The sequence below is a fragment of the Nuphar pumila genome, chromosome 2 (assembly GCF_984573655.1).
Source record: "Nuphar pumila chromosome 2, dmNupPumi1.hap1.1, whole genome shotgun sequence".
Taxonomy (NCBI): domain Eukaryota; kingdom Viridiplantae; phylum Streptophyta; class Magnoliopsida; order Nymphaeales; family Nymphaeaceae; genus Nuphar; species Nuphar pumila.
Window position 1 is genome coordinate 35,443,197 of NC_143250.1, and position 114,073 is coordinate 35,557,269.

General features: G+C 36.8%; 4 protein-coding genes across 10 annotated transcripts; 1 reads left to right on the forward strand and 3 right to left on the reverse strand.

Annotated features, from left to right (window-relative positions):
- Positions 1-8,813: 8,813 nt before the first annotated feature.
- Positions 8,814-30,843, reverse strand: LOC149845241 (bZIP transcription factor 1-A-like). 5 transcript variants are annotated; one of them, XM_089997522.1, is made up of 14 exons: positions 30,503-30,784; positions 28,878-28,929; positions 12,730-12,844; positions 12,573-12,626; positions 12,339-12,440; positions 11,880-11,969; positions 11,725-11,784; positions 11,101-11,267; positions 10,918-10,972; positions 10,290-10,332; positions 9,934-10,214; positions 9,534-9,611; positions 9,316-9,441; positions 8,814-9,249 (listed from the first exon to the last, which is right to left on the reverse strand). In XM_089997522.1, the coding sequence occupies exons 3-14, from the start codon at positions 12,784-12,786 to the stop codon at positions 9,157-9,159; spliced, it is 1,206 nt and encodes a 401-aa protein (XP_089853648.1). In that variant the 5' UTR covers positions 12,787-12,844; positions 28,878-28,929; positions 30,503-30,784; the 3' UTR covers positions 8,814-9,156. The 5 variants fall into 5 exon arrangements, with proteins under 5 accessions (XP_089853648.1, XP_089853647.1, XP_089853649.1 ...); XM_089997521.1 differs by lacking the exon at positions 28,878-28,929 and having other exon boundaries at positions 30,503-30,842; XM_089997523.1 differs by lacking the exon at positions 28,878-28,929 and having other exon boundaries at positions 12,730-12,823.
- A 3,329-nt stretch (positions 30,844-34,172) lies between these two features.
- On the forward strand, positions 34,173-65,608 carry SKL2 (shikimate kinase like 2). The gene is made up of 8 exons (XM_089995641.1): positions 34,173-34,498; positions 36,509-36,699; positions 36,840-37,034; positions 61,950-62,011; positions 63,608-63,674; positions 63,764-63,882; positions 64,379-64,552; positions 64,970-65,608. The coding sequence occupies exons 1-8, from the start codon at positions 34,280-34,282 to the stop codon at positions 65,068-65,070; spliced, it is 1,128 nt and encodes a 375-aa protein (XP_089851767.1). The 5' UTR covers positions 34,173-34,279; the 3' UTR covers positions 65,071-65,608.
- LOC149845243 (inactive poly [ADP-ribose] polymerase RCD1-like) lies at positions 36,733-81,361 on the reverse strand. 3 transcript variants are annotated; one of them, XM_089995637.1, is made up of 7 exons: positions 81,166-81,301; positions 74,969-76,290; positions 74,603-74,844; positions 74,365-74,474; positions 73,953-74,141; positions 73,013-73,108; positions 36,733-36,870 (listed from the first exon to the last, which is right to left on the reverse strand). In XM_089995637.1, the coding sequence occupies exons 2-7, from the start codon at positions 76,168-76,170 to the stop codon at positions 36,736-36,738; spliced, it is 1,974 nt and encodes a 657-aa protein (XP_089851763.1). In that variant the 5' UTR covers positions 76,171-76,290; positions 81,166-81,301; the 3' UTR covers positions 36,733-36,735. The 3 variants fall into 3 exon arrangements, with proteins under 3 accessions (XP_089851763.1, XP_089851765.1, XP_089851764.1); XM_089995639.1 differs by lacking the exon at positions 36,733-36,870 and adding an exon at positions 71,469-71,854 and having other exon boundaries at positions 81,166-81,361; XM_089995638.1 differs by lacking the exon at positions 36,733-36,870 and adding an exon at positions 71,469-71,869.
- A 24,285-nt stretch (positions 81,362-105,646) lies between these two features.
- On the reverse strand, positions 105,647-106,381 carry LOC149845244 (uncharacterized). The gene has a single exon (XM_089987294.1). It carries the CDS (start codon positions 106,379-106,381, stop codon positions 105,647-105,649), a length of 735 nt encoding a protein of 244 aa, XP_089843420.1.
- Between the last annotated feature and the right edge of the window lie 7,692 nt (positions 106,382-114,073).

Genomic DNA, 114,073 nt, shown 5'->3' on the forward strand with positions numbered 1-114,073 from the left:
TCTACTATTCTGTGTAAATTTTTTAGATTTTTATATATCTATTTGCTATGTTTCCTTTGATAGAAATCAAAATCAGTTTTACAGAGCCCGTTATGCATTATCTAAACCATAGATCGACTTGTACAAATCGTATCTCCCTAATCAGAGATCTGATCGATGATCCGTAAAAAGAAAAAACTTTATCTGTGTATCTATTGCATCTGCTAAAATTTTATAATTTTTAAACACTGTTTACTATATTTCCCTGCACCCAAAACCGGTTGTATTTATTTCAACTCGTTATTTATTTGTTGGAATCAAGCATATATTGCCGGAGCGATATCTCCCTAACCAAAGATGATTTTTTCGATATGTAAAAAAGAAAAGTTTTGTTTAACTGTCCAATATCTCTCTTTAAATTTTTATGAATTTCTATAGTGATTTGATACCTAATTTAGGTCTAACACTGTGACAGGTATGTGCCCGCGTGCAAAATCATATATTTTAGGGTTTTATTCAATTTTCATATTAAAATAATGTCAAAAACATATTTTTGAATTCAGTTTAATTTGAGGGCTATCATAATTATCCAGGGTATTTTTTATAGATTTTTTAATCCATTTGATATATTATTTGATTAAATCACGAAAACGAGGTGCTCGTGGAGTCTCGGTTCGAATAAAACACTGACAAAAATTACTATTTTTATGATATTTCAATTTTTTTATAAAACATTTTATATTTTTAGTGTTTGATCATGTTTATAATCATGCTAGGGTGCTTCACACCCGATTTGGTGTTTATTTGAATCCATTTGAGCCCTAAATCCAAAGTTTTACAAAAATCTTTTCTGAAAAGCCTCATTTCAAAACCTTAGTCTTGTTTTTAGGGGCATTTTTTCTATTTTTTCCAAAATTTTAAATTTTAAAGTTGTTTATTTTTTATTTATTCAATATTATATTATATTATGTTTATCTTAGAGAAACATGGAAAAATGCTTATATTCGGATAAATCCCGCAATTTTTAGATATTGCTGGATAAATCCAGAAAAGCCAACATATTTTCACTAACAAGTTTTATAGTTTTGCAGATTCATTCAAGAGTATATTTTCTTTTCTTTTATTTTCATTTTTTATGTAAATTATAATTATAAATTTGGAATAAGAATTTAATTTCCTGGTTAGAATAGGGTTGCATTGCATATAGTTTACTATTTTTTTAAATAATATTAATTGTGTGGTGGATGATGATTCATGCATATTCAAATCCACCATGGTCTACACGAATGACACGTGCACTAGCTTCTAAGGAGTTGATAAACTCGGTGGGTTTCGTATTTGTGGTCATAGTCAAAATACGAACGAAACCCAGATTTATCATCTTCTTTTAAGCCACAATCGACCTACAGTCTTAGGCTATCTTAAAAAACTATTGCATATTTCAATATTGTCTAAATACTTTTTTTCTTTTAGAATCAAATGAACTATATTCAATACATATTCGTGTCCATAGTCAGGGATATGTAAATAATCTATTTCATCTAAGTTCTATAAGGTAAAAAAATTCTTTTTCTCAAAGCTTTTCCTCAAATTCTTCAGAAAATATTTTCTCAAATTTGCATTCATTCATTCATCTAAGTTAGATTACATCATAAAAAGATTTCAAAGGGCTACTCGCCCCTCTTTTTGATCAAATAAAGAGTTCGAAACTCAGAAAAACCGATTTTCTCAAAATCTCCAAAGTTTTCTTCAGAATTCGATTTTCTCAAAACATAAAGATTTCCTCAGAAATCGATTTTTCTTTTCTTCAAAATACTTTCTCAATGTGATTCACGATTTTTCAAAGTGTCCTTTTTCTAATTATTTTTCAAATATTCTGACATACATCATGTTTTTAACCTGCATTTTTCTGAATTTCATAGCACATGCCTGATTCTTTGTGTATTTAGGAATAGAACATCGATTTAGACAAGTTGAGCAAAGCAAAACATCGGATTGATCCTTGGTTCGATTGCTCCTGGTTATGGTGCTAGGAACGGTTGAACCTCGTACCGACATGCAAGTCTCATTCCTCAGAATTTTCCCGCATTTTAAAACGGAGGCGAGTTATTTTCAAAATCTTTTTCAAAAGGTCAATTTGACTTGCAAAAGTAAAATTTTGCAATGATAACAACCATCTTTGGTGAACATCTTTTGAATGCTAGGCTTTAAAATTTTGTTATGGCACTATAATGTGCAGTATGATGTTATGATATGCAATATGAGGTTTTATATACAATATGATGCTATGATATGATTATGATGTGTTATAAGGCATGAAAAATATGCATGCACATGTGAATGCTCATTAATGAGTTTGTGGTTTAAAAGAACCAATATAGTATCATAAGTACACAAATATGTTGTGTGACATGCGATGATAATTTGCTATAAGGCATGAAAAACATGCATAGACACGTGACTGCTCATGAATGAGACAGTTATTGAAAAAAACTAATTGGGTGTTAAAAATGCACTAAGTCATAAAAAGAATATACATTCGCACATAACATAATGTTACCTTAGAGCAAATGCGGGGGATATAAATGCTCAATTGGTTTAAAGGTACCAAAGCTTATTAAATGGGTTATCAATATAAATGAGTAAATAATTTTTTTAGTTACCGCATAGCATATGTGGGGTATGATGTTCATGCCATGAAAGGCAATGTGGAAAGCTACCATGGAGAGGTACTTAAGCTATTGAGTCATGGGTGTTGAACGATGAAAGACACATATGATAAAATATATGCAACTCTTACCTTTAATAAAGAGGACTCAATAACCCATTTAGTTTGTGGCTTACCTTAGAGAGGATAAGTAGTAAAAAACTTTATTATATTGTTATATGTTTCGAGCAAGAAAGACTAATTTGGTTCATAGTACTCGAAGTTAGGGGGTTGGACTACCAACGTTTCTTAGGGAGATATGTCTATATCTTCTTCAGAAGTTTAAGATGCATCTGATTTTTATGCTATCACTAGTAAGATTTCTATGGGTCATAATCCGCCTACAGTAAGACTGAATCGATGGATACACTCAAAAAAATAAAATACATAGAATAATAAACACCAAGTGAGCTCTTCCATTTCGACATCTGGCCCTATGAGTACTTACAAAAAAACATACAAAAGAGAAACAAAGCCTTATACTTGAGCAAATTTATTTTATATTAAAACTTGTCTTGAAAACATGCCCTAATAATGCAAATGCTTAATCATGTTTTGAAATATGCTGCATGAATTTATTTGCTATAGTTGTCCAATTGAATGTCTCATGATTATTATGTTATATTATACATGTTCAAAAAAGATGTATTATTTCATGTATGTTTGGTTATATATATACATGCATTATTATTGTTCTACTAAGTCTTACTCCTATATCATATTTATTCAGGTAATAAATAGACGAGCTAGAGCGATAGCGGGATGCTACGGGTAGTGCCAAGAACCAACTATTTTGGATTTAGGATTTGTTTTGAATATAAAGATTTATTAATTTGTTTTGACAAATATTTATAAACAATTCATTTAATTGTTGAATTGTTTAAATTGATTCATAAATTATATTGTCTCTTTTACATCTTGGATTCAAATTCTTGAGTTGAAACTGATTCATGATTTGAACCTGTACTTGAGTCCTATATAGGGAATGAATTCAGTCTCATGTTAAGTTGAAATACCTATAATCCGCCCAAAATTTTGACCGAAATCAAAATTATTGTTTTTACTGTATTTAAAAAAAGGGTTTTTGTTCTTAGTCATCTCGTTCACGAACTTTGTTATAGTGAGCTATATATGCTCGTGCTCAAGCGTCCACTCTAGTGCTTAGTTTGGTTGAAACATTGTCATCGATAAGTCCTTGCATCATTCACTTTAAAAAAATATATTTTTGAGTTACAGTTTTTGGGCGTTACACCAATGACCACCAAAGTAGTGGACCCTTGTGTGTAATTACAGTGGAGGTAGTTATTAGAAAGTGGGTAAGTTATCCACAATTTATGGTATATCCTCAATATTGTCTAAGTTGATGGCAACACTGGAAATGGGAGAATCTTTAAGAGCTTAGGGTCTCTACTAGAGACAACAATTAGAACAAAAAAAAGCATGAAACCCCCTAAAGCAAACCATCAAATCCTCCTCATCTCACAATCTATCTCCCTCTTTTTATTCAATCTGAGCCAATAATGATATCATCAAAGCCATTCGGTGCACCATCTCTTATTGACCCCACTGTCACCACCATTGCCACCCACCAGAAATATACAACTGGCCAAACTTGTACTCTACATCGAAGGCCTTACAAAGGGTCTTGAAATCGAGTCGTTCAACTTTCCACTAGGGAGTCTTATGGACCAAATGGTGGCTACACCTTTGAATTGACACTTTCTTTGGAACCCTCCCAACATGTTGTCGTCTGGTGGGTTGGCCGACTAAGACCACCATTTTCTGGCATAGTCGAAGAAATCTTGTTGCACTATCTGGACCACTACGTCTGCGATAGCTCGGGCAAGCGAGGTTGTGACATCCATAACATAAAAGAGAGAGAAGGTGATGTCATGGCCATCAGATCTTCAAGGGAGGTGCCTAAAGCACCCTAACCACTTACAATTGTTGGATCTCTACTCCATCTGCGTCAAGGAGCTCCTCACCAACCTCTCGAGTTGTAAGCCCTCGTCCTCCTTCTTTGCATCCCTCTCTCCAAACACATCACTCCCCCTCCTCCTCAAGTGAGCCTTCTTCTCCTCTCCCTCATCTCCCATGATGTCTATCCTCATGAGCAAGTAAGGATGGTTCTCGGAAAGGCCCAGGGGCTATAGCTGCTCAGATACCACTCTCGAGTCCTTGCATCATTCACTTTAAAGTGAAGAAGCCAACAATCAAGAAGAAGAATTTTGATGATGGTGGTTCGTGGTCATTGTTGATGTTGAAGGGGAGGAAGGAGGACCCACTGTTCCTGTAGAACCTATCCATCTTCGTGAGCAAGTGATTGATCATATGCTCTCGCTCATCATTCTCACCACTAAGCTTGACCCCTCTCTGCCTCCCCAATGCATCGATCTCATTGATGAACACGATGCAGGGCACCTTCGACTTTGCCTTCTCAAAGAGGTCTGTGACCCTCGAGGCACCCACACCCTCAAAGAGCTTGACGAATTCATACACAACGCAAGAGAAGAAGGGGACGTCTACCTTGCCAACGATCGCCCAAGCAAGGAGGGTCTTCCCGATGTTTGGCAGAGCTCCTACTGGATACCACCCTGAAGACAATAAAGGCCCCAAGATAGATGACAAAGCCAACATCTTGCAAGACGATGGAGGAAATGGAGGCAGAGTTCAACGATGGCATAGCTGGGGTTGTCCGCCACCCCAATGAGGTACCTCTCAAGCAACCCTTTGCCCTTTGTTGCTACGCATTGCATCGCCGGAAGAAGACTGACAGGGTACGACATCGCCATTTGTCGGTGGGCCTCGTCGTCGGCTTGAGATTGGTCGGCAACCTCTAGAAAAGGTCAACTCTCCTCAGTGGCGACACCATCCCTCTCTTCCCTTTCTTTTCAGTTTGAGGATCAGAAGAAACCCTAAATCGATCGGTTCCTCTTATTCTTTAAAAACAAATGGGTTAAAATAAAAGTATTTAGATAAAAATGACTGATTTTTTGAGAAATTAAAAAATGAAGGTTAAAAATGTTGGAAATTGCATCTTAAGGCTTGAGTTTTATATAACTAAAAAACAAGGTCCATTTTTTACTTAATATCATATGGGTGATCATGATTTATATATTTTTCAAAGAGGTTGCCTGAGTTTATGTATATACAAGAAAGCTGTTAATTTTTTGATAATTTCCATAAAAAGGTTTTAATTTTAGATATTTACAACTTAGTACAATGGTTGTTGATATTTACTATGTAAGGTGCATAGAAATATAAAATTGTTAATTAAACTATCTAAGTTCTAATTTTTTAGAAAAGTTGTTTGAGTTCTCATATTTACAGAAAAGCTATTCCTATTTCTGATATTTTCAAAAAATATATTCAAGTTCTGGATTATTACATATTGATGCTTCATCTTATAAATATTTTTTGTTCAGATGTTCAAGCATGTTATATTTATATAATTATCATTTAAACATTTGGGTTTACTATTTAGTGTATTTAACTTTTTTGCTTTTATAGAAAGGGTGTTGGAACTTGAAAATGACTATAAAATCATGCTAAAATTGCATGACAAAAAATAGATGGAATCATGTTTTAGCATGAATATTATTGATTTATCTTATTTGACATATAGATATTGAATGTTGGATCTATCTTTGTTCGTAGAATGAGCAAGAGAATGATACATATATTTTAGATTGATTTAAATTGTATAATGAAACTTGCCTCAAGTAGAAGGATATCAGTATAGTGCCCATAAAGTGCATGGATTTATTTTTTATACATATAAATTATATCCATTAACTTAAATTACATATGCTTTGAGGTTAAATTGCACATTGATCATATGATTTATATCTCAACTTGCTATACTTATTTCAAAATTTGGTGTTTATATAAAACTGACATGCCCTCAAAAGATAAAATTCGATTTGATGATGTATTGAGATTGTGTGAAGGAATCAAGCCAAATGACCTGTGCTGGTCTATTGAGCCCCCCGTGTGCCATACCACCTCATTTGATCACGATTTGAATTTGTTAGAAACCATGGAGTGGATGGTTCTCATTGTTGATATCCCCATGGCTGGTGCAACAAGGCGTGATTGTCAATGCTTTTGTATATCGCCAAGATGCCATGAGGCTGCCGTCAAGAACTTCATCACCTCAGCAAGGACTTGGTCTACACAAAGTTGTATAGCCACCCTTGAGTAGGTCTTACTTGAGAACCATGACGCATTATATGAAGCAACTGTTCATCAAGTAATATGATGGCCCATAATCCGATTAGCTCTCAATATATCTGTTTTTATAAAGGAAAAAGAAAAAAAATGCACATGCTTGCTTAACTACCATGCCTGAAACTGTTTTCATGTTAGCAGCATGAGCTCGGTTGGTGTCACACCTGAAATGCATGATGGAGACGCCCTTATTAAATTTACATCGCTCACAGGCTCTTTGGTTTTGCCAATATTGAGTAGTGTTTTGTGTGTAAAAGCTTTTGGGCATCTCATCAATGGATTCTAGCCTCAGATTGCTGCTGTTCTTGGGTATCTTATTAACTGCATTTGCTGTCAATGAACCAGCACAGCGTGTGGATGTCGTGGTAGCAGTCACGGAGATGGAGGCGGCGAGTTATTACACGTTTGTGACACTGCTCCAGTTGTTGGGTGACAGGATTCCAAGCAATGTGACATTTCTCATGCCAAGCGATCGGATACTGGCCAGTTTCCCAGTGCTTGAAAATGCCATCTCTGAGTTTGTTTGGGGCCACATGATTCCATTGCCTCTTTTTGTTTCTCACCTCGCGCGTTTTCCATCTGGATCTCTGATTCCCACATATTACCCTGGCCACATGCTTAAGATATCCAACCATAATCAAAAGGTTTTCCTCAATAATGTCCAAATTGTCCGTCCAAACATCTGCACTGCAGGATTTTCCATCAGATGCCATGGGATCAATGGAGTGTTGGTGCCCACAACCAAAAACAGTAGATTCCCCATACCCAATCCACCAAGCATGAGACCTACACCACCAATTCAGGCTGAAAGTCCACTGAAAATATCGCCACCTCCACCGTCTCCATCATCTACCATGCAGGACCGAGCGCCGCCTCCTATTAATTTAACTCCTACAAAACCCAAATCTGCAGCCTCGATCTTGATCGTCGGACCCACACATAATTTTGTTGCATTTATATCTTGTGCAGTAATTTTGCATTTTTTGCTTTGTTAATGCAGAGGATCTTGTATGATCTGCAAGTAAAAATTCAGTTGTAAATGAATTTTATGCCAACCTTGAGTTTAGGAAATGGTTGTTTCAAGTTTCAATGGGAATTGCTTGGTGGTGTGTTCCTCAAGTGAACTACTGGTCAAAGAAATGTACTTTGACACTAGCTTGCTGAATTTCCAAGTTCAATTGTTGTGCATGAGCCTCGAAACCACATGCAAACACCTGTGTGTGTATGAGTGTGTGTGTGTGTGTGCGCGTGTTCAATTGAACATAAGCCTCTCTCAAGTTGTGCACATGCGTGCACACAAGTATGTATCTGATGCTATTGCAAAGCTTCTTAATGATCCATGGCCCAACACTGAGAGAGAGAGAGAGAGAGAGAGAGAGAGAGAGAGAGAGACGACGTTAATGGTCTTCTTCTTCCTGATACACTTGCCCTTGGCACGTTTGATTGCGTGGACGGTGGCACCCACCATCCAGATTCCATACAATGCGTGGGACCAACCTACCCAGGGAAACGCAGGAACGATGTCCTGCATGTCTTTCTGGGATGATTTTTTGTGTCTGGGAAAGTTCTCTCCCTCCCCTGGAACAGAGAAGGCCAGGATACCCCACACAGACAGGACATGATCTCCTTGTCCAAGCCTGTCTGCGAAAAAAGCACCCGAGTGTGTTGGAATTGCCATCAGTGGGACACACCACGTGCGCCCACACAAACGCAGGAAGTGCAGATGCAACATTAGTGCATTCCACGAACTGTTATTTGACGTCCGCCGCTGTTCTGTACCCCCCCACGGAACAGTGTAGAACAGACACTTGGACAAAAAATTTCTTTTTTTGAGGGTGCGTAGACATTCCGAGAGTCTGCGATTCAAACGCACCCTAAAAGAACACTTGAACCACACTGCAACTCAATATAACAATCATTTTATTGAGCATTGGCTTAAAGTAGGCAGAGGTCCGACAGTATACATCACAAAATCAAGATCAAAGCTTGATTTAGTTTCTCTTCCAAGACTACAAAAAAAGTGGTCATAGCTTGAGATTGTCATTCACCATCATTTGGCTCTTGAGGATCAGGGACATGAAAAGAGAACTAGAGGCCATGAACCTTAATGAGAAAAGATGTCTGAACAACCATGAAACTTTTTCTTCATGCCCCATCAACTCTGAGTAGCTATAGAGCTGGTAAAATTGACCCTTATTAGAGGCCATTATCCTATGCTTTTCCTGCAGTCAAGTTAGTGGCTATGCATCCTGACGATCATCAAGACCAGCACGTTGGTCCACCTTCTCAGTTCTTGAATCTTCATGTCCATCTGAGGTTTCCCCTAGTCTCTCCTGAAAAAATGCATTTGGACACAACCCCTACTAGAAAGAAATTGAGAGAGAGAGAGAGAGAGTCACCTTAAGAGAAGCATTTTGAGCACAAAGCTGCTCAAGATCAATTCTGACGTGATTCAGTTCTGACCTGAGGGCAATGTTTTCCTCCTCGATAACTTTGACACGCTGAGCCAACTCTTCACACTCAGCCTAATATAATCCCCACATAACTTTGTGAGCGAAGCTTCAGTCCATGCCTAACTGAAAGAAAGTAGACTGATAACAAAAGATTTATCATCTACCTGCTTCCGTATTCGTGACCGACGTGCTGATTCCCTATTAGACTGCTTCCTTCTCTGCCTCTTAAGTTCTCTCTCATCCTGAATTTGGAAACACAGAAATTTCAACTCCAATACTAGTTTTGAAAGACAAGTTTGTATTAGTAATACAGCAGTGGGACTTACCCATGCATGCTATATTCAAGTGAGCAAAACATACTGTATTACTGTGAATTTTAAAACAACCATTGTGTTCCTCCAAGCCAAGTCCTTGATAAAACCACGAATAAGCATTCTGATTTAAAAGAAGGGATTCAACCAGGTTTTGCTTAATAAAAGTGCTACCATCAAACACTCCGTACATCTTAGAGGCAACTTATCAACGACTGAAACTAAATTTGAAGAAATAAAACAGAAAGCCAACCTGTAGCCAAAGTTCTGACTGAACACTGTCATGACTTCCAGCAAGACCAGAGGGAACAACTTGTCCAGCAACCGTAGTAGTGGAGAGTTTCCCACGCAGCGATGGCATAGGTGATGAAGCTGCTCCCGCCCAATAATCCATCCCTATATTTAAATTTGTTGTAGGACCAGGAGGTGCCCCAGGAACACCACCTGTTGTGATCGTCATGACTGACATGTGTGATGGAGTATGGGCTACTCCGTTCTGCATATTGGATGCAGTACCATTCTGAGATGCCTCGGCTGCCAATTCAAGAATTTGTGCATTGTCAACAAGGACAAACGAATTCACTTTGATAAACTACAAATCTATACCACCTTCTGTGGAACCTTGCTGGCAGTAAGCCTTCTGCTGTGAACCCTGTATACAAGATTATTTGGTTAAAACCATACGAAAATCTTCTGCATCTCACTGAGCAGTGCTCTCAGCATGTTCAGCACTTCAAAGTACAAATGCATCATGACAACCCAAACTGAAACCAGAGACAATAAAAGAGAAGTTCCAATCATGACAAAAGCACGAGTGTTGATTAAGATAGGTTGAGCTGCTATGTGGACAATTGAAACAAAAGTAACATGAAAGAGTGACATGGAACAAGCGAAATTAATTAGAACAAACCCATAATCGCTTAGAGGAATGCAAATTAGAGATATGAAACACTGATGTGAATGAAGCTTTTTACCCATAAATAGGACAGAGTAGAGAATAGACGTCGTAAAGCTGATCCATATAGATAAGGCTTAGTATATATTTTTTTTTCTGTGAGGCAAGCAGCAAAAATCTTATTATGATTTAGGAAAATTAAAATAAGGTAGTTAATGAATAAGCCTTTTATGATGGTCACAGGTATGCAGCTAAATTCAGTACTAGATTTCTATTGTGTTTGTCTGCATGTGTTTTACGCTATAACAGAATGCAAGTAATATTAGAAATCAGTATACATACATTCTGGGAATTTGCATCGCTTCCTTCACTAGATCCTTCACTTCCACTCTCACCACTGCAAGTCTCATATTTTGTTTTAAGTATGAGCTGGATTAGTCAATAAGTTTAACTATACAAACCAATACTTCGATGAAAGGGCAAGCTGTAAACATGGGAAAGTCCAGTGCATAAAATCCCTCATACCTTTGAGAGAGAACTCCATTGGAAGCACCTGATTTTTTTTTAATATCATTACCCGTTCCTGTAAGCATATTCAAGCTGCCTAAACTTCCCTTTGATCGCTTTAGAGAACTTCTTTCCTTATCATCTGATGACTTTCCCTCATTTTCTGTACTGCTGGGAGCAGCTCCCTTGCATAATAGAGAAGGTCATGTTTATGTGACACACACACACACACACACACACACACACACACACGTGTGTGTGTGTGTGTGCACGCACGCACCTAAGGTGCTGCTAGCATGCATGCTTATAATGGGTGCTTACAAGTTCACGAATTTGTATCACCCCCAACAGATTCTGTGCCAATCTAGAAAGAGAGAGACATCACCAAAATATTCAAGGAAAAAAAAGGAAAAAATAATGAGACCATGTCAGCATGTGCTGCTTCACCCAATCTGAAAAGTTGTACTAGAGCCACAATTTCCTGATGGCTTAATCAACTCGCCAAATCAATTGAACAGATTATGTTCTTATACCAGTCGTATACACTTGAGTTGATTTCCTCAATGAATGAACAAAAACAAAAGAGAGAGAGAGAGAGAGAGAGAGAGAGAGAGAGAGAGAGAGAGAGAGAGAGAGACTCACAGAAGCTTCAGCATTGGTACTTGGAGAAGGCATGGCATAAGGACTGAATGGATGAGGCCCCTGATCCATAAAAAATGAAGTAAATAGTGTAGCACATTCAAATAATATATTAATAAAATTCATAAAAGCAGCATGGTCAAGTCTAAACATCGTACCAGTGGAATTGATGGATGGGCATACAAACCACCATGAGGATACATGGCAACATATGGAGGTGGTGGGGTCCCATATGGAGGAATTAGGTGCTGCAGTATGCAATTGTAGAGGAATAATTATGCTGATTGGTTGTCAACACCAAAACAAATATGTCAAGAACTCATGGAATCAGAAGTCAAATTGAACTTTTACTGGCTGCTCTGTACCCACATCCGTGCGCTGAGGCACCCCTTCACTCAAAAGCAGATTATTGTATTGAGGCTAGTCAATCTAAAGTTCCCACATTAATTTATTAATTTACAGTTTCTCCTGCATCATATCCAAACAATTCTGGAAGCAGCGGATACATATTGGGACCAAATGGACATCACTTTAGAACAACACATAATGTAACCACAGTACACTTAGCAAAGCCTTAATAATGAACTCTAATGGATTCGAACTTGTAAAGGCATTACCTGAGCTCCCCACATATATGGATGGGTTTGAGGACTTGATGCCACAGACGAATGAAAGAAACCAGGTGGAGGGACAGGGGTGATACCAGAGCCATAATAAGCCTACCAATGAAACTATACCCATCAGGAACTTTCTTTTTTTAATTATCAAATATTTGCATGTGAGCACGTAGACACAGGCACATGGCCAATTTCAGCATAAAAATTGCAGAATAGAAAGAATGTTACTAGCACCTGAAATGCAGTCCAGTCAGGATATACTGCAGCACTGCTAGTAGGAGGCTGATCCTGTGTGCGTGTGAGAGAGAGAAGAGAAACATGATTGTTTGATACCGAGTTTCTAAACTACTTACAACCGAATAAAAATGTAGCTTGTGATTCAAATGAATACCTGTGCGCCAGAGGCCTTTGCAGTCTTGCCTGCTGTATCTGTCTCACTGTTGCCCATGGTCCACGTGCAGCCTTAGGTAAGACCTCAATCCATCCTTAAAAATAGAAGGTATACTCTGGAGTCAAAAAAGGGAAAAAGAGGAAGCAAAAGGAAAAACTGGTGAGAATCATAACTTCATCAGGTACATCTCACAACTACAAGGAGGGGAATATTCACATATAAACTTGAACATAAGCGGTAAGTCTATGGTACACGTAATGATTAAGAAAAGCAACTATAACAACCTAGGCAGAGTGTTGAAGTATTTTTCTTGTGTTAGAGATTAAAGGATCCATTTTTCACTCAGACGAATAAAGTAAGCCAATGGCAGAAAGGGAAAACATGTTGGAACAGTAATTGAGACAAAAAACAAATCAATCTGAAACAGTGCAACTGTGAAAATAAACCATATGGAATACACCTGCATGAATAATCTGCACTAAAATGGAAATGGCATTCAGGAAAGAGAAATTCTCCGGTCATACACAACCAAGACTGCCAACAGATGAAAGACATATCAAAGTAAGTGAGCACATGATAAATTACAGTAACTGCAGGTCAAAGCAACTTCAAAGTGCAACAAATATTTAGAAGACCTCAGGAAAGTCTTGAAGTAATTTCTTATAATGCATGCCCTTACATGTTTGGTACTATGTTTGTGTGCTTTGAGACAAGTTCCTTACTGATACTAGTGAAGTTTGACTAGCATTTTGCCAAAAGTCTATAGGTCAGGAATGACTATGCAAGAGCCGTTATGAGATATTGTAGATGCATGCATGATTTAAACAATCTCTAGGGATCCTGGCCATTGTTTATTTAATTGAACATTTTACCATTTCATTTGAATAAACTTACTGTAATAACTCTTTTAAATCTTTATGTAATGAACCTCTGATTTTTTATCTATTTTAATTGATGTCATGCCTGTGTATTTAGTTATAGACTGCCGGTCCCAAGCTCGGATAAAGGAAGAGGGTTGCGGTAGGCCAGTGACAACCAACATAAAAACTTAGTCACACCCTATGAATATTGTAGATAGGAGCAGCCACCTGTGTAGAGAGAGAGAGGGAGAGAGAGAGAGAGAGACGGCTGCACAGAAAACTCAATGACATAAACTTGATTAGGGCTTCTCTCTATATTAAATAGAGAGAGACAAAAAAGAGAAATTACATCTAAATCCTTATAAGAGTAAAATTTCAAAAAGACACTAATATAAGAGTACTTAACATAAAACCACCTATTACTTAACATAAAACCACCTATTCTCAACACTCCCCCTCAAGCTGGAGCATAGATATCAATCATGCTCAGCTTGTCACAACATTTGGAGAAATTTGGCCTAGCAAGAGGCTTTGTAAACATATCTGCAACTTGGTCTTCCGACTTTAGGTATTTTGTAGTGATATGCCCAGCTTGAATCATATCTCTTACATAGTGACAATCAACCTCAATGTGCTTTGTTCTCTCATGAAAGACAGGATTGTTTGCTATATATGTTGCCGCTTTGTTATCACACATCATGGTCATTGGAGAGGAAACCTTCACCTGAAGATCATGAAGAACAATGTGAACCCATATCAATTCAGCAGCTGTTTGGGTCATAGCCCGATATTCTGATTCTGCACTTGACCTGGAAACCACATTTTGTTTCTTACTTCTCCATGAAATCAAGTTGTCTCCCAAAAACACACAGAATCCTGTGGTAGACTTTCTATCTACTACAGATCCAGCATAGTCAGCATCAGAATAGGCTACTATCTCCAGAGTTCCACCTTTCCTGAACAATAACCCCTTTCCAGGAGAAGATTTTAGATATCTGAGAATCATTATGGCTGCATTCCAGTGTACCTCAGTTGGTTTTTCCATAAACTGGCTAACTTTGCTTACTGCTAAAGCAATATCTGGTCTGGTAACAGTTACATATAATAACTTTCCTACTAGGGAGCGATAGCTTTTGCTATCAACTGGTTTTGACCCTTCTTCAAACAATTGAACTTTATGGTCCATGGGAATATTTGCTGGTTTAGCTCCCAACATGCCCGTTTCCTTTAATAAGTCAAGAACATACTTCCGTTGAGACAAAACCATCCCTTCACGGCTTCTAGCGACTTCTATACCCAGAAAATACCTGAGTGACCCAAGGTCTTTTGTAACAAAGTGTTTTTGAAGATGAGCCTTTGTGGCTTCAATAGCTTTCACATCATCTCCTGTAAGAATGATGTCATCCACATATACCACCATAACAACTATGCCAGAACTAGTTTTCTTTATAAAAAGTGTATGATCTGCTGCTGATCTATTAAAGCCAAATCTGGACATCACGTCAAACAACTTTTGAAACCATGCACGAGGACTTTGTTTCAAGCCATAAATCGCCTTTCTCAATCTGCACACCTTCTGACACTCCCCCTCAACCTCGAAACCTGGAGGTTGTTGCATGTAAACGGTCTCAGATAGATCCCCATATAGAAATGCATTTTTCACATCTAATTGACACAAGTTCCAACCATGCTGAACAGCTACTGAGAGAACAAGACGGATGGTACCCATCCGTGCAACAGGAGAAAAAGTTTCAAAGAAGTCAATTCCATATGTCTGAGTATACCCTTTCGCGACTAATCTGGCCTTGTACCTTTCAATAGAACCATCAGATTTGTACTTTATTGTATATACCCATTTACATCCAACAATGTCAGCATCTGCTGGAGAATCAACTAGATCCCAGGTATGCTGAGATACTAAAGCTGTCATTTCTTCTTGCATAGCCAACTTCCAACGAGTATCAAGTTTTTCCTGTTGATAGTTCAGAGGAATAGTTTCAGCAGATAAGGCTGAGATAAACGACTTCATCTGATGTCCAATTCTGGCATGGGAGACAAAGTGAGATATGGGATATAAGGTACATTGTCTTGTCCCCTTTCGTAGAGCAATAGGCATGTTATCATCATCCTGAAGATCACAATTGTCAGTAGAACTTACCTTAGGAGAAGAAGAAGATGAAGGCTCTTGCGGAAGTGGAGCTCTACGCACATATACCAATGGTGGATTATTAAATCTGGAAGATGATGAAGTTTGGTTTGGTAATGAGGGCACAGATTCCAAAGGAAAAGGAGGTATAGGTAATGGAAAAGACTCAGTTGGACCAACCTGCAGCGGGGAACCGGAAATGGAGTAATATGGAGAGGATTCCAGGAAAGATACATCCGCACTGACATACTCTCGGCGAGAAGAAGTAGGATCATAACATCGATAGCCCTTTTGATTTTTGGGATAACCGATAAATATGCATTTTGTAGCTTGAGCAGCTAATTTATCACGGTCAGGGCCAAGTTTGTGCACAAAACAAACACATCCAAATATTTTTGGTGATAAAGGAAAAAGTGGAGCATTAGGTTTGAGGATATGTAATGGAATTTGATCACCCATAGAAGACGAAGGCATGCGGTTGATCAGATAGCAAGCAGTGGTAATCGCATCACCCCAGTATAACGCAGGAACATTAGATTGAATCATAATGGTCCTGGCAACATCAAGGAGGTGCCGATGTTTTCGCTCAGCCACCCCATTTTGTTGAGATGAATAGGCACAGGAAGTTTGTGGTTGGATGCCATGATCTTGGTAAAATTGTAACAGACCTTTTGATTTAAACTCGAGAGCATTATCAGTGCGAACAATCTTGACAATAGATTCAAACTGACTTTTTATTTCAAGAATTAGGGATTTGATAAGACTTGGAACTTCAGATCGTTCTTTTATTAAAAAAACCCATGATAACTTAGAGAAATCATCAACAATAACAAGATAATAACGACACTGAGTCCTAGTAGGAATCTTACTAGGACCCCATACATCTGCATGAAGAAGTTCAAACAATTTATTACTAGACTGACTCTGACTAGAAGGGAACGAACTTCGATGATGCTTGCCCAACTGACATGCTTCACACTGAAATGATGTGGTGGAAGGAATCTGAGGAAAGACCGACCGAAGTTTTGACAATGAAGGATGACCAAGACGACGATGCCACTGAACAGGACTGAGTGAATGTTCCACTGCAGCATTAACAGAACCCATTGGATGATGTAGGTAGTAAATTCCATTTTCTTCATAGCCTCCACCAATCTTCTTCCCCGTCAGCAAATCCTGAAAATGACAACCCATTTGATCAAAAATCACTCTACAGTTTTTTTCTTTTATAAGGCAACTAACAGAGAGTAAACTTTGAGGAAAGTTTGGGGCATGAAGAACATTATTCAACTGTAATGAGGAGGATATAGAAATATTTCCCTGACCAGCAACCGGGGAGGAGCTCCCATCGGCTAAGGAGACTCCAAGCTGAGCCTTAACATCCTTAAGATCTGAAAAAACATGTGAATTTCCACACAAATGTCTGGAAGCACCAGAGTCAATAACCCACTTACTATCAGTCGGATGAAGATGATTTCCGGTTGAATATGCAACACCAGCTACAGGGGGTCGAAGAGCTATCAGCTCATCATATTCTGCACGACTAAGGGTGATACTACTTTCATTTTCAGCGATATTCTCTTGTACATTTGTTGCCTCGAGAGTAGTCACATTTGCTTTAGGAGTATATGACTTTGATGAAGAAGATGTTGGCCGACCATGCTTATCCCAGCAACGATCTTCTAAATGTCCAGATTTTCCACAGAATGTACATTGAAGCTTTCCTCTGCCTCCCATACCACGTCCACGTCCACGTCCTCGTCCTCTAATATTCTGAATATTTCCACGCCCATAACTAGATGGGACAACAAGAGCAGATGACTGAGTTATAGGCTGAGACTGTGGCAGAGAGATCGCAAGTCTACTCAGACGATTATAAGCATCAGCAAGAGTGGGAACATCTGATCCAGTCAACATTTGAACTTTTGCAACAAAAAAATCTGAAGAAAGCCCTGTAAGAAAACGAGCAACCATGGTTTGTTCTTGATGATCCTTTTGCTTCGAGCAACAAAGAGGCCTGTGAGCATTAAGTCTTTCAAACGCAGCTTTGACAGAAGCATAATACTGGGCCAAGGTCTGATTTCCCTGTTGTAAATTATATATTTCTTGTTCGACTTGCAGGATACGACTCACATTCGTTTCTTGTGAGTATGTATTACGAAGATTGTCCCACATCAGTTTTGCTGAATTATAGTAGATCAATCCATCTGCAATATGGGGTTCAACACTATTCATGATCCATGACATAACTATGTCATTATCTTCATCCCAAGTAACATATTTTCCCAACTTTTCAGTGGGTTCGCCTTCCAACAAAATGTGTTTTCGACGATGTCTAGATACCGACATCATAAAAGTTCTGGACCACCTGGCATAGTTGGTTTCATTCAACCTAACAGAAGAGCCATACGCGAAGGGGTTGGCAAACGCCTTATACTCCCCAATCTGTTCCATTTTCGAATCATATTTCGAACTTTCAGCCATACTGTTCTCTAGAACAACAAGTATTTAAGTAGAGTTTTCCACCACTATAAGGAAGCAGCCCTGCTCTTTCCACAAAACAGTCCACAACCAGCAGGTAATCACTCTTGCTGCTTCCACGACAAATGTATAGCTGAAACTAATACAGCACGAAACACAACTCACCCCAGCAGGGAGTTAAGACCATTGCTGCACCCAAACACACCACGACCAACAATACTATTCAGTTGCAAAGCATACGAATACGACAACTGCTGTTTCCAAAACATATAGAGCATAACTGACAATCAGTCTTCAAACAATTAAATAGATCAATCATATCTCGATGACACGCAGCAAAAAAAAAATCAGAATCACGGTAGTCACGCAATCAGCACAGAAAAATATGACACTCTCGGCTGGCACGCAATATCACAAACACTTGCTGCGTGGCAGGAACAGCCCGGAACAGCCAACAACTCTCGGCTGCGATACAGCAGCACAGAAGCCTGCTGCGTTACCCAAATAGCAGCACGTCAATCACAGCATGCACGCATCAGCAGGAACTCATCATGCTCCAGAAAATCACGCCAGGCGATAAAAAATCCAAAAAAAACAGATAAAATCTGTTTACAGCTCCAGGAGATCACGACAGATCTGGGTAAGATCCATCCTTAGATCTGACGACAGATCTGGGTGACATCCCAGATCTGTTATCAGATCTTCCCACTAGTGCAACAGCAAACCTGATATAAAATTTTTTTTTTTCTCGCAGTCTGAAATTTTTTTTTCGTTGGTGACGATCAGTCCTCTTCGAAATCACGCTCCCGAGATCGCAAGCTCTGATACCATGTAGATAGGAGCAGCCACCTGTGTAGAGAGAGAGAGAGAGAGAGAGACGGCTGCACAGAAAACTCAATGACATAAACTTGATTAGGGCTTCTCTCTATATTAAATAGAGAGAGACAAAAAAGAGAAATTACATCTAAATCCTTATAAGAGTAAAATTTCAAAAAGACTCTAATATAAGAGTACTTAACATAAAACCACCTATTCTCAACAAATATGAACCAATATGAGAATTTCATTGGGGTGTTCCCTATTGAGCGACGCGCTGTACTCTATAGGCAGTGATAAATGGGCAAGGGTTGCTAGGTTGTCACCCAGAAGCAATGCGTCACACCGGCGCCCGGGTGTGGTGTCAAATAGGCAAGGGTTCTCTCACTTTGTTGGATGGATGGGGGTAAAGAAGATAGTTCAAGACCATAAAATTAGGTTAGCCACTTGGAACATAGGGTCTTTAACTGGTAAGTTGATAGAGTTAGTAGATGTTATGTGTAGGAGAAAGATGAATATTTTATGTCTACAAGAGACCAAATGGGTAGGTGAGCCTTGGGGATATAAGATTTGGTATACAGGAATAAATAGGAATATGAATGGAGTAGGGATTGTTATTAGTCGTGAGTTTATAGATAATATAGTTGAGGTCCGTAGGAAGGGTGATAGAATTTTACTTATTAAATTAGTATTAGGTACGGATATTATTAATATTATTAGTGTTTATGCACCTCAAGTAGGTTTAGATGATTCCATTAATCCAAGGGATATCTTATGGAGAAAAGTTTTTCATCGGCGGTAACCTTAATGGACATGTAGGCATTAGTAGGGATGGATTTGAGAGTATCCATAGAGGCTATGGTATAGGAGAAATAAACGAAAGTGGAGAAAGGATTTTAGATTTTGGTTTGTCCTATGATATGATCTTAGCAAACACTTGGTTTAGGAAGAGAGAGTCTCACCTAATAACATTTAAAAATGAGGTTAATACGAGTCAGATAGATTTTTTCCTACTTAGAAAGAGAGATAGGGGTTGTTGCATCGATTATAAGGTTATACTGGGAGAAAGTGTAGTTACACAACATAGAGTCTTAATTTTAGATCTTAGAATTAGAAAATGCCGCAAAAAGGATAGACATAGGATAGATCCCAGAATTAAGTGGTGGGCACTAAAAGGAGCTAAACAAGGAATGTTTGTAGAGCAGGTAGTTAAGGAAGCTGATTGGTGTCTCGAGAAGGATTCAAAATCAATGTGGAATAAGATAGCGGGTGGCATGAGAAAGGTGGCTAAGGAGGTATTGGGTGAGTCTAATGGCGGTGCATCGCTAGGTAAGGATACATCATAGTGGAACGAGGATGTCAAATTAGCTATTAAGGTTAAAAGAGAGTGTTATAGAAATCTAAGTAAGAGTCGTGATAATGAGAATTTGGAGAAGTATATGATAGCAAAAAAGGAAGCTAAAAAAGTAGTTCGAAACACGAGGGATAAGGTATATAAGGAGGTTTATGACAAGTTGGATACCAAAGAGGGCGAGAAGGATATTTACAGGTTTGCAAAGATGAGAGATAGGAAATCGAGGGATCTGGGTATGGTTAGATGTATCAAAGATGAAACACAAAGGGTTTTAGTCAAAGATGAGGAGATTAAGGAGAGATAAAAAGATTATTTTGATAAGTTATTTAATAGAAGTCATGCTCAGGATCTTGGAGACTTCTCCATTCCTTTTCATGAGATGAATCGTGACTTCATGCGCAAGAATCAAAAGAAAAAAATTGCAGAGGCTTTGAAGAAAATGAAATCAAGAAGGGCAGTTGGCCCAGATGGTATACCTATCGAGGCTTGAAAATACTTGGGTGAGAAAGGTTTAGAATGGTTGACAAATCTTTTTAACAAGATTTGAAGGACAAATAAGATGCCTAATGAGTGGAGAAAGAGTACTTAAGTGCCTTTGTATAAGAATAAGGGTGATATACAAGATTGCACAAACTATCGTGGTATAAAACTCATGAGTCATACTATGAAACTTTGGGAGAGGGTGATTGAGTATAGGTTGAGGAAGGTTGTCATGATATCGGAGAATCAATTTGGTTTTATGCCTGGAAGATCAACTATGGAAGCTGTTGAGATTAAGAGGTTTTAAGTTTAAGTTTTCCTAGACTAGAGGTTATTTGATATTTAAGTTTAATGAGGGACTTGTGTGTAATTTATTTCTTTGGCCTCTCTCTATTTAACATAGAGATTAGCCCTAATCAAACTTAACGTGTTATCATATTTCACAGCCATCTCTCTCTCTCTCTCTCTCTCTCTCTCTCTCTCTCTCTCTCTCTCTGCCTAGGTTCCTGCGCATCTCATCTAAACTTCTACATGGTATCAAAGCCATTGATCTCGGAAGCGTGATCGATCGTGACTGATCTACACCAACTAAAAGAAAAGTTGGAACCAGGTGTGCACAGTAAATTTTTTTTTCGTAAGATCTGATAACAGATCTGGTGTCTGACTAAGGTCATGGCCCAGATCTGTCATCAGATCTAAGGGACACGGTGGATGCGTGTCTTCAGGTGATCTTTTGTCGTAACCCTTGAGTTGTGGGATTTTTTTTTTTGTCGTGATTCCTGTGTCTGGCAGCCGTAACCCTTGAGTTGTGGGATTTTTTTTTTGCTGTCGTGATTCCTGTGTCTAGGAGCAGTTGCCGTGATTTTTGTGTTTGGGAGCAGCGGCAATCTCATTTCCTGTGCTATTTTTGTGATCGAGATATGACTGTTTTTTTAATGGTGCCCTGAAGAAACGATTTTTTTTTTAGCTGTCGTGATTTATATGTCTGGGAGCAACAACTGTCGTGATTTTTATTTTCTGCGTGTGCATATTATCGTTGGTCGTGAATCTGGGTGCCGAGTTCTTCTCAGATCTTATTTGGTTGTTCGATTTCAGAATATGAAAATCAGCAGTCGTGATTCCCTGCTGTGTCGTGATTTTTTTTAACATGTGTGCTGTGAAAGCAACATGTTAGTATCAATTGTGTTTCTGTCGTGGAAGCAGCAGACATGATTCCCTGCTGTGTGGAAAAATATTCTGTTTGTGGGAAGCTTTTATCTACTGTCGTGGGATTCTGTGTTGAGTACAACTGCTGGTTGTAGTATTGGCTGATGCGTGAGTGTAAAATACGCTATTTTCTGTCGCTTGTAGCCTGTCAAGATTTTATTTCTGGTGTGGCAAACTGTGTAGTCGTAAACTTGCCTCACGTGTGATTATAAAACTCGCTAGATAACCGCTGGAAGTTGGCTATGCAAGAAGAAATGGATGCTTTAGTGTCTCAGCATACATGGGATCTAGTTGATTCCCCAATCGATGCTGACATTGTTGGATGCAAATGGGTATATACAATAAAGTACAAATCGGATGGTTCTATTGAAAGGTACAAGGCCAGATTAGTAGCAAAAGGATATACTCAGACATATGGTATTGATTTCTTTGAAACCTTTTCTCCTGTTGCACGGATGCGCACCATTCGTCTTGTTCACTCAGTAGTTGTTCATCATGGTTGGAGCTTGTGTCAATTAGATGTGAAAAATGCATTTCTATATGGGGATCTATCTGAGACAGTTTACATGCAACAACCTCCAGGATTCGAGGTTGAGGGAGAGTGTCAGAAGGTGTGTAGAATGAGAAAGGCGATTTAAGGCTTGAAACAAAGTCCGCGTGCATGGTTTCAAAAGTTGTTTGAAGTGATGTCACGCTTTGACTTTAACAGGTCAGCGGCTATTTATCAAGAAAACTAACTCAGGCATAGTTGTTATGGTGGTATATGTGGATGACATCATTCTTTAAGAAGACGATGTGAAAGATATTGAAGCCACAAAGACTCATCTTCAAAAACACTTTGTTACAAAAGACCTTGGTCCACTTAGATATTTTCTGGGTATAGAAGTTGTCAGGAGTCGTGAAAGGATGGTTTTGTCTCAACGGAAGTATGTTCTTGACTTATTAAAGGAAACAGAAATGTTGGGAGCTAAACCAGCAAATATTCCCATGGACCATAAAGTTCAGTTGTTTGAAGGGTCAAAACCGGTTGATAGCAAAAGCTATCGCTCACTAGTAGGGAAGCTAGTGTATGTAACTGTGACCAGGCCGGATATTGCTTTAGCAGTAAGAAAAGTTAGTCAGTTTATGGACAAACCAACTGAAGTACACTGGAATGCAGTTATAATGATTCTCAAGTATTTAAAATCTTCTCCTGGAAAAGGGTTATTGTTCAGGAAAGGTGGAACTCTGGAGATAGTGGCCTATTCTGATGCTGACTATGCAGGATCTGTAGTAGATAGAAAATCTACCACATGATTCTGTGTGTTTCTGGGAGACAACTTGATTTCATGGAGAAGTAAGAAGCAAAATGTGGTTTCTAGATCGAGTGCAGAATCAGAATATAGGGCTATGGCCCAAACAACCGCTGAATTGATGTGGGTTCGTATTGTTCTTCATGATCTTCAGGTGAAGGTTTCCTCTCCTATGACTATGATGTGTGATAACAAGGCTGCCACATATTTAGCGAACAATCCTGTCTTTCATGAGAGAACAAAGTACATTGAGGTTGATTGCCACTATGTAAGAGATATGGTTCAAGCTGGTCATATCACTACCAAATATCTAAAGTCGGAGGACCAAGTTGCAGATATGTTTACAAAGCCTCTTGCTAAACCAAATTTCTCAAAATGTTGTGACAAGCTGAGCATGATTGATATCTATGCTCCAGCTTGAGGAGGAGTGTTAAGATTAAGAGGTTTTAAGTTTAAGTTTTCCTAGACTAGAGGTTATTTGATATTTAAGTTTAATGAGGGACTTGTGTGTAATTTCTTTCTTTGGCCTCTCTCTATTTAACATAGAGATTAGCCCTAATCAAACTTAACGTGTTATCATATTTCACAGATGTCTCTCTCTCTCTCTCTGCCTAGGTTCCTGCGCATCTCATCTAAACTTCTACAGAAGCTATACATCTTCTTAGACAACTTATTGAGAGATATAGAGAGGAACAAAGATTTGCATATGGTTTTTATTGATTTAGAGAAAGCATACGATAGAGTACCTAGGGATGTTCTCTGGTGGACAATGATGAAGAAAGATTTTTCTCTCAAGTACATTAGTATAATTAAATATATGTACGAAGGAGTAGTAACCAATGTCCGCACTTGTGGAGGGGTGACAACCAATTTTCCTATAACGGTTGGGTTACATCAAGGATCTGCATTAAGCCCTTTCCTATTTGCTATAGTGATGGATGAGCTTACAAGATCAATTCAAGAAAATGTGTCGTGGTGTATGTTGTTTGCTGATGATATTGTTTTGATTGATGAGTCTAGAGCTGGGGTTAATGCTAAGTTAGAATTATGGAGACAGACATTGGAAGCAAGAGGTTTTAATTTGAGTAAGAGTAAGACAGAATATATGGAATGTCAATTTAGTAAGCAACGAAGTAGTGATGGGAGTGTAGTGAAGCTTGGTGAGCAAGAAATACCGGCGGATGACTGTTTCAAATATTTGGGATCTATCATTCAAAAGTATGGAGAAATTGATGGAGATGTAAATCATAGGATAAAGGTTGGGTGGATGAAACGAAAAAGTGCAACTGGAGTGTTGTGCGATCGTAGAATGCTATTGCGGTTGAAGGAAAAGTTTTATAGGACGACAATTATGCCTGCTTTACTATATGGTATAGAATGTTGGGCTGCCAAGAGACATCATATTCAAAAAATGAGTGTACCTGAGATGCGTATGCTTAGATGGATGTGTGGAAATACAATAAAAGATAAGATTCGAAACGAGGAGATACGTAAGAAGGTAGGCATTGCATCCATTGAAAATAAGATGAGAGAGAATCGTTTACGGTGGTTTGGACATATTCGGCGAAGGCCTAATGATGCTCCAATTAGAAGGATGGAGAAATGGAAAAATATATTAGTTAAAAGAGGTCGGGGTAGGCCTAAGAAGACTTGGATAGAGATGATAGGAAAGGATATGAATGCTTTGAACCTCACCGAGGACATGGCATTAGATAGAAATGATTGGAGAAGGATTCATGTGGAAGACCCAGAATGATTTTTTTTTTTGGTTCATATCGCCGACCCCAATTGTTTTGGGATGAAGGCGTAGTTGTTGTTGTTTGTTGTTGTATTTTTGGATGCTAAACCTGTAACTCGCCCAAAATGTTCACCATTTCGTTTAAATTATTTTTGTTGTGCTTACTATTTCAAAAAAAAATTACCGAAAATTTTGGGTGAAATTTTGGGGTGTTACAGTTTTGCTCCGATACTTATATGCCTTGCCTTGTCTTTCAAAAAAAAAAAAGAGGAAAAGAAGTTTTCATTAGACTAAAGCAGATCGATCATCAGTTGATCAAACCTCTTTTGTCATAGTCCCCACTTATTTCTAATTTCTTACATCTCGCCCAAAAAAAAGTGCAATAAGGTTTATTGATATCTCCTGTGCAATCAGCAACCCCCCAAAAGGGAGGGGGAATAGCTGACGCCAACACTGTATTGGGTTGCGCACCAAGTCTGCAAATCTGGTCAGATCTGCGAATCCTTGATTGATTTCTCATTTCTATCGTTACTTGTTTCTCTTTCTGATTTTCGTTATTCCTTTGTGTTTCCGTTGATTTTGGTCCTTTCATATTCCCTTTGTATTCCTTATGGTATCTTCAAATCCTTATAGACAACACCATGCAGGTCAACATACAACATACAGCACAACATGAGGCTGCAGCAGATGGACAGCTTAGTGTGAATGGAAATTCAGCTATATCAGCGGTTGTACAACCAAATCTTGTTAGAAGATCGAATCATACTGGGCATCTAGTACAGCGTTGGGTTAGCTATGAAACATTTTCTTTGGAATTTCGAGTATTTTATGCAGCACTACATAGTGAAAAAAAACCCTAAGTTCTATGTTAAGGCATGTCAAAATCAAAGATGGGTTGATGCCATGAACAAAGAAAATTCTGCCTTCCATGAGTGTGACACTTGGGACGTTGTTCCTTGTCCATCAAGAAAAAATATAGTTGGGTGTTGATGGGTTTATAAATAAAATATAAGGCGGATGAAAGCTGGTAGCAAAAGGATATACTCAGGAACATGAACTACACTTCGATGAGACATTTAGTCCAGTTGTTTGAATGGGAACTATTAGGTAGTGCTTCATTGGCATCAACATATGGCTGGGAATTGAGCCAAATGGATTTAAAGAACACAATATTATATGGAGATTTACATGAAGAGGTCTATATGGAGCATCCACCCGGTTACCTTGAGGTAGATGTTTGTTCAACAGTTCTTCGCTTAAAGGTCATCTATGGTCTTAAACAAGCTTATAGATCTTAGTTTGAGACTTTTATTACTGTTGTTCGGTCTTTGGGATTCATTCAAAGCCAATGCGATAATTTCATGTTTATTCATTATGATGGGTTGCACATCACCATTGTCCTTTATGTTGATGATATAGTTATCACCGGAAGTGTTCATGGGAGAATACAAAGATTGAAAGACAAGATGAGCAGCAAGTTCCACATGAAGGATTTAGGCAAGTTGAGATATTTCCTCGGGGTTGAAATTTACCGAAATGAGAGGGCTCTTGTTTTGACTCAGCATAAGTATGTTGTTGATTTTCTCATCCGATTTGGGATGATTGATTGCTATGAATGTGAAGTTGGTCAACGATCAGCTAGAGGACAAATTGCTTAATGAACCAGAAAAATTTAGAAGTTTGGTTAGTGCCTTACAATACTTGACTTTTACTCGGCCATATCTAGTTAATCCAGTAAATCAAGTCTCCCAATTCATGCACTCCCCGATGTAAAGTCACATAGAAGCAGCAAAAAGAATTCTCAGATACGTTAAAGGTACTATTACAAATGGATGGATTGGTCTATAAAGGTCCTTTTAAAGATAAGGGTGCTAAATTGTCTCTAGTTATTGTTGCATATTCAGATGCAGATTGGGCAAGCGATCCTTTCACCAAGAAATCAGTTACATGATAATATTGTGTTTTTTGGTACGCATCTCATCTCATGGTCCAACAGAAAGCAAAACACAGTAGCTCGCTCTAATACAAAAGCAAAATATAGAGTGATAGCTGCTATAACGGCTAAAATATTATGGATTATACACTTGTTGGTAGCTCTTCATCTAAAGATTGATCGATCTCTGTTGTTTTGTGATAATAGGAGTGCAGTTATTATAGGTCCAGCACGGTAAAATGAAGCATGCCGAATTGGATAAACATTTTTTCTGAGAAAAGGTAGAACGTAGAGAGATTCAACCATTGTTTGTCAGAGGTGAAGATCAGGTTGCGGATTTGTTTACTAAGTTGTTGACCTCTATAAGATATTGGTTCCTGGAGAGCAAATTGTCCATAGTTATAGAGAATCCATGTACAGTTTGAGAAGGCATGCTAGAAAACAGTCATTCAAGTTATAACAGAACATCACTGTCTTATGTATTTGTGTATAGGGGTATTTCTGTAAAGTGCCTCAACATAGTGAAATATAAAAGTGGTGATGCCCTTATTCAGTTTCCCACTTTTCTTCTTCTCCTTGTGTATGTAGGGTACGATCACTCAGGGGGCATCTTCACAAATGCCCCATGTAAATTGAGAGTGGAAGGATGGTTAAAAGAAGAATCTCTATGCACTGTGAATATGAAGCATGGACTGATATTTTGGACCTACTTCAAAATCATCAACAAATAATCATTCAGTCTTTTAGATAGGACATTGTTGGGGCTGTGAATTGCTCACTGTAATTGAGAGGGAAAACAGGATCTAATCAATAAGGTATCACCCTTTTCCAGATTTAAAGGTGAATGGGTTCCTGACTCTTGTTACTTGATTGCTTGTAATGTAGCTCATTTGGGTTCCCTGGGGGAGACTAGCATCTGGAAAGATAAAACATCTGAGTGGTTTCCGGATTTAATGGAATTGTAACAGCATTCTTGATGTACTGGTAGGGATATGCCTACTGCATCTTGCCTATCCACAAAAAAAAGAGAAGCAATAAGACAATCTCTAAAAGGAAGGGTAATTGCTTTGTTGATAGTTGATAGTCGATAGTTGATAAAACGGAGGATTTGACAACGGTAAAAAGGATCTGGAAAATCTCTGAAACCATTGGTAGCAGAAAGAGGGACCACAACATCCCCTTTGCCAGTTGCTCAAGAAGCATGCAAAAAAATACAAACAACCCATTAAATGTTATCATAAATGAGTTTGTGGATATGCAAGACCAACTCATGTTCTCACTTAGGACCTTGCTATCGTCATCTCAATCAACTGGATCCCATACGTACTTGTTCCAAACCTGAGTTTCACATTTGAAGCTTTAGGAGGTAGGCATTATGGTCACAAGACCCACAAGGCCACAACAAGGCATCAAAAATAGAGCATCAAGGAAAATCCAACACAGGATCAGAAATCACATAGTGGCTTGGCTGGGTTTTGTTAACTTCTTATATTTATATATAGAAATGAAAAAATATATAAAATAAAATTTGTATACAATGGCATCAGTTCCTATGATTTCAAAGAGTTGACATTTAAGTGAGAACTGAGTAACATCTAGTTATGTAACGAGTATTTAAGTATAAAAGACATGGACCACAGAATACAGATTCATCACACTTATAATTAAACAAGTATATCAAGCATCACTAACTACTATTAATAAGACTATCCAATTCCATAATCAAGCATCATGAAATAAGAACTTACTTGTGAATAGAGTAATCAAGATTTTCAATGTAGAAACGATATCACAAGTCTACAGTATTACGTAATAGCAATCAGAAAAGCTGGACTATTGTACCTTAAAGAAAGTTAGAATGGGTCCATGAACAAATAAAACAAGTAAACTCCATCTGTATCATCAGAAAACCTATGCAAAGTGTTAATTTGTATAATAAAAACATAAAAAACAAAAAGCATGAAGGTACACAATATGCAACTGAGGTCAACCAACTGGGTTGACACAGTAGGGTGCGCAACCAATTGGCTTGGACAAGTCACCAGGTCAACCCACCACGCTTTTAAACAATGCTCTACACTGGCATATAAAAATTACAAATATGCACATAGGAAACAAAAGAATAATGTCTACAAATTTCAGATGTTTTCTGTCAAAGCTAAATAAAATTAGAATAGGATAAAAAAATAATAAATTCACAGTGATGACATATCATGAACCCTTGGCATGCTCTTTGGAAGCCAATGTTTTGTTTGGTGAAACCCTTTGTAAATATGTTACCGTTTCTATAGATTCCTTTCTAGCACTAGCATACCTTACACATCACGGTAAAAGAAGTTGCTATGTAACAACAATTCCAAGAGGAGAAAAAGAAAAGGTTAGGTTCGAACACGGATCTAGGGCTGGGAAATGAGACGACCTGCATGTGGCTCAGCTTGTCCTCGGCTCATAAAGAGCTTGTTCGAACTCATGAAATAGGCTCAACAAGCTGAACATGAACAGGTGTTTAGCTTGGATCAGCTCTTATACGCTCATTAACCAATATTAAATGTATTTTACATATATTTTATATCATAGAGTGTAGATGCTTGAAGTGTTTGGCTTGCAAGCAATAAGTTTCAAGAATTCAAATCCTATTACTTACCGCTTTGAAACAACGGATTTATTTTGTAAATGAGTCAGTTTGAGCTTGTCTTAGTAGGTTTAGAGTCTAAATTCTTCATTTTCACTTTTTTTTGGGAAACGAGCCAAGCTAAAAAATAACGCAATCTAATAAACAATGCTTTCCCGACGCTAAGTCGCTAACGAATCTACCACGAGGTTATCACTGCTCCATGCAAAACCTCCAACAGATTCCGCAGGTTCAGCATCAAAATAATATTCCCTGGTAGAGACTAACTTTCTCTTTTCCCCCTCGACAACTCAAACGAGATTGGACCAACATTAGATACTTACACCAACTCCAAAACAAGAAAAACAAATGCTAATACCATACCTGCCTCTAAGATTGTTCTTTAGGAGCAGCCAATTTCATTATAAAGAACTTTATAATAACTGGGAAAAACAAAAGAAAAAAAAACACGAAACACAAGCAAAAAGAAAACAGGAAGGTGTACAAACTACTACTAAATTAATTCCGCGTGTTCTAACTCGGATGATGGTCCCAATCAATTAGCAATAAGATAAGAAATTGAAAATTTGTCAAGGCATGCAAAGTAAATGAAAATCAGAATAATCCGGATAGGAAAACCATGCGGTAAGCGAAAAGACAGAAACGAATCACACATCAAGATACACAAGCACCCATATAGACCCGTAAGAAAAAGGGAGACCAAAAAAATAAGGAAAAATCAATCAAACAATCTTCGAAAATAGAAATCCATCAGCCAACTATCACAAACAGAAGAATCATGCTACAACCAAGAATAAAAAAAAACAAGGAGAAAGGGAAAAAGAGTGCAACTCACATTCAACCCAATTAACGATCACAGCACGAAACACAAATCCTGGTCGGATTCTTCCACGGGGAATCACGAAATCCACAACGGATCAGAATGGTCACGCTTATTTTCCTCCCTTGTTCGAAAAAACTCCCACCCACAAAAATTATCTCTCTGTCTCTTGTGGGCACTTCTGTTTCACGGATTTTAGTCCCCTCTGAGAGAGAGAGAGAGAGACAGAGGAAACCACCTTCGTTCCTCTCCTCTCCTCCCAACTACCAAGTAAAGAAAATTCCTTCTTTTGAACCCACCTTGTGATCTTCCGTCTCTCTCTCTCTCTCTGTGATTCTTCAAACCCTTCCCTAACTTTTGCAAGCAGCATCATACGGGTACCATATTACATGGGCGTCATAGATCTGGGCCTGCAGAGGAGGTGGCCAGACGGGTCAGGTCAGGCAGGCAGGCTAACCAAGGGCATGGTTTGATTGACACAATCAGGCCGACCATGCTATACGGTCTTGACCACACCCTTGACCAAGGGCTGCTCAAACGTGTGCTTTTGTCACCTGAAGTGGTGGGTCACACGTGTTGTGGTAAGCTTCACCTCTGCCATGCAGGGTGTGCTCAGAAGTGGCTACTTAGGTCCTGTCCAGTACTGTCCGCGAGCAGGACAGGACGCGCTGTCCTTCCCCCTGTCCACGCACCTAAAATAAACTTTTTTTGTTGTCCGTTCTTGTCCCTCCACCGCTGTTCCGTGGGGGGCATAGAACAGCGGCTGACTCTGTTTCCGCATCCGTCAGCGTCCGCACGCACATCCTGCATTTGCATGGGTGCCCAACGTGCATGAGGACCGCGGACAGGGATACAAACGCCCTCTTAGCGGACAAGTATTTTTTCCACCGTTTAACTCACGTTTGGATGTGACAAAAAAACGCGAAAAAAAACTGTCATTTTTCCTATGTTATAACAAACAAAAGAGGAATACATAAGAAGCAAGCTTGTTTTATATGCAAAATTCTCTGCTTCTTGCCTTTCGGGGAAAAAAATCTCCTTTGTCGAAAAAAAAATCTCCACCTCAAGTGGTCGGAAAATTTTTCATGTAAATCAACCCTTATTACTTTCTTCCCCTGCCACTTCCACCTTTACGGTAGCTATGTCAAATGTCGCTTGAACATATCCCATGTAGAGCTGGTAAACAAGCTGAATGGAACGAACATGGTATGTTCAAGCTCGGCTCATTTACCAGTGCATTGAGCTCATGACTCAGCTTCTGCTAGTGCTTAGTCGAGCCAAGCTCAAACTTGGCTTGTCTCAAAATGAGACGAGCCAAACACGAGGCTAGCTCATGTAAAAACATTTCATGTTATATATATATACGACGAGCTCTATTGAAACAAGCCGGGCTGACTCATTTAAGCTAAACGAGTTATTGCTCAGTCAATAATCCCATGTGGGACCCATTTGACAGATAAGAAGAAGAAGGTGTGCGGCCACTCTCTTAGGTTTGTCAGAGGTAACTTTTTCTTGAATTTAAAGAGAGAATATGAATCTGGCATGGGGACACTATACCAAAAGGTGCAAGAGATTTTGTGGAGAAAGCTGTCACGAGCTAACATGCAGCAGCCTCATCTTCCAAGAAAAAATTCTTTTTGGTGAATAAATCATTTTTCTTTCTGTAATATAAGCGTATTCTATATATATACTCATAAGGTTTATTAAAAAAAATGGCAATGGTTCTTTTGAGAGAGAGAGGAAATTGAATGAAATCTTCAAGCCAAGGAAATTACATAAATTGCTTCATTAGAAGCTTAGGGAAATGATGTAAATGGCTTTGATTGGAAGCTTGTTCTGTCTAGCAGTAAAGACACCCACATGGTCCACTATGATAGCTTGTACAAAAGGCACCCCCCACATCCTCCATTAGTGGCTGGGTAAGCAGACTTTGTGAGATGATTGATTTTGGGCATTTACCAAAAGAGAGAAGGGTACTTTACAAAAACTGCTTACTTATCAGTTATTTATAAGAAGGTGACCAATGGTTATCACATTCAACCGTCCACTTTATCTGAATTTATTTCAAATACCCGCTTAAGTGCAAAATAGTGTTATTTTCCTCTTTTAATCAAACAGCTCGTCTTATGCTCTTTTATTAAACAATCAATAATTAGGGCAATTTAAACATCTTGTTTGACATAACTAAGTATGTCTTTTAATACATAAATGAAAGAAGTAGGCAGTTAAAAGCAATAACTGAAAGGCTGGGGGATTTTCCTAAATAGCTGATAATTAGGTGGCGTTTGTAAATTATCCAAAAAACTATGTGTAATCTTCATCCAGTCTTTTTCATTGGGTGGAGCCTTGACCCACAGAACTTTAGTCTATCTTAAACATGCCACAGCAAAAAAAAGAAAAGCATCTACGTTAAATCCCATCTAACAAAAATATTAATAACCAAAGATAAAATGTGATCTGAAGCCACATACGAGACTCCAACCAATTCTAATTAAAAGCTAACCCTTGCATTTAGTAACACTTTTTTTTTTGGGATTTATAACTCGAAGAAGCTGCACCTGGCACAAAGACCTGGTCGCACTGACTCAGTCTGCCATATCGACAACATAAAACTCTGAGGCTAGAACCCCTGCCCCCGGGGCCTATGCTATGTGTTGGCTTGCACAAAGGGAGTGACATCCATGAGAATCTAACCTTGACTGTCTGTCTAGCAACGCCAACCCCTCTAGGGCGCATTTCACGACACTTGGTTGAATATTGTGCAATTAATCAGCATGAGTTGAATCAATTGATCAAAAACACAATTACTCATGCTGCTCACACAATAGGTAGAGGGAGACCGGGACTTTCATCTCATGTCATAATCCGTTTCCAAGTTCCAACCAAAGTTGCCCCAAAGGGATTTGAAATAGTGGGATGTGACCTAGGCCGTTAGGCTGGTGGTTTAGGTTCAAATCTAATGGGTGTCATCCCTTGCGCAAGCCGAAGCGTGGCCACTCCTTGGGGGCAAGGGTTAAGCCCACGGAGTTTTACGCTGCCAAGATAGTGACCGTAAGTACGTCAGGCAAAGCCAGCGTGACCAGGTCTCTGATCTTGGGGTGGTTTCTCCGTGTAAATATAAAAAAAAGTTCCAACCAAAGTTGAATCCAAGAACACCATTTGGAGGCCTTCAAATGAATATGAACTACTTGACAGCATCACCCTCATGTTAACTATTCAATTACCCCAAGTCTAGAAATTTCAAGAAAAATGCCTTCCTCATCTTAAACAAGCTAGAAAAGGTGATAATTCTTTGAGTGTCATGGTAACCAATGTCTAAACACACACAATATCTATGTCATCAACCCCACACAGATTGTGAAAAGATCAGGTGCAATATGATTGCACAAATATTTTGTGCATTAAGCACCTTATCACCCAACATCTTGGGGACAGACAGAGTGAAAAGATTAGGTGCAATATGATTGCACAAATATTTGTGCATTAAGCACCTGAGAGGGCAGTGCTTAATGCACAAATATTTATGCAATCATTTTGCACTCGATCGGGACTCACACAGATTGGCCGAACCTAATCGAATCGGTCCCCATTCAATTTTATGTAAGGGCCGATCCAGAACTCCTATATATGTAATTTTTTTTGAATTTTTGAATTTTTTTTCCAAAAACTTATTTACAGGAGACGGATTCGGGCTCTTTCGGAAAGTCCGATTCGATTTGAAAAAAAGATTCAGACAACATTTGTTCAGTATATATATCATTTCCGACAGTTTATCCTCAAAGGAGGGAAAAGATGGCCCTCCCCTTCATCAGTAACTTCCCAACCAACAACTATCTTCCCCTCCAAATCTCATCTCCAAAAAGATCTTTCTGCAATCTGAATCCCAATCCGGCCTTCAAGAATGCATTCTCTGTGTTCTCATCACCTACCCTTTTATGCAAAAGCCGAGGCTTTGCCTCTATTGTCCCCAGAAGCGCCTCTACCATCTCTCTACAACCAACAAAATATGAGGTATGCATATATGTACATCTTTGCGTATAATTTTGGCTTTTTAATTGATACCCGTCTCATTTAGAAACTCAAAATCTCCCTTATTGATGGTTTCATGACAAATTCCACGTTGTGAATGGAGATGTCTGCTGTTTTGCTTAGATTCCACCTTCACTTTCGTCTTCTAAATGGGTTTGTTAAGCTTTTGGACTACTCTGCATTATGATGGTCACTTGATGATGTGGGTGTGTTGTTTCTGGTGAGACCATCCTTTAATTTTGGGTAAAGTTGGGTCCTAGCCGAGGTAGGTTGGTGCATTATGTGGAGATGGTTCCATATTGATAGTTGAATTCGAGCATGCAGTATACGAGCTCTAGCTATAATTTAACCCCTGCAAACTAGTTTGTGTAAATGGTACTGAAGGCCATTTGCTTGTGTGTGTGTGTGCATCTCTCCCTTTTCCCTGGTTTTGACTTGATATGAATATGAAAATATTGTTGTATTAATAGTAAACACCCGTTTTTCTTTCATATAAATCATAACAGGATGTGATGGTTGTGATATATTGACTGCTTAAGAAATACTCTGGATTGGGTGGTGTAAATGTCATGGCCACCTTTCAAACGATTTCAACATCCCAAAAGTGCCATTGCTTCAAAATAAACCTTAAACAAATGAATCCTTTGATTTTAAGTGTCCTATGTATTTCACATTCTCCTATTGATTCACCCTAATTTTGAACGGAAAGGGTGTCTGCTTGTGTGCATGTGCACCTCACGAACGCAGACCTACACAAAATATTGTTGTCATTTATAGTATCTATGCAGCCATTAGTATAATTGGTTTTGTCTGATGGCATTGAAAAGGTCACCTTTAATTTCATCTTTATAAATGTAGTTGCTGTGAAAGGAAATGAGGGGCACTCAAAAGGATGCCCCAAAAAATGAATGGAGCAGATTTGCTGGGATGAAAAATATTTCACATATGTTCTACCACGAAACTACAAAATTTTAGGTTCTTGTCATAGTTAACAATTTTCAGCCATGCTTCTCACTCATCAGATACTCACATTGGAAGTAGAAGTTGCTATTAACAAGGAAGCTTTTTTATGACGAGCAACCCTCACCGAAGTGAGGAAAACCCCGAGTGGGGCCCCACGACCACCCTGCCTTACATGGCCCACCTCTGAAAGCTACAGACACACCCATGCACCAGTAGGGTTTGATCCAGTGCCTTCATCTCAGCACCCTCACAACCACCCCGCTGGTCACGTGGGCAATCCCGCATTGTTGACCTCTTTAGCTACGTCACAGAGCAGGTTTATGAAGAAATGGTCAACCTTATATTCTTAAATCATATACCATTGCATTATATGAATATAGTGTAACTACTTTTGACCTTTTCAAATATGAGACAGCAAAGTGATTATGGCTTGATTAAATCTTCAGTGGGTGTTAAATTGCAAATTTATACCATAGAGAAGGAAGGGAGAAATACGCTCCTGACAAAAAAATGGGATCCTGATGCCATTTATGCAGTAGTGCATCCTCTCTAATGGAAAATTTGTTAACTATCTTGGAAACATCCAACATATTTCACGGTGCTTCCTGCAAATTCTGGAAGCACTGTAAATTTGTTCAGGAATCATAGTCCAATGCTTCTAAGGGCATTTCCATGAACTACGTCATATTCATATCATTATTCCACATTTTAAATTGCACCCTGGTTTTAAGCTCCATCCGTCATCCAATATGGCCTTTTTATGTACAACAAACCTATTGTCTATTGAAGTATGATAGAATTTTGTCTGCTGTCTGTCTGTGTCAACTGCTTATAATTGTTTTTAGTTCTTGTATTTAGAAAGAATGCTTCTCTACTTGCTATCCCACTTTAACAACCATAAGTTATCAAACTTATATGGAAAAGGATACGTTGTACGTTCTTTTTTTTCCCTCCTATTGGTGGGTTGCGGGGGGGGGGGGGGGGGGGGCAAGGGGAGGGAATCAATCACATTGTGACAATTTGTTACAGTTCTGTGACAGTGTTGCAGAGGTGGAGTTGCGGATCCCACTTGGGAAGGAAACTGCTCAGTTTTCAGAAGGTATTTTAGTGGATACAGATGAGAGTTCTCTGATGATCAAGGTTCGGTCTCCTGCGTCTGTACAAACCTTGATGGAAATTGATCATCTATATGAAAAGATAAAGCCTGCTGAGACTATCTGGTTAGTTAATGACTGGATTTCCTAAATATTTAACCTTTATTTGACAGAAAAAATTGTACAAGCTATTTGGCATTGATAATACTTAACAGAGATACTTGACCTATTAAATGACATTGATAGTTCTGTTGTTATTTCTGCAGGTACATTGACGAGGATCAACTGGTGGTGAACCTGAAAAAGCATGATACAGACTTGAAATGGCCTGATATTACAGAAACCTGGGAGTCCCTCTCCACAGGAGTTATGCAACTTCTGAAAGGCACATCAATATACACTATTGGCAATTCCACTAAGATGAACTGGGAAGTTGCTAAAAAACTTGCATCCGGTCTTGGGTATGAATATTCATAAATATCTGGTTGCTTACTTGAATAAACTAAAACTTATGATTATACACTGGTATTATTTCTCTGCTACCTCCCATAGATACTATTTCAGCTTTCAAGGAGATGTCTATAGAAAATAAAAGTTGTTATGTATTCATCTTAAATCAGGGGATGTTATTGTCAGATCTTACATTGCAATTTGACACATGCAAAATTGTGCCATCAACATGGGTTTGTAACTTTGTAGTCTTCATCAGTTCAACAGCTGAGGTTTTAGTCTTCCCTGTTAAACTGAAATCTTATACTACTGAAGTCAATAATAGTAAGCTGACGTAGCAAGGGGAACAAAAAAGTGGTGTGCATCCAACAAAAAACTATATTGAAAAGAATAAGAAGGTACACAAATTAGGAATCTTATTTATCTATAGAGAAGAAAGTTGGAAAAAGAAAGCAAGCACAAAACAATGAGAAAAGGATTAATAAAAATGATTCAATGTTTCAAGTTTCCTATTGATGAACTGGAATAGTATGCATTTTTTAAGAGAAAAGTTGATATTGTTAATTTTGCGAGACATGTTAGTTGTCATCTCTCTCTAGGTTTTCCTTTTGATCAATAATATTTCTTTTTTCATTTGAGACTATATAAAGAACATGAAGATGGTATTGAGTTTTTCTTTTTTTTTCTCTCTTTTATTTTATGAGGGGCAGGTTAATAGTGTATAACATGCCGTACATGTATGACATGACAATTTTGTGTATAGCACCGCCTTTATTCCAACACGGGTTTTGATTTTAACCTTCATCCCTGCCTCCATCCTCGTTTCATATCCTCCATCTTCGATCCAAACGGGACGAGGCAGGGTGGTGCTCCATTTCTCCTCGATCCACTGCCATCCCTAAAGGTATTTTAGTTATTTTACTAACTGGAATCAGGGCCGGGGCAGGGTCCCGTTTTCCCTCACTCCAATGCCATCCCTAATTCTTTCCGACCCCTTGAATAATGTCAACTGTAAAACGAGGATTGCTAATAAAAAATGCACATTGAGATATGAGATATATGGGTGATGTTAAAATATTGAAATGACTAGCATGTGCTCTCAGTCTTGCTCTTAAATATACCAACGAGTCCTTCCCTCTCTCGCTGTCATGATCACATTACACTCCATGTGTTGTTTGGTTTTTGTTAATCTTTTTTTCCCTGTGCCGTACAATTTAGGGCTCACTTCCACAGGATTTTGTATGTCTTTATGTGTAGCTGATTGCCCTAAGTTTACCCCTACTCTTTGTATGAGTGTACCTAAAGGTAGGGATGCATACTAAAAAGCCTATTGGTGAGTAAAAGATTTGAGTAAATAACAAAAAAGGCACCTACGCTATCACCTATTTATGAAAAGCAGAACATTTTTCGATTAATACATTCAGCAGCTTACTTTTCTGCATGCATTTCAAATACTGGAACAAGATATGAGGCTATATATCCCTTTTTTTCGACAATACAACTCATCTTATATTCTCTTGTTAAAGAAATGAGCAATTTATGTATGGGTGGCTAAATATGTGGTGAATTTATGTTCAGATGCCTCAAGTTGCAAATGTTTAAAGAAAAAGCTTCACTTTTTAAGAAATTGATGACATTGTATTTAAATCCTTATCACATTGCACATTTTAGTGTCCCGCCCCACCTGATCTGCCCATCATTTTCTGTTGGGGTATGTTTGATGACTCGTCCCGTGCATTGCACAAGATCAAAAAGACATTGAAAACATGATTTTTAACAAACATTGGATGTGGCAGACGCGGCAGACACGGCGGACGTCCGTCACATTCATTGACGTGTGTAATTTTTGATCCACCTCTCCTCTATTACAAAAAAACAGAAACAGAGGGAACAATTTAAAAAAAACATTGACTGACGTGTGCATGTCGATGCGTCTCTCTTTCCACCTCAACATCAAGAACGCCGAGCATGAAAAATGGTTTTTGTTTTACACTACTGTTGGACAAAAAAGGCTATTATAGTCTTGAATCAAGTCCAAAAAGTTTCTATCTTGATTTAGTCTGATTGAACTCAGATGACCCTTCTCATTGAAAAATGGAAAACACAAAGGTGATGAAAAGAATCATGCCATCTAGGTCTGACAATTGCATTTAGTATCTAGAACACAATACATAAACCAGAGTTACCGGAAGCTTCTTAGATAGGTGAGAAGCCTGCTTCCCGAAAACTCGCTTCGGAAGCGCGATACTCCTTGCTTCCGAAACTTGATAGTAATCTCGATTCTCCCACGCTTCCCTTATACTTTTTTCCACACGCTTCATCTATTCTTCTTATATGTTTTATCACTCTACTTTTCATGTTTTTTATGTGTTCTCTCTCACACTTCTTACTCATTTCCATGTGATTTCTCTAAATTGACAATCATCCAACAACAACAACAACAACTACGCCTTCATCCCAAAACAATTGGGGTCAGCGATATGAACCAAAAAAGAAATTCATTTTGGGTCTTCCACATGAATCCTTTTCCTCCAATCATTTCTATCCAACGCCATGTCCTCGGTGAGGTTCAAAGCATTCATATCCTTTCCTATCATCTCCATCCAAGTCTTCCTAGGCCTACCCCGACCTCTTTTAACTAATATATTTTCCCATTTCTCCAACCTTCTAACTGGAGCATCATTAGGCCTTCGCCGAATATGTCCAAACCACCGTAAACGATTCTCTCGCATCTTATTTTCAATGGGTGCAACACCTACCTTCTTACGTATCTCTTCGTTCCGAATCTTATCTTTTATTGTATTTCCACACATCCATCTAAGCATCCGCATCTCAGCTACACTCATTTTTTGAATATGATGTCTCTTGGCAGCCCAACATTCCGTACCATATAGTAAAGCGGGTCTAATAGTCGTCCTATAAAACTTTCCCTTCAACCGCAATGGCATTCTACGATCGCACAGCACTCCAGTAGCACTTTTTCATTTCATCCACCCAACCTTTATCCTATGATTTACATCTCCATCAATTTCTCCATACTTTTGAATGATGGATCCCAAATATTTGAAATAATCATTCACCGGTATATCTTGCTCACCAAGCTTCACTACACTCCCATCACTACTTCGTTGCTTACTAAACCGACATTCCATATATTCAGTCTTACTCTTACTCAACTTAAAACCTCTAGCTTCCAATGTCTGTCTCCATAATTCTAACTTAGCATTAACCCCAGCTCTAGACTCATCAATCAAAACAATATCATCAGCAAACAACATACACCACGGTACATTTTCTTGAATTGATCTCGTAAGCTCATCCATCACTATCGCAAATAGGAAAGGGCTTAAAGCAGATCCTTGATGTAACCCAACCGTTATCGGGAAATTGGTTGTCACCCCTCCACAAGTGCGGACATTGGTTACTACTCCTTCATACATATCTTTAATTATACTAATGTACTTGAGAGAAACACCTTTCTTCATCATTGTCCACCAGAGAACGTCCCTAGGTACTCTATCGTATGCCTTCTCTAAATCAATAAAAACCATATGCAAATCTTTGTTCCTCTCTCTATATCTTTCAATAAGTTGTCTAAGAAGATGTATAGCTTCCATAGTTGATCTTCCAGGCATAAAACCAAATTGATTCTCCGATATCATGACAACCTTCCTCAACCTAGACTCAATCACCCTCTCCCAAAGTTTCATAGTATGACTCATGAGTTTTATACCACGATAGTTTGTGCAATCTTGTATATCACCCTTATTCTTATATAAAGGCACCAAAGTACTCTTCCTCCACTCATTAGGCATCTTATTTGTTCGCCAAATCAAGTTAAAAAGATTTGTCAACCATTCTAAACCTTTCTCTCCCAAGCATTTCCAAGCCTCGATAGGTATACCATCTGGGCCAACTGCCCTTCTTGATTTCATTTTCTTCAAAGCCTCTGCAATTTCTTTCTTTTGAATCTTGCGCATGAAGTCACGATTTATCTCATGAAAAGGAATGGAGAAGTCTCCAAGATCTTGAGCATGACTATCATTAAATAGCTTATCAAAATAATCTTTCTATCTCTCCTTAATCTCCTCATCTTTGACTAAAACCCTTTGTGTTTCATCTTTGATACATCTAACCATACCCAAATCCTTCGATTTCCTATCTCTCATCTTTGCAAGCCTATAAATATCCTTCTCGCCTTCTTTGGTATCCAACTTGTCATAAACCTCCTTATATACCTTAGCCCTCGCGTTTCGAACAACTTTTTTAGCTTCCTTCTTTGCTATCATATACTTCTCCAAATTCTCATTATCACGACTCTTACTTAGATTTCTATAACACTCTCTTTTAACCTTAATAGCTAATTTGACATCCTCGTTCCACCATGATGTATCCTTACCTAGTGGTGCACCGCCTTTAGACTCACCCAATACCTCCTTAGCTACTTTTCTCATACCACCCGCTATCTTATTCCACATTGATTCTGAATCCTCCTCGAGACACCAATCAACTTCCTTAACTACCTGCTCTACAAACATTCCTTGTTTAGCTCCTTTCAGTGCCCACCACTTAATTCTAGGATCTATCCTATGTCTATCCCTTTTGCGGCATTGTCTAATTCTAAGATCTAAAATTAAGACTCTATGTTGTGTAGCTACACTTTCTCCTGGTATAACCTTACAATCGATGCAACAACCCCTATCTCTCTTTCTAAGTAGGAAAAAATCTATCTGACTCGTATTAACCCCACTTTTAAATGTTACTAGGTGAGACTCCCTCTTCCTAAACCAAGTGTTTGCTAAGATCATATCATAGGACAAACAAAAATCTAAAATCCTTTCTCCACTTTCATTTCTTTCTCCTATACCATAGCCTCCATGGATATTCTCAAATCCATCCCTACTAATGCCTACATGTCCATTAAGGTCACCGCCGATGAAAAGCTTTTCTCCATAAGATGTCTCTTGTACTACTCCATCTAAATCTTCCCAAAATTGATGCTTAATGGAATCATCTAAACCTACTTGAGGTGCATAAACACTAATAATATTAATAATATCCGTACCTAATACTAATTTAATAAGTAAAATTCTATCACCCTTCCTACGGACCTCAACTACATTATCTATAAACTGACGACTCATAACAATCTCTACTCCATTCCTATTCCTATTTATTCCTGTATACCAAATCTTATATCCCCAAGGTTCTATCACTTTAGCTTTCTCACCTACCCATTTGGTCTCTTGAAGACATAAAATATCAATCTTTCTCCTACACATAACATCTACTAACTCTACCAACTTACCAGTTAAAGACCCTATGTTCCAAGTGGCTAACCTAATTTTATGGTCTTGGACTAACTTCTTTACCCCCACCCGTCCAACAAAGTGAGGGAACCCTTGCCTATTTGACACCACACCCGGGCGCCGGTGTGACGCGTCGCTTCTGGGCGACGACCTAGCAACCCTTGCACATTTATCACTGCCTCCGGGCCTAGAGAGTACAGCGCGTCGCTCAGTAGGGAACGCCCCAACGAAATTCTCATATTGGTTCATTTTCATAGGATATGACAAAGTTTTTATGCTGGCTGTCACAGGCCTACCGCAACCCTCCTCCTTTATCCGGGCTTGGGACCGGCAGTGTATAACTACACAGGCGGAGTTTAAATTGACAATCATCATTTTTAAATTTTGTTAAAAATTTAATTCTGACACTAAAAAAATCATAAAATTTAAGAATAGTCACTTTTATTTTAGTTTTTATTTGTGTTCCATTTTGATTCACATTCAATTCTTATATTGCATTTTTTTTATTCCTCGCTGCCTGCTTCCTATACATTTTAAAATGTATCGCTTCCCCTTGCCGTATCATTTCTCGCTTTCGCTTCCTAGTCTGGCAACCATGACATAAACTACATGGTAAGGTCTGGTAATTTCTGGTACTTCCATTTCATTTAGCATACAAAAGCTGCATGGTGAAGCGTATTGCTATTTTCCTGGTACTGAAAAAGTCCATCCTTCTTAAACAAACACCTTGTAAGTTATAGAGCTCAATCTTCTATTTGTCATAATGGTTCTTATCCTATCCTCTTGCACCTTTCTATATGTGTGTATGTCTGCGTGTGTGCATGTGCATGTGCATGTGCATGCCCTCTTGTGTGTAAAAAGAAACTTATCTGCTTTCAATCAAAACTTAATCTTATTTTTAATGTCATTGGTAATCTTTTTTTAATCAAGTTATTTGAGCTGAATTCATAATTTTTTTAACTATGTAATCTCGAATTACAGACATTGGTAACCAGACCAAAGCTATGTCACCTGGGTATAAGTGCAGGTGCGGGTACAACAAAGCAATTCCAAAAAATGTGAGTACGGAGAGACGACTATATATATATATATAACATAAATACAAAATAAATTCAAAATAAACTGAATATAATCTATCTATATATATTATATCTAAGATATATATTATATATTGAAAATATGAAGTTATAAACTGAAAATATAATTATAAATTGAATACAAACTTGTATGTACGAAGGGTAAAATGGCGTGTCCGGTGTTTAAACTATATATATATATATAAGTAAGTAGATTAGTTTAGTTTTTTACCTATTTTTTCTTTTTGGGCTCCTCACTAATGTAATGCTTCTGGCCTGGATTCCATTTGAATAAAACAATATTTTTTTATTTGTTAGTGTTCCTTGTGTGCCCATTGAGTGGGTTTCATAATAAAATAGCGAAAAATACAAAAAACAATGTCACTAAGGGCTTTACAAGATTATGATCACAAAAGTGCATAAGCACAAACCAATGCCACTAAGGGCTTACAAGATCGCAATCACAATATGCACAAGCACAAGTTCACTATAGGACAAAACAATAGCCAACAAGGGGCAACAATACAAGCACTAAGTGCATATAAAACATAAGGAAGTAAATAGAAAAACACAAATGTAAAAAATATTCATCTTTATTGAGCATAAATGCTCAAGAGAAGCATTACCTATACAAGAAGGATTCAATTCCTATTTATATACAAAACAACCACTGAGAGAGGCTATTGGGAGTTTCCAAGGAGTCGTTTGGTGTAACGACCCCAAGCTGACCTTCGAAAAATGCAAAACTTTTTTCTTTTTTAAACAATTGCAGAAAATCTCCCAAGGACCGGGGGCGCATTAAAAATTTAATATACCCATTCTAAACATAGAGTCAATTTAAAACTATGAATTGAACTTCATTTATTTAATCAAATAAGTCAAGAAAGTTCAGAATTCAAAATTTAACTCTAATCCATCCCATACACATCAGAACCTAGGTCTCCAAGTCATAAACCTCAAGTCCTCCAGCCAGACAGTCCCTTTCATCACTGAGCCTTTGTGCCTTAAAAACATTTTTAGAAAACAGGTAAGAAACGAAGTTCTCGTATGAATTCCTTTAAAAATCCAATAGTAAGTGAATAATACAAATTAAATCATGCACAAATTTAAGAGAAAATCACAAACAATACTTCATTAGAATTAACTTACCATTCAAGCAGTTCAAGCAAGCATTCAACAATTTTATGCTAAATCATATATTCAGGAATGCATGAAACTAATGCTAAATAGTAAAAGTTGCATGAACCAATGCACATACATGAATATCTTCTTAAGTTAATTATCAGAGTTGCTTTTGCATGCATGTCCCTATTAAATGCAAAAAAAATTAATTTTCACTTTTCTTACGAACCCACATATACTAAAAAATGGGTAAAGTTCCCGAGGTTCAAGGTAGTTCATAGTCATAGCTTAACACACAATTTGTATTTTAATTACTGGGTTCTACACTTGTTCCCCGATCGATATCTGGCATCAACACCATCAATCAAAACATTAGGCTTCAACACCAAATGTTGGGACATCAAGGACATCCGCATCCATTAATGTCACTTTGTTGGTATATCAATAACTACAACTGAGTCAACACCACCTCCAGATAAAGTGATTGAAAGTTCCCTATAACCGTGGTCGGAAACATGAACCTCACATCAGGTTCTTGGGTCGCACCCTCATCTCTGCACAATGGATGCGTCCGACTTCGTCTATGAACATTTGCCACTTGACAAACTCCTCAAGCAAGTCCCAACTCTGACCTATCAAGGTGACTGTCGTAACCAATGTCTTTCTACTCAGCGCATCTGCCACTATATTCACTTTATCAGGGTGGTAAGCGATTGTAAACTCATAGTCTTTGAAAAACTCTAACCACCTGCGCTGCTTCAAGTTCAGATCCTTTGTAAAAATATACTTGAGACCCTTGTGGTCAGACAAAACTTGAAACCACTCCCCGTATAGGTAGTGGCGCCAAATCTTCAATGCAAAGACAATGGCTGCTAACTCCATATCGTGTGTAGAGTAGTTTTTCTCGTGCACCTTCAGCTACCGAGAAGCATAAACGATGACCTTCCCGTGCTGCATCAAGAGACAACCCAGGCCGGTGCCTGAGGCATCGCTATATACTACGAATCCTCTTGACCCAAAAGGCGAGGTCAAAATTGGAGTTTTGGTCAACCTCTTCTGCAGCTCCTGAAAGCTTTTCTCGCATTAAGGTGACCAAACAAACTTCACCTCTTTCTGCAGTAGCTTCGTCATCAAGGCAGCTATACGTGATAAGTCCTAGATGAATCGACGATAATACCCCGCCAACCTCAAAATGCTTTTGATTTTTTAAATCGTCTTCGGCTGCTTCCAAGACAACACTGTCTCCGTACCCTTTTCTGATATGACGTGACCGAGGAACATCACCCTGTTGAGCCATAACTCACACTTAGAGAACTTAGCATAAAGCTTATGTTCCCTAACATGATCCTCAAATGCTCTATGTGCTCCCCCGCACTCTTAGAATATATCATAATTTCATCAATGAATACAATGGCAAACTTATCCGGCCATGATCAGATGACTCAATTTATCAAGTCCATAAATGCTGCAGGGGCATTTGTGAGTTTAGTTTAAAAGAAATCACCAAGATCTCATAATGCCCGTATTTGGACCTGAATGTTGTCTTCGAGATGTCCTCTGCTTTGATTCGCAACTGATGATACCCTTAATGAAGGTGAATCTTTGAGAACACCTTCGTTGTGCGCAACTGGTCAAACAGGTCGTCAATCCCAGGCAAAGGATACTTATTCTTCACGATGACCTTATTCAGCATGCAGTAGTCAATGCAGAGTCTCATAGAAACATCCTTCTTCTTGACAAATAAGATTGGTGCACCCCAAGGTGACACACTCTGTCTCATAAATCCCTTGTCAATAAATTCTTGCAGCCGACATGGTGCTCGAGACATTGGTGCCGTACCAGGCACTATCTCGATCGAAAACTTGATCTCTCTGTGAGGTGGTAAACCCGGTAAGTCCTCTAGAAAGACATCAGAAAACTCGCGGTCTACGTCCAACTGCTCCAAAGGTGTCTTTTAACTGTCCGTAGCAGATACACTGGCCAAGAACACCGCACAACCCTGCTTGTAGTACTTAGTGATCTTCACCACAGACACAATCTTCACCTCACCTATTGGCCTAGTCACCTGAAACACCAATGGTGACAGATCGAGACGCTCCAAACAGACCTTCTTACCCTGATATTAAAGAGTCGCATTATGCCGAGACAACCAATCTATACCCAGAATGACATCGTAAAATGTGATTTCGAGTATGACAAGATTGAGAGGCAACTCATGTCCCTTAATAACTACTCGGACTCATTGAAGGTATTTTTCACATCGAGTGGATACGCCAATTAGAGACATAACATCTAGGGGTGGAAAAATCTGACACGACCTGCCAACCCGCTTCTTAGTCGGGTTCGAGTTTGGCTTAAACAGGTTCGTGTCGTAAACGGGTCGACCCGCCTAACCCGTTTATTAAATAGGTCAAGTTCGTGTTAGGGGTATGCCAACCCGCCAACCCGGCTGACCCATTTAATAAACTGGTTAGGTGGGCGGGTCAACCTGTTTACCCGAACCCGACCCGCCAACACATTTACCCGACCGACCCGTTTATTAAACGGGTTAACCGTGTTGTGTCGAGTTACCCGTTTAATAAATGGGTCGGGTTCGTGTTTGCCACAACCAACCCGTTTAATAAACGGGTCGGGTTCATGTTGAGGTATGCTGACCCGCCGACCCGACCCGCCAACCCACCAACCCGACCCGATTGCCACCCCTAATAACATCTAGTGCATTCTCTAAGTTAGATGGTGGAATGTCAAGCAATCCAACAAAAGAAGAAGATATAAAAGAATGGGTTGCCCCAGAATCAAACATGACACTAACAAGATGGTCAGCGACTACGATAATACCTTCAATTAGGTCGGTCTGATCGTTCTGCTCTGTGGCTATGACAACGTATACCCACCCATTCGTCTTCCTCTGTGCCTACTGGTGCTGAGGTCTCTGTTGCTGCTACTGCTGCCTGCCTGCCTTGAGTTATAGGCTTGTTCGGGAGTACGAGGCAATGTGTTCGGGCTGCTTGCACTGGTAGCAGAGCCTCTTGAAGAGAGGAGAAAAACCATCAGCATGACTCTTGTTACATCTCTTGCATACCTGTTGTGCCTTCCCCTACTGTTGTCTCTCCTGAGGACGACCTTGGTGGTCCCCCTGCGTCTTGCCACCCGCATGTGAGTTCTTTCGAGCTCCACCATTGCCGTTATCCTTCTTCATCTGCCCTCCCTTGAATCGCTCTCACTCTTCATTCATGATGGAAGCTGACTCAATGACGTCGCTTAATGTCGTAGGACAACTAGTCATTAATACGAACACGTAGCCTATCTTTGAGACCTCGCACATACTTGGCTGCCCTCACCTTATCATTAACGAAAATGTTGGGACTGGATCGCTCCAAGGTCCTAAATTTGGTGGTGTAGTCCACCAAACTTATGTTCCCTTGCATCAGCTCGAGAAATTGCTACTGCATCCTTTCCTTAGGGAAAAAGGGAAAGTATGCCTCCAAGAACTCCTCTTGGAAGGTCTCCCATGGGATAGTTTCCATGGTGGCATACTTCACCCTGTGCAGGGTGTCCCACCACTTCTTGGCATCGCCCTTCAGATGATGCGTGCCAAAATCAGTCTGTTGGTCCTCTGGCATAAGTAGGATAAAAAATACGCACTCAGTCTCTTCAACTCAGCTCTCAACGGTTTTAGGGTTGGCCTTCCCAGAGAAAGTTGGCGGATCCAACTTTAGAAACTTCTCATATGTCACTGTACCAATGTTCACTATCACTACTAATGTAGGGTGCACACATGTCGTGGGCTGCAGAGTCTATGCATAGATGTGAGTCGTCATAGTCTCAGCCAGACTGTTAGGGCATTCGTCTGTTCTTGCCAGTTCACGGGAGTGCTAAAACGACCACGAGTATACATCTATAAAAAAAATTCAACCAGAATTTATCACTAAGCTTTACACCCCTAGATCAAGCCTACCCTTTTAAAATTGATCCCGGTATAACAACACAATCATATCAAGCATACAATTTAAATTGTCAGATTTAAATATAGCTATTCATATAATAAAAAATAGAAATTTTCAAATTTGAAGACAGTAAGGAAATAAATTTCACAAGATAGCTCTTACCAGTGATGTAGACACTACTTCTGGAGTACGAGTTTATGACTTGTATGGTGGTGGTTTTGACTAGCTCAGATACAAACTATCTAACGACCATAAACTAACCCTCGAAAAATGCATAAATTTTTTTTAAAACAATTGCGAAAAACCTCTCAAGGAACAGGGGCACATTACAAATTTAATATACCCATTCCATTAACCATTCTAAACATAGAGTCAATTTAAAACTATTGAATTGAATTTCATTTATTTAATCAAATAAGTTAAGAAAGTTCAAAATTCAAAATTTAAGTCTAGTCCATCTTATGTACGTCAGAAACCGGTCCACTAAGTCATAAACCTCGAGTCCTCCAGCTAGTCCTGGAAAAACATTTTTAGAAAACAGGTAAGAACCAAAGTCTTCGTACGATTTTTTCTAAAAATTCAATAGTAAGTGAATAACACAAATTAAATCATATACAAATTTAAGAGCAAATCACAAGCAATAATTCATCAGAATTAACTTACTATTTAAGCAGTGACATGCATGAATAACTTCTTAAGTTAATTACCAGAGTTACTTTTGTATGCATGTCCCTATTAAATGTACACAAATTTAATTTTTACTTTTCTTACAAATCCATGGATAATAAAAAATGGGTAAAGTTCCTGAAGTTCAAGGTAGTTCCTAGTCACAAGTTAATACACAATTTGTATTTTAATTACTGGGTTCCACACTTGTTCCCTTACCGATATTTGACATCAACATCATCAATCAGAACATTAAGTATCAACACCTAATGCCGGGACATCAAGGACATCATCATCTATTGATGTCACTTTTTTGGTATACCAATAACTAAAGTTTAGTCAACAACACCACCTCCAGGCAAAGTGTCTGACAGTTCCCTACAACTGTGGCTTGAAACATGAACTTCACATTGAATTCTTGGGGACAACAATTGCACATGGAGTTTTAGTATCCTCACGGTCCCCCACGACCGTCATCCAAGATTTTCACACTGTAAAAGGGACATCAAGGAAGAACAGTATTACATTGTTTGATCTCTTTTACCATCTTAATCAATTAAAAAATCAAAAAAGACCCAAAAATAGAGGTTGGTCAAATAAAAAAATGCATTTTTGAACCAATCGATATCCGAATTCGACAAAACTGATCTCCTACGAGATCTACATTCCGAAACAGATCTAACTATGGTCCTAGATTCATTTTGCTTCTGAATTTCGCCTGAACTTAACCTGATTTTAACCCGAATTTCACTCGAATTTAAAGGTAAAAATAAATAAATTCATAGATTTTTCTTACCATATATGGATCTTGTCAGTGGGCTCTGGACCATGCCCAGACCCATGTTGACTTCAACCCATATTTAAATATTTTCCACAATTTTGTTATATTAAATATAAATATTTAATTAAAATTACATTTTTGAGCTTAAAAATTTTTGAAAAAATTACAAGATATTACATTGAGAGCTCCCAACGGTCATAAAAATGACCGTTGGGGAGCCCTAATGATTCTTTGGGAGAATGACCAAAACGCCCTTTGTCTTTTGGGAAAAGGACTAAGAATAAAAAAAAATAAAAGACTCCCTAGAGGATAGATTTTATTACAAGGAAAAAAGACCAAAATACCCCTAAAAATAACATAAAATAAAAGAGTAAAAAATATATTATATATAAGTATATATATACATATATTTTAAGAGGTTTTGTATGTGAGCCTATTTATGGTTCTTTGTGTGTTCATCTGGGTGTTTTCGGGGATCTTATTGTAGCTCTTTTGTGTATCCACTTTGGTGACTTGGAGAACATTGTTGGAGGTTCTCTTTTCCTTACATGGTATGAGAGCTTGGTGATTAAGTTGAAATTGTTTTAGTACATTGAGAAGCATGTCACTCCAAATTTGAAAGTGTTGAAGTTCTATTGCAAATTTTATTCAAGTGAGGTATGATCGTGATTGGTTTCAAAAAATAGGTTGGTGGTGCTTGCGTGGAAAATGAGTGTTTGTGCTCTTGATTGATGGCCTTTGCATGGTGGAGTGCTCGTATTTTCCACCCTTGCTCTTGTTCTCTCCTCTATACATTTCCTCCTCTCTATTGTTTTTTATCTTTATCCTTGTAAAATGAATGACAATGAAAATGTCACCGTAAAACCCATCAAGTTCAATGATTCAGACTATATAACATGGGCTTCAATTATGAAGCACCTCGTATGGGGAAAAGGGTTGTGGGGATTAGTAGATGGATTCGATCCGGAACCCAAATTAACCTTACCAAAGTAGAAGGTGAGAAAAAGGTACTTCTTGCGGAGGTTGAAAAAAAGAAGGCAATGACCACTTATGATAAGAAGTGAAAGGAATGGTGAATGTGACATGCCAAGATTATGTCTTGGCTCATTAGTAGCACCGACATTAAGAAATGTTCAAGTCTTGCTAAATTCGAACATGCAAACAATGCATGGGATTATGTTAAGTGAATGTATTCTCTTAAGGATATTACACATGTGTGCAATTTGCAATATAAGATACAGAATATGATTCAAGGAGATAAAAGCATTAGAGAATACTGTAATGGTTTGTCCAAAGTGGCATTGTCCGGAAGACATAGAAATCCACCAAAATCAAATAGATGCAGAGCATTTTTACCAATTTATTAATAAGTTGAGATCAGAGTTTGAATTCACCAAATCCGCTCTCCTTCGTCGAAGAAATGTCCCTTCAATAGAAGACACTATAGAAGAATTAAGTATGGAGGAAAATAGTCTTAAAAAGCACATATCTAAAAGTGATGATAACTCAGTTCTAGCTGTATCTAGATCAGGAAACTATGTTCATACCTACAAACCACCATACTATAGAAGGCCAAATGATGAAAAGCAAGACAATGAGTATGAAAGAAGAAAAATTATTTGCTACTATTGTCGTGAACCGCAATATGTGAAAACAGATTGTCCTAAATTGAAGAAACTATATGAGAAGAAGGTTGCCTCTGTTGGATCTCCACAAGAGTCAAGTGATCCATCTATTGAATACATGTCCTTGGCACAATTAGTGGAGTCTCTTAAACCTCTACTTAAAGGAGCATCCTCATCCATTGGAGTCACGGTCTCTTCCTTGGTTTCTCCGATCCCGGTAAATCTCTTTGGCTTCTTGACTCAGGTGGCTCTTTTCATATGACACCAAATGGTGATATGCTATCCGAATGTCATAACTCAAGTGGGTTAAATGTTTTCATATCTCTTGAGATAAAATGAATAGGAAATTTCTAAAACATTTCTCAAAATTCAAAAAGATATATTCTTAAATTGAACTTAAACATTTTATCCGTTTTTCAATTATCTGACCATGGATGTAATGTTTCCTTCTTCTCTCATGGTTGTCGAGTGCATGATCGTCAGTCAGGAAAGTTGATTTGAGGAATGCTATAGAGAAGGAGACTTGTACTGCATGGATATTTTGGAAATACTCAAAATATATTTTGTTGCAATGTTCAGAAATTGGATTTGGATCTATGGCATAAGAGACTTGGCGATCTTAGTATATCCAAGATTCATTTTTTTTTCAAAGATGATTTTTTTTTGTAATTTTGAAAATTTTATTTGTAAAAATTGTATTCCTGGTAAAATGAAAAGATTGTCATTTCAAGAAAAAACCTTTGTTTCTTCCTGATCACTTGAGTTAATACATTCGGATGGGGACCAACACCTGATATATCAAATGGTGGTTTTGTATATTATGTAATTTTTTTGGATGATTTTGCGTGACACACTTGAATTTATTTTCTTAAACACAAGTCTGAAGTTTTCTCATATTTTCAAATATTTCATAATTTAGTCAAAAACCAATTCAAGAATGATATTTTCATCTTTCACACTGATTCAGGGGGAAAGTTTTTATCAAAAGAATTTAAAGATTACCTAGACCTGTACAATATCACACATAAAAAATCTTGTCCTTGTACCCCTCAAAAAAATGGTTAACTGAAGGAAGCATAGGCATATTATAGAAACAACAAGAACTTTACCTATTACAAACCAAGTACTTAAATATTTTTGAGCTGAAGCCACATTAACTGCAATTTATCTTATTAATAAAATGCCATCTTTTTCTTTGAAAACATATTTCCTATTGAAAAACTTTTTAAACAAGTCCCATATTACTCTAGATTGAGAGTTTTTGGATGTAAGTGTTTTATTTTTACTGACAAAAATGACAAACTCTCTCCTCATGTTATTCCTTGTGTCTTTTTAGGATATGCAAATAATAAAAAAGGCTATAGATGTTTTGGCTTTAAAACTAAAAGGCTATACGTTTCAAGGAATATATCTTTTTTAAAAAAAAAAGTTTTTTTGAAATTGAGAAAACTAAGAAATTAAATGAGTATTCTTTTATGTTGGATTTAATTCCAAAGATTGGTAATTGTGACATTGATGAAGATCTAAAAGTTAAAAGTGATGTTATGAGTGAAGAACAATCTAATAAGGATCAAGAGTGTATCCAATATTCCAGTCGTGGTAATTCTGAACATCCATGTGATCTTGAAAAATATACTAATGATGAAAAATAGGTAGAAATACAAACCATAAGGTCATCTAGAGTATAAAAAATCCCTGGAAAATTTGTGTCTTATGATTCATTTTCACCTAAGTATCAAGTCTACATTGCATTAATACATTCCTATATAGAACCTTCCAACTATGCTGAAGCAAAGGAACATCCTGAGTGGGTAGAAGCTATCGGAGTGGAATTAGATGCCTTAGAAAAGGCGAATAGTTGGATTGTCCAAGACATTCCCCCAGGAAAGAAACCTATAGGTTGTTGATGGGTATATAAAGTTAAAATCAAGAGTGATGAAACTCTTGAAGGTACAAAGCTAGATTAGTTGTCAAGGGATATTCCCAAGAGTATGAAATAAATTATGAGAAAACCCTTGGTCCAATTGCTAAAATGACTACAATTAGGACTTTAGTAGCCCTTGCGTCTGTGAAGAAATGACCTATATACCAAATGGATGCTAAAAATGCGTTTATCAATGGTAAATTGGTTGAAGAAGTATATATGGAGGCACCACCTAGTATAGTTATTCTTAAGAGAAAGGCTCTTCGTTTAGATAAGGTTCTGTATGGCCTTAAACAAGCTCCAAAGGCTTGATATGACACGTTTAATCAAGTTATACTTGATATTGGATTTCAATCTTGATTAACTGACACAACCTTGTTTGCTAAGTTTTTTGATGCATGTATTATTATTCTCCTTGGACGATATGGTCATCACAGGAGGTGATAAATAGGGAGTTGAAAACATTAAAAGACTTCTCAAAATCCATTTTGAAATAATTGATTTAGGGTTTTTAAAGTATTTTCTTGGTATAAAAGTTGTTTATTCTTTTAGAGGTTACTTGTTGACTCAATCTAAATTTGCGTTGGATATTATTGTCAGGTCTGGTTGACATTCTCGAAGTTGTAAATGTCAAAACGAAGATTGATGATTTAGAACTACTTGAAAATCTAACACCATACAAGACAACTTGTTGGGGCACTGTTGTATCTCTCAATTACGAGACCTGACATTGTGCATGCAGTTCACACAACAAGCCAGTTTCAATATGCTCCCACCACTGTTCATATGAGAGCAATTTTGGACATTATTAGATATATTAAAACTTCTGTTTTTTGATGACTTTTCTTGTCTGCTTCTTGTGTAATGAAATATGCGGAAAAGAAATGTATGTCCTACAATGGACATTCACACATAGAAATCAAAGAACAAGTCCAAAAGAGGACATACACAAAAGCCAAAAATGGCTAGAAAGCATAAAATCTTATAAATGCACTAAAGGGCTTGTAGAAGCCACACCTTACAAAGGGGGAGACCCCACTTATTTATAGGCAAGAGAGGAGAGAGGGAGAGTTAGAGAAAAGCAAGAGAGAGGGACCATTGGGAGTCCCAACAAGGAGTCGTTGGGCTCCCAACGGTCACAATTGTGACCGTTGGGGGCCCAATGACTCTTTGTTGGGGCCCCCAATGGCTGTGCATTAAATGCACAAAAAGAAAAAATAAAAAAGACAAAAAGAAATGGAAAAATAGAAAAAGAAAAAGGGAAAAAATAGAAAAGGAAAACAGACTAAAATGCCCCTATTGGGCGAGTTACAGAATTACCCCTTATCGGGCAGAATATATTTATATATATATATATAAATATATATTACATTATATATTTTAACACCCTCCCTCAAGCTTTACGGGGACACAACGAAAAGCTTGTTGAGAAGAAACATGAAACGAGGAGCATCAAGAGCTTTGGTGAAGAAGTCCGCCAACTGGTACTCGGATGTGACGTAGGGCAGTGTAATGGTTCCTTTTAGGTATTCATTTAGAACATAGTGGCAATCCATCTCAATATGTTTAGTACGCTCATGGAAGGTGTGGTTGCTTGCAATATAGATAGCACTCTTGTTATCGCAACACATCTTCGAAGGAATTGAGATGACGATGCCCATATCACAGAGGAGACTTCTAAGCCACACGAGCTCCATGGTTGTAGTGGCCATTGCACGATATTCCGCTTCAGTTGAGGACAATGATACTTTATGCTGCTTCTTGCATCTCCAAGAAATCATAGTCACCTAAGAAAACACAAAAACCAGTGGTTGAGACTCTATCATTGGGATTTCCTCTCCAATCAGCATCTGTATAAGCAATTAAATCAAGTGATGATGAAGAAGAAAGAAAAACTCCCTTAGTTATGGTGTTTTTAATATATCTGACAATCCTTAAGACTGCACTCATGTGCACAGTTGTAGGTGCATGTTGAAATTGACTGACGGAATGAACTGCATGAGCTATGTCTGGCCGAGTGATGGATAAGTATGTCAGAGACCCAACGAGTTGACGGTAGGGAGTAGGATTCTCGAGAAGTGTCCCATCTTCCAGCCTTAGCTTTGCATTGATAACCTCAGGGGTTTCTGTCTTTTTATCATCCGAAATTCCAGACTTAGCACAAATGTCAGCAGCAAGTTTCATCTGAGAGAGAATATACCCTCGGGGTGAATATGCAACTTCAATACCTAGAAAATATCTTAAGAAACCAAGGTCAGACATGTCAAAATTTTCTTTTAAAATTTTCTTAATATCATGGATTCCACGCTCATCATTTCCAGTGATGATCATATCATCAACATATAGTAGTAAAATAACTACAGAGGACCCTGCACTTTTCACAAATAACGCAGTGTCAGTATAACATGAACGGAAATTTAAGCTAGTCATTACATTGCTAAATCTGTCATGCCAAGCTTTTGGAGCTTGTTTTAACCCATATAGTGCCTTTTTTAGTTTAAGAACTTTGTTTTCACCAATAGATACTCCCGGTGGAGGATCCATATAGACCTCTTCACTTAGTTCGCCATTAAGAAATGCGTTCTTAACATCCAATTGATAGATAGGCCATTTTTTAATGGATGCAACGGCAATAAGAGTCCTAACACTAGTCATTCTAGCAACGGGAGCAAAGGTTTCCTCATAGTCTATTTCGTACTCTTGAGCATATCCTTTAGCTACCAACCTAGCTTTATACCGTTCTAATGACCCATCACTTTTAGTTTTAATTTTGAAGACCCATCTACATCCAATAGACTTCTTTCCAGTGGGTAATGAAGTTATTTCCCAAGTTTTAGCTTTTTCAAGGGCACTAAGTTCTAGTTTCATGGCTTCAACCCATTGAGGAATGTTTTTGGCTTCATTATAGTGTGATGGTTCATGATAAGAGTGTAATGCAATTAGACATGCCCTATACTTAGGTGTTAGGGATTCATAGGAAACAAACCTATTAGGAGGATTGGAGATTCGACTAGATCTCCTTAAAGAGGTTTCTTCTATGTTGGAACTTTGAGAATATTTTTCTAAAGCACTTATGGGAATTTCTTGACCACGCCTAGTATAGGTTTGAATTGACCTATTTTCAACATCATTACTTCCATTTTCATCATTACCAAGAGGAGTATCGTCTAAATCATTAAGAACATCCTCTACGTGAGGAGTCATATCTTCTTGAGAGAGAAGATCAAATAAGAAAGCATATTCGCTTTCATCAATATCTTTATTTTTCTCAAAACCGTTCTCATTTTCTAAAAAAGTAACATCTTTGGATACATATAGTTTGTTGCTTTTGGGATCGAAGCACCTAAAACCTTTTTGATTTTCTCCATATCCTAAGAACACACATTCGATAGCTTTGGGAGATAGTTTATCTCTTTTATGTGTAAGGACAAAACACTTACACCCAAAAATTCTTAATCTATTAAAATCGGGTGTTCTTTCAAAAAGTTTTTCATATGAAGATATATTTTGAAGGGATGAGGATATCATTCTATTTATCAAATAAGTGGAGGTTAAGGCGGCTTCGGCCCAATAGCATTTTGGAATTTCTTTGGAAATGAGAAGGGTCCTAGTGGTTTCCAAAATGTGTCTATGCTTTCTTTCGGCTAGACCGTTTTGTTGGGGAGTCCTAGGACATGACCTTTGATGACAAATTCCATTGGTTTCCAAATATTCTTGAAATTCATTAGATAGATATTCTCCACCGGAATCGGATCGAAGAATGGAGATATTAGTTGAAAATTGATTTTTGACAATCATATGAATTTTTTTAAAAAAGTTAAAAACTTCGGATTTTAAATTGAGAAAATAGATCCACACATATCGAGTGAAATCATCAATGAAAGTAACATAATATGAGTATCCTCCTTTTGATATGACCGAAGAAGGACCCCAAACATCCGAATGAATTAATTCAAAGGGTCTTTTTGACACAAATGTTCTTTTTGGAAAGGGGGTGGATTTCATTTTTCCAAAAATACAACTCTTGCAAACAAAATGTTTCTCATTACAAAATTTCTTTCCAAAAGGAAAGGATTACATTTTTGAGAAGCTTGGATGTCCAAGTCTTTGATGCCAAGTTTCTATATTTTTATCTTGGACATGATTACAAAAAGAGTTGGTGGGAAGTTTCAAATTGGTGATGTAGTAGAGATCTCCCCTCCTATGGCCTTGCCCAATCCGCTTCCCGGACTGGAGATCCTGTATAAAGCAATCCTTGGTTGAGAAGGAGATTTCACATCCATGATCACATATTTGAGAGACAGATAAGAGATTTAAATTAAGTTGAGGTACTACTCTTACATTTGGCACAAAAAAATCTTTTGAAAAATCTAAGGTTCCAAAGCTTTTAACTTGTAAAGAGGTACCATCGGCGGTGGAGACAAAAGAATTTTTGGAGTTGCTATATACATTGGATAGTCCATTTTCAATAGGGGTCATATGAAAAGATGCTCCAGAGTCAAGAATCCAAGAAGGCGTACCTGGAGAAGAAGAAGAGGCAATGGCGGCTCCCGAAGTTGACGGCGATTTGAGTAGAATTTGAAGTGCTTCGGATAGTTGAGCAAGGGAGAATGACTCTTTCCCTTTCATTGGCTCCTCCTTCTTTTGGGGAATTTCTTCAATAGTAGCAACTTTACCTTTTGGAGGCTCATTTATCTTTGGACAATTAGGTCTTATATGACCCGGTTCTTGACAATGATGGCAAATAGCTTTCCTATAATTGCCATTATAGTTATTTTGCCTCCCAAAGTGTGGAGGCTTATATGCTTTCATATGATTGCCGGGTCTAGACACGGCAAGAACTTCATCTCCTCCTTTAATCATGCCAAGACGAGTTTCTTCTTGGCATATTTCGGCTATGGCATCTTCCAATGGAAGCGGTTTTGATCTATGAAGAAGGGAGGACCTTACTTGTTCATATTCGGGCCTAAGCCCATGTAAAAATTGGAAAAAGTGTTCTTTCTCCATTTGTTCTCTTCTCATTTCAACATCTTCACTTGATACCCATTTGGGTTCAAGAAGGGATAGTTCATCCCATAAAGGTCCAAGAGTGCTATAATAATCTCTTACACTCATTTCACCTTGCTTAATGGTACGAATTTTTTCTTGGATAAAGAATTGACGAGCAAGGTCTTTTTGGGTATACATACCTTTCATAAAGAACCATGCTTCATTTGCTAAGCGGAATTTGGCAATGTTGGCGCAAATCTTTAGCTCCACGTTGTTCATGAACCATGCAAGAATTTTTGCATGCTTACTTTTTCAATCTTCTACCTTGGATTGGTGATCTTCGATAGCCTTTATGCGAGCACTTCCTTCTAGAGCCTTTTCTTGATCACCATCTATCTTTGTAAGTTGAAGTTGAGGTTCCTTAATGGTGCCCATCACATATCCCCAAAGCTTTTTACCTTTGAGGTTGTTTTCCATGGCGGCGGCCCACATCATGTAGTTCGTACCGTTAAGCTTGAAGGAGAGATCAATCTTTTGTTCTCCTTCCATTATATAATCAAGAATGGAGGACAAACAAAGAGAGAGAGAAAGCTAGACAACTAGCTATATGAAACAAGAGCACAACCAAGGCTCTGATACCATGTAATGAAATATGCGGAAAAGAAATGTATGTCCTACAATGGACATTCACACATAGAAATCAAAGAACAAGTCCAAAAGAGGACATACACAAAAGCCAAAAATGGCTAGAAAGCATAAAATCTTATAAATGCACTAAAGGGCTTGTAGAAGCCACACCTTACAAAGGGGGAGACCCCACTTATTTATAGGCAAGAGAGGAGAGAGGGAGAGTTAGAGAAAAGCAAGAGAGAGGGACCATTGGGAGTCCCAACAAGGAGTCGTTGGGCTCCCAACGGTCACAATTGTGACCGTTGGGGGCCCAATGACTCTTTGTTGGGGCCCCCAATGGCTGTGCATTAAATGCACAAAAAGAAAAAATAAAAAAGACAAAAAGAAATGGAAAAATAGAAAAAGAAAAAGGGAAAAAATAGAAAAGGAAAAAAGACTAAAATGTCCCTATTGGGCGAGTTACAGAATTACCCCTTATCGGGCAAAATATATTTTTATATATATATATATATAAATATATATTACATTATATATTTTAACATCTTGATCATTAGATTTAATTGCTTATATTGATGTTGATTAGGGAGGTGATCCCAACTACTAGTTTTGTATGTTTTCAGATGATTCGTTGATTTCATAGAGATGTAAGAAGCAACATAAGGTCTTTTTTTCTTCAACTAAAGCAGAATACCGAGCTATGACTACAACCACTATGAAAGTGGTCTGGCTAAGAAGATTGCTGACTGACATTGGAGTCCAGATTAAAGGAGTATCCAAAATGTATTGTGACAACAAAAGTTTCATCTACATTGCCAGAAACCGGACTTTTCATGAACGTACCAAACATATTGAGATTGACTGTCACTATGTTCAAGAGTAGTATCTACATGGCAATATTGATCTTCCATATGTTACTTTCGAATATCAGTTGATGGATTTCTTCACCAAACCTCTCGTTGCTCCTATATTTCACTTTCTCTTTGACAAACTTTTGATTATCCAACCGGAAGTTTGAAGGGGAGTGTTAAAAATATATGTGTACATATGTGTATATGTATATATATAAATAAGTAACTAGGTTAGTTTAGGTTTTTACCCTTTTTTTATTTTTACTTTGATTCCAACTAGTCAACAAAGGTTAATCAAACTTAAGAGACATTGGGAAATAGAGCCGTTGGGCCTCTCCCAACGTTTCTTTGGAGGCTCTTTGGAATGTGTATATAAAGGAGTGAAGTCCCCTCACTTATGTAATGTTTCTTGCAATGATTCCATCTGAATAAAACAATACTTTTTATTTGTGAATGTTGTGTGCCCATTGAGTGGGTTTTGTGTGTGAGCCTATTTATGGTTTTTTGTGTGTTCATTTTGGTGTTTTTGTGGATCTTATTGTAGCTCTTTTGTGTATCCACTTTGGTGACTTGGAGAACATTGTTGGAGGTTCTTATTTCCTTACATCCGGGTGTCGACGCATGTCGACATGGGGATACACGTGTCGACACAGGTACGGAGGGCAAAATGGAGTGTCCAGTTACCATAGGACCAAAGCAGTTTGACCATAATTCAGTTTGTGACAATCGTAGGTGGAAAGTTCATATTCTTAAGTCATAGATAAACAGTTTTGGGGGTAGTACTCTACACACCTTTTGATTTTGATCGATACATACATTTCTTTCTCTTTTGTTTATTAATGTGCACACTAGAAAACTCTGCTAATTGAGCTGTTTATCTCTGCCTGCATTTGCCTTGTATATCTTTATTTTCTTGTTTTCAATGTTGTTGAATGATTATTGATTAAGCAGATTTTATTCAATAAAATGTTTATATACAGTTTGAGGGTTCATTGGCCTCCTCAGAAAACAAATCATACAAGCGGGTTTTGTTTTTTCCCTCAACTTCTTGAACAAGCAGGAGACTGAGGAACTCAAGGATTGTCCATAATGCTTAGTGCTGTAGTAACTAAACTTTAGAAAAAGGAGGTGTGCATATGAATTCAAAATCAGCTAAATTCATTGAATGCAATGTTTGATGGCCGTGGAAGTGTCCCTGCCATGTTAGAACTTGCTCTTGGAAACTATATTTTTTTAATTCATCTTTCAATATCTATAATTTTCTAATTCAAGCTTAACATTGAGGAGTTTCCACACATGGAAAATTCAATAAGAGAAAAATTTATTAACAATATATGATGCTTAAATGAAAAAAAAAAACAAGAAAATGATTTTGAGACACTATTCAAATTATATTTTAGAACATTTACTTATTGTAGTTTGAGGTATACTAACCAAATTCATTTCCCTTTCATGGAATTTCTCAGCAAAGTATGTTCCAAGAGGGGAATCTTAGAATTTTGATTTTTTAGTGGATGGATGCTTCATTAAAAAAGGTTTGACTTAGGGATAAGATCAACTTCTCACTTTTTGTTGGCCTCAAAAGGCATAGCTTAAAGATGACCTAAGAGGCTAAGAAATTAGCCACAGAATCATAAACTACTATTGCTCTGGTGTTGTCTACAATTGCATCTTTATACGATCATTGTATTTATTCTCCCGTAATGCCTTTTTTGTTTTATGCTCTCCTTGTTAATATTCTATAGAATTGGTCAGGAAATAGGAAAAGCATGTGTTCTTAGGTCGAACAAATTCAGGTGAACGTCTGGACAAATAATATTTTCATAGGTAATTTCAGAATTCTTGTCTGCTTGATCTTGTTGGATACAGATAAGTTGAAAATTTTGATTCTTTTAGTCCAGCTTCCTTAATGATTATTAAAGTTCTCATTTAGCATGTTTGGTTCTTTTTTATATATCAACAATCCATCAATTGCTTAGCTTTCACTTATTTTTTCCCCCTTTTTTCAGGTATACTCCTCTTAACACAAGTGAATTACTAGAAACAATTGCAAAGCAAAGTATTGATTCATGTAAGTTGTACAATGAGACTTTCATGGCTACCTATGGTAGTTGATATTTTAAATGATCAAAGATAATTAACTCAAACAGTTGAATGATAGACACTGTTGGGATTATCATACTTAACTGGTACTTATGTCTCAATAAACCAAAAGAATGATGAAATGCATACACCTCAACTGAGAAGGTAGAATAGGGATCTAGGAACTTGAAGCTTCCACAGGCACCATTTGGTGATGGTTGTTGCACTAGCTAGTTATGCTTCATTCCCCCCAGGGAAATGGTGTGGTAAAATGTGCTTTCTTTCAATAAGGAGATGACTACCAAGCAAATCTAAGGAATATAGGATCAAACTGACTTTAGTATAGTAACTAACAGGACTGTACCGCACAAACTTGAAGAAGTATTGGTCCAATTCAGCTCACTTACATTTTTGAATTTTCATCTCTCAACTTATCAACCATCTCCAAGGACCAAGGTTGACTAAAGAGATAATGGGACTTGGAGGAGCTGAAGGATTCCAATTTTGCCGAATTTGTTAAACTCGTTTTAGGAAAACTGTTCTCATATAGTACAGTAATATGTTACTAGAACATGGCCTACTGCATTATTAGATACATCTAGAGCTCAATGATTGCAATGATGCTAATAGTATACAAGTAAAAATAAGTGTCGTAGCAATCAAAATAACTGCAGATTCATATGGTGTTATTGTATAACTGTGTAACTAATAAGAGCTAGGAGGCTATTGTTCACAGGCTGAACAGACTCGTGATGATATTGTGTAACTGTGAAAAGAACAAGAGCCAGGGGCCCAGGAGGTTACATTCAGAGGTTACCTCCATAGAAGCCACTCACAAACCATTTACAGCAGAGTTCTCCCCCAATATTTTCCAGTTGGTAAAGAGACACTAATCTTCATGAACATGCTGTTGGTCTACTTCATTGCCATGGCATGGAACAATTTGATGGTGGAGTTTCTGTTGTTCCATTTGTAATACTAGGCCCATAATTACTGGTTGAACCACTTTGACAATGTGTGCCTACGACGAAGAGGATAACTGAATTGTCATGTTTTTCTTGGATCTGGCTGTGACGGTACCAATGCACTTTTGTAAAAAATGACTGCAAAACATATTCAAATAATGACTCCAAAATCATGGATGCATGCATATGTAGACTAGCTGAGGGGAGCCAACTCCTGTCCTAGGATTTGATAGATCCTGACAAGTTTATGTAACATAATAATTTACTCAACCCTATCTAGTAAAGACAAAGGGCTCTGGAGCCTGCTTACTGCACTGAGTTGGCAAATTGCATGCTAAACCATGAATTAGAATTTTAGAAAAGTAATAAAGCAAATCAAATTGCATCCAGGACCTGGTGTATTCTTCAGATTGTACGAGAAATCAGAGCCATGTTGGTCCTACCATTGTGATTCACTGGGTCCTATTTCAGATCTAAGTCAAGCACAAATCTTTCAAGTTTGCTTTTATTTTGTGGAAATTCATTGTTCTTGCTGCTCAAGCGATTTCTGCTTGTCTTCTAGGTTGTTTACTAATTCTATGACAATCTTGCAGTGCACTAATGAGTGTTTTCACTTCTAGGGATAACTACGGAAGGTGCAGACTCTGTTGCGGAAGCTGAAGGGGCAATACTAGAAAGTCTAAGTAGGTACTGTTGATAAACTGAAAATCAGCAGCTGCGCAATCTTATCATGTTCAAACCATTTGAATTTTGACACCTATTTTCCTGCATTACAGCCATGTTCGTACTGTGGTTGCAACTTTAGGAGGGAACCATGGTGCAGCCGGAAGAGCTTACAAGTGGCGTCACCTATATGCTGGTTTTACTGTATGGCTAGATCATTACGAAGCCTCTGGTAAGTTTTTCTTGACTTTTGTTTTCTTATCACCAATGGTGTCTGTACTCAAAGAACTCAGGAAACACTTCACACGTCTGAAGCTACAGTGCAGCATAACATGCAAAAAGAATTTAGAAATGGAGATGCCATAGCTTGTTCAAATTCATTTGAGGAAATCATAAATTTCTAAAATTTTGCACTGATTGATATGTGCCACGTGGTAACACAAAATTTCTGTTACATGCCTCCCTACTTATGAGGAAAAAGGAAGCATTTTGTAACCGGATTGACTAAACTGACAAAAGTTGTGAAATATCAAGCTTTTTAAAATTCCTGTTTTCTTGCATTTGCCACATTTTTTCGTCTAGTTAAACCAAAATAAGAGAAATTTGATGATCTCAACAATGTAACTATGAATGCATATTTTTTCCATTTCAAAATTTGCATATTTTAACTATCGAAAAATTATTAATTTCTTTGCTTGTATTTGCATTCAAATTTTTGGAATGAACAGAAAGTTCTGTGAAGGAAGGTCAGAGACATGTGCAAAGCAGTGACAAACAAGCATGTGTGAATGCGGATGTCATTGTTAAACTTGACCAATGGGGTTCATCCTTTTCTCAGATAGCTGCTCAGGCTTGTCTAAGTGCACTTAAAAGATTAATCTTGTCAGATAAGCAGCTTCCAGGTAAATCTTGTAGCCTTTATCAATTTAGAACTGCTCTGGTCCTCTGGATCATTGTTATTGAGAACCAACGGTCCAAAATACATCAGGAATCATGGTTCATGCCTGAAACCGCACCTATACGTATTACAGCAAAATTGTATGATTCCGCCTTTAGAAAATCATTCTCCAAGGCCAATGAACGAGATTCATGGATGACAGCAACATTGTATTATACCACTCTGAATTTAAAAAATCATTTTGCATGGCCAATGAACCCATGATACAGTTGCATGTTCCTAATTCTGTTCCTTCTCTCAATCAACATCCCTCAGATTCATGAATTTTCCATGGCTTTGTTGCATTCACAGTATTGTTCCTTTCCGGAAAATTAACATCCTTTTGCAGAATACTTTGTAATTTATTCTCTCTCTCTCATAGGGAAGAAGAGTCTCTATATCAGGTTGGGATGCCGTGGTGACTGGCCAAATATTGAACCTCCAGGATATGATCCATCGAAAGCAGTTGAAAGATCATCTTGATGCATCTTTCAGGAACCAACTGTACAGCAAGCTCGAGTATGTGGATGTGCACCAAGTTTCTTGCTGGTTTACTGAGAGAACGGAACCTTAGAATTGCTTAAAAGAGCAGTATGACCAGATGAGCGGCAAAGGTTGCTTTGGATCAGAAGTAGTGTCTATTTGCGTTCGCATGCATCATGCACATGCAAAGGGTCCCATCTTTTGTGTAGCTGCAGCGGTTTACTGCAGCAATATAGTGAACCATATATTTCAAGGTTGGTGAACATGATCCAACCACTGTTTTTAAGTTGTGCAATCATGTCTGATCCAACCACTGTTGTTTACTGCATTACTCAGATAAGTGTTTTTTTTAATTGAAAAAAAAATGAGTAGGCTTGCATGTATTTAAAGCAATGTTGTCAATGTCGGTTTTGGACATAATCAACATTCAAATCGATTCAGAGAATGGACCGATTCAGACTAATTGAATTGAGCTGAATCATCTGTCATTTTTCCTTTTTTAATATAAGAAAATCATTAAAATAAAATTTAACTAAAAATAAAAAATAAAAAATAACAAATATATTTAAATATTAAAATGCTAAAATCTGGTGAGGGCTGAATCGGCCCTTAGATAATTGATTTTGGGCACCGTATTGGCCCATTTAGGCTGATTCACATCAATACTGACAACACTGATGTAAAACATTGGCTACTGCTTTCGATCAATGTTGTCAGCATTGGAATTGGGCCCGTATTGATTAAAAAAAAGCTTGAATCAGCCCGCATCAAACCGAACAAAAACGACATTTTTAAATTAAAACATTTTAACAATATATAAAAAAAAATCCATCCTTCATTTTGAAGGGGCCAAATAGGTGCGTGTGAAGAACAAAAAAGAAGCCAAGAATAGAGGCGTCAGCTAAATGGCTCAGATGGTTTTTCTTGCGGCCAAAATTAAGATTGAATGAAGGTAGTATATAGTGGTGACATGAAGAAATCTGGTGGCCAAGACTGGACTCCTATGAGCAAGAAAGATGCATCTACGAAGAGGAAGGCAGCCTATGCTCACCGGCAGCACCTCGCAGGCTGCTGGCAAGAGCCAGCATGAGAGGTAAAAATTTGAGAAATTGTGTAGGTAAAATAAGTGCAAGGTTAAATTACCAAAACTATTTTTTATCTAATCTCATAAAGCAAATCTTAGATATATTCCACTTAGGAACAACCATGATGCACCTTTTGGGCACCTTTGAAGCCTGCATGACAACGAACACATTGATCCAATGCATTTTTTTTACCATGCTACACCACCTATCTTCACGATTTAATCACATTTCTTAATGAATTCAGGCCCTGCCAAACACCTTTAAAATCAACTGATATCACCTTCAGATGAATGGTGCACAGCTTGATTCAATGTAAGGTGGCTTGGGCAGCCTGGGTTTTCCTGGCCATTCAGGAGAAAAACCAAGGAAGTTAAATCTTGGAGAACACAACGCCTTGGTGAAGAAGTCTGTCAGTTGATATTCTGATGTAACATAAGGAAGGTCAATGGTTTTTCTTAAATATTCTTCACGAACATAGTGGCAGCCCATCTCGATATGCTTCGTGCGCTCATGAAATGTGTGATTTTTGGCAATGTAGATTGCACTTTTATTATCACAACATAATTTTGTGGGCCCTTGAACTTGAATATTCATATCTTCCAACAAGTTGTGAATCCAAACAATCTCCATGGTAGTAGATGCCATGGCTCTATACTCAGCTTCGGTGGATGAAAGCGATACTTTTTGCTGCTTCTTGCATCTCCAAGAGATTAATGATTCACCTAAAAAAATACAGAAACCAGTGGTGGAGTGACGGTTATTTGTGTCACCTCCCCAATCAGAGTCAGTATAAGCAATTAAACTTAATTCAGACGTAGAAGATAGAAATACTCCCTTGTTTACTGTACACTTTATGTATCTGATGATGCGAAGGATGGCGCTCATATGGACTGTAGTAGGTGCATGTTGAAATTGACTAGCAACATGTACTGCATGAGAAATATCAGGCCTGGTAATGCTGAGATACGTTAGGGATCCAACCAGTTGCCGGTAAGGTGTGGGATCTTTTAAGAGAATCCCATCATCAATCTTCATCTTCGAACCTACTATTTCAGGAGTTTCGCAGACCTTGTCATCTGTGATTCCTGATCTATCAAGAATCTCACAAGCAAGTTTAGTTTGAGACAAAAAATAGCCTCTCTGAGAATAGGCAACCTCAATTCCCAAAAAATATGTCAGAAAGCCTAAGTCTGACATTTCAAATTTTGAAGTCAAAATAGATTTAATGCTCTTGATTCCTTTGATATCATCACCTGTTATTAACATATCATTAACATATAACAATAATATAACAATCCCTGCATCAGATTTCTTAACAAACAATGCAGTGTCAGTATAGCATGAAGTGAAACCATTTTCAGTCATTACATTGTTAAACCTATCGTGCCAAGCCTTGGGTGTTTGTTTCAGTCCATAAAGAGCTTTACGAAGACGAAAAACTTTATTTTTAGGGATTTTCATACCAGGTGGAGCATCCATGTAAACTTCTTCATTAAGATCTCCATTTAAAAAGGTATTTTTGACATCCATTTGGTAAATATTCTATTTTCAAATTGAAGAAATGGTGATAAGACATCTGATAGTAACCATACGAACTACTGGAGCAAATGTCTCTTCATAGTCAATCTCATATTCTTGACTGTACCCTTTAGCTACAAGACGAGCCTTATACCTTTCAATAGAACCATCACTCTTAGTCTTGACCTTGAACACCCATCGACATCCTATAGTTTTCTTGCCATTGGGAAGAGATTGAAATTTCCAAGTGTTAGCTTTCTTAAGAGCTTTGAGTTCACTCTCCATGGCTTCTCTCCATTCAGTACATTGTTTGGCATCTCCAAAATTTTTTGGTTCAAAATAAGAGTGAATGACACTCAAACAAGCTCGATATTTAGGAGAGAAAGAATCAAAAGATACGAATCTAGAGGGAGTCCTTCTAGTTCTTTCAGTTCTCCTAGGATGAGAATCATGAGTGGAAATAGTCTCACTAGGTTCACTATATAGTTCAATAGCACTCCTAAAGGTGCTTCTATCTCTATGCGAATAAGTGATGGGTTCTCTAGATACATTTTCTTCTTGAGGGGTAGAAGGGTTAGAGTTATTGTTGATCACAACCATTTCATTTTCACTATTATATGTTGATTCATCATCACTAGAGATATCATCATCCTTAGATAAAAGGTCAAAAAGAAAGGAATAATCGGCATTTTCTAAATGAGATTCATTTTTTTCAAAACCACTATTATTTTTCAAAAAAGTTACATTCTTTGAAACATATAATTTATCATTCTTAGAGTCATAACATCGAAATCCTTTTTGAGTTTCCGAATAGCCAAGGAAAGCACAAGGAATGGCTTTTGGTGAGAGTTTATCATTTTTATCGGTAAGAACAAAGCACTTACAACCAAAAACTCTCAACCTATTATAATCAAGTTCTTTTTCATATAGAATTTCAAAGGGAGAAATTTTATCTAAATTTTTGGATGGAAGTCGGTTGATAAGATAGACGGAAGCAAGAGCCGCTTCAGCCCAAAAATTTTTAGGAATATTTTGGGAAATGAGAATGGTTCTAGTGGTTTCAATGATATGCCTATGCTTTCTTTCGGCCAAACCATTTTGTTGTGGGGTCTTAGGACACGATCTTTGATAGACAATGCCACAATCCTCAAGATATTTCTTAAACTCATTAGAGAGATATTCACCTCCGGAATCGGTCCTAAATATCTTTAAATTACTATTAAATTGATTTTTAATCATCATATGATATGTTTTAAAACATGAAAAAACTTCATGCTTATGTTTGAGAAAATGTATCCAACAATATTGTGAGAAATCATCTACAAAAATCACATAGTAAGCAAAACCACCTTTGGATATGACAGGTGCCGGTCCCCAAACATCCGAGTGAATAATTTCAAAAGGTTTAGTACTAAACATAATTCTTGGTTCAAAAGGTATACTTCTCATTTTTCCAAGAATACAATCATTACAAGATAAAGTATTTTTACAAAGATCTTTAACAAAATGTAGATAGGATAACTTGGTAATGTTGGGACGACCAAGTCTATTGTGCCAAACATTTATGTCTTTATGTTGGGCCACATTACAAAAGGTGTTTTTAGGAATTTGAAGAAAGTTCACATAATACAAGTCTCATTTCCTAGAGCCTTCCCCAATCAATCTCCCGCACCGGTGATCTTGTATTAAACATTTATTAGATGAGAATTGAATGTTACACCCAAGGTCCGTGAGTTGAGAAACGGAAAGAAAGTTTAAATTTAATTTTGGTATAAGTCTATTTTTTGGAATAAAGAAGTTTTAGGTTTTAAAATTTCCAATTCCCTTAATTTCTAGAAAAGTATCATCCGCGGTCGAAACAAAATAAGGTAACACATTTTTAGAATACTCGGAAAGAGATGAAATATTTGGGGTCATATGAAAGGATGCACCCGAATCTAAGAGCCAAGAAGTTTTACCTGGAGGAGAAGAGGTGGATACAGCAGCACCGGAAATAGCTCCCTTTAGAAGAGGTTGAAGAACCTCCACAATTTGATTGAGAAATAGAGCTTCTTTTGAAGATTCTTCTTTGGATGGTTGAGATGTAGTTGCCATTGCTAGAAGTTTCTTCCATTTTGGGCAAACCGGTTTGATATGACCCGGTTCTTTGCAAAAGTGACACGAGATTTTGCTATAATCTCTTCTTCCTCCTTGATTTTGATTCTTAAAATGAGGAGGTCTATATGTTCTTAAATTGTTACCGGGTCTAGAAACGGCATTAACACCATCACATTCTTCTTGATTTGTGGACATTGCAAGCACACTAGGATTTTGCTTGCTAATGCCCATACGGGTTTCCTCTCCACTTAATTTAGTTAAGACATCTTCAAGAGAAGGAGAGGTAAAAGAGGATAGGAGAGAAGATCTTATTTGCTCAAACTCGAGCCTTAGCCCATTCAAAAAATTGAAGAATCGATCTTCTTCTAATTGCTTATGACGAAGCTCTATGGCTTCTCCACTCCACTTGGGTTCAAGCATGGCAAGCTCATCCCAAATTGATACTCTCTTATAGACATATCACCTTGAACAAGAGTTAACACTCTTTTTTGAAGATAATACTTATGGGACAAGTCCCTAAAAGTATACATCTTCTCAAGATACTCCCACACTTGAGAAGCCTTTTTAAACTTTATAATGTTGGCATTAATCCTTGTCTCAACGGAAGAGAAAATCCAAGACAAGATCTTAAAATTCTTCATTTCTCATTGCTCATGTTTCCTACTATATTCCTCAAGAGCATTAGTTCTTTCATCTCCCTCAAGGATTTTGATTTCTCCTTCTTTAACCAAAGTAATTTTAGGCTCGGGTTCCGGAATCGAGCCTTGAATATAACCCCAAAGCCCTTTCCCTTTGATGTGAGCTTCCATATTTCCGGCCCACACATGATAATTTAAGCCATTTAGCTTAAAACCAAAAGAAAAATGGGAGTCTTTCTCACCCATTAGAGAGGAAAGAAGAAAGAAAAGAATACGTACCACAATAAGATTTTAAATATTTCTTGTTGTAGTAATCTTCTAAAATATTAAATGAAGAAGAGCCTCCACTCCAATCACCAAAAAGTTGAAGGCACGTTTTTCGAGGCACTTGATATTGAGAAGAATCACACCAATTCCTTTCTCCAAACAACCTTGCTCTGATACCATGTGAAAATCTCTACAAAAAGAGATTGTGTGTAACACCACAATACAAGAAATACAAAGAGTGCACAAAGGCACAAAGGAGAACACTCACAAGTGCACAAAAGCACGGATACACATGCACAACAGCATGAAACAAAATGAACTTCAATTCATAAGTTCCCAAGAGGGGCTTTACAATATTGCATATGCACTCACAAAAAAGAATATGTTTACCAGGACTACTAAGGCCTATTTATAATGCAAAAAGAAGCCACAGGTGCAGCTCAATATGACTGTTCAACAGCTACATGGAGCTGTCCCTTTTACAACAGTCAAAAAGAAAAAAAAGTGTAAAAAGCAAAAGTAAATAAAAAAAGAAAAAGTAAAAATGTTAGCCCATTAGGATGGCTGACACCTATTGAGTAAAAGGACTGAAATACCCCTGATGGGTATTTCAGTTTACAGTTAAAAGAGACATAATATTTTAACAATGTGCACAAGGGCATCCAACCATCTCAGGAGAAAAACATCTTAAGCTACAAATGTGCTCAAGGGCATCCAACCATCTCAAAGGATAACAAACCAAAATAAATAACTAAAGCCACCCAGAAGAATCTTAAGCTCAAGCCAAGCAACAGATAGAACGTTTTACCATCAAGTGATAAAACAGGATATGTACATTTGATCACAAAAGCAAATAGAGATATGTTACAAGCAGCAGAAAAGCTGATGCGCACACAAACTTCAGAAAAAGCAAAAGGCAGCCCACGTTGTAGACAGTTTCCAAAATTCTCTAATTCTATGCAGAGCAGAGCCATACCCACACACATACACCTCACAATTATTACTATAAATAATCAATGATATCATTGTCATAAATTCTCTAAATAAAAAAATTATGCCTTTGATTATTGTTATTAGGGTTAACTCCACCCTTTCCATGTAGCCTTCAAGGTACCATCGACATGCAACTTGAAGCTTTTCTGATTAGTGATTAGTTATACTGCTTCCTGTTCCCGGTGACTGCAAGCATAAGAACTGAAATCAGCAATAACGGCATAGGAAACACAGCATAAAAGCAGAGAATGAATTGTCAACAACCAAGAAAATGTTCAACCACAAGAAAAAGAACAATGGCAAATGGAACATTTTTTTATTTAATTCAATTAATGCAAAAAAAAATAGAAGACAGACATTAGCATATCAAACAAAAAAAGTCCAGGGATTCAAAGAACAAAGTGTGACCTCCCAAGCTTTCACCAAAAATCATATCCTTTGATCTTATTCATATAAAACTATTTCTTCTGGTTGACTTTGATGTGATAAATGGTCCTGAGAAGCCGTTAATTTGGCACTTCCAGAAAACACTAACTTTTTTAGTTTGTACCATATTAATGTTCCTTTAAATAATATTTTATATTCAAACTGCTTAACTCCACTGACTGGTTACATGTGAAACTCGTCTGGTCAGATATCTAACTTCAAGTACAGAGACAAATCCATGCTATTTAGCTCAAATAGTAACTGACAGGAAACTATGTCATGTACATACTTGTTATGAAAATATATATTAGAATATTTGTTCACAACTTCATATCAATTTTTTAGAAACCTATTATCAATTCTTTTAAAAACCCTATCAATGTCTATTAAAAACTCGGACAGGATGTTTTGAAACCATAAATAGGCATTTCAATTAAAAACAGCTCGAATCTTTTTAAATTCTTGCTATGCACTTTTGTTGACCATGAGCTGAATCTAGGTTCCCAAAAAGCACATTGACAAGTTTTTGGCATCTAGACATGCATTTGAATATAAAGGAATTCATAGAATTGCTAATCAGGCTGCTCAAAATTTTCATACCATGAGTGATCAAAGCTTTCTTGGCTCCTACTACAATCAAAATACACCAAGATAAGTTGCTTTTTTATAACAGAACTCAAACCATTAGAATACATGACCAACAACCAAAGGAAAACTTTAGTGCAAATGATAGTCCAGCATAGCTCATCAAAAAGAAAAAAAGAACAAGCCTCAACTTATATTTTACAGGAAGAAAGTAGATTTATGCTAAAAGTATAAACGTGTGGCCCAACAAAAGAATCAACCATTGAAAGTACTGTCTTAACTTTATATAGGAAGTTATACTAGAAAGAGATGGCAAGTGCCTCTCCAACTTACCTTGCACTGAAAACTCTTCAATGTAGATATCAACACTTTGTCACCAACGATCCATCTCAACTTCTTAATAAAGTCATCTCGAGTTATTTTCTTACACTAACATTCCAGCCAACAATGAAAAGTTTTGTTAGACAATCAATAAACAGTGAAAAATACCAATAGTTTAGAATTTGAAGAATATACACGACTTGATCAAGGCTTTACTAACTAAATAATCTGTCTGAAGACATTAAGGGCATGTTTGCTTGGCCCCACCACTTTGGAGTCCATTTCCGAATGAGAAATATAATCATATGAATCATAATCACATGGGGGCAGGTGAGAGAATGATTCACATGGAAAATGAGAATTGGACTTACATTTGCAAAGGAAATGACAAATGGACTCTCATGCCCAATTTTTTTCATGTTTGCTTAGACATGAGAAAATGGAGCAATATGAAAATCACTCTCATTTGTGTGAGAGGACGATTCTCATGGGGACTAAACAAGCATGCTCTATAAAGCAACCCAGCCAACTAAACCATCATCAGCTATGATGCCTAGGTACTTCAATCACAACTACATAGCAGGATATATTCTTTTTATTGATACATACTGGCTACTTGCAGGCATGACACTTCTAGGTGCTTCAACATGTGCACCCTCTGTACCATACCAACAAATGGCAGCCCACTTATCGTATACAAGAGAAATCAAAGTATCATATGAACTTTTGATTGTTGTTATGGTAAAGCCTGCACAATGACCTTATTACAACAAATGCATGCACTTAAAACGCAATTTAGAAAGTCATTTCTACCACTGTATCAACACTATTTTCGGAACTGCTTTGTATGTATGCTCATGGTCTTGAGAAGAATATGTGCAAGTCACCAAAGAAAGTCTTGGGTACAGTTTATTATTCAAACCAAAGCATTACAACAATATATTCTAAGTACCTTGAATTCATTGTAGTAAATATCCACCATATCCTTATCCAAAGAAGAAATCTTATCAGATATAACATCAAATAACATAGGGAAAGACATCCATGCTGATGTAGGAGCTTTAGAAGGCCTCAAAGAAAATCCTGAGGTCTTCTTCTCAAAACCCTTGACCTTAGATGATAGTTGTTGGGAACTCACAAGCTACAGAGAGAGAGCAAAAAGGAGACAAAATTGGAAATAAAGGGTTAAAAAAGATTGAATATGACTAATACACATTATGGAATATTGTAAATAAGCAGATAACAAATAGGAAAATTTCATGTAAATTGAATATTAATTCCTAGACAATGATAATATTTACTGAGCTGCAACTAACATTATCATGTAGGAAAAAAAAAACAGAAACTGTAACTCAACATTTTACCGAATTAACAGTCGCTGGATTTGGTTGAAACTGGTTCTGATGATGTGTCAAATTTGTAAGTTGTGATATTTCATGTTTATGTTGGTTTTCTCCTACCCCAGCAAAATAGCCTAAAGAAAATAGCCAACAATTACATGTTCTATAAACTATTAAAGTAACAACACAAACTTTGATTAAACCTACTGGTACCTTATAGATGTTAACAAATAAGAAATTGCAAAAGATAGGAGAAAATCACCTTTCGAACCTGGAGGCAGCACAAAGCTCACTACATATTCCGGGTAAATATGTGTATTAATATGACAATTCCATATTATGTAATGCATTGGTTTTTCAATATCATCTATGCCACTATCAAATTCCTCGTTACTAGGTTGAAACTCTTTAGAATGCAGAGGAACTTGTTCCATATTTCCCATTATTACACGACATAACACCATATACTGTACATCATTTTCATCACCATCAACAAAACTAGCACTGCAAACAAAAAAAAAAGGAAAAATGAAACAGAACTAGAATCAACAGATTTGACAATATAATGCAAATGGATCAATTGGAAATATAAATTAAACAAGTGACAACCACACACAAAGTTATTGACCTGATAGGTGAGCGATCTGCTGGTAGAAGATGAACCCCAATGCCATGAGCCACTCCACACCTAGGAAGTTCTACATGCCCAAATCCATGCAACATGATCTCCAATACTCCTTTAGAAGAGGGAAACCAAGCATAACGAACATTTGCATCCCCATGATGTTTTTTTGTAATTTCAATCTGATTTTCAAATGACTGAAGTCTAGCTTTTGCAAAGTTGTTTGTAGGTGAATTGTGATAGATCCCTATGATGTTCCTTCCACTGATAAATGTGCCAAATCCTGCAAGGAAAATATCCTTGATTGCATTGTATTTACTGCCATTGGCTGACAATCTAACCAATTTCTCATCCATTAGCTTTAAGTCAGGAGTCTGAGAGACATATTTGTTGACTTCACAGGATGATGATATTGACTTAATGGTTGCAAGTTCAAATTGGCTGCTTTCATCTGTAGTTTCTTCAGTTTCTACACATGCATTTTCACCAGAGGTGGCTTCATGATCTGTCTCTTTATCACCCTTAAGTTTCCCTTCGATACAAATACCTTTGGCATGACCAATGCCTATTCCACAATCTTCTGACTTTGAACTATTAGTTCTACTATTATCAACATTACATTGTACCTGAATTTCACGTGTTCCATTAGGTTCTGGAAGTTCATAAGGCTCCTCTTTCCCTACATCTGAATAATAACTAATATGCTCATCATCGCTTTCAGAACATAGTTCGGGAAAGAAACACCTGCCAGATCCATCAATCCATGCAATTGGTCGCTGAAATCCCGTTTCTAGATTGATCATAGCCATATGCAAAAAATCTACCAAGGTGCAGTGACCTTGAAGTACCACTTCTATGGCAGTTTGTTTAGCTTTGAAAGCTTCCTTGAAGACACAAATATGATCTACCGGCATGTCATCCCATTCTCCATTTTGGTAATACATGACATGTTGGGGCGATCCACTTTTCATAAAGTTCAAATAATTTCTTAGCAGTGACTTCCCAGAGCAACAACTGCAGCAACCGCTGTAGCCTTTCGATGAGGCCTTTTTGTAGCGTTTATTGGGAGACTGATTTAGTTTAGTATAGGGCGGGAGTGTGCATGCACCAGTGGCAAAATAAGCTCCACAACAAGCTGCATGCTTTCTCTTCAAATCAACTAAAACACTTTTGCCATCAGCCAATGCCCTTACGTTCTTCACTTCCATTTCTATCTATAAATGCTAAGTAGCCAATCACTAGATCCACTACCAACAAAAGAAGTATGGTGTTATGCAAGTATTTACAGTTATACAGTGTACCACATTCGGGAATTACTAGTGAACACCCTGACAACAAAGAGAACACAGAAAATTAATACTGTGATACATGCCATTAGAAACAGACTTTACGTCATGCACATGTAAATGCAATTAAATTGGCATCTAAAAGCATCGACAATGTACAAGAGTGACATGAACCAATGTTAAGTTCATATTTTTCTCATTATATCAATCATACATCCAAAACTATGTCACATAGGTAGGTACAACACCAGTACAAAGGGAACAACACAAAAGTTTCTCTCTCTCTCTCTCTCTATATATATATATATATTTATCTATCTATCTATCTATCTATATATATATGCTACTGCCTATAGTATGTACAATCTAGTTGGAAAATCATAGATGCAAGTTGTATCAACTCTGTCTGACCATATAGATGTGTTCAACCTGTTTTCTTTGCTAGAAAACAATGTTGGATCATATTTTTTCGATGTAACAATATGATTTTTTGACTCTTAAAATTTTGGCACTTTGTAGGCCATTGATTTTTGAAGCCCATAAAAAACCTGCTTATTTGTTGCAAATACATGATCTAAGACCTATTTTCTACTAAACAAACTAACTAGATCACATCTGTAAGGTTAGATTAACAAAAAAATTGCAAAAAAGCTTGACAAAGTGGTAGCTAACATTATATATATATGTATATATATATATATATAAGGTAGGATTCTGCATCAATACAAACAGCATCCCTATATAGGCTGAACAATTAAAAAAATACACACAATGATTTTTAGCAGCAATTCTAACCCGCTGCTCGTTTTTTAGCTGTGATTCTGACTGCCACTAAGGTCTCGTTTGATAGCACGGGATAAATTATTCCCAAGGAAAACCATTAGGTTTTCAGTGGCACACACCCTCTCTTCTGCCGTTTTTTGGGGTGAATATCCCCAATAAAATAGGGGGGAAAGTCGCATGGGGAACCGCATGACTTTTTTGCCTGGATAAGCTTTTCCCTAGGCAGAAACTTATCCAGCCATCAAACACACCCTAAAAGTTGTCTTTTGACATGTCCTTGAGCACGTTGATGCACATGATGGTCCAAAGAATCCAATTTGCATAGATAGCAAGGGCAATAGATGGTAAAAATTAGATGCTTCAATACCTTTTTAAAAATGACATTGTTGCCATATGTTCTGACAATGTAATTAAAAGTTTGTTGGCTATTTTCTCTAATATAGTTTGAAAAAAGAAGCCTTACTTACATGACATATCATAATTTTTTCAAAAAACGCTTGAGTTTCCATTTATAACTCTTCTCCCTCTTATTGTTATAATAAAATCACAATAATAATCATAATATGACAGGGAACTGGTGAGAACATCATCTTTCTCTCTCCCCCCTCTTTCTTAAAATATCTCAAAAAATGATTTATTATCCAAAACAAACCTCTCTCAATAGGAAATGGAATCTCTCTCTTCCCCTCCTAAAATATCTCCATAAATTACTCCTATCTCTCCTTTTCATTGGCCATAAAAAAAAATCTGCATGGGTTTGGTCCAAGGTTGTCAGACTGGGAAGCGGAAGCAGAAAATGATATAGGAAGCGGAAGTGAGAAGGGAGGCATTTTAAAATTTATAGAAAGCGAGAGGCAAAATATCATTTTGAAAGCGAAACAAAAATAAAAAAGGAAGCAATATGAGTACTGAATAGGAATCAAACAAAAAACAAATAAAAACTAAAATAAAATTGATTATTCTTATATTCCATGAATTTTCAGTAAAAGAATTTATTTTTTGTTAAAATCTAACAATGATGGTTAACAATTTAGAAAACACACATGGGAAGTGAGTGAAAGCGTGAGAGGAAGCATATGAAAAACATGAAAAAAAATGTGAGAAAAACATATAGAAAGCATGAACAATGCATGCAGAAGCATAGAAGAAGCATGAGGGAATCGAGATTCCCATAAAGTTTTAGAAGCGGGGCGTATCACACTTCAAAAATGAGTTTCTGGGAAGTGAGCTTCCCACCTACCTAAGAAGCTTCTGATAACTCTGGTTTGGTCAGCCCCATGCATAATGTCCCTTTCATCAATAATGATGCAATGGAAGGAAATCAAAAGTTACACTTATATGATTTAGAATAAATTTAGAACCTTTCCTTCCTCTAAACATATCTTATTGAGCATCATATGTCATTCCATGTGCTTTAGCTAAGATGTTTCGCCATGATTTCCCATCTCACGGGCTTTAGATTCAAGGTTCCACGCACAAGGCTTGACGGTCTCATACAAACAATTGGGGAACATAGTATTTTAAAGGTATGCTTTCTCTCTCATATATAGTTTTTAGATTTTTTTATAGTTATTACATACTTTTTTATTGATTAAAACACCAAAAAATTTGATGTCCTCATGTCTTCTGATTTTTTCATTATTTGTATGCTCCCATCATTCGTGCATATCGTACATGTTACATCTGCATTTGGAGTTCTTTGCCTTTGTTGCTTCTATGCTATTTGAATTATGGAAAGTTTCTAGCTTTGATGATTATGGACTTCTTTTGGGGATTTGAGTGCTTCTGATTTGTTTTTTTTTGTTAAATGGACATGGGGTATTCAATTATCCCTTTGGGGGATTCTGAAATTGTGCCTTTTATTGTTTAAAATATTTTCAACGTCGGCTTCCTTTTTGGCATAACCACAAATATTTGACAAAATCTTTCCTATTTAAATCATGATAACATGGTGATATTAACACACACTATTGTTTTTTATAATGTTTTACATATTATTGATTAAAGAAAAAATAATATTTTAACTTCTTGTCTCTTATATTTTTATATAAACCATATTTTTTGGATAGAACACCAAGATCAGCACATGCTTGTTGGTGGTAAAAAGGAAATTGGTGGATGTTCATGTGCTTCTCTCTCTCTAGATGGAAATCCTGATTCCATGCAAAAGTGAATGATTAAAATCCCTCTCTTGGCATCCATTTTTGTCATTAGCTTTAATAATCATGGCCCAGTCTCCAAAAGTTCAGAGTTGTGAGCAATTCAGATATAGGGTTCAGGTCTGAGTCCAGTGAACAGGCCTGTTTGAACAAATGCCAAGAACATGAATCCAAGGTCATCCAACATAAACCCGTCAGATTCATATGACCTATGTCACACAAACACTTCACTTAGCATGTGTATCCTGTTAATATATATATATATATATATATATATATATATATATATATATATATATATATATATATATATATATATATATATATATATATATTGTAATACCCACTAGGGGTAAATTGGTCTTTTCACTTGTAAATACACATATCCATTAGGGATATGTTTTTCTCTTTCTTTTTTTATTTATTTCTTTTTCTTTTTGTAATATGGGGTCCACCATAGAGTCGTTGGACCCCTCCAACGGTCATAAACATGAACGTTGGAGGGGCTCCCAACGACTCTATGAGAGCCCCTTTTGGTTCCTTTTTGTGTATAAATAAGGGGCTTTGCCCCACCTAAATGTAAGCTTGTTTAAGCTTTTCTCAATAAGATTATTATCTATTTTTCTAGAGCTCTCTCTCTCATATTGTGTGTGTTTGTCAATTGCCACTTTGTGGCCTATTGTATTTTTGCCCATTAGTGGCCTTTTGCTTGTATGCTTGTGCATCTCTTAGTCACTTAGTGACATTGTCTCTTTTCATTAGTATTTCATTCATATCATGTGTCAACACAACACTACACCTGAACTAGTTGCAAGCTTCAACTCAAATACTTATACAGTAGATGTGATTCTTTTTCGTGTCTTTGTGACGTAGAACCCAGAGCATATCAAAGGCGAGTAGTTAACTAACAAAACAATGATCAACAGCACATAATTAATAGCAGACACTTCTGATTTTGAGCGCAAGATTGGTTGGATCAAATGAGCCAAGTTAAGTTTGAAATCCAATTGACCCATAACCCAGGAATACCGACTACCAGTATGGGTACGACACTGATACAAGGGCCTTGTAGAAGCGCCCATGTTGCATAGATCAAAAATTGAAAAAGAAAACAGTTGATTATTACAATATGCAATTAATCAAAATTCACCACCGAGGTGGTATCCCATGTGGTAAGCGGGGTCCTGTGCCAAGCTGAAGGCCCAGGTTCGAATCCCTCTGCCACATAGGGCTTAAGAGATATCTGGTAGGGGTCTGACTAACCCCAGCTTGCCTTTCAAAAAAAAAAAAATCAAATTTCCAATTAAGACTCCAAAGAGTAACCTTTCCCGATATATTATTGTAGTTATATGCTACTGATTCATCAAAGGAAATATCAGTATGACTTATCCAAAAAAGAGGCCAAACCATAAACAAACGGAAAAGAAAGAACCGATTACCCCAGATTCTGAATCCTAACTACAAAAATCTTCTATCCACCATACTGCCGAGGTCCAAATACAGAATCCAGATGAAACAAAGTTGAAGAAAAAGATCAACACATACAGCGAAAAGAACAACCAAACACGAAACCCTAAAAAAGAATCGTGTAAAAAAAGAAAAAACTTGAAACCGAACTCGCATAATTACACCCAAGAGATAAATCAGAGCGAAATTAAAACCATCTCCGACATGATCAACAAATAAAACGACAAAAATTAATGAGATCATACGATTTTCAGATCAGCAAGACGACAAATTACATTTCAATATCTGCAAAACGAATTTTACAGAGGATTTCCTCAAACTGGACACAAAATCAACAAAAAAAAACAAGGGAAATCGCGGAAAAATTAATTTCATGCCGAGAAAAGAAGAAATAACACTTTAATTCCTCATAAAAGAAAAAATACGTATTAATTCCTCGGAAAAGCAAAAAAAATCACAGAAAACAAAAAAAATCCAGAAAAAAGGGGAAAACCAACGGAAATTTTACCCGAAGCGATGAATGGACGACGATAGTTGGATCTCCATCTTCATTTTCCTCTCTGCTGCTTTAATTTCCTTCTTTTTACTGAAAGAGAGAAAGAGAGGGAGGGAGAAACCCTAGGAGAGAGAAGCGAGGGTCATCTGAGAGGGAGACGGGAGCACGCAGACGCCGTTAAGAAGGTCTAACGGCCGTCGCTTTCTCTGTTTCTTGAGTGCAAAGAAATCCCTAAAATAAATTTATTGATTAAAATAATCTGAAAATTTCTCCGTGTGAGGGTCTTCCTGCTGTTTTTGACTTTTATAACAACGAGGAACCCTGCCGTGAGGAAGGCGCTCAGGTATGCTTGGTGAGATCACCGTTACGAACTCCACCGAAAACGCACTTACCCACGGCCACAAATATCATACACACGTTTTGAAAGTATCGCCGCTTTAACATGGCACTTTTTAAAATCCGTTAAATTTCCCACATGTGATTCTTTCTTTATTTTAAATCACTCGGTAGAGCACGTGAATGAGGTTAGGTATTTTGCATGGTGAGTTTTTATTTTTTAAAGACAAGTTGGGTTAGGCAGACCCCCACCAGTTACACAACATACCAATGGGTTTTGAACTTGCAACGTCCCAACACATGGTAACATGCACTAATAGCTACCAAACAACCGGAGTCCAGGTTGGTATTTTGCTAGTTTCATAAAAACACTAAAAAATAAAAAGATAAAAATAAGTGTTTATGGTTGATATCTCATGTTGTTATGACCAAATGTGTTACACTATGGGCCCAAAGGGATTTGGTGTAGTGGGATGGGACCTTGGCCGCTAGGCAGGTGAACAAGGTTCCCTGAGGTCACCTCCTGCGCGCGCGATGACTATATCGGGGCAAGGAGTAAGCTCACAGAGTTTTACGCTGCTAGGACATCGACAAAAAGTATGAGGCAGAGCTAGCCGGGCTAGGTCTCTGACCTTGGGGGGGGGGGGGGGTTCTTTGTGCAAATATAAAAAAAAAAAAGTGTTTCCCTATGAGAATATATGATGTCAAATTTCTTTGTTCCTCTAAACCCTAGAGATATGATCTACATGGTCTGTTTTGCTTTGTGACAATCAACATTTGGATTGTTGGATTGATTCTAACATATGAGTGGTTTTTTCAAGCAACCCAAATTAAGATCATGATCATTAACGCTTAAAAAATTGGTCGACTCATAAAAACAATTTTGTTCAAAAAAAAGCACGATCCAAAAGTTGATTTCTATCAAATCATGCAAAACACATTCGTTAGATTGAGCAAAACAATCTACTTAAAGGAGATTCCAGCTATATATTGTTGCTTCTATTATTGTATTGAACCACCATAACTTATGGTGCAATCTAAGCTTCCAAACAGTAAAACTAGCCTTTGAATCATACTTAACATGTTTTATTTTCTATGATGTTTCACAGTATTTCTAACCATCGATCCCTACCTTCATGAGTTGCGAGTTATCCATTTTTTTCTAATTCAAAAATTAAATTTAATGATAAATTAAAATACTAAAACCTCCTAACATATTAAACAAACCATGTTAAGCACATTGGTATGGTTAGATTTAGCCTTTGGTCGTTAGATCCATGCAAACAAGAGTGTATGCCATCATACATACATTATGATACAAATATGGTTCAAACCAACATACTCTCTCTCTCTCTCAAATCCAAAATTTCTTGGTTTTCTGAATTTCTTATTCTAGAAATGCATACATTTATATGACACATAAATTGAAAAAATATGCCTTTTTATTATTTTTATACTTAAATATTTTATTTTAGGCAATGATAGGGTTAACAACAATTAGGGATTAAGTAAAACGTTCAAGCCATCTACAAGGTTCTAGCATGCCGGCAAATAAGTTGGTAAAAACATGTAGTGAGGCAATCATTTTTCTTGTATACTTGAGGTCCATGTTTCCTATTTTGTCAAACATAACACAACATTTTCTAACGCTTCTAAACCATAAACCCATAAATATCAAAAGGCATGGGAAAAGTCATGTGGCTGATTTTAGCCCACTATTGCATTTAATATATATTTTTTTCTTTTTTAATATGTGGAATTCGCGCTCCAGATCGAAGACTTGGCTGCACTGGTCTTAGCCTGCCATACTTACGGTCACCGTTAGTAGCGCAAAACTCCATAGACACCTTATTCAAGGTAGTGTTTTTTCCTGAAACAGGTGGTCCTCGCGCGCGATAGAGGATAGTGAACTGACCAATTTGAATTTGCATTAGGCATTTACAAAACAAACTGTAATATTCTTTTTTTGATGACAAGGAACCATTGCCGAAGCAAGGGAAAACCCCGGGTGGGGCCTCACGACCACCTTGCCTTATGTGACCCACCTCTCAAAGCTAAGAACACATCCGTGTACCAGCAAGGTTTGATCGTGGTCTTCAAATCAACACCTTCACAACCACTCCCCCAATATTCAGACAACTAACATATAATTTAACTTCAAATATCCCCACTTTTGAAAATTTTTCAGTTTTAGCCTGATAAAAAATATTTTTACTAGTTTTTTCACATTTATATTTACGTACCTTTTTTATTTATATAAATCAATATTTTCTCGAGATTCTTTCAAGGAGAGAATATCAAGTGATCTGCCAAATCACCATTTAACGGTGACCTAGCATCATGGCCGTGCAACTATAGGGCACGCTGCTGCTGCTGCTGCTGCTGCTGCTGCTGATGATGATGATGATGATGTAACAAGCCGATTATGGTGGGCCCCACTGTTTGCACAATGAATCAGCGATGATCACAACTGACAGTGAAGATGCGGGAACACGGATGCATGGTGATATGGCAGATCACCAGATGGTCCACAGATCCATTCTCGCAGTCCACCATGATATACATATGATTAAATCCAATACTAAAGAAAAAATAAATGATAGTCAAGACACCATAATACACACGCTTTTGTTTTGTATTGATTGGTCACCAATTATTAGATCTAATAGTGCATGCAGATGTGTTTTACTATATTTCTTTTGGATAATTCAAGGGACTCATCACCAACCACGCATTGGCCTCCAATTGGTCAAACCCTTGAGGTCCCCCTTGCCCACTAAAGTGGGCCCATCTTCGACCTTGCGGCAAGGAACGCCACCCATGAGTTTCGAACTTGTGATCAGTGTTGTGAGAGGCATACGCCTCAGAGGCGAGGCGCACGCTCAAGGTACTGAGGCGTGCTGTGATGCGCAAATAGACCCTCATCAACCTCCAGCACCCCCTCCTTCATCCCCAAGTCTTCCTCCTCCGCCCGATTCGTCTGCTGTGCTAACCCCAAGTGCCGGTGGATCCACCGTCACGTGCCGGCCAACTGCTCCTCCGCCACTCCCTGCCTCCCCTCCCACCGCTTCACTTCCATACCAGTTGTGAGAGGCGTACGCCTCAGTACCTGAGGCGTATGCCTCAGAGGCGAAGCGCAGGCTCAACGCCTCGCTTCACCTCATCGCATTTAACAACCTTGCTTGTGATGTCCCACTAACTTGGTGACATTCACAAGTCGATAGTCCCTATCAGGTGAACAGAGTCCGTGTGGGCTGTTTAATTTACTACGTAATATGCTATAATATTATACTTTTGAGATGGAATGAACTAAAACATGACGTTTCCACTGTTAACACATGAAAATGATAAAATAAAACATGCTGAACATGTTCTAATTAAGTTTGGATTTTCGAGTTTAGAATTAGATTTGTGTAAATTATCAATGGGGGGCTCTGCTTGTCTGGCAGGAGCAGCTAGTGAACGTCACCTTGTGTTGGGACGTTGCAGGTTCAAAACCCAATCGTATAGTAGTATAACTGGTAGGGGTCTGCCTCACCCCAGCTTGCCTTTAAGAAAAAATAGATTTGTGGAAATCCAATTATTTACATGTAATTAGATTAGGATATCTGTTGGAAGCGCAGCGGTGCTGTTTGATGAAAGGTCCTGTCACAGAGTCAGTATCCAAATCCAATTATTAGTCAGATTGGTTTTCATTACTGAATCCTATTAATGAGACCCGGATTTTGTCAGAGTTAGATAAGATCTGAACAACTGACATCCCTAATTTCAACAACTGTAGCTAGCAATCTTATTATGAAGAAGCAAGGGGCTACTTCCAACTGACTAAAACATCTGTCTAGCCCATCTAGTTGCCCACCTATTCAAATGGATTGGCTGGTAATTTGCCTGACCAGGCTGCAGCCCATTGACAGGTTGATGCAGGAGCAAAGGAGAAGACCCAGGACCATAAGGATCCATTTAGACCCATTTTAGATGTTTTGAATATTTTTAGTATTTGGATCATTTTACCTGTTCAGGTCATCTTTGTAATGGATATTATTAGATCTTTATGTCTGATCATCTTATTTAAGATAAGTTTTATCTTTTAGAGAGTTATCATTTAAAGAGTCTATTAGGATTAAATTTTTATTTATAAATATAGGGAAGATCTAAGATTAGAGACGCTTGAAGTTGATATGAGAATGCCCAATTACTTTTCTTGTTTAAAAATCACAATTATTTCAATTTTTAGTTATTTCTTGTAATTTCATTCAGCATTTCTTATTTTTCTTGGTTTTTATGCATAAGAGTAGGGTAACATAGTTTTATCATAAATCGAGCCCTCTCGATTTACATCAAGTGGTATCATAACAAGGGATCGTTGCCTCGATTATATTCGATGGTCGATCCTGTTCGATTCTTGGATTCATCAAGAGCAAATGTCGAGAAGCGAAAGCAAAAAAAAAACTCAGCGGAAAGCAAATATCCACCAAAAAAAGCAATGTCATTGAGGGTGCTATTTTTTCGACTGGGCGAGGATGTCTAGTTGATCGCTGAGAAGGTGCATCAGATGCGAAACACGATGGATCATCAATTTACAGAGATTGATCGATGATTCAAGGATTTTAAAAGACGTCTAGAAAAATGCCCCATCGAAGAGCTTACGCCTAAGGAGAACCCCTGTCAAGAGCTTGGCGACACTAGATTGATGGTGGTAGGGTCGTCGGTGGGATGCGGTAAACAAGGAGGTCCAACGAGCCGCGACAAGGGCCCGTTGCTCGCCTTATGCCAGGTGTGATGTCCAACAAGGTGCATCACGTCCTCCCATTCCCACCGACCCTTTCATCTTCCCTCATGTTTCCTCCATCCCTCCTCATTTCCACCACTGCCACCGTCCATTGATTTGGGTGACCTCGAACCCACCAGGTCTTTCATGTCGACGGGGCTCCTCCATGGTGGCCAAAATAGATGACAATGAATTATCGATTTCAAGAAGCAAACAACGACGTGAGGAGGGTGATATCAGGGTAGGCCGACAGGGGCCACTTGCCAACGGCATGCTGCCCCCTCACGTCGAGGTGCAGCTTCCTGGTTCAGCTGGGGAACCCCGTGAATCACACGACCAACCTAGTTCTCATAACCGGGTTGTCTCAGAAATCGAGTTCCTATGTGCAAGGCCCGGTTTTGAGTGTCTGGGCTTCTGATTCAGGCCAGTTTCTGTCGGTTCTGAACCAGACACTTCGGTTCTAGGTAATGCAAGTCTAGTTTAAGGGGTTTAGCCTTTGGACTAGGCCCAACTCCCTAATTTTGGTCTCAATTTTTAGATCCAAACCCAAACTGGACCTAATCAGACTCGGACGAAATTCCAATTTCAATCCAGACTGGGTCAATATCAAACCCATACATATTTTGGATTTAGATTGGGGTTAAACCAAACCTATCCCCCTTGGCCCCGATTTAGTATCTGACCCAACCCTTTATGGGTCTGACGAATCAACATATTTCTGATCTGGGCGTGATCCAACAGAATCTTCACCAAACCTATTATCCTGGCCACCCAAACCCGAGTCCATTTGACCTAGTCCCAAAAGAACCAAATTTATCATTTTATATCGAGACCTAAACTTCACTCATACCTACTTTACCTAAACCAAGTCTATTGTATAACCTACTTAGGGTGCAACATTAGCAACATGTGGAATATGAGATAATGGCGCTAGAGTTCCAATTTGTTTGTTCGTGCACTACTTCATATTGGATTAAACCAACTTTGGATCCATTTGACCTAGATGTTTAAAAGGTGGCAGTCAAACATTATGGATTATTTAAAAAGAATGTTCTAGGTTGTCATATGCATATTGGAGCATATCCTATTTGGTTTACTCAATTTGTGGTGAGTTATAAGAACCCGGTTGCATATTGTGGGCCCATAACCTACGAAATGGAATGTGATTGAAAGAAGCGTAAGCAGGATCAAGACTTAAGGGCATGTCTTCTACAACTCAGAGAGAATGATGTAGGAGAGGAGCAGAAAACCCAAGACCATAAAGATCCATTTGGATTCATTTTAAATATTTTGGATATTTTTAGCATTTAGATCATTTTATGTATTCAGGTCATCTTTGTAATGGATATTGGATCTTTGTGTCTGATCTGTATCTTATTTAAGATAAGTTTTATCTTTTAGAGAGTTATTAATTTAGGGAGTCTATTAGGATTACAATTCTTCTCCTATAAATATAGGAAAAATCTAGGATTAGAGACACTTGAAGTTGACATGAGAATTCTTAGTTGCTTTTCTTGTTTAAAAATTTTTAGTTATTTCAATTTTCAGTTATTCCTTGCAATTTCCTTCAGTAGTTTTTACTTTTCTTGGTTTTTGTGCATAAGAGTAAGGTAACATAGTTTTATCATAAATTGAGCTCTCTCGATTTACATCACAGGCCGATTAGCTAGACTGGCTAGTTTGACTAGGCCACATTCCATTGATCAGTCGGTCAACGCATCAAACATATAGGTAGGGCTGGTAAATGAGTCGAGCTTGGGCTGTTTAGGCTCAACTCGTTATGGGTAGACCTCTGTTGGAGCTTAGCTTGTGAGCTCATCACAAGTCGAGCCTATCACAATCTGGCTCATTTTCTTTAAATAAATGTTTTTTAAGCTTGATAATATATAACATATATAAAATACATATAATATATATACAACACATATAATATGTAATATATATATATATACCATAAAACATATAATATATAAGTATATAATATGTAAAATAAGCCTATATGAGCTTACCCAAGTGTTGAACTCCTTGACTCATTTCGATAATAACAACTCTCTAAAGGACTAATGATTAAACCTCAAGTGTGCAGAGATTTTAACTGACTTTACATGCAGAAAATATTCATCATAAACAAAGTTTAAAAGAATATCATGTTGAAAGGCAAAATATGTCAACCCACATGAATGACTTGTCAACTCTCGTCCAATCGAATGCATGCCTGCTTGAACTAAGCTTAAAGTGTCGACCTGTAAAGATGAAGTGTCGACTCATGAAGAAATCAAGAAGTATAGACTCTCGGGATTGAAGTGTCAACATCCTTGAATGCCTTGTCGACCTCCAACAATTGAATGCTTGAATATCTACTAAGCACAGAAGTGTTGACATCCGTGAAGCAAGTGTCAACCTTTCCAATAATCAAAAAGTGAAATGTCGATCCTTGGATTCGAATGTTGACATCTACTAAAGAAAGGAGCTTTAAATGAAGTTGAAAATACGAATGAAGTGTCAACTTGGATGATGACATGTTGACACTTGGGGAATATATATTGACACATGAAGTTAAATGTCGACATGTAAGATCAACGAGCAATTCTAACAATCATAAATCCATTTAAAATTCTTGGTTTGTGTGCCCAATGACTCACTCAATGGATCAAGATCATTCTCAAGTATTTGTTGAAGAGGAAGATCTACTCCAATGTTGTTGAATCTATGAAAACAAATCAAATCATCAAGTTCTTTCAGATCAAAGTTCTCAAATGCTCTAAAGTCTTTTAATAAGCGATCTTCATTGATTTCTTTGCTTAGTATTGGGATTATTTAAGGCTTTTCTGTATTGAGTTTCACTTACCCTTACACATAATCGTGTTCACATTTGTATAGTGTAAAAGAGTGATTATATTTAACCATTTGTATTTGTAACTCTCGAGTTGAGTTACAGTGAGTCGGTAGAGCTCACGGTTGGGTTTTATAAGCGGTGTGAAACCATTGTTATTGGTTTCTAGCACTGTGAAGTTAGGGGTTTAGTGGATTGGGAAAGAGTGCTAAGATAATATAGGTCAGGTTTGTCTGAATCTCTATAAACCTTATGTTATGGTTTGTTTATTTATTTTGATTATGCATAGCTTTCTTTGATTTATTTATATACGTTTGTGTGAAAAGCAAAATAATTTTAAAACTCAATTCACCCAACTCTTGTATCAGAGTCTCACATCTTCATTCAAGATCTTTATCATTTAATGAAGTAGATTCATATAGCAAACATCGTAGGAACTCCTCTTGGAGAATGAGCTTCCTCTATCCAACCTCTTAGATTCGATGGAACAAATTACAATTGTTAAAAAATTAGAATGAGTATTTTCATTCAATCCATCGACTATGAAGTGTGGAAAGAGGTTGTGAAAGGTTCTTTCATACCGAATGAAATTGCTGAAAACAAGTAAACGGAATCCAACCATAAAAAATTAACCTGAAATGTTAAAGTTATGAATTTGTTATTTTATACGCCTTGATGATAATGAATTCAATGGTGTTTCAATTTGTAGGAGCGCAAAGGAGATTTGGGACAGGCTTGAGGTTACCCATGAGAGAACAACTCAAGTGAAGCAATCTAAAGTAAATATGTTGGCACACGACTATGATCTCTTCACGATAAAAACCGAAGAGTCCATCTTTGATATGTTTATGAGATTTACCAACATTATCAATGGGTTGAAAGCTCTCAACAAGAAATACCCAAGCTCAGAACTAGTGAGCAAGATACTTCAGTCTCTTCTAAAGTCGTGGACTTCGAAAGTAACTGCTATCGAAGAAGCTAAAGATCTCAACAAGCTATCCTTAGACGAATTGATGAGTTCATTCATTACTCATGAAATATCATCAAAAAGAGAAGATAATGATGTAGAAGTAAAAAAGAAAAAGACTTTTGCTTTAAAAGAAAAGTTATCAAATATGGATTCAAGTTTTGATAAAGAAAGAGCAAGTGAAAAAGAGGAACTTGTCATGATGAAAGGAATTTTAAAAATTCCTTAGATATCAAAAGAGAGGTCAATCAAATGGTAGGAGATTCTCAAAGAAATCATCACCTTCGATGGATCAACCAAAAGATGAAATCATTTGTTTTGAATGCAAGAAACCAAGACACGTTAGAATTGATTGTTCATCGTTGAAAAAGAATCTTCACGGCAAAGAGAAAAAGGAAAACAAGAAGATTATGATGGCAACTTAGAGTGATGGAGATGACTCTTCATCCGATGAAAGCGAACATGAAGTTGAAAATGTTTATTACATGGCCAATCAAGATGACCATTTTGAGGTAATTGATGATGAACACTCTTCTTGTTCTTATGATGAACTTCTAGAGGCATTTGAAAAATTGTTAGATAATTTTGTCAAAGTTCGAATTGAAAACAAGACTTAAGAAAAATGTTAAGTATTTAACTAATAACATTGAATGTTTGCAAAGTGAAAATGATGTTTTACTAAATGTGAAAAATACTCGTTGTATTAAAAATGAATGTTTGCAAAATGAAATAAATGTCTTGATAAGTGAGAAAAATGATATTTACAACAAGAATGACGTGCTTGAGAAAAGGAATGTTGATTTAAATCATTCTCTTGCTAAATTTGTTGGTCGTACCAAAATGCTAGATGCTATGCTTAGCTCATAAATAGGAGTTTTTAGAAAAGAAGGAATGGTATATGTTCCAAAGAACACTTCTTCCTGGAGGCTTCTTATCAAAACTAAATTGTCAAGTACTTCATTTGCCACTTGCAATTTGTGTGGCAAAAAGGGTCATGTATACAATGCTTGTTGGTTTTAAAAGAACGGACAAAAAGTGAAAGTCAAGTGAATTTCCAAGGATCAACTAAGATTATAGACTAACTCAAATGGACCCAAACAAATTTGGGTACCAAAAGCCTCTACATGAACTTGATCTTTTTGTAGGTATGTCTTGAAACAAAGATTGATGATGATGTATGGATCTTGGATAGCGAATGCTCAAGACATATGTCAAAAGATAAACCATACTTACATTCTCTCATAATCAAGATCATGGATCAGTTGTCTATGAAGACAATGGAAGAAGAAAAATCATTAGTATATGTATCATTGATAATGAAAGCTCTAAAATCATTGAAAATGTGTTTTATTTAAAAAGACTACAACACAATATTGTTAACATTAGCCAAATATTTGATAAGGATCATAGAGTTAGTTTTGATGAATCTCATTGTCAAGTAATTGATATTAAAACTAATGTTGTTAAAATTCTTGAAAATCATGTTGAAAATATTTATGTTGTTAAATTAGACAAATTACATTATTCTAATGTGTGTTTTATATCTAATGACAAAGATGATTGTTGTCTTTGGCATATAAGACTTGGTTATGCAATTTGTAGGGTTATTTAAAAAATCATTAAGCATAATCTTGTAAAAGGTTTACCAAAATTGTATTTTGTTTTGAACAAAGTTTATGATGCATGTGCTAAAGGTAAACATACTAGATCCTCCTTCAAATCCAAGAATTTGATCTTTACCTCAAGATACCTAAAGCTCATTCATCTGGATCTTTTTGGTCCCTCTAAAATAAATAGTCTTGGTGAAAAAAAAATTGGTTTGTAATTATAGATGATTTTCCAAGATTTACATGGGTGATTATTCTTGCAAATAAGAGTGATGCATTGCATGAATTCATCAAATTTTGAAAACATACCCAAATTGAAAAGGTTATTCTATCACCTATATTAGGAGTGATCACGGTGAGAAATTTGAAAATTTGAAGTTCATCAAGTTTTGTGTTGAAAATGGTTTTTTTCATAACTTCTCTGCTCTTAAAACTCCTAAAAAAATGGTGCTATTGAAAGGAAGAATAAGACCTTGGAAGAAATGATAAGAACTATGCTTTGTGAAAATAATCTTCCAAAATATTTTTGAGGTGAAGCCGTGAATACGACTTGCTATATCATTAATAGGGTCATGGTTAGACTTATTCTCAAAAGGACCCCTTGTGAACTTTACAAAGGTAGAAAACCCAATATTTCATATTTTAAAGCTTTTGGTTGTAAATGTTTTGTTTTGAACAATGAAAAAGATAATTTAGATAAATTTGATGTCAAATTTAATGAAAGTATTTTATTGGTTATTCATTGAGTTCAAAAACATATAGGGTGTTTAATAAAAGAACTCTTGTTAAAAAACCAATCCATGTACTATTTGATGAATGTAACCTCCCTCCTAGTGATAAATGGTTGATGATGAACTAGTCATTTTTGAAAAAGAAAAGGAAAGTGATACCAAGGATCAAAATGAGGATGCACGTGACAAATGAAGCCCTCCTTTGAAAGATTTGCAAGAAAAGAATATTCAACATAATGACCTTCCTAAAGAATGGATATATGTTAAGGATCATCAAATTGAAAATATTCTTGGTAATCCAAGTGAAGGTGTGAGAACTAGGCATTACTTGAACAATGTTTGCAAGTTCTTAGGCTTTGTGTCTCAAATTGAACTAAAGTCAATTGATGTTGCTCTCAATGATGAATCATGGATATTAGCTATGCAAGAAGAGTTAAATTAATTTGAGAGAAATGATGTGTGAGATCTAGTTTCAACACCTAAAGATCAAAATATCATTAGAACAAAGTGGGTCTTTAAGAATAAACTTGATGAATCTGGTGAAATCATTAAAAATAAGGTTAGGCTAGTAGCCCAAGGATATAGTCAAGAAGAGATCATTGATTTTGATGAAACCTATGATTCCGTAGCTAGGTTAGATGCTATTAGGATGCTTTTAGCATTTGCATGTAATCTTGATTTCAAACTATATCAAATGAATGTCAAAAGTAGTTGTGCACAACTCAAAAGGTTATTCAACTCCTATGTCTATCTCAATCAAGCTTGAAAGTAATGAAAAGGTAAATGTATTGACACTAAACTATATAGAGGCATGATAGGATCTTTATTATATTTAACTACAAGTAGGAATGATATTTTGTTTAGTGTGTGCTTGTGTGCAAGATCCCAGAGCAATTCTAAAGAATCTCATCTAATTGCTATTAAGAGGATATTTAGATACCTATTGAACACTTTAGACCTTAGTCTATAGTGTCCAAGAGGATTCTCGTGTGATCTTACAACCTATTCTGATGCAGATTATGTAGGTTGCAAGATTGATAGGAAAAGCACAAATGACACTTGTCAGTTCGTGGATACTTGATTTTTTGGTCTTCCAAGAAATAACATTTTGTGGCATTATCCACTGTTGAGGCCGAATATATGGCTGCAAGTAGTTGTTGTGCTCAAATTTTATGGCTTAAGCATCAATTACATAGTTTTGATATTAATTTAAATCACACACCTCTAGTTGTGGCAATACAAGTATTATAAATCTATCTAAGAACCTTATTTAGCACCCTAGATCTAAGCACATTGAAATAAGACATCATTTTATTAGAGATATGTTAGCAAAGGTAATATAGAACTTAAAATTGTTGAAACAGATAAGCAATTAGCCGACATTTTTATAAAACCTTTGAGTGAAGAAAGATTTTCTAACATTAGAAGAGAGTTTGGCATGTGTAATTGCAGTTGATTATTTATGAATTTTTTTGTTCTTCAATGTATGATTTACTGAGAAAAAATGTGTTTTATTTGGTATAAATCATATTAAGTTATTTGCTTTGATTATGTATTTTTTAAATAGAAATCTTGTTAAAATTTTAGAAGTATCTCACATCATCATCTTAATTCTTTAAGTTTCATCTTGTATCTTCTAAGGTTGTAACTCAAGTGCGGTTTATTCAACCTATTTTAAAGAAAAGTCGAATCCCCTTCAGAATCCATATTGATTCTATTTGAAAAAGTGATTATGAACATTATATGTTGACCCCATGTATTTAGATGTTGATATATTACTTGTTTATTAAGGAGTCATACATATACTCAAATATCAACCTCTTATGTTTAGATGTTGACCTATCCATTGTTCATTAAAGTGTCATATATATACTCAGATGTCAACCCGTCTTCTCGAGTGTTGACCTCCCTTATTTCACTCATATGTATTTCTTCTTGCTTGAATGTCGACCCCTTATTCCAAGTGGCAATCTCTTTATGTCCTATTTAAGAAAAAGGCAACCCAAACTCTCATTCATTATTTTTATTTTTTATCTTCTTTAATCTGAAGCATAGGACAGTCGACCAAAGCATTTTGACTCTTCACATTCTCTCATTGAGGATTGATAAACTCTCATCTGTTAGGAGCTTTTGCCTTTTCAACTCCATATTTTTGAAGAAGTCAAATATTTTTTATGAAAGCACTCTTCATAGAATGGGTTATGACTGGAATGAAACTCAGTGGATATCAAAAAGAGGAAGCAAGCAATAGCTAAGGGGGAGAACATTGTTTAAGTATCTGCCTTAGGAACTTTAGATGTATCATCTTCCAGTTCAACACATATTGAGTGGGAGCAAAGTTAATTATTGGTTGAGCAACAGGGTTAGACATAATGTTGTAAGATCTTAAGGATCAGAGGATTCTTCCTCATTAGAGCATCATCATTTCAATCACCTATCTCTAGATCTTTTATTATGCATCTCACCCATGACCAATTTAAGAATTTTGTTTTTGATCTCTTGATATTTTGGTAGTATTTGATTAAGTCACTCATTTTGCCTAATGATTCCTAAGACAATGCAATTAGTGACTATTTTTGTTTTGTGTTAATGTTTTGGATACCACTCACACAAACTTTATAATTAACAAAATACTCTTTTAAATTTCAAATGTCTTGATCATATTTGCTTATCTTGATGAATGTTATTCTCCTTGAATGATGCTAAAAAGGAAAATATATCTTGTTTGATAACAAGGATTTATAAGAGCGGTCAATATTGAATGAGTTACCGCTTTGAAAATAAAGAAAAAAGGATATTTATATGAGAAGTTGTGAATTCAGCAACTTATGATGCATCTTTTATAAATCATATTTTTAAAACAACCAATATTGATTGATATATAATTTTTCAATGTTATTGTACTTTGTATTCCATAAATAAATATTCACCTTTTTTATGTTGTAAAAAAGGAAGAGAAAATGATAAAAATAAATGGAATGTGAGTGAAAATACATTGAGAATGTGACTTGTTTTGTAAAAAAATAAATTTTAACATAAAGCAATGCGAGTAAAAAGTATAGATTTGAATCAAATGTGAGCTTTGATTCAAACCTGAACTCAACAAAGTTTAAATGCTTACGTGTTTGATCAATGACTACTATGATGAATACATATTTTTCTTTCTATCTTATGCTTAAGTGTTTTATATGAACTATATGATGGAATGTTATTGATGTCTGTATATCTTTTTTGTCCAAAAGATTAATTTTTTATATGCTTACATTATTTCAAATGATTTGATGAAATCTTTTTTTATGTTGTCAAAAAAGGGAAGAAAATGTATGTATATGAGGAAAAAATGAATGCATGTGTAATGCAAAAATGTATGTATGGTGTATGCAAAAATATGCATTGCAACGAATGAGAGGAACACATATACTTATTGAGATTTGAGAAAGTTTTGTTAAAAATATGGATGTTATATGGATTGTTATATACATAAATGAAATATTATTAACAATGTACTATATTTGAATTAAAGTGATGCAATATGAGCATAAGTGTGAAAGTTAGAATTTGAAATACCAAATTTGAATCAAATTTGAACTCCAAAATGTCTGAACCATACAAATTTGATTGTGCATACTCTATTTTTGCATTAATTTTGAGATAGTTTTGTCATCATAAAAAAAAGAGAGATTGTTGAACTCTTAGACTGATTCTGATGATAGCAAAACTCTCAAAATGACTAATAGTTAAACCTCAAGTGTGTAGGGATTTTATGTAATGACTTGACATATTTTAAACCAAAAATATCAGAAATCTTTTTCTTCAAAGTTAACATGTTATTGATTTTTTTTTCTAATATGTAATAATACAATGGTCTCACCAATGAATACGTTTCAACCGTACCAAGTACTAGACGCTTCAGCGCAAACGCGAATGTGTCTTAGCCTCCTAGTACTAGATCTAATATGGAACCACCATTAACAAAATTGATTGAACCATTACATAGAAGAAACTATTAATTTAAGTATTTCATCATTGCTATTGCTTTAACCGAAATAAGATCTTAGGAGTCAACCTACACATGCATTGGTGTTTAATAGTTCATTAGAACAAAGTTTGAGAATAAAGCATCCAAATGACAAAATCCTTAAGTTATTATTTATATAAGCAAACATAACAAAAAATATTGATTTGAAATCAATTTACTAAGCTGAATTTTTGGTTAAACCTCCAAAACACATTATATTTTAAAAACATTGTCATTCAATCACCTATAAGAGAAATTAATTAAAATATGAAATAGTCCCATTACATATTAAACCATTCAAGACATTGCTCAAAAATAGATAATTAAATAGTCAATGAATTTCAAATTAAAAAGACAAGTAGCCCTTGGGATCTAAAAAATATCAGCCCTCATAGCCCCCTCTTGTATCCTGTTCTCGCTCTATAAATCACATATTACTCGAAAAATATTTTATTTTGAAAGCATGATATTTTGAAGAGTTTTAATAAGATTCATATAACTAATGCAAGATACAATATATAAAGCTTGCATAATAAGTATTAATCACCAAAGAACTACATTCAACATTTAATAGGCAGATAAAAATTTTTGCAGAAAATTCATGCATTCATGATTCAAAAATATCCATAAGTATACATAATTGCATTCTAAATAAAATCTGACATTCAATAATATGCATGAATCCGCATAATCATATGAATATAAATAAATGTATAGAAAAGTATTTTATGTTCTACTTGATTACCAAAGTCTATCGGGTATGCGTAGGACCAACACGAAACAGACTAGACTACTCAGGTGTTTATTATGTTATGTATTTTAATTTTTCGAGTAGCTGACTGAGTCGTCTTCTCTTGGAGCGAAGTTAGGCTGTAAGAAGTAGTGGCATGCTCAAAGAGAATTTACCCGGGGGTGTAGCTTTGTGTCACAACGATGAACATGATCACTCACTTCTGCAGAAGTCACAGGGACGTGCTCGCCTAGGATATAAGCGATAGTTCAGGTCCCCCTAAATTCTCTGAATTGGAGGACTGTCGAGGTACTTTCGCTCACAACATAATAAGAAAGAAAATGATCAGAGAGTTTCATACCACTTACCCTCTCTAAGGTAGATCACTATCCATTTTGGTTCAATATACTTCGGTAAAAACATACTCATAAATACAACTCAGGGTTAGCTCTATTAATTAGACAATGGGTAAATGCATCTACCATTTAGGCTAGTGCATTGCCATCTCACTGTTCCATCTTTGAAATCATAAATTATTATTTTATCGAGCACCCAAAGTGCCCATGCAACTCTGTGCGATTTTTATCATCCTGCATGCATTTTACAAATACTGCATCTCAAAGCATAACATGCATTCTTATAAGTAATGAATCATGTCAATATGCTATTCAACAATTTATTTATGCAGTATCATATAATTTTAATATTTAAAAAAAAACATACATCATTATCATAAATATGAATCAATCTGAGAACCACAACCACAATTCTAATATCACTATCAAATTATTTAGGTCTTGTGGCTAGAGTAGCCCAAAATCACATAACTAAAATATATTTTGCCAAATCACAATGCCACCAACATGTTCATATACATTTGTTACATGATTTGCAAATACAATCATGTTCATGCTCAATTTATTAGGAAAATAAATACATTTAAGTTGTCATAAATAGATTTACTCATAAATCTCAAATACAATTTGTGTATGAGCCTTTTTCTCAGAAACAGGGCATCCTTACACCACAACTATAACTTACCAATAGCAATATGACTCACCTTTATCTCTATGATAAAATTTTTATATTAGATTTGATATAATTCAAGATTGCATTTATGAAAATTTTTAATGAAAATATCAAAACATAACTAGAGCCACCAAACCTTGGTTTTTCATATAAGAACTCCCATAAACCCTCACTGAGAAAATCAATATGACTTTAATTAATGCATTAATTTTTACAGTACTTAAATCATATTACACCTAATTAAAAAATTCATGATAACAAATTGAATCAATTAATCTACTACAACCCATAACAAAAAACGCATAAGTCGATTTTCTCAATCCAAGCCCCCATAAGTCCAAATCGGAAAGTCTTATATATTTTTTAATTATGTTCAATTATAGCCATGCTTGATCAATATAAATACACACAACTTAATTCAGTTCATGCTGTATATAACTTGGAACAAATCATATCTCAACAATATATGTGTTTGGAAGAATCAAAATTCAAGAAAGAGCTTAAAACCCTAAATTGACTTATGAGAAATCAGGGTTTTGATTCTCTCAAACATAAACCATTACATCTTCATTAAGTCAAGCATGAATTCAGATATTAAACAAGCTAAACATGGTGAGCATAATTCTATAAATAGAAATACTCGCTTTTGAAATCAACCAAAACAATTAATTTATAAGACAATCAGGATTTGATAATATCTTTCAATTACAACTATTATAAATTCAAACTTAGATCTTTCTAAGTGTTTAGCCCTTTGTTTATGATTCAATAGGGTCTATTAACACTGATAATATGCAACATATATCAAAAAAACATTAAAACTACAAGATCCAAACACGTTACTAATTAATCACTAACACAAGTAGTTAGGAAAATTCAGAACCCTGATGACCCATTTTGCAAAATATGTTAAAAATAATATATTGCATATAAAATCATCATATTTTTATTATGGATTTATGTATCTGTCAAGAATACAACCCAATAAATCAATCTAAAAAATAATAAGTACAAAAATAATTAAAAATCTTTTACAGAACCTTATTCTGATAGAGTTTTAATCCATAATCTGTAAACTACAAGATTTTTATTAGATTAAAATTTTTCTTGAAATTTATAGAAAATATTTTGGCAAAATCCTTTTTACAGTCTTTTATTATATGTTAGACTTTACCTAAAACATTTATAAAATATTCAGAGTAGGTTTGCTTAGGCGTTTATACCTTTTATCAGAGTTAGGTAGAAACAGTCATGTAGCCAGAGCTACAAACTAAAGCTCTGTTAATATGGATGTTTCTTCCTCAATACTAATCCAAATCAGGTAAAACAAGCAAGATACATAAATTAATTAGTATTTTTATTTCGATTTTTTTGATTGATATTCAATGAGATATCGATTTATTTCTGAAACTGGTCGGGAATAACTTATCAAACATCTCAAACTTAGGTTTCTTCGAAAATGAATTTGTTAAAAAAAATTTTGAGACCATAAAACCTTGAAAATCTTAATATTTTAGATTTAATCAAATACAACATGGGTTAACTTATGAATGCCACCAACAACAATCAAGTTGTGACTGAATCTAATACGAACCAACAAAGAAACCCTATTTAGGCATGTTTTTTTAAAATCATTTTTAAAATAATGATTTCTTTATAAAGAAAAACATGTATAACATGTTCAGACATGTAGATATACTTTTGAAAATAAATATAATTTATATATGCATGCTTAATGTATGTAAAAAATATCTACTACGTAAATCTTATCTAAAAAATTGATAGATTCTTAAGACAAAGAAGAAATTGGGTAGTCTGATCTCTACACTGCCACAACTACCGAAGTTTGTGTAGGTTTAATGGTTGTACACACTACTTCCGACCTCCTAGAGGTTTTTAAGAGAAGAGGAAGAAGAAGAACGAAAAGGAAAAGAGAGAGAGAGAGAGAGAGAGAGAGAGAGAGAGAGAGAGAGAGAGAGAGAGAGAGAGAGAGAGAGAGAGAGAGAGAGACTAGGGCATGTGAGAGAGAGAGAGAGAGAGAGAGAGACTAGGGCATGTGAGAGAGGGATATATATAGTCTCTCCATAATCCCTAACCCAGTTAAGAAAGGGCTCTCCCTCTCCAAAATTGTGTGGAGGGGAAGATGAGTCCTTTCTAGAAATAAAACTACCTTGTAGACTCCTACTTCTCTAGTTATTTGATTTTTTTTCTCATTTTTATTTAATTAAGATTATGAGCTTTGACTATTCAATAACTAACCACTAACAATTCTAACTAATATTAACTCTTCAAGAGGTGTAGGATGTCCCACCCTCTTTAATATTTTTATTAGTGATTTAATTAAATGTTTTAATTAAAAAACTTAATTATCACTTTTATTTATTTATTTATCTGAATTAAACTAGATAATATTTTAATTCATATGGACTCCTAAATTTAAATAGGGTTCACATAGGATGTCCTTTATGAGGGTCCAATCCATAACCATTGGATCTAATTAATATTTAAAATTAGATCCAATCCAAATAACACCTTAGATCTATATTGGATTCAAATGCCGATTTTAGATCCAAAATTAAAGTCTAAGATCTAAGACCACTCTAACTTATTTAGTTTTCATACTTAAAGCTTTTTTAATTATTCTTGAAACATTCTTCATAGACAAAGATTCATAATTAATCGAAATCATGAAAATCAAGAAAATCAAGAATTCATCATTTATTTATTTTAATTATTAAAAAAAATCTTGAGTTTTACATTTTAACTGACTTTATGTGTAGAAAACATTCACATTTCAGTGCCAAAAATCTCTCCAAGAAGTGCTAAAAAGATCACACTTTGAAATGAGGTGTTTAAGCAAAAATACAAAGAATTTACTGATTAAGTGTCAACTAAAAAACACATGTCGACCCATGAAGAGCCCATAGACAAAGTTCAAAATAATATCATGTTGAAAGGCAAAATATGTCTACCCACGTGAATGACATGTCAACTCTCGACAAACTGAATGCATGCCTGCTTGAACTGAGCTCAAAGTGTCTACCTGTAAAGATGAAGTGTCGACTCGTGAAGAAATAAAGAAGTATAGACTCTCGGGATTAAAGTGTTGACATCCTTGAATGCCTTGTCGACCTCCAGCAATTGAATGCTTGAACATCTACTGAGCATAGAAGTGTCAACATTCGTGAAGCAAGTGTCAACCCCTCCAACAATCAAAAAGTGAAATGTCGACCCCTAAATCTGAATGTCGACATTTAATGAAGAAAAGAGCTTTGAATGAAGTTGAAAATATGAATGAAGTGTCGACTCAAATGATGCCATGCTGACACTCGGAGAATATGTCGACATGTAAGAGAAACATGCGATTCTAACATAATTTATTTAAAATTCTTGGTTTGTGTGCCCAACGGTTCTCTCAAAGGATCAAGATCATTCCCAAGTATTTATTGAAGAGGAAAAACTACTCTAACATTGTTGAATATGTGGAAACAAATCAAGTCATTAAGCTCTTCAAGATCAAAGCTCACAAGTGCTCTAAAGTCTTCCAACAAGCGATCTTCATCGATCTCTTTGCTTAGAGTTGTAAATGTTTATGGCTTTGTATTAGGTTTCACCCACCCTAGGTTAAGTTACGGTGAGTCGGTAGATCTCACAGTTGGGTTTCACAAGCAGTGTGAAACCGTTGTTATTGATTTCTAACATTGTGAAGCTAGGTGATTTGGTTCCTAGCACATGAAGCTAGGGGTTTAGTAGGTTAGGCAAGAATGTCAAGAGGACGTAGGTTGGGTTTGGTCGAACCTTTATAAAGCTTGTGTTGTGGTTTGCTTATTTATTTTGCTTTCGCATCACTTTCTTTGATTTACTTATATCCGTCTCTGTGAAAAGCAAAATAATTTTAAAATTCAATTCATGCATAGGGGTGGCAAAACCTGACACGACCCGCCAACCCGACCCTTAGGCGGGTTTGGGTTGGAAAAAAATGAACCCGTTTAATAAACGGGTCGACCCGCCTAACCCGTTTATTAAACGGGTCGGGTTCGTGTTAGGGGTATGCCAACCCGCCAACCCAGCTGACCCGTTTAATAAACGGGTTAGGCGGGCGGGTCAACCCGCCAACCTACCGACCTGACTCGCTAACCTGCCAACCCGTTTACCCGACCCAACCAGTTTATTAAGCGGGTTGGCGGGTCGTGTCGGGTTACCCGTTTAATAAACGGGACGGGTTCGTGTTTGCCACAGCTGACCCGTTTAATAAACGGGTCGGGTTCGGGTTGAGGTATGCTGACCCGCCAATCCGACCAGATTGCCACCCCTATTCATGCAACTTCTTGTGTGTTTTTCCATATCGGGGCTCAACACTAAGCAGAGCTTGCCATGTTCATGCTCGGCTCATTTATCTAACCAGCTGGCTCATAGTTTGGCTTGCCGAGCCGAGCCTAGATGTTCACCTCATTTTTGGCCCTACATACAGCCCCAGCCATTGCCTGCCTCTACCTTGGACTGGCTGCCTGTGAGGCAACCTTGTTATGTTTTTTTCTTCTCCCTGATAGGCAAACTGGAGGATTTGGATGCAAATGGATTTGCTTTGACCAGACTCCGATTGGAAATTGGCACTTTACTTTTATGTATGATATGAACTCAGCTTATTTGGAGAGGATGTGGTTTACATATTCAGATTATTTTTTCTTCGGATTGAATTGAATAAAATCCGACAGGTGAAAACCTTGATTTCAGTGTTCTTTTAGATCCAGCGTTACCATATACTTTTTGGATTCAGATCTTTATCACCAGTTTTAATTTGGATCCAGACTCATATTCGGATCTAATGCAAAACATTCAGAATTGGGTTTGGATCACAAATGACTCTTGCTGTATCTGGTCCGTTTGCTCCCCTACCGTAGGATTAGAACCCCAGAGCCTTGCTTCTGATAGTGCAACTGTATGATGGAGCGTTCTTGGTTCATAAGGACGTAAACAGTCGGTCTGAATTGGATTCAACAATACAGAATCTCCTACTTGTATTCAGATCCATGTTGCTTTTCTAGATCAGATACGGGCAGAAAAAGCCTTTGCCAGACCCAAATAGGTTGGTTATTTGCCTTTACCTTTCCCTGATGCAGTTTTAGATGTAATCAGGTTTGGGGGATAACCAGATTCGCACATAAGAAGCCAAAACCAAATTCCAGCCGATTTAGCTGTTTGGATTCAGAACCGGGAGGCTGGCCCATTACTAAATGGGCCGGGGTAAAAAGTGCCGGCCTGAGCTGGCCCACGGCAGCCCTACCGGTAGGGCTGAAAATGGATCAGATATGATTGGATATCTGAACCAAGTCCAACATGTTTTTTTTTTTATATGGATATTTTAAGTAAAATCCGAATTTAGATTCTGATCGAATTCATATCTGTTCAATCGGATCACTTTTGGATTTGGGTCAGATTCAGATCAGCATTTTAAGTTGGATCTGAATTTGATCCGAAACAAAATCTGACCCAAATGTTGTTTCTTACATGTAAATAGCTTGTTTTGTTTTGTTTTTGTCCAGATCCAGTATTAAGACATGTATTTTTTATTAGGATTCAATTTAACCACCTCATATCTGACGTTAGCGTTTTGGATTTGGATTTGGATTCAGATTTCACAAAATCCAACCTGAATCCGACCCGTTGTCCATGGACCTAATATGCTCCCCCTCATCATTGTCATATTGTCCAAGTTGATGATGAAATGCTGATAGTCTCTGCGATGAGCTCATTCAAGAAAATATAAGCATACAAGCCCATGTAAACAACTTTTTATGAAATCTCAGGCAACCAAATCCTTTATTATGTCTCCTTTTGGTTTGGTATAGTTGGTCAAGGTTGTAGGCCACACATTTATGTCCAGTCCCCTACCAAAAGTCTAAGAACATTATTATGAAAGGACAAAGCATTTCACTTGGATGGATACTAGGTATAATTGTCAACCACGTGCATTTGAGGTTGAAATTTTGTTACGTTTTTCATTCTTTAATTTTTTTTTTCTTTTTAATATTTATCAAGGAAAAGCCTTGATTCAGGTAGTGAAATGACATTTGAGCCCTCAATAAAAAAGTGCCAAATAATTATGCATTAGAATAGAAAATCTAACCCACTATGGTTTTTTTGGAGATATAAAAAATTCAAAAAAAAAAATACTAAAAAATAATAGAAGATTAGTAAAAATGTTACAAAATAAAAGTAACTGAAATAAAGTGAAAATAACAATTTCATTATCCTCATGAACTCTTAATGGTGAACTCTTAATTCTGAACTTTGAATGTCTTAAGCCTTTTCTATATTTATAAGAAAAAAAATCTAATCTTAACAAACCTAACCTATCGTATCTGAAAAAACATCAATTAAGAAGGGAAGTCTTAATTCTACTCAACTACGATCAATTACTAAGATTGGATATATATCCATTATAATGACCTAAACAAAAAAATATCTAAACTAAAATAATATGAATCTCAAATTATTCAATAAATCATATAGACCGGAGAAGTTACAGCACGTCACCTTGCGTTGGGAGGTTGCAAGTTCGAACCCTAAATGGTATGGTTGTATAATTGGTAGGGGATCTGACTAACCCTTAAGATAGACGTTAGATTCACCTGGCAGATCATCTGATGGTCCTTGCAATTTCTTAAAAGGATACGAAACCAAAAAGCTTTGAGCATACGTTTTGCTCTCTTGCAATTTCTTAGAAGGATAGATATTTATATTAGATATTTGAAACCTAAAGACTTTAAACGTAAGTCACCTTAAAAATAAAGGTTTCTTCATAAATTAAATTCTCAATTAGGGTTTTGATTATGCAAAGCTCCAAACTGCGGTTAATGGTGAATTACCTTAAAAGTAAAGCTTTTCTTTGTAAATTCTTAATTTGGATTTTGATTATGGAAAGCTCCAAAGTGCTGTTAACAGTGGGTTAAGGAGTAAATGGAACATAGAAAGTTCACTAAGAGAAATAGAGAACTCATGATTAAATTTTTATTATCTTATGCTATAAAAAACCTAGTAAGAAATGTTTCTGCATGCAGTGGAAAGTATACAATGCACAGAACGTTAGCAGGCTCCTGCTTTTGATCATTTCATATCTAGTGACAAACCATGGCTGCCCCTAACCAGGAAGGGGAGCCTCTGTGGACTTTTTTTTTTTGAGAGTTAGTATGAGCCCAATCCAACTCCAATCCACCAACCTTATCTTACCCTACTGACAAGTGGGTGCACCCAAATTCCCTCTTGGATTTTTACATCATTCCCACCCCAATCTTAAACTCAATTTTTACATTGAACATGATGAGATATGTACATCTTAATTTTACCTTGCACCTTTCAAAAAAAAAAAATTAACACCACTTTAAAAATGAAAAAAGAAAAAGAAAACTGACACCCAAAAGGCTCAACTTGGTCTCATTCCAACCCAAACAAACAGGAGATTAAAAACTTAAATTTACACATAATTCCATGTGGTATGCCGGCGACATGAGATTTCATTTACCACCAACCTTGTGTACTCAGCAGATCTAACACGCATTGGTGCCTTCTTTCCATTAGTTACCCTCTGCTTGGGCTCCATCTTATCAACAGGAAACAGGGTAGGCACCAAATACCACCAAACACTTGTGCAAAATATAGCAAATATTCTTCCAAACATAGCCAGGCAGAGCAAAACCACCATCAAAGTCACGGGGCCATAACCAACCTTTCTCATCCCAAACCAAGCAAGCAACCTCTTAATCAGACCCAAACCCTTCTTATTCTTTCCATCTGAATCAACCCCATGACTCCTTCCTTTCGTCTTTCCCTCAAAAGTTGTGGCACTCACCAGAGTCCCAGCTGATTTGTTGGCAAGATTGGCTGGTTTTGCAGAAGGGATCATGCTGCTTACCTTATGAAGCTTGACAGCTTCTGCTCCTTTCTTAGGCCTGACAACAACAGGGATCCAATCATGAGAATCGGAGTAAGCAAACCTGACAATGACACCATCAGTTTGTGTTGCACCCAGTTGGGACATGATCCTCTCTGTTCTGGCATGGAGATCAGCAGAGACTGTGGCAAACCTGTCCAGCCCTCTGGAAGAGAAAGGGTTCTTGCTCTTCTTGATTGATTTCTTCGGTGTTGAGGGGCTCTCAACACCCAACTCATCATCATAATCTGTAACAGAAATCCTTCCACAAATTAGCATGGAGAGAGAAAGAGAGATTTGCAGAAAGAGAAAGAGAGGAATATTAGAAGCCTATAGAGATGTTTATTTATTTTATGTAGGCGTGGTCATGGTGATTGATGATGGGTGTGGGAACATTTGAGGCTATTTTAGCTGTAACGTGTGGAAAAAGATCATGGAAGCTTCTACATGTGTATTTGGTAATTATCTATTAGTTAGTCTATTATGGCATTGGATAATTAGTCTTGGAGCAGAGGCAGGCTTGAATGGGATTTTATAATTGACTTGATTAATGGTTTGAAGTCAACCACAATGGGATGTGGGAAATGATTGCAGTAAGGAATATTGCATTAGTGCATTGGAAAATAGAAATTCAAAAGTTTAATAGTATTTTCATGCCAAGAACAATGTTGTCAGAATTGATTTTTGAATAGAAATAGATTTTTGGGAAGTGGAATGAAGATGAATATTGTAGAAACATGTTGTTACCCTTGTGCTCAAAATGGTTTCGCTAAAACCCTCCTTATGCACAATGCTTCTTATGTTTTATTTTTTATTTTATTTTCTATTCGAAGAAATCATTTGTGAGATTGAAGACCTGGTCGCACTGGCTCAGCCTATCATACCAACAAAGGTCGCGGTCCCAGTATGTTGGTTAGATTATTTTGAGGGAGCAAAGGAGCCAAGACTCGTCTATAGAGCTTCGAAAAAAAGAAGCCTGGTAAGGGTTCATTTTGCAAGTAATGCGATCCAACTACGGGAGAAGGTGGGATCTTCTATTATTATAGATGATAATGTGTTTTCAGCCACGAAGGAACTACCCTAAGGATTAGAGACCTAGCGATACTGGGTTTGCCTGCTGTACTTATGGTCGCTGTCCTGGTTGAATGATGGTGTTTTGAAGTTGTTCATCACATGGATGAATGGCATTCGAGGGACCCTGATGGTTAAATCCGTCAGGAGTACCCTGACCTGATCATCTCTCACTTCTATTCAACAATGTCAGCTCTTGGTTTTTTAAACTATGTAACAAAATGTCTGATATTTTTAAAATATCACGACCGAAGAAACATAATATTTTCAAAACATCACCTATTTTAAGAAATGGTGTGTTCGTTGCACATTGACTTGATACAAAAACAAGTTTTAATATTTAATGCTACCTATATTTTCATGTTTTAGAATTTTGTTTATTTTTATACATTTCTCAAAAAAAAAAAAAAACTCAACTTCTTCAAAATATCGCCGCGAAGGGGTCTAGACCTCTTGCTTAGCAACAGTCGCATTTGCGAAATAACCGGGGAGCTTGGCTCGGCCCCTTGAATGCAGTAGATGCAGCCTTTTACTACTTTGGTCCAGCATTTTTCGCGCTAGGGGCGGCGATCAGGGAGGAGATAATTTGATCACCAAGATTTCCCTTTGCCAAATTTGTTGGTACTCTATTCTACATCAGATTCATACATCTTATAAGCCTATTATTGAATCTTCAAAAAGAGATGCGGTTTGTGTAGTAAATTCTCACCTAAAAGGCAAAGGTTGCTTGGACTTGTTCATAAAATGGTGCTTGAGATGTAATTTCAAATTCAAAGGGTTGAGATTGTTAGAGCTTCAAAATGTCATAATTGGAGGGGGCAGATGCTTAGCAAGAATTACTGTGTTGAACCACCGAGGTGGTATCCCATAAGCGGGATCCTGTGTCAAGCTGAAGGCCCAGGATCAACTGGTAGGGGTCCAGCTAACCCCAGCCTGCCTTTCAAAAAAAAATAAAAATTTACTGTGTTGAGTTGTAATTGCTTTTGGAAAGATAAACAGCCAGATTACTACCCAGATAGTGTAGAAATGTAAAGCTTCTATGTATATTGATTTTTTAATGAACTACTAGGGCCCTGCCTAACCTAAACAAAAACAAAAACAAAAATCCCCATATTTAAGCAAGATTCCATACAGATTAAGTGGGGTATTAATATATTTGCCACGCCATATAAGTATGATTAATTGTCCTCAAAATTTCAAGATATGTAAAATTTATTTAAGATAATAGGTCTTCAATTTAAATATAGAGAAAAATATGGAATCCTGAAAGAAACCCTGCAATTCTTAAATGTAGTGGCATGTGACAAACACCACCTAAAATGCAAGGGTTTTATGTTATGCAACTTGCATAAAATAGGGAACATTTGGTTGATGCTCTTTCCCCATGAAAGAAGCCTTTTTTTCATGGGAAATAAGGTATTTTTTATCCAAAAAGTGAAAACAAACATGTCTATGAGAAATATATGGTGGGACCCATGTAACAAATACAAAAAACAGCTTTCCTATAAAAAAGGGTTCGTACTAAGCTCTTTCCCTCCAAAGTGTCACTTTCGAAAGAGTGAACTAGGGGGGGTGGGGGGGGGTGGACTTTGGACCTCCACCCCCGCCCCGTCTCAAATTTATTGTCCCCATTCCTATCCCCGCCCCTGCCCCCGTCATATCCCTGTTCCCACATCTCACTAAATTTACCATCCATGTTTCCTACTATTGTGTTCATTAGAAGGATGGAGAAGAGGCCTAGCTGTCGAGAGGGTCAAGTTATCATGCAGAGCAACACAAGGAGCCGATATAATTTTTTCAATAAAGCATTTTAAAAATATATTTTTAATAAAAATGTTTATGCAAACCGTGCATCAAATAATAAAAACTGGCTCATACGAGTGGTGGAGTCCGAGTCGAACTCAGAGAACAAGAAAAATACTTTGTATTTCATAGAAAAGCTAAACTACTCTTTATTGCCTTAAAAAAAATTAATTAACTAAATGAGAGTGTGACCCCCTACGGAGGGTTTAAACAAATAAAAATAATAAGTTTCTTATTACAAACGCAAATTGAATTGAATTAAATAAAGTAAAAGCCTAAGCTAAAAAGAAAAGAAAAAGTCTTCAGTGCTTTGAGCTTCTTGTCCATTGATTTCTTCTTCTACCTGTTAGCTGATCTCTTGATCTTTAGATCTCTGAGGGCTCCCTGAGGGGCCTAAAGGGTCTTTTGAGGAGAACTTTTAGGGACCTGAGAGAGCTCTTCGGGGGTACTTTCGAGGGCTCACCGCATGTCTGAACGCTTTCCTGCAAAAATCAAAAATTAAAACATGAAACACAAAACAAAACACAAAAACTACACAAAAATCTAATGTTAGTTTAAGCAAAAATCATAAAAACAAGAAACTAACTAACATGAAATAAACTGCTATACTAAAAGACAAAATAACAAAACTAACTAACAAACCAATCATAAAACAAACTACTAAAAAGAACAACTATGACAATTAAACTAATTAATGAAACTAACACCCTAAAGGAAACAAGAATCAAGTAAACAATAACAATTCTTAAGTCTAAATTACTTTAATCTAACTAATTGAGTAGTGAACAAAAGAAAGAATTTATATCTAATACGATCAAAACGTGACTCCAAAAACTAACTAGCTAAATCATATTTAAAGCATACTACATGAATCTAGACTAGACTAGTTTAACAATCCGATTGGATCTAACTATTATGAACTAAGCTAAATTGATTTTTACTAAAGAAACTTATGCTAAAAATAATATTCACTAAAGAAAAAACATGCAACTTCTTGACAAGAAATTAACCAAACTAAATGGAACGTGCATCAACAATGAAATCACACATCCCTAATTAATGTATATACTAAAAAAATTTGATGTGATGCAATGAAACTATAACCCAGACAGAACTGCAACTAAACGACAACTACCAAAATTTGGGTAGAGATTGCTTGATTGACCTTGAATTTGGGTATAGGCGGTTCAACCTATACAGACGATACATGGTCAAAACAATCAACCAGACGTTCAATACAATGTTTTTCGCATTAAAAAGGGATTGTCAGGTAATCTAATGTCCGTCAATCTGGCCGGGGACCTATAGTTGGCTGAACAGCCGATCAGGCACACACGGTTAATGAGATGCTCACGTTTTAACGAAGCAGGATAGAAAATTGAGAGATTGCATGATCAGAGGATCATGCAGATAGTTTTCTTACTGCCGCTCGATACCAAATTTGTGAACACTTGAATACATGCTTACTGATGCTATCATGCTGGGAGTGACCTAAAAAATCGAAAAAACAAAGTGACGAATAGCAAAAACTATTGATGAAAATCGAATTTTTAATGTATGCTAAATAGACCAATCAAACAATAACCGATTTATGATAGAAAACTCGTTAAAAACTAATGTTTATGATGCATATAAACTATTCTAAGATGCAAAAATGAAACAGATAAAAATCAGATTACGCTATATGCAGCGAAGATGCGAAAAATCAAATATGATGCATGCAATGATTGTAAATACTACAGAGACAGGGGAGAAGAGGTGTGCCTTTCGGCTTACCTCCGACGGAAGGGTTGAGAAGAAGAAGATGGTCTTTTCTATTGCAACTGAATAAACTTCGCTCTCTCTCCGATAGAGGGGATAAGAAGAACCGACAACAATGAGGTTTAGAATGAGTGAAAAGCATAAGAAGCAAGAAGAATGAGGTAGGCAACCAGTCAATCAAACAAGGGGGAGAAAGGAAGAATGGGAGGCAGAGAGGAAGGAGAGAGGGGAGCACATGCTATAGAGAGGAAAAAACATTTTTCTCTGACCTTAAAGATTCTATTTATAGTGTGTAATAAGGTTTTAAGAAATTATTTCAAAAAGAGTTCAAAAATTTTTCAATATTTCCAAAAGGCCTCTCTTTTAAAAAGTAATTTCTAAAAACTTAATTATTCTTTCCTAATTATTGCAACAAGGCTCAAATTTGCTTAAATTCTAATTTTGATAAAAACCTGAAAACCTTCGCAAACAAGCATTTTTAATCAATTATTGCACATGATCATGCATGAAGACGTATGAATTTATGCATAAAATTATGCATGACCAATTGTCAAGCCAAAAATTCGTATTGACAGGCATATGCATTCAGGTGGGACCAATACGACATCAACCATGACCTCCTTTTGCTCCTCATACGAACGTGGATGTCTCCTTTGTTGAGACAAGGGTGAAAACACCAAGGTTTTGGTGTGGAGAAAGGAAAGAAGAAGAGAGGAATTTTGGAGAAGGGGAAAAAGCCTAAAAAAACTAAGGGGAGCAAATAGGGAGGGGGGGGGGAGCCCCTCCTCTATTTTTATAGAGTTTGAGTTGAGGTCAAGGGCTGGAGTAAATCTCAGCCCTTGATCTCAATCAAGGGGTACTTTCCAAATCTAAAAAAAAAATACTTTCTTTCTTTTTTCCTCTTTTTTTATATATATTCTTTTTAGTTACTTAGGGTTGTATTACATATATAATATACATTATATGTTGTATTACATATGTAAAACACCCATAAGGGTGGGTTGACCCTTATTGGGTTGACCCCCCTTTCCTTTTTCCAACAACTTGACCTGTTATATATATATATATATATATATATATATATATATATATATATATATATATATATATATATATATATATATTATTTATTTATTTATTCTTCCTTTCCTTTTTCCTTCATTTCCTTCTTTTTTTCTTTCTTGATCCAACCACCCCCTTCCTAGACTCTCTAGGGGTGACACCCCCCTCATGGGAGGTTTGTTTTGAAACAAGGCAAGTTTTGACTTTTCAAAACTTACTTTGCAATTTGGTAAGTTTTAATTTCAAGCTTTATTTTCAAGTTTCTTCTTCTTCTTCTTATTTTTTATTTTAAACTTTAATTTGGAGTGCCACATAGGATGGGACGGCCCACCTATGGACTCCTACAATATTATATATTCTACTTAATTTTTGAGTTCCATTCCATTAAATTAATTCCTAATTAATTTATATTAAATTCAAATAGAATTCTATAAAATTCAAATATGAAATTACATGAAATGGAATTACATGAAATTTTAACTTAAGCTTAATTTCAATTACATGTCACTTATTATATTTGAAAACCCATATATTTCAACTATTTATTTTAAATATTCTTTAGGAAGCTAATTCGAATTCTTCAAAAATAATTTATGAATGATCGAAACTCGATAGTGTCGATGAGACCCTTAGGCTTGTAGGGGTATTTTTCTCGTACTTAGAATTTTTTTTCTAAGTTCTACAAACCCTATAACACAATGCCTGACCACAATTAAATTTTTTTATTTATCATACAAAAAGAAAATTTTAAAATTCACAAAAATTTATCAAAAATTGAAGGTATTGGATCCAACCCCCCTTAAAAAAAATTCATCCTCAAAATTTGATTAAGGTTATGTATTGAATAGGTGTGGATGTTTCACTTTCATATCCGCCTTGGGCTCCCAAGTACACTCTTCAAGCCAATGATGCTGCAATCAAATTTTTATGAGAGGGATTGTCTTATGTCGTAACACTTGCTCTCATCGATCCATTATCTCAATAGGACGTTCCTTAAACGTAAGATCCTTCTATACCTCTACCTCATCGTACTGAATGATATGCGTAGGGTCCGACACATATCTTCTCAAAATCGACATGTGAAAAACATCATGGATGTTTAAGAACTGAAGAGGAAGTGTTAGTTTCTATGTTGCGCCTCTAATCCTTTTGAGAATGAGGAAAAATCCTACATACTCCAAACTCAACTTTCCTTTCTTGCCAAACCAAAACATACTCTTTATAGGCGATAATTTGACAAAAACATGGTCTCCCACATCGAATGCGACCTCCCGGCGCTTCAGATCTATGTAGCTCTTCTAACGGTTCTAAGCGATCAAAAGTCGTTTGCGAATCAACTGTACTTGATCAGTGTAGTGCTATAAAACTATATGTGATTCAATAGCTCAATCACCAACCTCACTCCAACAAATTGGGGAGCTACAGGGTTGCTTATACAACACCTCATAAGGAACCATGCAGATACTCAAATAATAGTTGTTGTTGTAGGCGAATTCGGCTAGCTTCAGATGCTTACTCCAATCGCCTTTACACTCTAAAGCACAAGATCACAACATATCCTCCAAGGTTTGAATTGTCCTCTCCGACTGTTCGTTCGTTTGCGGGTGAAATGCCATACTAAACTTAAGCTTTGTCCCTAAAGCTTTCTGAAGTTGCCCCCAAAACTTTGATGTGAACCTCGGATCTCTGGCTGAGATGATTGAAACAGACACTCCATGTAACTTGACGATCTCGTCAACGTATAATCCGCAAGACTCTCCAGTGTCTGATTCATCTTGATCGGTAGGAAGTGTGATGACTTCATAAAGCGATCTACGATGACCCAAATGGCATCATACTGATGGCGTGTCTTGGGTAGACCTACCACAAAATCAATGGTAATGTCTTCTCACTTCCACTGCAAAATCTTAATCATCTACAACATGTCGTCAAGTCTCTGATGCTATATCTTGACCTGCTAGCAGACCAAACATCTCGATACGTATTCGACAATGTCTTTCTTCATGCCGTGCCACCAATAATTCCTCTAAAGGTCCTTATACATCTTTGTGCTACACGGATGTATAGTAAATCTGGAACAATGTGCCTTATCTAGAAGCTATTTTCTCAACTAAGGATCCGCTGGTACCCAAAGCCTCTAGATATACTAGATGCTTCCATCTTCCTCCAGATGAAGGGTTGTCTCGCCTTGCTTGCACGCAACAACCATCTTCATAAAGCCCAGGTCATCCTTCTATTGAGCGATGATCTGGTCCATAAGCTCTGTCCTCACTG

What these genes read in the sequence shown, in the direction of transcription:
- LOC149845241 (XM_089997521.1), bottom strand. Translation starts at nt 12,786, where the DNA reads ATGGGCAACAGTGAGACAGATACAGCAGGCAAGACTGCAAAGGCCTCT. An exon ending in CTGACTGGACTGCATTTCAG is followed by an intron (nt 12,441 to 12,572) that starts GTGCTAGTAACA and finishes TTTCATTGGTAG; the next exon opens with GCTTATTATGGCTCTGGTAT. An exon ending in GGTCACGAATACGGAAGCAG is followed by an intron (nt 9,442 to 9,533) that starts GTAGATGATAAA and finishes GGATTATATTAG; the next exon opens with GCTGAGTGTGAAGAGTTGGC.
- SKL2 (XM_089995641.1), top strand. Translation starts at nt 34,280, where the DNA reads ATGGCCCTCCCCTTCATCAGTAACTTCCCAACCAACAACTATCTTCCC. An exon ending in AAAGCAAAGTATTGATTCAT is followed by an intron (nt 62,012 to 63,607) that starts GTAAGTTGTACA and finishes TTTCACTTCTAG; the next exon opens with GGATAACTACGGAAGGTGCA. An exon ending in GTCAGATAAGCAGCTTCCAG is followed by an intron (nt 64,553 to 64,969) that starts GTAAATCTTGTA and finishes TCTCTCTCATAG; the next exon opens with GGAAGAAGAGTCTCTATATC.
- LOC149845243 (XM_089995637.1), bottom strand. Translation starts at nt 76,170, where the DNA reads ATGGAAGTGAAGAACGTAAGGGCATTGGCTGATGGCAAAAGTGTTTTA. An exon ending in GCTGCCTCCAGGTTCGAAAG is followed by an intron (nt 74,475 to 74,602) that starts GTGATTTTCTCC and finishes TATTTTCTTTAG; the next exon opens with GCTATTTTGCTGGGGTAGGA. An exon ending in ATCCAGCGACTGTTAATTCG is followed by an intron (nt 74,142 to 74,364) that starts GTAAAATGTTGA and finishes CTCTCTCTGTAG; the next exon opens with CTTGTGAGTTCCCAACAACT.
- LOC149845244 (XM_089987294.1), bottom strand. Translation starts at nt 106,381, where the DNA reads ATGCTAATTTGTGGAAGGATTTCTGTTACAGATTATGATGATGAGTTG.